The 144,179-nt window shown below is 35.9% G+C and overlaps 2 protein-coding genes across 6 annotated transcripts in view; both read right to left on the bottom strand.

Moving 5' to 3' along the window:
- Positions 1 to 58,530, bottom strand: part of RAD54B (RAD54 homolog B) — a 112,881-nt gene extending 54,351 nt beyond the window's left edge. For 2 of the 4 annotated variants that reach the window (XM_046642711.1, XM_046642712.1), the window contains exons 1-3: positions 20,205 to 20,615; positions 16,318 to 16,421; positions 915 to 1,109 (exon numbers count right to left, since the gene is read on the bottom strand). In XM_046642711.1, the coding sequence (XP_046498667.1) occupies positions 915 to 1,109; positions 16,318 to 16,421; positions 20,205 to 20,578 (673 nt within the window). In that variant the 5' untranslated portion in view covers positions 20,579 to 20,615. Of the gene's footprint in view, positions 1 to 914; positions 1,110 to 16,317; positions 16,422 to 20,204; positions 20,616 to 40,353; positions 40,523 to 51,437; positions 51,589 to 58,451 lie in introns of those variants that run through there. The other 2 variants (XM_046642713.1, XM_046642714.1) reach the window with 2 other exon arrangements.
- A 9,819-nt stretch (positions 58,531 to 68,349) lies between these two features.
- On the bottom strand, positions 68,350 to 134,668 carry VIRMA (vir like m6A methyltransferase associated). Of its 2 annotated transcripts, XM_046642116.1 has the most exons (24): positions 134,470 to 134,667; positions 119,966 to 120,081; positions 116,150 to 116,236; positions 115,009 to 115,057; positions 113,326 to 113,494; positions 111,300 to 111,422; positions 110,010 to 110,282; positions 106,990 to 108,130; positions 102,267 to 102,758; positions 101,096 to 101,250; positions 98,968 to 99,050; positions 96,205 to 96,298; positions 95,520 to 96,064; positions 94,761 to 94,996; positions 94,028 to 94,280; positions 92,155 to 92,372; positions 86,623 to 86,755; positions 74,647 to 74,799; positions 74,027 to 74,187; positions 73,276 to 73,372; positions 71,974 to 72,140; positions 71,192 to 71,523; positions 70,166 to 70,309; positions 68,350 to 68,691 (listed from the first exon to the last, which is right to left on the bottom strand). In XM_046642116.1, the coding sequence occupies exons 1-24, from the start codon at positions 134,530 to 134,532 to the stop codon at positions 68,537 to 68,539; spliced, it is 5,439 nt and encodes a 1,812-aa protein (XP_046498072.1). In that variant the 5' UTR covers positions 134,533 to 134,667; the 3' UTR covers positions 68,350 to 68,536. The 2 variants fall into 2 exon arrangements, with proteins under 2 accessions (XP_046498072.1, XP_046498073.1); XM_046642117.1 differs by lacking the exon at positions 74,647 to 74,799 and having other exon boundaries at positions 134,470 to 134,668.
- Between the last annotated feature and the right edge of the window lie 9,511 nt (positions 134,669 to 144,179).

Below are 144,179 nucleotides of genomic sequence, written 5' to 3'. Positions count from 1 at the left end.
ACAAAACTATTCATCCTTCAAATATTCCCTTAAACAATAACTCCTAAGAAGCTTTCCCCTAGCCTTCTAGGCAGACTTAAATGGTCCTTCTATGTATGCTCTTATTGCCCTTAGTAAAAATTCTCATTGAACCAATTATCTTACTGTTTCCTATTTTTCAATTACATTTTCCTGTCCCCAGTAAACTATAAACTATACCCATCTTTGAATGTTTACTCCTAACATAGTACTTGGCAAATAACAGTTACTGAAAACTATAAACTATGATATTTTCAAACGAATGAACATATAGAACAGATTTTATAATCATGGGCCACACTCAAAATTGAACAAAAGACAATGCAAAAAGACCATGGTTGATGTTATGCATTCTGAATTTGTGGGCTAACTTGGACAAATCATGCTGGCAACATTTTATAATGGAAATAATGGTAACCTCCAATTTAGATGTATTAATCTAGGTCATGCCTAGCCATTCATTATTTCCTTGCTTTTGTGAAATTTTTATTGGGTATCACCGAAATTAAACATAATTCCACTCCTGATATCAACATCTTTTTAACTTTTAATCACTGGCATTCTGCAAAAAGAAAAAAGATGAAAAACCACACCGAGACACACTGGTTAATCTCAGAAAAATGCCAAAATTACTGTATATACCTGGTGACCATTCCGTTTTTGGAGAAAATGAAACCATGGAATGAGTTTCACCTCACTGAGCTAGTATACATAAGACTGTCAGAGTGACTATTATGAGATAATTTTATTTTTATGAGGTAATTTAGAGATGAAAGTCAAGTACAAAGCACATCTTAATCTATACCTTTACAGAACCCAATTATATTTCAATTATGTAAGTGGAGATATACACTAATTTGGGGCCTAATCATAAACATCAGTAAATATCACAATACCTCTTCCAATGTCTTTGCCTTCCAAATTCTTTAATGTAAATGACTTTCCTTTAACAATAAGAACAGCATCACCTTCCCACTTCTTGTGTTTTTTCTTTGAAGCCTTACACCAAACAACACTGAAATATTTAACTAGGCTAGCAGGTTCCTCTTCTTGTCCCTTAGACACTGTTATTTCTTTAGTGGCTGAATGAACTAAAATAAAATAAAAACGACATTATTAAAGATGACTTTAATATTTAATTAGTAAGGTCATTCAAACAAAAGCACAAGAAAATTAGATTGTATTAGGAAGTATGAAAGACTATTTGATCATACTCATATTTGTATTGTATAAACTGAGAAATTCAAATGTCAGGTGCTAGCATTACCATGAGTACAATGAAGGTAAATTTCTTACCATCCCAGTCATATGAACTCAGTTGAAGTATAACACAAAAACCACTGCCAACATTTTAAAACTCTAGGAATTAAAGATAAAATTTCAATATCCATGGAAAAATATCTAAAATTACATTTCAAACAAACAACTGATTTAATTAACAGTGACAGGACAAGTCAAGGAAAAGAAAAATAAGATCAGAGTTCTGTAAAGGAAAAACTTGTATTTTTTTTTTTCAAATAAGAATAAATGTAAAACGGCAAAGTAGGAACCAGACTAAATTTCATTAAAATACTTGTCTCCCAGTTAGGGAGTAATCAGGTTGGGCCACTGTTCTGAGAATTTAGTAGCGTAGGATCAGAAAATAAAGTTTCTTCTTACAAAAGTTTGTACTTTTCTCAAAAATATTTCCAGTATCACCTTTTAAAAACACATCCAAAAAGCCTAACACAAAAAATTCCCCAGCAACAGGAAAACTAATATATGGTGACAGAAACCAGAAAGTGGCTGCTGCCTCTGGAGTTGGAGGATCAGCTGGAAAGGGGCAGGAGAGAAGAACTTGTTCTGAGTGGTAGTTATATGGGCACACACAATTAACAAAAATCATCACTGACCTTCTAAAAGCTATACATTTTATTGCATGTAAATTATACTTCAACTCAAAAAATACAAAATAAGACAAAATAAAGAATAACAGCAGAATAGGTTGAAAGGCATGTACATGATATTCTAAATAATAGTATCTTTTAGTGTTTTGAAGGAAAAACACCCAAACTTATCTATTAATTCAAAGTATACTTGACACTACAGACAAAATCTCCCCCGCCCTGTCTTACTTCCTCTTTTCCCCTTGGCAGTTATAGTTAAAACACCAGCAATCCCATGAAAAATACAGACCACCCTCATACTGAGTCCTAGCTCCTGCTTCTCACCTGACTTGTATGCTGTATTTTCAATGGCTAGATGAAAACTACTCTAGCTAAAAACAGCAGAATCTCATTCTCTCATTACTGAAAAGCCCTTCACTACGTATTTTACCAAATACACACTTGACCCCAGGTTGCTATCAAAGCAATAAAATTTACAAAACAAAAACCAAATAACTACTTTACCTTTTAAAATATACCATCTACTTAAATAGGAAAAGGAAAAGGATAGACCCCGAGATCAGGAATGAGATAAAGATACCCACTTTCCACCACTTCTATTCAAAATTATACTGAAAGTCCTAGCCATTGCCATAAGGCAATAAAAACAAAAAGCATAAAGATCAGAAAAGAAGAAGTAAAACTGTACCTATGCGTAGATAATAAGATTGTTCACACAGAAATTCTCAGGAAACCTAAAAACTAATGACTAGAATTAATAAAACAAATTTAGCAGAGTCACAGGATGCAGGATTCATATTCTTTTTCATATGTAAAAATCAATTGTATTTGTACAGACTAGTGAGAAATAATTGGAAAATAAAATTTTTTAAATTGCATTCACAGTAGCTCCAAAAGAAATACATGAGATACTCAGGAAAGTATCTAACAAAAGGCATCTAAGATCTCTACACTGAAAACTAAAGCTGTGCTGGAAGAAATTAACAAAGATCTAAATAAGCAAAGTTCCTATTTCATGGATTGGAAATTTCAATTTTAAGATAGGAATTCTCCCCCAAATGATTTCTATGTTCAATACAATAACAATCAAATCCCAGGGTGCTTTTGGTAGAAATTGACAAGTTGAGTTTAAAATTTATATGAAAATGCAAAGAACCTAGAATAACCAAAGCAATTTTTAAAAAAGAAGAAAGTTAGAGGACTTATGCCATCTGATTTCAAGGTAAGTCTATTTTATATGATAGAAATATCATGTAACAATAATGAAGATAGTTTAGTATTGGGGAAAAAAAAAAGAAAAAGACATACACATCAATACAACAGAATAGTGGCCAGAAATAAACTCAGAAATACATGGCAAATTGATTTTCAACAAAACTGGTAAAACAAATCCAATGCGAAAAAGAAAGTCTTTTCAACAAATGTTGCTGAATCAACTAGATATCCACATGGGAAAAGATGAACATCAACCATTAACTCCCCCGTACACAAAATGTAATTCAAAATGGATCATAGACCTAAACGTAAAACCTAAAACTACAAATTTGTACAAGAAAATGTGGGAGAAAATATTTGTCACCTTGAAGTAGGCAAAGGTTTCTTAGACACAATACAAATGCTGAAAACATAGATTATAAATTGAATTTTATCAGAATTTGAGAATTTTGCCTTTTGAAAGATGCCATTAGGAAAACAAAAAAGTAAGGCACAATAGGATAACAATATTCAAAACACATATATAAAACAAAGGACTTGCATCCAGAATATATAAAGAATCCTTATGGCTCAAAAATAAGACAACAAACAAATCAACAGAAAATGGGCAAAAGATGAACAGATGATTCAGAAAAGAATATGTACAAATAGCCAATAACCACATAAACAGAAATTTAACATCATTAGACACGTGGGAAATGCAAATTAACAACACAATACAATACACTTCACATCCACTATAATGATTAGAATAGAAAGTCAGATAATAACAAATGTGGTGCAGATGTGGAGAAACTGGAACCCTCATACACTGCTGGCAGGAATGTAAAATGGCATAGCCACTTTGGAAAACAGTCTTGCAATTCTTCAAAGATTAAACAGAGTTACTAAATGACCCAGCAATTCCCCTAGGTAAATATACGTGGGTATACGCCAAAGGGAGATGAAAATACAGGTCCACACAAAAACTTGTAGATGAATGTTTAGATAGGATTATTTATGATAGCCCAAAGGTAGAAACAATCCAAATGTTCATTCAAATGACAGATGGATAAACAAAATGTGGTAAATCCCTATAATGGAATATTATTCAGCCATTACAAGGAATAAAGTACTGATACATGCTACAACCTTGAAAACACTGTGCTAAGTGAAAGAAGCCAGTACAAAAGACAATGATATGAAATGTCCAGAACAGGAATATCTACAGACAGAAAGCAGAGTCGTGGTTGCTTAGAGCTTGCAGCAGGGGGTTGGGGGCGCAGGTGGTGAAAGCTAAAGAGTACAGGGTTTCTTTTTGAAGTGTTGAAAACGTTCTAAGATTGACTGTGGTGATAGTTGCACATAACTGTGAATATACCAAAAATCATGAATTATATACCTTATATGGGTGAATTATATGGAATGTGAATTATGGCTTCAATAAAGCTGTTTAAAAACATACCACACACCCACTAAATTGTCTAAAATCAAAAATCTGACCATACCAAATGTTAGCAAAGATGTAGAGTCAATTATATCTGGGGGAAAAAAAAAGCTGTAGAACAGCTGGAAATATTGCACCCTCTAGAAGGAATGTAAAACAGTACAATCACTTGGGAAAACAGTTTAACAGACTCTTAAAATCTAAACATAGGGGCTGGCCCCGTGGCTCAGTGGTTAAGTTCGCACGCTCCGCTGCAGGCGGCCCAGTGTTTTGTTGGTTCGAATCCTGGGCGTGGACATGGCACTGCTCACCAAACCACGCTGAGGTGGTGTCCCACATGCCACAACTAGAAGGACCCACAACCAAGAATATACAACTATGTACCGAGGGGCGGGAGAAAAAAGAAAAAAATAAAATCTTTAAAAAAAAAAAATCTAAACATATGCCTACTATAACCAGCCATTCTACTGGAAGGTATTTACCAAAGAGAAAATGTTATGTCCACAAAAAAAGAAAACATGTACATCTTCAAGCCAGGTAAACCAATCTCCCAAAAACCTGAAAAGCCATTGTCACTACTAGAATTCAGATAATTCATATGTTCATCACTGGCATTCATAAATTTAGAAAGTGAGTCCCGACTATCTTCAAACAATAAATTATCCTCAGAACCATCAAGGTTTTCTTCTGGGAAAACAAATGATTCATATGTATCTTGAGTCAGCTGTGTCCAAATGCATGGCCCAATGAACTCTCATCAGTCCCTGAAGGACTCAGGCTGCTGTAATCCTGAGTGGAAGCCAAGCAGACAGAGGACTTACACGCAGTGGCCTCAGTTTCCCCACTTTCCTTACAAAATGAGGGTGTATGGACAAAGGGTAATTTTTGTATATTTCTCAGGGAGAAAACATGCTTCTAAAATACTAAGAAATATGGTATATAGTTTTTTCTTCTCCTCTATTCATATATTAGTTTGAATGTTTCCCATGTCATTAAATAAAAAAGTAAAATGCTTAATATCTGCTTAATGATATTAAAAATGATATTCCAACCCATCAAGAGTGTCCACTTCACTACACATACCTCAGCACAATATATTATCTTTACCAATTTTTCTCTAATTATATTTATTTTTGTTAAAATTACCATACAGTAAAATTGACTTTTTCTCTTGGTGTACATTTTCATTTAACCACCACTTCAATCAGGATACAGAAATAGTCCCACGACCCAAAAAGACTTCCTTCATGCTATGCCTTTTATAGCCACACCCTCACTCTCTGCAAAACCAATTACAATTACAAAAGCAATTACTGAACTGTTTTCCATTAATATAGCTTTGTCTTTTTGGAAATCATACAGTACACATACAACCTTTCAAGTTTCTCCCACTCACCATAATGTCTTTGATTCATCCAAGTTGTTGCCTGTATCAACAGTTTGCTCCTTATTATTGTATGGATACTGAAAGACAGTAGAGGTGTTTCTAGCTCTTAACTACCAAAGATAAACTTGCTATGAACATTCATGTACAGATTTTTGTGTGAACGTTCATCTTTACCAATTTAATAGATAGAAATGGCACAAAGTTGTAATTAGAATTTCATTATTAGTGGTAAGACTTTTTTATGTAGTTACACTTCCTCTTTGCTTGACTCAACTAATGTCACATTACACATAAAGGATGTACCTAAAATAAAAGAGTCCCATTTCTTTAACCTGAATTTTTTATCTGATCTGAAAACCCTCAACATTCATTCATCCAACAACTTACAGATTACCCAATACGTAGAGTCTAATCCCTAACTCTCACCCACTACTTATTGCAAAATTTGAATGAAGTCTTTAAGTAGAAAATAGGCATTAAAGAGAACTTGAGTTAGTAAGAAATTACATCAAAATTAAAGAAAAATATAAAACACTACTAAATTTTAATATGTAAATGGCTAACAAAAATACTTAAAAGTGTTGACCATGCTACAAGAATCAAGAATCCATTTACATCTTCCTTAATGTAGGGTATTCACTATACCTTCCATTGTTAAATTTTAAATAGGCCCTGCTCATTTAAAAAACTCCTGTCTATCCCTCTCCTCTTAAAAAAGGAAAACAATACATTTTGGCAACATGTAGCATTTAATAGACTAAAATGTGCCAGGTTGAAATAAGCCCACTCACTTAGAATTTATTAAACACTATGCTATAACTCAATAAATCATTGTTTTAGTAAAAGGGTCAAACAAGTTGATTTTTTTTTTTTTTTTTTAATGAGAAACTATGGAAGTGGAGGGAGAATTAGTGCATTATTTTAGGAGCAATAAAGAGCTCTTAACAAGGTCACTCTTGACTTACTACTTGTTAAACACCTTTCCCCACAGTAAATCACAGTAAGGGCCATAGCATGGAAAAATAAAGTCAAAATTATTCTGTGATGTGTTATGTTCAGGGATAATCTAGAACACATGCATAAAAACAGAACTTTTAATACCAGAAAGAGATGTCTCTCCCCATTGTTTCTACTTCAAATGCCCAAAAACCCCACTCGCTCCCTCCATTTCTTCAAATACCCAGTCACTCCTCAACTACCCGAGTCTGGTTCCAGTCCAGTCCTCCCTCAAAGCCATCCTTGTTAAAGGCCACTAAGGAGCTCTTTGTCAATAAATCTACAGGCTATATTTTAAGTCCTAATCAAAGTTCTCAAAAGCATTGGACAATGTTGACTACTTCCTCCTTGAAATATTGAACTTCACTTTTATAGCTCTTCTAACACACTTCAAATTTTCCTCTTTCTCCTTTGGTTGCTGCTGCTTAAACATCTTTGCCAGTTCTTACTTCTTAGTCTAACTTTTATTTACTGGAGTTCTTCAGCCCTGAGTTCTACGCCTTCTCCTCTTCTGGCTGTGTACCACTTAAATTAGCTCATTTACTACCATGGCTTCAATACCATCCCTGTACTAACTTGTTTTTTTTTCTCTAGCCCAGATCATGACTCTAGATCTGTACATCAGTATACCCAATTGCCTCTCAGACCTGTCCACAAGAAGGTCTCAAAAACATCTCAAACTCATTATGCCCATTTATCTTCTCTTCAAAAATTGCTTCTCCTTCAGTTTTCCCACTTCTCAGTTGAAAGTACCACCACCCTTATTCGAGCAAAAGAAATTGGGAATCATCCGTGACATTCTCCCCTCTCAGCTCCACAGCCAAACAACCACAAAATCCAGATGATTCTACCCCCTAAATGGATCTCGAAGCCGTGAAAGTGTTTGCCTTCTCCATTGCCTCTACTCTTTTCAAATCATCATCTCTGACCTGAACTATTCTATTATTGTAGGATCTTCCCAACAACTCTACTGAGATCTTCTCTTGCCACCTTTATTCCCTAAAACCTTTTTCCATATTTACTATATTTGTCTATTTTTAAATGTACATCTGACCATGTCTCTCTCTTGCTTAAAATCCATTAGTCTTAAAGGTCTTAAAGAAAACATGCTACTTGCAGCCAAAGGGCCTTCTACCTCTCTTCCTCCAACATGCTTATCTAAATTAACTTCTACTTACCCTTCTGTACAGTTTAAATGTCCCTCACTCTCAAACTAGATCAAGTTGCCCTCTTATCTCAGCAATTAACTATGTGACAAATTATTTAATGTCAGCCTTCCTCCATAAAGTCCTGAGAGGAGGGTCTGTTTTCATCTTGTTCATCATCATATTACCAGAACAATCTGTACTTTTCAAAACTGCCATTTTGATTCCAGGTACATCTTGATTTCATCTTTATAAAAATATTTAATTAAAACAGAATTATCTTAAAATTAATTTTCACTGAGAAAGTAGCCTCCGAAATTAACTTTGACCTCATCTCTATTATTGTTCATTTTTATTTTCATGTTAATGAATTTTTACCTTCAGGATTGATTATTTTCCAAGCAAATTTTATAACAGAGATTTGACTCATCAGTCACTTTTTTATGTATTAAATTTTACTGATTATAGCTTTTGCCAACATGGGTTTTCTTTTACACCCATAATTTCTACCAAATGCAGTTTTGCTAAGTCAAATTTTGCATACCTACATGTTATCAAGATTGCATTATTCCACCAGTTTTTAGATAAATTGGTAGTTGTCACATGTTATTTTTGTTGTTTTATCAACCTTGATTTTTCCCAAAGTTTTGAGGGCTTTTAGCATTAACAATAAAGATAAGATATTTTGATCACTCTTTGAACTCTAAAAAAAGTTTGTGGTGTGCAATTTTAGCTGATTTTAATCAGTTTTTTGTTGTTTTTTGAGGAAGATTAGCCCTGAGCTAACATCTGCTGCCAATCCTCCTCTTTTTGCTGAGGAAGACTGGCCCTGAGCTAACCTCTGTGCTCATCTTCCTCTACTTTATATGTGGGACGCCTACCACAGCATGGCATGCCAAGTGGTGTCATGTCCGCACCCAGGATCCAAACCGGCAAACCCCTGGCCGCCGAAGCTGACCATGCACACTTAACCGCTGTGCCACCGGGCCAGCCCCTAATTAGTTTTCTTTTTGCATTACTTCTACCAGTAGAAGTCACTGTGCACTGAATGAAAGACTGACAATATCTTTCTGTATTTTTAAAATTTGTTCCTATTTTTTATCAGGTTATACAAGAGAAAAATGTAATTTCTCAAGATTGCTGTAAAGCAGGGGTAAAATGAATGTCTTCATCAAAATGCCTGGAAAAATATCTTAGAATCAAATATCTTGTATTGCCAGCACCTGAGCGACTATTATTTCCAAGACACTACCCCCACAAAAAGCTGAATAGAACAAAAGACAATAATTAAATTCTGAGAATTCAGAAATTACTTATAGTTAACTTTGAAATACCATAAGATTCTCAGACTTAGATATATCCTTTCTTTTGCAGAACAGCAGAAAGAGGACAAAAGCATGAACTATGGAGCCAGATTGGCTGGATTTGAATCTTGAGTCTGTCACTTATTAGCTTTGTGACTCTACTATTTACCCCTCTGTGCCACTTTATGAATCTGTAAATGAACATAATACCTACGACACAGACTTGTTGTGAGCACTAGATTAACTAATATATGTAAAACTCTTACAACGCTACTTGCCATGTAGTAGGTACTCCTTAAATGTTAACTACCATCATCATCACCTTGCCCTCGTCCCTTTCCCATTTAGTCCCATTTTAAATGTAGGCCACAGGGCAGGGAAGGGAGAGTGTGAGTAATTCCAAAAAGTAGAAGATAATTGGGAATTAAACATATACGGAACAGAATCTCCTCTATCTAGACTACCTGGAAAACATAAAATGTTGACTAACTTGCTACATCCCAGACTAATCGCCTTAAACAATTTCACTGTAACTGTAATTTTATTTCTAAACTTGGTTCTGACCTTCTTCTCCCTTGACCCTGTAATGTACTTCCTAAATCAATACCAAAAGTAGTCTGCATAAACAAAAGACTTTAGTGACCATCAGCAAGATTCACAAGGTAAAAATGCTTAAAACCATGCTTTGATAAAGGAGAAAGAGATAATGTCATATTAATATTTATAGTGGACATTATCATCTTAATGAATGAATTCTAAGCATAGTCACTCTAGGGTTGGATGGCATAATTATACATTTCATAAACCCACGCCTTTAATATTCTTTTTTTTTCTTTTAACAATTCTAAATACACACATTGTTTTCAATGGAGCAAATGAAACTTTAAACGTCTCATCCATTAACACATAACTGCAATATAAATTTAAGATTTCAAACAGCTTTTATTACGCTAAAAAATATACAAACATTAATATACAAATTCCTTTGAACTGTTAATCATCTATAGTTTTCTTTACCTAATAAAAGAAATTAAAAGTCAACTAAGTACAAATAACATTATGTATAAAATAAAGTAAAAGACATTTCTTTGCTTTGAAGATCACTTTCAGAATGATACTTTATAAGTATGGCAGAACTACACATTTCATCATATTTCTCAATATCTCATGTCAAAGCATATATGCAATAAGTGCTAAAATAGAAAAAAAAAAATCATTAAAACTACAATGCTCCCAGATATCTAAACTATCTGCCCAGCATTTTCAATTCATTTAAAAATCAGAAGTCATTCATCAATTTCAATTCTGACATTCCAATCATTGAACATGCACAGCTTTATTTAAAAAAAAAAAATGTTGATGGAAGCATAAAATAGTACAATCACTTTGGAGAAAGGTCTAGTAGTTTCTTAAAAAGTTAATGTATATCTTCCCTAATCCAGCCTTATGTCCACAACAAATTTATACAAGAATATTCAGAGAATCTTTATACATAATAGCCAGTATCTGGAAACAGCCCCGAAGTCCATCAAAAGATAATGGATAAACAAACTGCATCATATTTACATAACGGAATGCTACTCAGCAACAAAAACGAATATTAGGAGAATGGATGAATACGAAAAACGATAAGATGCGTGAAAGAAAACAGAAACAAAAGGTACATACTGGATGATTCCAATTATATTAAGTTCCAGATCTGGTCAAACTTATCTATGATTTTTTAAACTTAGAACAGTGGTTGCCTGAGATGCTAGGGGATTGATCAGGAAGGAACTGGAAAGAACTTTCTGGAGTGATGATAGCGTTCTAAATCTTGATAGGGGTTTAAGCTACACAGGTGAAGTCATCTGTTAAAACTCCTCAAATGGTACATTTAAGAATTGTGCACTTCACTGTTTCCATATCTTACCTAAAAAACCACGCACGCAAATAAATATTGAACTCCAGTTCATAATATTCATGCTGAAGCACTCAGGGGGAAAATATTCTAATTAATTCTGAAACTTGTTTGAAAATAATAGTTTTCTTTAAAAAACTGAATTGATGGATGGAAAGATGGATAAATATATGATAAAGCAAATATAGCAAAACATTAACTGCAGAATTTTGGTGGTAGGCATATGAATGGTTACTGTAAAATTCTTTGACCATTTTCTAAATGTTTGAAGGGTTTCTTAATCTTTGTAATAAAAGTGAATTCACACAAAATTTGAAAACACAAAAGATCTATTAACAAAGAGTAAGTCTAACAATATACCCATTTTAGTTTTAATTGTTTGGACTAACGTGGGTGGTATTTTTATTTTTATTTATTTATTTTGCTTCCACTATTTACAAAGCAATTAAAAACTAAAGATAAAAATGTAAATTCAAATTATAGCTACTAGTTTCAATCAAACAATTTAAAAGATATATAAAAATATATTGAACCAATTTCTCAAAATCATATACAAAGATTTAGCATGACAATGTTTAAATCGATTGTATATTTTAAGAATTTACTCTTTTGTATTTAAGTATGGCAACCATATTTCATCTAATTATTTTTAAGTATTGACTATCAAATATTTAATTGATTTTGAGAATTTGTGGATCTTAACACTTGAAAAAATAAATATATTATGATATTCAGACATGGTACACTGGGCATCTATTATAACACAATCATCTAAAGAAATTTACTTGAATTATGCCTCCTCAAAAAATTTTACCTCTATGGCACTAAATTCTTTGTCTTATGGCGCACAAAAAAGAGTAGAGAAATCAGTACAATGTATTACCTTGTATCTAAAAGAACACGTACTAACAAAGCATTTAACCACCATCATCTACAGTACACATTAATTATAATTTATCACACTCTAAATTATTTAAACATGTCTATTTAAAATTTGACATTACTCTAAAACAAGGCACATGGAAAATAATGCATACTTTAAACATTTTCACATAAGTAAAGATGCAACAAGCTAGAGTGACTCAAAAATGAAATAACTCTAAGCTGATGTCTCATTATACAAAAAAGAAAAGTACTTAACTTGAATATTTTAAGAAATCTGGCATTTGTTAGAAATGAAAGAGCTTTATTAACTTTTTCAGTATGCCATTATCAATCATAACTAGCTTAGAAAATCATAAGTTGTAAAAATAACATGTATTCATTTAAGTTCATATAGATAAGAAAAGACAGGAAAGTGGCAAAAATAACCTATCCACTATCTAAAGTACTAATATATTGGATGAAATAACCTGTTGACTTAGTATATTTTTCAAACTTAACATATTTCTACAGAATCAAGCCTACATTTTAAAAATAAAATCACTCTTTCCTATCCTTCCCCAGCATGACATTTCATAGGTAAAGCTCATGGCCCCAAACAGTTCTCTATTATATGTAGGATATCTGGTAGCTTCAGTTGTATTCCATCGGTACTAAGAGAATTTGTCCCACTACATTCTCCTTAGTGAAACTTGTCCTCAGTAAAAAACTGCTAATGTAAGTTGATAAGTCGTTAAAATTCAAAAAGGTCTCAATATCAAAAGAAAAAAGCTTTAGCTCAGAATTTCCCTAAGATACTCTGAAAGATAATAATAAACAGCCTCCAAAAACAGTTCAGTGGTCAAACAAGTAAAGCTTTCTTTACACAGGAATTCTCATATATTATACTACGCTAATTATAGTTGCATGGGTGGGGAGGCGGAGCAATGGAAAAGGAACAGAATCACAAGCACTTAAATTTCTGCAAATTGAAATCGAACAAGATTTACCCAGAAAAATTGTTGCAGTAAACTCATTGCAATGAGTGTAATTTTGGTGTTAAAAAAAAAAAAAAGGAAAAGTAAGGTTTTTTATTCTACTCAATCCCTTAAATGCTAACAAATTTGTCACCTGACATCAACAAACAACAACCTTAAACAACGCTGGAGAAAAATATGACTGTATCAGACCATGTTTACACTATTTTATCGGCAGCAAAAGAATTTTGAAGGGCAATTTTGTATATACATTATTATCTTCCACACTGATGTTAGAACTAAACACCAGAAAGATGTATGTTGCACTTTTTTCAACACAGAATTCTTTCCAAGAAACATCTCACAGAATTAACCTTCCACAGAACGCACTTTGGAAAACTTTGATTTGGCTGTACAAAGTCAACATTCAAATTGAATGTTCACTATCAATTCTGAGTAGCACCATGCTAAGACTGTTATATGAATTTCATTTTATATGGTAATTCACTTTCAATAATTTCAGAAAGTTAAAACTTTCTACTGTAAAGCTGTATTTACTAGAAATATATTGAAAAACATTACCTCAAATAAGAATTATAAGATTCATTAGACCCAAAGAAAAGTCGGCACAAATTAAGGAAATTGTCAAAAGGATATATCATATATTTGAGATTTTTATAATAAAATATTTAACTTTAATAGCAGACATAAAATGCCAATAAAATTAAGCAACCAACAAGCCAAAATAGTACCATAAGAGTCCATTTAATTTTATTCTATTTCGATAGCCATAACCTAAATTTCAGATTTAGTTTCCTCTCACTACAATGCCCACCCTGAAATACTGCTATTATAACACTAAATCAGAGATCTAATCATATCCACCTAACAAATGCCTTCTATGGCTTCCCATTCTACATTCAAGTTTGATTTCTTAAAAATAGTATTTAATGTAATCCATAATCTGGCACCAATCAACTTCCAAATTGATATCCCTCTATTCACCTTTGCCCACTCTTCTTTTCAACAAAATTTTCTGAGACTCTAGTATGATTTAGGCACCATGCTAGGTTCCAAAATACTCTATTCCAATGGTTCTCAAACTTTACCTTGCATCAGAATCTCCAGAGAGCTTATTAAAACAGATTGCTGGACCCTACTCCCAGAGTTTCTGATTCAAAAGGAATGGATTTACATGTCTCACAAGTTTCAAGTGATGCTGATGCTGTTGGTCAGCATCTGCTGTTGGTGAACCATTGCTCTACTCCAAAGGCCATGAGTGGGAAGCCCACAGGCTGAATGAGGCCCATTCATATGTTTTGTCTGTGTAGTATTTTTAAAACATTTGGAATTATTTGCAAGCACTTTAAAATTGGAAAGTTTCACATAAAAATGCAGATTTCTGGGTTATTACTGCATGTGAAAATTCTGATGGAGCTAAACAGTAGCTACCCCTTTTAGTCAAAGTAGATGTCCTAGTCCAGGTTAACACAGCCCTAATTGGCCCTCTCTACACTCACTTAAAATCACCTGGCTTAGCACTGTATTTGTGCTTGTACACTCCGCTACACTTTTCCCCATTTTTATGTATTTGTCCATGCTGCTCACTCAGACGTGAACATCCTTTCTCCCAGATACTGCTGGAATTCTACCTACCCCATTCTAAAGCTTGGCTTAAAAATTCTTCCTCAACAAGGCTCCAGCAAAAATAGAAATCCTTAAGTAATACACATATTCAATATTTAACACAAATTTAATATGTGTGCTTTAAGAATTGAGGTTTTATTTCCACAAATACTAAAATAGCAATATTTACAAAAAACATAAAACATTCTAGACTATATCATAAATTATAAACATATGATTTTTTGCTATTTTTATTCTAAAATTCTAATTTTGTTCAGTGAAGTTTTTACTGTGAAAGAAATTTTTTTCAGAATGAAGTAAGACATATTAAATCCCACAGCCAAAATATATAATAGCTCCAACAGAATATCTTATTTTGCTGGACAAAAAAGGCAAAGAAGATAGTAGTAATTGATACAATTCCCCTGATTTCATAACCCACCAAGCTTTAAAACCAATTTGAATGAAATGATTTTTTAACATGGAGGATATTTTAATGAATTTTTACCTCTAAGGAATAGCAGGGGGAAAAATTACAGAGAAAAAAAAACTGAGTTCTGGTGTTGGCTATGTCAAAACAGCTGTGTTACATCAAGTAAGTCACTGAGTTTTTCCTGGACCTCAGACTCATTACCTCTAATTGAGGAGGTAGAAAAAGGGTTCTCCAAATACCTTCTGTCTCTAAAATCCTAGGACTTACTCCTTCAAAAAATGAAAGCATAAAAATCAATGTTATATAAGCAAGCTTGTTGGGCTAGTATTGCTTCTAAATGAGACTGACTTAAAAACCTTGAACTACAGCTTTCAAAGCTCTAATTAAAAATGTTGAAGACTCAGAACTTCGAAAGAACATGTGTTTGTATATGTATTTATGTATGTTATATTTTAATGATCGAAATAAAACATCTTTTGTAAGACTAATAATTAAACTTGAAAAAAATTGGGGGAATACAAAAAATATATAGCCATGCCAATCAATCAATAAGTTTTAAGATATCTCAAAAGAAAATTAGTTAGAAAATTATGTCAAAAAAGGTTTTATCATAATAGAGATTAACATTTTTTAAGAATATGTATTCTCCTTCAGGATATTCCCAAATGAAAGTAATCTGGCCAAAATTAAAATTATCAAATTGCAAGATTGAAAATAAATTTTAGAGACTATTATATTCCGGCAGATCATGCCTCAAGCGAATTGCTTTCAGCTTCTCCACTTCAATCTTTGCTCTTAGCAGCTCTTCTTCTAGCTGCTGCCTTCTTTTCAATCCGTCCCTCTTCTCCTGAACATATAATCCCAAATTTTTTTGATTTTCTAAAATTATCTGATGTTCCTCTTTCAGCATTTGCAGAATCTGAGGATCATACCCTAATTGTGACCTAAAGCGTTCTCCACTCTCATGCTGAAAAAAATCATCTCTCCGTGGGATAGAAGATGGAGACGATGCTATTCTCATATCAACAGAGGAAAGTGACGGCGACAAAGATCTTTCCGTAACGTGCACTAATTCATGTTCTTCTCTTTGCTCTAAAGTATCACTTTGTTGAGAATTTAAAACCAGTGGAGGAGGGGGCTTACTGTCTTCTTCTTGCTTCACCTCCACTGTAATAGCAACTGGACGGTGATCCAAGATTACCTGTAGGGGACTGGCACCAGCCTGTGCTTCCTCGTCCAAATTTGCACTACAGCACACAAAAAAGCATTACAAAATATAAATCACACAAAGACAAGAGTACATTTATAGCATAATTTCATATTTAATATACATTAAATTATCAAACATTAAAGCTATAAAGAAAATTACGAAACAAAAACTATTTTAACCCTCAGAATAATAAAGTGACTACGATTGGGATTTTAATAACATATACATATAGCTCTCTCCTATCTTTAACTTTAAAACTGGGCTGTTACAAGGAGAGGAAATTATAAATACTACAGAAGGCCAATGAGGTAAATAAAAAAGAAAAGGTATTTTTAACGCTGTCAATGAGACACCAGTTGTCCCTACTAGCCTGAGGTTTTTAAACGGTGTAAAGGGCCATTTAATGCATTCTAAACCTTGCTACCACATCTTAGCCCTAGGCCTTCTGCTTCAGCTCTCCTGCACTGATCTAAAAGTCACCAAGGCCCATGACTTCTAGGAGGACGGTGGAAGGCCATCTATGGGAGGTACTGATGTCTGTATTTGTCACAAAAAAAAAAATCAAGATTTTGTCTGGCTTTGGGTATGCCCAACTATCAAGGGGTTATCCTAACTAACCAATTGCAAATTCAATGGTGTTTCCCCTTTACCTATCCTAAACCACATAACTCAGCTGCTCTTTAAGTCTTTCAACCACTGGTCAGGTAAAGTTCACAAAGGCAAGTTTATATCCATCACTGTATCCCCAGCACACGGCATAATTCTGTACTTGGAACCTAGTGGGTACTGACATGCGGCATGATTGAACGAATGAAATGGTCTTTTAATGCAATGTTTTTAAATGGCCTCGATACAATGTATTTAAAGTTTATTAAATTTACACATAATTTCTGTAAAATGAGCATTCCTATTAGAGGTAACTTCAGTGTTGGCATAATTTAAAACTTCGACATAACATTTATTACGACATAAACACAATATATCTTAAAATTCTACTTTTTTTAAAAATAATTTCATTTATTACATGAAGCTGTTAGGAATATATAATCTTATTTCTTGAGGTTTTCTTTTCTAATTTATGCTTCTGCCTAACTTAAAAATAAAAGTTATAGAGGGGAAAGATTATTGGAACATTAATGGAAATATGTTATACTTAATAGTATTTAGAGAACATTTTACAAGTGATAAATAAGTAACATAGTTAGGAATATATTCTACTATACTGGATGATTAAAACGCTGGAACAAGTTCAAGTAGCACATTAGGAAAAAAACAAACTCTCCATATGTCACTTACTAATAATGTCAATAAATTGCCAGAAATAGATATGTGTCTAACTGATATAAATGAAATAATAAGATATAATGAAAAGTCTATTTGTAGATTATCTAAATTCCTTCATTTTCATTGTCTTTTTTTGTCATTTCATGATTTTCAAAAGCAAAACAATGGGATACAAACGTAATTCAAATTAGTAAGATTTGCTTTTATTAACATTTCTAAAACCTGGTACAGGAAAAGGTTAAAACTATAGATGAAAATTAAGTTTTTAAAAATCCACTTAATTACTATTCCAAATTTAGTATGTATAATAGAGCATAAGACTCACTGTTAACATAGTCATTATACTCCCATGTAAATTAAAAATATGCCTTATTTCTGTAATATTCGATTCCATTTTAGTTAAAACATTACAAGTAAGGAATAACAAAGTAAAACAATTTTTTAGAGAAGGTCATGAAAAATGATAAACAGAAAAAGACTTCTAAAATTTATGAATATGAACTTTGAGGATCAAATAGGTCATAAAAACTCAAAATATAATCTGATATTAAAGAGAAATAAAAACAAAGACATAAATCAATGTGAGTTGTAGAAACAGCCTTACAAAACAGGTGTATATTGTTAAATACATTAAATAATATAAGCAGTAATATTTTCCTTATTAAGAATAGAGAGTTTGGTGAAATTACAGGCATATTTATACAGAGGCACAATAAAGATTATAGAATAATTATAAACTTCTGAGATAATTAAGACTCAAGATGATGTCAATCAAATAAGTACATTAAATATATAAACATATTAAATGAAAACACTGAGATAAAGTGGCAGTATAGACACAAACATAAGTAAGCATTTAAGTGACATATTTCTGATAATCTTCCCTTTAAAATTTGAAAAACTGTTATTGTTTAAGCAATAAATGTAGAAATGTGTAAACCAATTAACTCATTTTATCAGAGAACTGTTAATGTCCCAAAACATGACTGGATGTATGTACGTATGTGTGTGTGTATATATATGTTTAAAAGTTTAAATATTAAGTTATGTATAAAAGTTTAAAATATGAAGCTTCCTAAAACTACAGTTTCCATGTGTAGTTTTCAAATTATAAAAGCTTATAACACCCAAAAGAGAGTTTTATACCTGTTATGCAAAGCCACTGTTCTTTATGGTTTGAGGGGAGAAAACTTTTTAATAAATAGCACAGTATAAAACAGTTTTACTGTGGAGGTTTTTTGGACATACCGCATATTATGATTTAATCATTTGTCATCACAGTGCACATTTTAAACAGTGACCCCCATGAATGAATACACTGCATATCCATGTCCCACTGGTGATATTTTTTATTACACTATCAACTAGAAATAGGCAGTATGTGGTAGAAGCTGGGCTCAAATATATTCGCCTAGTAAATTATCAAAATAACAAATGAGTTTGGCTAAAAAGGTTTTTTCCCTGTTTCTCTGCTAACTTCAAAGGAATTTCACAGGTAATCAATAATTTTGTTTGTATAATGACTCTTCTACCAATAGGAAAGCACATTGTAAAGCTTTGTTTGAAAGGTCCCTCAGTTAACAAAAGAGTTTTCAATTTGTTTAAATTACCCTAAATGATTCAGAAGAAGAATATAGCTGCCATTTTTATCTTTTGCCAGGGGTTAAATTTTGAATTTGTAGTCAGATAATAGTTTTGAAGAGTTCCAGGCAAGTAGTTATGTAAAGCACAAATTTAGCCAAAAAAACAGTTTCCTATCCTATAAGAACCCAGTTGCTCTTATTGGTATATTAAAATTCACAGTTTGATTTCCTTGCAAAACACTATGGGAGAGCATACCCTTTCCTGTATAACCCAAGATCAAAGTGAAACTAGACCATTAATGAATAAAAACAACAAAAAGTTTTAATTTTTTTAAGTAATCTGAATCCCTAATTAGGTATGAACTCCTTTCCTTACATTTATCTTTTTTATTTTGAATATGTTAGAAACATAATTTAAAATGTCTTTATACAATCATGCCATTAATAAGTTTACTTAATTATTGACTTTAGGTTTTTAGCTCAATTAATATTCAATAAGTGTAAACAGTAACAATTTATAAAAAAGCAAGAGTTCCATTTCTCCTGAAACTGCTAACTTTATATAAAATTGAAAATCCCAATGAAATGTAATCAAATGAAAGAAGAAAAATGTATCTCTCAGAAGCTAATTATGCAATTTAATTTTAAAGCTTTAAAAGTTTATGAGGTGATGTCACAAATTTCATCCCATTTATTCTTCCCTAATCTTTACTTTTTAGAAACTACAGAGGGAGGGAAGGAGGAGGGGAAGACAATAAAAAGTGGCTTAAATCAAATACAGCAGAAGAATTCCTTATAGCTTCACTTTTCTTTTTTAAGAATGCAAAACAAAGACACCATTCACTGCTCCCGTAGTGGGGATGCTTACTATGCATATCTCTATCACAGCTAAGCAAGAGCCCAACAGACAGGAGGCGCCATCATTTTCCACAACAAAATAAAATAAAGCTTACCTTTGTATGTGGTTCCTGTCTCTTACCAGGCAAAAACTGGAAATCTGGGGAATCATCTCCATAACTTTCTTGGTTGGCTCAGAAATATTGCTTTTAAAATCTGATTGGGTCTCTTTTTGCTGCAATAGCTCCTGTTTGGCATACTCTTTGAGCCTTTTGTAAAGGGTGCGTAGGCCCTGCGCTGTTCGAGGAGGGCGGTCTCCTCCCATTGCATTATAGCTAACTGCTATGATATCCCAACATCTGTTCTTTTCCACTATTACTGAATGTTTATTAGTGTGTTCTTCGAGAATTTTAACATATGGTTTCACAAGCTTTAGCAAATCAAGCTTTTCAGATAAGGTAAAATTGGAAGATCTAGCCTTTCCTACCATTGTTCTTTTCAAATTAAGTAGGCAGTTTCTGAAACCACCATGCAGCCTTCAGCTCTGCTCAGCTCCTTTCACAAACAGAAAAAGATCAGGCTTAACTAGGCTAGCCTCATTTAGGCCCACGCCTACAGGGGAGGGTTTATTAAAATTCCTCCAGCTTAAGCTGACGCAGGTTCAGGAAATCTGCTTAAGCCAAGCCTGACCTACATAAAGCTTCTCACTGAAGAAGACAGGAAGGCACAGGCAAACACACTTGTGTATAAAGAGAACAGCTCGAGAGAGGATTTAATACACAAAAGTCTAGAGATAAGCACGGAACACAGCTAAAAATTAGCTAATTTAGTGAGAATGCCTAATTTCCACAAATGTATGCCTAGCTGACAGACTGAAACTGCACTGCAGTATCACTTTAATAAAAACAAAAGAGGAACTGTTTTGTGCTATTTGTTTACAAATCCAGAAGACAGAAAAATGAAAAACTAAAAATATGAATGGTGAATGCAGATTTCTAACAGAGTCCCTAATCACTGTTTCTGAGCTGCTGTTCTCTCTTACAAAATCTGCATAATGCTGGTCCTGCTGTCAATCAGGAATTGCATATCCTCTAGCTAGTTAGGTTACACCCAGACTCAGACTCCACAGTAAAGCTAAGCTTCTCCTTCATTTTGCAGTCTACAGGAGCCACTGCATATTTTTTCACTTAAGAAGAAATTTTTGTTGAACACTAAATCAAGGAAGCAGATAAAAATTATGTTTTTAAAGCAATGGATTATTGTAGCTGTAACATATGTGAATATGCTAGTCTGCTTTATCCTGTGTAAAAAAACACCATTCACAGTGAGAACAGCATAATCACGCCTTAACACTGCACACAACAAAACCGCATTTGCTATCACAGAGAAAAATTTTTATTTACCTATATTCACACAACTTGGACTATGAAAGGAAACAGTAGTCTAGCCATTTGCAAGGCCACCAATTTGCATGCTCAGAATATATTTTCTAATCCCTATCTAAAAACATGATAAATAACAATGTAAGCAAAATAAGCGTATTTTCTCCTAACATACAAGTTTCTCCAGATAGGAGGATGAATTAGAACATACTTGAACACAGTTCCATTCAATCAGGCAATTACTGTACACCCTTTAAAAATGCTCCCAAGCACCATGCTAGGCCCAAGGAAAACAAAAGTGAATCTAGATACAGCCTCTATCCAGGGAACTGTAGTTCCACAGAAATGCCATGAATTTTCAATTACTTTATTTTTCATTCTTTCAAGAGAAGAGAAGCAAATTAAATTTATAGTTCTCACTATGAGCCAGATAATGTGGTAGAAGATTTAAATGTGTTACCTGTCAGGAAAAAATGTGAAAGATGGTGGGTGTTCTAGGGCATGCTCGATGTTGTCTGGCATACCCTCCTGGGTAATCTGATTCTTTAGTAGTCCTAGCCTTTCATTGTCTTTGAGCAGTTTTATTGTTCAGTTAACTGTAGAAAATAGTAATGCAAACAATTCTTGTCCACAGAGATGCAAACTGAATAGTGACCCACTCCAACAACCTGACCACAGGTACTCAAAGGAAAGCAAGAACATAGTGTATATACTGTTTTTAGATAATATTTTGTTATTTGGGGAAGAAATAGAGGCATTGTGTTAAGAAATGAAATACTAATAAAAATATGAAAAACCATTCAATCTCACTATCAAGGAAATGTACACTAAAAATAATTTTCATCCATTAAGATTGGCAGAGTTCTTACAGATTGAAAATGTCAGGAGTAGATGAGGGTGCAGGTCAAAGAGTCCTCTTCTGTTCTGTTGATGGGAGAGTAAAATGGCATTCTGGATGGTGAGCTGAGAGTATCTATTAATATTTTAAATGTGTAAAACCTAAAATTTCAGTAATTTTACTTCTCAGAATGTACCTTAGAAAAATACTCAAATACACACAAGGAGCAACAGAACATCCTTTGTAGTTGCATAGTATTGGAAGCAATCTAAGAGCACATCAATCAGCAACAAGTTAAAATCACTAGAGTACATCCACATTATGGTCCACTCTGGGCAATATTAAAATGAGAGGCAGATTTCTATGTACTGACATGGAACAAGCTCCAAAATATATGGTAAGTAAAAAGAGCAAATAAAACAAAAATACATACAATATAATTCCATTATGCTTACCAAAAACACCCAAAGCTAAATATTTCTGTAGGAAAAAATATGTGTAGATACAGAATGTAGGTACACACATACGTAGCAAAAGCCACTCCAAAAACGTCTAGAATTCCACTGTACAATACAGTAGCCATGAGCCACATGTGGTTATTGAGCATTTTAAATATGGTTAATGGGACTGAGGAACTGAATTTTAAATTTCATTGAATTTTAATTTAAATTTAAGATTTTTAAACTGAAGCAGCATATTTTTCCATTAAACACAACTTTAGTGTTTTGGTAGGATTACATTTTACTTAATCCTTTCATCACATATGATACTATTGTTTCTAACATTACTGACAAGAACTCTCTCCTTGACCAAACTTTAGTGAAGTTCCTCCAAGCCCTCTTCTCAACCAGGTCTTGGCCTTGGAGGCCTACCAGGCCCAAATATGGCAAGAATCCTGCTTGACTAGTCTATGGAGAATCCCCTACCCTTGATACCTAACCGAGTTCCTTTCAGTAATTTTTCACCCACTGACTCCCTTACCCTGCCCCTTGGCCATAAAGCTCTGTTGTACTGGGAGCTGAATTCAACCTCTCTCCCCTAGTCCTGAGTAAAGTCTTCCTGCCTGTTCAAATTGTCCAGTGCAATTTTTCTTTGACCTTACACAGAATCACATCCCAGTGCAGTCGATCCTAACAAACTGATTCCATTTGAATGATTTTTTTCTATGTACCTATGTAACATTTAATGACTTGTTTGAATATTCTATGCAGACACACAAACCACAGTGTTACCCTGTGTAAACTGCAATTGATTATTAATCTGAAATACTTATTACTGTTTTCATTGTTATAATTAAATTATTTTTCTAGCTAAAACAATAAGAATGGACAAATTTTTTAATATAAAAAAGTATACTTATGCAGAATCAAGTGGAGATGCAGAAGTTAGTACTACTCTTATTGGAACAGTAAAGAAAAAAAAAGAGACTTGAATAAGGCATATTGAAAATTTCACGATGAACACCAAATGCAATTTGCTACAGCAGAACAATAGCAATAAGCTGTTTACTGCATAAAAAAATTTTTAAGATAATAAACTAGATAATATTAAGAGACATTGTCCACAAACACATAGTAAATATAACAAGAAGTTTCCTCTCAACAAACAAGAATTGATGAAGTTTAGTCACCTCAAATCAGAATTAAATATCCAGAAATATTTTTAAATAATATGTAACAGGTCTGAACTGGTAACTTCGGCCAGCTATAAAATGGCTTGGTTTCTTGCACAAAAAAAGAAAATCATATTTAGATAAAGAGATAGTAAAAAAAAGTATATTATTTCAGTTACGGAAATTTTGTTAGAAAATAATAGAAAACAGATTCTACAAGATATATTTTAAAAATGAAAGATCTTCAACTAAGCAACCAATAATTGCCTATAGAATACAGGGCCTAACATATCAAACATCAACTGATTCAATATTTTAAAAACCACAAGTACTTTTCTTTAGATGTAAATAAGTTGTACAGTTTAAGAGAAACTGCCCTATTAATACTTAGATCACATTTTATCTCAAAGAATTTCCAAATTTATTAAAAAAATGCTGTCAATTCATGACCAAATATATATACGAACTCATGGCATAGATATTTTTGAATCTTCTGCATTTGCCAAAGAAGAATTTCAGCTAGACATAGGAAAAAAGTAGTTCTACTACAATAGATGGTGCTCTGCTAGGTTAGGTAAAAAATCTGGATTTACTGAAATTTTAAAAACAAGAAATGAATGTTTCATTTATTACTTTGTTCCACATACATTATGAAAATATTGTGCTCAACTTTGTGAAGCAGACTCTATGAAGTGTCATGAATATAGTTATTAAAACAACTTGGAATATGTATGCAAAAGCCATGAATCATTGCCAGTTTAGGGAACTGATAAAAGAAATAGAACACAATTCATTTAATGATTTTTTGTTTTTGTTCTTTGCCAGTGCTCATTGGTTGAGTCATGGAGAGTTTTTGAAGTATTATACTGTTAACTCCAATTCAAGATTTTTTTCCCCCTCTTTTTTTCCCCCTCCCCAAAGCCCCAGTACATAGTTGCATATTCTAGTTGTAGGTCCTTCCAGTTCTTCTATGTGAGCCACCACCACAGCATGACCTCTACAGATGAATGGTGTGGCTCCAAGCCCAGGAACCAAACTAGGAGCCCCAAAAGAGAGCACGCCAAACTTTAACCCCTAGGCCATCAGGGCTAGCTCAAGATTTTTTTTTTAATCAAAAGGAATGCTTAACAAGCATTCAATAATCAAAGATTAAAAAAAGGGCAATGTGATTTATGTTTTCTCATCAATATCACACTATATATGAAACAGATAAATTTGAAGCTCCAAGGAAAAGCTAAGCATATTTGTGACCTGGTTAGATAGGTAAGGCAATATATGTTTAAATTATATGTAATTATATGTAAAAATTTTCATAATAATACAAATCAATGTGACATTATACATTTGTCTAACATGAATCAATAGACAGAGAATTTTAATTATAATTAAGAATGTTGGGGCTGGCCCTGTGGTCGAGTGGTCAGTGGCCCAGGGTTTCACCGGTTCGGTTCCTGGGTGCGGACACGGCACCACTTGACAGGCCACGTTGAGGCAGTGTCCCACATGCCACAACTAGAAGGACCTACAACTGGAATATACAACTGTGTATCAGAGGGACTGGGGAGAAAACGCAGGAAAAAAAAAAGGAAGATTGGCAACAGTTGTTAGTTCAGGTGCCAATCTTTAAGAAAAAACAAAAAGAATGTTATATAAATTGCATACAAAAAATACAAGAAAAATTTGAAAAACACTGTTGATACTGATAAATTTAAAGCTGCTTTTTAATTTATACAATACTCTTTTCAATTCAATGTTAATGCCAAAGTGACACAGAGTTAGTAAATTTACTTAACTTGGACAGACATATTTCTGAAACTCATATGCTTTTTCTTCCAAGTCAAATCAGTTCTTCTAAAAAAAATGAATTCGTTTTGTTGATGTAGATACCAATACAAACAGAAATTTTTTAAAACTCAATTCAGCTAGTGAAGAACTTTTAAGTATGGTTAGGATTTGGGTACGCAAATCTATTTTTTCAACTATGAAATCTAAATACTGACCAAGAAATTACAATAAACATTCAGCATCTAAATTGAGATGTGCTGTAAATGTAAAACATACCAGCTTTCAAAGACTTAGTATGAACAATAATAATTAATAACTTTTATATTAATTACATATTGAGATGATACACATATTAAGTAAACTGTAGTATAAAAAATAATTTCACCTGCTTCTTTTTACTTTTTAAATGTGGCTACTAGAAAATGTTTAAATCTATATATGTTATTATATATATATGTTATATTTCTATTGGACAGCTCTGGTTTAGGAGGCTAGGCACCAAATTAATGACAGTAGCTATTACTGGAAGGAAACTAAGATTACGGGGAAGAGTTAGGAACTTTTAATTTAACTATATTATTAGAAAGTTTATAAAAATATATTTATGTATTACTTATACAATCAAAATTAAATTATAAATAATTCTTACAAACTAAGAAAACGCAATACAAAAATGGATGTAGAACACAAACAGAATTTAAAGAATAAAATATAAACATCCAGTATAAATAGAGCTCAACCTCACAGAAAATGAGGGAGATGGAAATTAAAAGATCATAGGAGTTTTTACCCATTCAATTGGCAAAAGTCAAGAAATTTAATAGCATGTGTTAATGAAAGTGGAGAAATAAGTCCTCTCATACACTAACGATGGCAGAGTCATTTAGGAAGGCAATCTGGCAGACTATATTAAAATGTAATGTAAACACAATATGATCTGACAACTGAGAAATATTTGCATATGTTCATAAGACCACACACACAAGGATGTGCACTGCAGGATTGTTTTCAACAAAAACCCTAAATAAACCATGACATATTCACACCATGGTATACTCTGCAGCAATTAAAAGAATGAGAATATCTACATATTCTAAAATGAAAACAAAAATCTCCAAAACATACTAGTGAGAACTGCAAAGAACTCTCAACACAGAACAACTCCATCCAATTCCCTGCACTGAGAGACCTGACCAACCCTAGCATGGCTTCCAGCACCCTAAAGGCCCCATCCCTGGGACAATGTGGCCTCCTTTTGAGTTCTATTCTCAAAAAGCTTAGGGCTGTCAAAATAATTTACTGTTTTTTTCTAGCCAACACCTGACCATAGGCCCCTGACCTCCCTTTGTTAGAGCACTTACTAAAAAGGCTTTCAATTGTGAGTCCTTTCTCTGTCTCTTTGAGATGTTTGTGTATCTCCTACACTCAGGAGTGTCTTTCTCAAGGACCTGAAAGTCATTCCTTTAAAATGTAACCAAGAAGGAGAGGACCTCTGTCTCACAGTCTCAGGGGAAAGGTAGGATCCTAACTTTGGTAACTACTAGCTAGCAGACACTGCTGCCCTAATGCAGACCAACGTACTGTAATTTTTCATTTCCCTAACTACTTGAACCTCTACTCCCTGTCCCTCCCAACTCCATCATTATCCCTTTAAAAGGTCCAGTCACCTCTGCACAAATCAGAAGAGAGCTCAGCTCTTTCCCTACCATTAATAGTTACTGAATAAAATCTGTTTTCACTGTTTTAACTAATGTGTGGCTTTATGAAAAAATCAAGTTGTAGGTGGATATATACTATATATATAATATATATCATTTATTTGAAGCACAACACTCATATCAATAATACCTATTTCCTACAGGTACAATTTATAAGAGTTTAGCTTTATCTGTAGTATTTTTAATATTTTTATGGGGAGAATATAATTAGGTACATTAATCTTAATGCATGCATCAAGTATTTTGAAAAAAATGTACTGATGTCTACAACTTTAAAACTCATTTTGAAAAAGAAAGATAGACTGCTAGATGAATAGATATATAATAAAGCACATATAGTAAAATTGTAATGGCAGAATCTAGGTGGTGGGTATATATTTGGGTGTTCAATGTAAAATTCTTTCAACTTTTATGTTTAAAAATTATAACTATACCAAAAATTATCCTTAAAAATAAATATAGCAGTTAACATAATTTAACTCTTTAGCCATTAAAAATATGAGAAGTTTGAACAAAGCTAAATTTCTAAAATAGAATTTAGATAATTAGACCTATTAAATTGAATAGTAAGGAACAAGTGTGGAGTAGGGGTGATTTTTTTTCCATAAACTATTTTTCAGGCAAAAAGAGCACTGTGACAACTGAAATTATTTCTATATTTTAAGAGATAGTCTAAAAAAAGAACAAGATAAAGATTATACACCTTATGAATCTTTGTCTTCGCCCAGGTTCTCTGGCCAACAGAGCCTGAAGCAACCAACGATCAGAATGTTGGTACTTTACTTGGGAGTTGGATACACAGGGCATCAAGGGCAAAAAAAAAAAGTAAACTGACGCAAGGAACTATGTACAGCAAAGTGCTGATTACACTTTCCAATAAGCTATGAAAAGATACAGTAGGTCACTGAGCAAATGCATCCACTTGGTACTCTCCTTATATCTCCTGGTAGACGACAAAAAGAAACCATACCTCAGAGTAGTCCACGGAAGAAAAAGAGGAACTTATCTGGTGGGTTCCCTCCAGTCCCCCGTTTCCCACTTGTCAAAGTTCACACCACTAGCAGTAAACTCCACTGCTCTTCCAGACTGTGTCATCCAGCCTCCACAGATGCACAGGGTGCTCCCCACAAGCCCTGTAGTGCAGTGTTTCATCCAAGACTGGAAGTGGCAGGAGGAGCCAGACCCTCCCAGAGTATGGTCTGTCAGCCTGGCTGGATAGTGGCCACCAAGGAATAGGGCCCTACTGCTCAGGTTAAGCAACAGGTTGGCCTCCGACAGCAGCAGGGCAGTCTAGGAGGCAGACAGTATCAAGAGAATCTGAGCAGGCACATAAGATTATGTTCAATATAAAATAAGGCAACATGTAAGGAAGACTTAAAAAAAAAATCTGCCACATAAAAAGGTAAGGGTGAAAACTAGGGTGAATCCAAATCCTAAGAATCATTCTCAGTCATAGCATTTATAGCTCATACTTCATCACTGTGCTTTGGTGATGATATTCTGTGATATTAAGCACTCAAGACAATCAAAATCTACGTTTCAGGAATCTTGAAAACCCTTACAGAACTGAAGGAGTCTGAATACGAAAAATTCAGTACTCCACCTATGTTTCTCCCCTACTTTCACGCTACTGTCACATTCACAACACTTGTGATACCAGATGTTTGGGTTCTCCCCACACCAAGCAATTCTCCTACACCAGCTGGGTGTCCTACGATTTAACTCAATTCTAACACTATCTACCTGAAGATAGCATCAGATCCCACAGGTTAAGGACTCAGTCCCACAAGACTGCCCCTCCAACTTCAAATGCCAAAGGCAAGTCCAAGCTGTCACCTGTGCTTCTGATCAGTCGACTATAAATCAGAGGTTCCCTCAACCCTCCTGGAGTTCAATTAATTTGCTACAGCGACTTACCGAACTCAGGAAGACAGTTTACTTCCTGTTTACCAGTTTATTATAGAAGGATATGATAAAGAGACAGATGAACATTCAGATGGAAGAGATGCATGGGACAAGGTACATGTGAAGGGGTGCATGGCTTCCATGCCCTCTCTGGGTGCCATCACTCTCCCAGCATCTCCACATGTTCACCAACCTGGAAGTTCTCCCAACCCCGGACTTGGGGGATTTTTATGGAGGCTTCATCACATGGGCATATTCAATCATTAGCTCCATTTCCAGCCCCTCTTCTCTCTCTGGAGAATGGGGATGAGGCTGACAATTCCAAGCTTCTAATCATGGCTTGATCTTTCTGGTCACCAGCCCCCTTCCAGGAACCCACCAAGAGTCACCTCATTAGAACAAAAAACACCCTATCATCCAGGAACTTCCAAAGGATTTAGGAACTCTGGGTCAGGGTCTGGAGTCAAAAACCAAATATTAAAACAAAACATGCTCCTAGTAGCCTTATCACTGAGGAAATTACAAGGGTTTTAGAAGCTCTGTGCCAGGAACTTGGGGCAAAGAACAATATAGATATTTTTTATTATCTCACAGAGTCATATTATGAAATTTACTGCAGCCATGCTACATAAATCACAGACCTAATCTATAAAATCTAAATTTACGTACATCTTCATAGAATAGCTCCCAGCCATCTATTAAGAACTCAGTTTGGCCAAGTCTTATCCTTGGGGTAAAAATATTTTGAGCTAAAGGAGCCTCTGCTCCAGAAGCTGGTTGGCAGGAACCTAGCCTTCAGTTAAATTCTGTACACTAACAATGTTGCTAAGCTACTCATATTTATTTTAGCCATTTTTTCACTTAATCATTTTTCAGTAGAGTTAAATTATGGATAGTGAGGATGTCTCACAAACATCCATTTCACCCCTCTCCCATTGTGTAGTAGCCAGGAAATTTGGGTGAGATAGCTCCCACTTTCAAGAAAGAAGATGTACCTTATTTGTATGCTCATGATTCTCAGAAACCAATAAGAAACAAATAAGGCTTCTTCTTCACTGTGGTCCTCTAGGTCTAAGGTTAGGAATCCCCCTGATCACAGGAAAGTGACCCAATTTCAGCATGAAGTTAAGAAATCTTATTTAATGATTATGAGTAGGGACCATCTGCGTGTCATAAGATAGATGAGAAAAAAGAAGAATGTGGCCCCAGTAGTTGCTGGGATCTATCATTTAACATGAGGGGAGCCAGTCTAAGAATGAAATCAATCCTGTGGATGACAGATGGGAAACAGAGAAAGAAACTGGGCTCACAATGACATCCTTTAAATCATGAGACCAGTCAATCCCGAAGCCAGGAATTTCCAGTTACACACGCCAGTAAAATTCAATTGTATAAGCCAGTATTTTTACCAATACTTAAGCCAAAAGCATACTAACTGAAATTTTAAAGAGTTATTGTTTTTCTTTCTTACCAATGTGCTTATCCTATTTGCCTATTTTATCTTAAATCACCACTTCTCCACATTTATTTTTAAGTGAGGATTCAAATAAGAGGCAAGATATGAGCACAGTTCATTCCCCAAAAAGTAGAAGCTGAACACCATTATTGTTTCAATTAGTCTACACTGGCCATCCCAAAAGCATAAAGCAGATTCCCAGAGGAAAGCTCTGCTCAATCAGGAATATTCCATCTGCACCCACTCCAGGTAACTGAGGAAGTCTTGGACCAAGTTACATGCTAGAGAATGAAGAAATTTCCCAAAGGACAGCTTAGGGAATACATCTCACAAAGTTTATACAGCAGTAGTTTTTTAGCCTTGGGGGAGGGATGGCAGGAGTTACAGGACTTTTTGAGAAACTCAATAAAGCTCCTCCTATTTTAATTGTCTCCTATTCACTCAGTTGTGAGGACAAGATTCCTGCTTTAGGGTTATGGGGATGGCCAAACACACGGCACCTGACACTACATAGGTACGATCAACAGCAGTCACATATACTCACAGCCCAGGCAACAAGGACACCACATTATGCAAGGCCACAAGCAGGTTGCCCTCTGGAATGAACTGAACCACCAGGGGCTGTGGGGGGCAGGCTCCATAGCATCAAGAGAGTAGAATGCACCCTGGCTCCTGCGGGAGGAGGTGACTGGCTTGTTTAAATAATTCTGAGGCTGGCATGGAACTGAAACCTGCTACTCAGGAATAAGCAGAAACTGCACCTGATCCATTTAATAAGGATTGTTTAGCTAGGGGATCTTATCCTCAGGAGCAGAGTGGGGAGGGGAATTTGCAATTAGGCCATTCAAGGCCCTCTTGATTTTACCGGATGTCGAGGCAGCACATAATACTGACCCTTAACTTTAGGTCTTACACCACACCCTCACCTAGACACACACACACACAAACACATACACACACACACACAGAACACTTTAGAATCCATACTAATTAAGAACCACTGCTCAAAATGTATCATCCGATTGTTGCCTTTTCCCATGAGTGCCCCATCTTAGAAAAAAAGCTAGCAATGCTCTATTGTCAGGAGAAGACTTTGGCGACTCCATCTCCTAGAGACGGTTCTGGGTAACACCTAAGTCGTTTCAAACATGCTTTAAGATGATCTGGAGGGATACACATGGGAGGGTCAATTTTCAAACGACCAGGATTTTTTACAGCCTGATTCCAGGATAAAGTTGAGCAAATTTATTCACTTTTGTCCAAGGCAAGAATTCAAAAGAATAGTCCCAGTGTGTAGGTTGCCTCAAAAATCCTTCTTTATCCTGAAAACTAAAGGCAAATTATTTAGGAGAGAATTATCTTCACTTGTGTTTTTTAAAAAGGTAGGGATACACCTACCATGTTTTCCCTCTTTAGCAGACTTGGCTCTGACATTGCCCAATAATCTGGACTGAGAAACAACTCTACACAGAGCCAAAATTAAGACACGTACTTATCTCTCACCCAAATCTTCATAAAGAGCCTTAAAGGACAAAGGATGGCCTCCTGAATTCTTAATATACTTTTCTCTGGGAAAAAAGGATATAATGGATCTGAGTATTCAGTGTCTGATTCCTCACAGTTATATATGAAATTAAGAGTCAGTATAAGAGAAAAAATGTTCACCAACCAACTGATCACAAATTTTTTAAAAAAGTTCCCATTCAAATATCCTTTAAGGCTTAACTATAATATCAAAATCTCTTTGAAGACCACATGACAATATAATGAAAATCAACTGCAAAATGAAATTGCAAATTCTGCAGAAAGCTAACATGATAGATGCTTAGAAAGACATTGGTTCAAATATCAAAGGATTTTAGGTCCTAGGGAAAAGTTGAAAAAAATCAAAAATATTTTGCAAAAATAATCCTTTTTATGATGGTGCTAAGAAAGTCAATAAAGTCATACACAAACAAAAGAAGTTCTATCCAGCATCATACCTTTTGTGAGAAAAATCTATATTTTGTTCAAGTAACTATTTTTAATGAGGATATAAAATCTCAAACGCCTTTTTTCACAACAACATCTACTATTAATTTGGTTCCTTTTTGGTAGACCAGTTACAAATGAAATTAATAAATAAGTAAATATATTTAGGATAATGGTAACCAATATTTTCACAATCAAAGAAGGGGCTGCAACCATGGAAAGAGTAAAGGCTGGAGTGAATCCTGTGGCAATGAGTCAGAACTGGAATATTAGTAAGAAATCATGGTTTTTAATATATAGAGATTAGATGTAAGTGTATATATAAATACTTCCTAGCATTTATCACTGAAAGGGCTAAAAGCAATAACACTGCAATATCAACTAGCATACCTAGTGCCTAGGTCTTGGTTTTTAAATAGCATTCTCCATTAAAAAGGAATCGGGGGGCTGGCCCAGTGGGTAGTGGTTAAGTTCATGTGCTCCAATTCAGTGGCCCAGGGTTCACAGATTCAGATCCTGGGTGCGGACCTCCACAGAGTTCATCAAGCCATGCTGAGACAGCATCCCACACACAAAAATAGAGAAAGATTGGCATAGATGTGCTAAAGTAAGTAGCAACTGTCTGATACACCCCACAAAAGGCAGATCCAGTAGGAAGTCAGAGGGAGGGCATCTATTTGGCCCAAAATAAATATACTAATAAAGGTGTACAACCTCACTGTGTGACCCTAGGACCATGTGTGTGTCCACCCACGAGTTTTGCTCTCTTTGCTCAGTCCTTTTGCAACTTGGAATCAGTCCCCACAGTCAGTGCAAGCGTCTTTGGGCAGAGGGACGATGAGAGCTCTCCTGTCTCCCAGGCACTGCCTTTTCCTTTCATCAAGACGTAGTGTGTGGGCTTGGGTCCAAAGGTGACCCGACACTTTCTAGCTGCGTGATCTTGGGCAAGCTCCTGTCACCTCTGAGCCTCGGCCTCCTCCCACATAGGAAAGAAGGAGTTACTGTACCCACCTCAGAGGGACATTGTCCAGATAAAATGAGTTAGTAATGAAAAGCATTAAAGCCACACCTAGGCTATAACAAGCTACAATAAACATCAACTATTTAATACAATTCTGTTAAAAATGTTATTTTTGACAATGAACAAAGTTTTAAAGGAGCATTATCCTCTCAGAGGAGACTTCTCTGCCCCTACTTGAATCCCCCTGTTACCACACACAGCTTCATAGCTTCCTCTATTCCATGGCGCAGACTATCTAATTAACAAGTGGCAAGATAGCATAGAGGCTAAAAGCACAGATCTTTGGCGGCTGGCCTGGTGGCACAATGGTTAAGTTCATGCACTCTGCTTCTGCAGCCTGGGGTTTGTAGGTTTGGGTCCCGGGTGCAGATCTATACACTGCTCCTCAAGCCATGCTGTGGTGGTGTCCCACACACAAAACAGAGGAAAATTGGCACAGATGTTAGCTTAGCGACAATCTTCCTCACCAAAACAAAAAACAAAAAAAAAAGGGATCAGGGCCCTTGGCTAATTTCAAGAGCTGGGGTAAGGAAGATCTTTTTGTGCCAGAAAGTACAAAAGTGCTCAAAAATTGATGGGGCTTGTCAAAAGGACACAGGAGCCTTCCATGGTCTAATCTGAGGCAATCTGAGCATAACAATAAATGACAATAACAGATTATTACCCATTAAATAAAATAGAAACTTATGGATCTGTAAAAATTAATTAACAAATAAATATGGAGAAGGAAAAGCTCTGGCTTACGGCAGAGTGCCAACAAATAAATACAGATGGAATTAGAAAACCACCATTTGGCAACTATCACAGAAATCACATTTAGGCAAGAATCAATGAAAGCTAAAACTACTGAGTGAAAGTTTGATTAAATACAAGATATTCACATAGTTTCAAAGTATCTCCCCATAGATACTTATTAAGTACAAAGGCAAAAATAAAAATTTTATAGTGAAGAAAGCCAGCAGACACAAATTTATTCAAATAATCAAACTTACTATCACCAGTAACAGGATACATTAACATCATATGCCTCCTGATGATACACTAGGAATTATTTCTGTGATATTCCTGCCAAAAATGTATAGCCTGAATCTACTCATGAGGAAACATGAGACAAACTCAAATTGAGGAACATTTTATAAATGATTGGCCAGAACTCTTTAGTTTAAAAACTCTTAATATTAAAATTCTGCACAAAAGAGAAACAAAGACTAAGAAATTATTGCAGATTAAAGGGGACTTAAGGCACATGAAAACTAAATACAAGAGGTAATCCTAGACTAGCAGGAAAAAAATGTTAATTTATTCATTTTTGAAATTTATTTTTGCCATAAAGGACATCATTGGGACAAGTGGAGAAAGTTGAATGGGATCTGTGGATCAGAAGGTAGTACTGTATCAATGAACTTCCTGATTTTGATGATTGTACTTTTGTACTTTATTACACAGAAGTCTGCCCCTATTTAAGAAATACATACTGAAGAACTCAGAGTGATGGGAAATCGTGTCAGCACCTTATTCTCAACTGGTTCAGAAAAATCACACACATACACAAATGTGGTAAAATTTATGAAAGTTCTTTGTATTACTCTAAAACTCTTCTGTAAATTTGAAATAATCTCAAAATATAACATTAAAAAGTTTAACTTAGGGGCTGGCCCAGTGGCGCAGCAGTTAAGTGACTGTGTTTCACTTTGGTGGCCCAGGATTTCCTGGTTCAGATCCCGGGTGCAGAAATGGCACTACTTGACAAGCCATGTTGTGGTAGGCATCCCACATATAAAGCAGAGGAAGATGAGCGCGGATGTTAGTTCAGGGCCAGTCTTCCTCAGCAAAAAGAGGAGGACTGGCAGCAGATGTTGGCTCAGGGCTAATCTTCCTCAAAAAAAAAAAAATTTAACTTAAAAAGCAGAACAAAATACCATTTTTAATATCAAAAAGTATAAGTATACACTTATATACAGATTGAGCATCACAATAAATGATACATACATTGTTCATATATTGCTGGTGGGAGTATAAACTTTTACTAACCTCTGCAGAGGGCAATTCATCATTATCCATTAAACTGATAAATGCACATACCTTAAGACCAGCACCCTACTCCAACGTATTTATCCTATGGATATATTCTCACATGTGTTTATAACATATAGATATTCACTGTAGCTTTGTTTGTAATAACAAAAAATGTCAAGTCACCTAAATATCCATTAATAAGGCACTAGATAAGTACATCCGGCATAGTAAAACAATGGAATATTACGTAACTTTAAAAAAGAATGAGACAGTTTTAAATGTACTGACAAAAAGATTTCAAAGATATATTGTTACAGTAAAAATACAATGCCTGTATAGAACAGTGCAGGTAGTGAACAATCATTTGCAGGGGAAAAATATATACACACTAATATGGTTCCAAATGTATAGCTATCTCAAAAATATCCAAAAAACTGGAAGGAAATTAGGGATCAAGGAAGGGACATCTTTTACTATATTTTTCATGCCTTCTGAATTTTTTACCATGTGCGTGATATATATTTTTCTTTTTTTAAGTCACAAGGGACTAAGTATTGTCAGATTCTATTCATATGAAATATCCAAAATAGGCAAATCTATAGAAACAGAAAGCAGATTAGTGGTTACCAGAGGCTGGGAAGAGAGTGGGGAATGGGGAGTTGACTGCTTAATTGGTCCAGGGTTTCCTTTCAGTGTGATGAAAACGTTCTAGAACTAGATTGTGGTGATGGTTGCACAACATTGCAAATGTGTTAAATGACACTGAATTGCATACTTTAAAATGGTGAATTTTATGTTATGTATATTTTATCACAACAAACAAATCAAGCATATTTAAAAATCAAATATAAATTAAAACCAATAAAATTTAAAAATCACATTAATTTAATATGATAGCGATATTTTACTGAAACTAAACTGCTAATCACAATACAAATATGGTACCAACAGATGTGGTACCATATTCAGCAAGTCTTTTCTCCAATAGAGCATAGGACGGCTCAATTCTTTCACTATCTTATCTGAATAGACGAAACTTTCATTTGGTAGGAGCAAACCACTTACACATTCTGTCCACCTGTTCTCATCTGCAGACATGAAATCTTGCAATAACACTCAACTATAAGGCCATCCAAAAGATCCAGCATATGCTTACATACTTTTATTCCTATCATTTAAAAGAAAACACAAAATTCTAAGCTTCTCTGGAAATTTATAAACCCCTGACAATATGTCGAATCATCCCAGGGACCTCAGACCCATTAGAAAACACTTATCTCTCCACCAGAGAGAGATTTTATCACTCCCTTTTTTATATCCTTAATCTTCCTCTTTTTACTACCTCTTTCCGCTCAGCCTACAACATACTACCTTAAAAACAACAGTAACAATAAAAACCTCTCTGGTCCCCTGCTGTCCCTCAAGATATTACTCCTTCCTGTATATACACAACCAAACTTCCTTATTTAAATAATTTATTTACTTACATTCACTGCCTCCATTTGCCTGTTTCCACTCATCACACACCCATTACAATTTGACTTTTGTTCCAAACACTTTCAGAAACTGTTCTCTCAAATATTACCAATATCTACAAACTGTAACGTTCCAGTAGCTTCTTGACTATGTGACTTTTCTAAAGCATTTCAAAGCCAAAGGACTTAGCCAAGGGAACAACTACAAGTTTCTCAAGATCCCTGCATTCAGTCATAACATGTTTTTTAATTCACACTATTTGATCTAAAACCTGAACAAAGGGAATTTCCTGCCTTTTACGTCACAGTTTTGTGAAGGAAAGTCAAGTGAATAGACAAAATATAACACAAGATAATGTGGTTGAACAGCTTGAGGTAGAATTAATGGTTTCATCTTATACTTCATCAGAATGAGAAGGAATCACAAACAATGAATGAATTTCTTTCTCTTTTCCTAAGCAATGTAAGTATAGCTCCGAATATCAGAAGGTCTGGGGCTGCCTATATTAATTTCCAAAGACTGCTGTAACAAAGTACCACAAACTAGGTAGATTAAGATAACAATTGATTCTCTTACCACCTGGAGACCAGAAGTTCAAACTCAAGGAGTCGGCAGGGCCATTCTCTCTCTAAAGGCTCTAAGGAGAATCCTTCCCTGCCTCTTTCTAGCTTCTGGTGGTTACTAGCAATCTTTGGTGCTCCTTGGCTTGCAAGTGTATTACTCCAATCTCTGCCTCCATTATCACAAGGCCTTTTTCTCCTCATAATGACGCCAGCCATTGGATTTAGGATCCACCCTAATCCAGTATGAGCTCAACAGACTTGAAGAGACTTGAAGTGCCAGTGAAGTTCAGCAGAGTGAAAACATCAGGGCTCTTTCAGTTGAGAAAGAAATCAAACTTAAACTAGCTTAAGCAAAAATGGTATTACTGATGAATTGGATATTAAATATTATGAACTACTGTTAATCTTGTTTGGTGTAATAATAATGTTGTGGTTATACAGGAGAAAACATTTATTTTATGAAATACATGTTGAAGCATTTAAAGGTGAAGTGGCATGATATCAGCCACTTATTTTCAAATGGTCCAGAAAAAAAAGTGCACACGCAAGCATATACACACACACACACACACACACACACTGTGAGCGAACAAATGAGGAAAAATGTTAACAACTATTGAATTTAGGATGATAATCAGATTATTCTTTCAATTTCCCTAAATGTAGGAAATTTTTCAAAATAAAAGGGTGATGGGGGACAATGAGGACATGCAGGCTTGGACCTCACTTCAAGGTAGATTAGCTCTAGGATTGAAAGGATGTCAAAAGGTGAGTGTATACTACATAGGTCTTTCATCTTCATACTTTTCTATATACAACATCACTCTCCAGCAATCACCACAGAAAACAAAATGATTTTCATCATGCTCTTTTCCCCAGTTAACCTCTTTCTCTGAATGAGAGAAAGGAGGGTATCAGGAGGTTGGCACAGGTTCCCCAGTCCAGTGAACGTACTAAATCAGAGACAGGACTAAGGGATTAACGGTTGAGTAAATTAACTCTCTCTTCAATTTATCTTAACTCTTAACTCCTTCTCATATTTAGCATGGAAAAGAATGAGAAACTACAGTAGAACACAAATAAAGCCGTGAGTCAGCAACATGGAGGGTATTATATTCTAGAGTCCAAATATTCTCTGAAGTGATTAGCTACCATGATAGAAAAGAAATAGGCATACATGGATCATTATCTGCTTGACAGGCTTGACAGTAGAGAAGAAAGCCTGGGAAAATAGGACATTCACCTAACAATGATGGAAGGAAGAAAAGGGTAAGGGAGGGAAGTAAGGAGGAAGAAAATAAGGAGAGAACAAATCATTGAAACAGGACAGCAGCTAACCTCCACGCCCAGAGCTGTCTCTAGGGACTGCCTAAACTGACACCAGCTCCAAAAGTCCTCCTCAACTTGGTCCTGACACTAGTTATGGCTTTGGAAAAGTTATGAATAGCATATAGGTGGCACTGAGGATCCTGGCCAGTTGGGAAAACACAGAATTCCTTTCTGCTCCAACAAGAAATAAACCCACTCATAGGTAAAATTTACTAACCATCATAAAGCTCAAGAATGTCCTTCCAAAATCTCAAGCACTCCAGGCCCTCTGTTGACTTGCACTGGTATCTCAAGGATGGTAGTTACTGTTCAACAGACCAGCAGATGGGGCCCTCTCCCTGAGTCTGTTTACCCAACCAAAAATGAATGAAATGTAATATGGAAAAACGTACTCTTAATGTCGCCTTTCACAAGGCCAAAGAAACATCTGTGAACAATCCTAATTATTTTTTAATTACCTGAAAAATACTGATCTCTTACAGATATAAAAAGAACCACAATCACTATTTTAACTCAATTCAGTAACGGGGCAGGGAGTATTTGTTAAATGCTTGGTTTTCCTGCAATTATATACCTTCATAATAATTCAAATCTGACTGATTTAAAGTTATTCCATGGACTATAATGAATTAGAAATTTTACTCATTTCAAGTTCACTTCTCCAATTTTAGTACTGTCAACGTCGTTTTTTTTCAGTGAGGAAGATTTACCCTGAGCTAACATCTGTGCCAATCTTCCTCTGTTTTGCCTGTGGGACGCCTCCACAGCACAGCTGACGAGTGGGGTAGGTCTGCGCCTGGGATCCAAACCTGCGAACCCAGGCCACCAAAGAGGAGCATGTGGAATTTTAACCATTCAGCTATGGGGCTGGTACCAGAAATTTTTTTTTTTTAAATCAAATCTTTAAACACTATTTTGGTACTTGAGGAAAAGATCATATTTGACCAGTAGGTTACAATGAACAGTCTTAGACATAAACCTATAACAAAGCACAAGATTTGAATTACATGGTTATTAATCCAATCATTAAAGATAAATTATAACAACAAAAAATCTGAATTGCCAACAGTCTAGTGGTATTATATCAACAATTTTCAAATATAACAAATTCATTCTTGTAAATAATCAATTTAAATGATACTATAATAAGACTGCTCAAGTGTAAACCTGATAAATAAAAAATACAGTTTTACCTGTATGATGTGGGTCTAATGTTGCCATTGCACATGCCTCAAAACAATATTTTCCCCTGTAATTATCCCCGTGGTTAATTTCTCTAGCACTTTCTTCAGTAGGCAGAAGATTTAAACTGCATTTTCTGGGATCATTTTGTGACTGCAGAAAAGTCTTACTTGTAGCAACCTAAAAGAACAAAAGATCAATTTTATGCAGAAATCTAATGTCCCATATTTTTATATGATAGATTCCTAATTTAAAATTTGAGCTACCAGTTTCTTTAAATCTAAATAGGCAATAGATATTTTAAAATAAATTAAAATCCAATTTTTATTGTTTTTTAAACTAGTTTTAATTATGTTATAAAAGCTGAAAGACATAACAGAATGAAAATTATGCTTATAATTATAGTGTATTTTAAACAACATAGAAGAGTTTTTAAACAAATCACAACATACCATTCTCATAGTTGTTATTTTTCTTGCTAAATTTCTCAGTATTAAAACCAATATTTAAATATTGTTAATTTTTTAGGTGTGATACTGGTACTATCACTGAGTTGTTTTTTTAAAGAGCCCCTATATTTCAGAGACAAACACTAAAATATGTACAAATGAAAAGATATTTCTGGGATTTGTACCAAAATCATGAGTAGGGAGGACCTGGGGAGAGAGTTGGAGAATATAAGGAAGTCCCATATACCTTTTACCCAGATTCACCATTTGCTCACATTTTCCTCCATTTACTTCCTCTCTCTTCCTCCCTCCCTCTCTCTCAGTGTGTGAGGGTGTCTGTGTACACATTTGAGAGTAAACTGGAGACACTGTGCTCCTTTTCCTCTGAATACTTCAAAGTATGTTTCCAAAGAGCAAAGACATTCTCTTCCACAATCACAGAAAGATTACCACCGTCAAGAATTTAACATTGGTATAATACTATCAACTAATCCACAGTCCATATTCAAATGTGGTTACTTATCCCAATAATGTTATTTGTATTGTTTTTTCCCTGAGCCAGGATTTAATCCCAGAGCAAACATTACATTTAGTCAGCATGTTTCTTTAGTCTCCCTTAATCTAGAACAGTCCCTGAACCTTTATTCATCCTCTGTGACTTTGATACTTTTGAAGAATACAGACCAATTCTTTTGTAGAATGTCCCTCAATTTGGATTGTCTGATGCTTCCACATAATTAGTTTTAGGCTATGCATTTTGGACAGGAATATCATTATAGTTCACGAGGTCAGGAAGCACATAACATGGATCTGTCCCAGTATTGAAGGTATTCACTTGAGGTAATGTCTGCTAGGTCTCCTTGCAAAGTTAGTATTTATCCCTTTGTAAATTTTTAAATTACGTTGTGAGGAGATACTTGTCTATTCAGATATCCTATTTCCTGATCAAACATTCACCTACTAGTCTTAGCATCCATCTAACACCATCATTACTTCTGTTTTTATGATTTAGTATTCCACTTTAAGGAAAAGCTTACTCTTCTTCCCAGGTATCTATTTACTTATATCAGTATGGATTCAGATTTGTGTATTAGTCAATGGGTTATTATCCAATACTATATTTGTTTTGATGTTTAATTTGTTTCAGATTTTATATTTATCAGACCAATCAAATACAAAACCCTTGAAGTCATCAAAAATTATTTTCTTTTCCTTTTTTTTTTTTGAGGAAGATTAGCCCTAAGCTAACATCCGTGTCCATCTTCCTCTATTTTATATGTGGGATACCTGCCGCAGCATGGCTTGACAAGTGGTGCATAGGTCCATGCCCAGAATCCAAACCAGTGAACCCCAGGCCACTGAAGCAGAACGCAAGAACTTAACCACTGCACCACAAGGCCAGCCCCACCAAAGAATTTTTTTTTTTCCTTCCTCTTCTCCCCAAAGACCCCCAGCATGTACTTGTATATTTTAGTTGTAGGTTCTTCTAGTTCTGCTATGTGGGACATCACCTCAACATGGCTTGATTAGCAGTACTAAGTCTGTGCCCAGGATCCAAACCAGTGAAACCCTGGGCCGCCAAAGCAGAGCATTTGAACTTGGTTAAGTAACCAAGGTTAAACAGCTGGGATTTGACCTCAGGCAGTCTGGTTCCAGAAGCCTTGCTCTTAATCACTTCACTGTACTACCTCTGTTCAGGTAATGCTTTCAGGAGGAAGCAGGGTTCCTCACTCCCACCCCACATTCCTCAGCCATGGGGGTGGTCCACCAAACAACATTTTCTTAGTATGGATTAATTCAATCTAAATGAGAAATAATTTAAGAATAAAAGTTTAAGAATAGAATGAACAAAGGAAGGGGAAGGTAGAGTTGACTGCTAGGTTTAACACTTTTAGGCTTTCTCATGCTGCCTTGTTTGAAAATAGCTATATAATTTGAAAAATGCCTACCTCACTAGTTTTAAAAAATAAAGTAACTATTTAGTTTCCTGATATAATTGTAAAAAGAAAAGAATAAATCAGTGTTTGGGGTTTGGAAGTAGTCCTCAGAAACTACATCAGAAAATAAACCTTAAGACAAGGGTGTCAAGACAATTCACCTGGGGAAAGAACAGTCTTTTCAACAAATGGTCTTGGAACAACTAGATATCCACATGCAAAAGGATGAAATTGGACTCCTACTTCACACCATAAATGAATAGTAACTGTAAATGGGTCATAGGCTGAAATGTAAGAACTAAAACTATAAAACTCTTAGAATAAAATACAGGAGTAATCTTCACGACCTCCTTAGATATAAAACCAAAATCACATAGTAGCAACACCAAAAAAAATTAGATAAATTGGACATCATCAAAATTAAAAACTTTTGTGCTACAAATGATACTATCAAGAAAGTGAAGGCCAGATACTTTTGGAGTGACATCAAGATCATGGAAGAGTGAGCTTCCCCAGTAATCTCTCCCCTCCAAAATACAACAAAAAGGTAATTCATACTCCAACAGAGGACACTAAACACAACACCAAAAACATCTGACACACAGCCATATGACAGACGGTGGAGAGGCTGGAGCCCGCCTTGGAGGAGGTGGAACGGGGTAAGAGCAAACTTCGCTCCCTTTCCTAAAGACTGTGGTCTGGGACTGCAGAACACCTCTGAGAGGGAAGGAATGGGGGAGGGGAAGTTAATTTGTAAGAACATCACGGATCACCACTTGGCCCTTGCAGCCTAGAGGGAAGCTCTCTACTGGGGCGAAGGGTCTCACGGAGGGTGACCTTATCAAGCCAACACCCCAGGAGAGCAGACAGCGAGAGCAGAGAGAGAAAACCCTGAGAGCATGCAGGAGAAAGCATTTTTTCTCCAATTTTTTCTCCAAGAAACCAATTTTATTGATTGGTTTAGTCAAAGGAAATAAGAGGCCAACAGAAAAGGGACTATCTTATCCAAACGATTTTGAATACAAACCTCATGGCAACCACTAAACAAAACAGCAGAACAGAGACACAAATAATAAGGAGAAAACAGAGAGTGATATCAGCATCATGGTGGAGTGAACTTACCCAGGACTCTCTCCCCTCCAACATACAATAAAAAGGGACATCCATACTCAAACAGAAGACATCCTAACAACACAAAAACCTCAGAGAGACATGCAGCCACATGACAGAGGGCGGAGAGGCTGGAGATGCCCTCGGAGGAGCTGGAACGGGGTAAGAGAGAACTTCGCTCCCTCTCCTAAAGACTACAATCACTGCAGTGGGAGGATCTGTGAGGGAAGGGCAGGGGAGGGGTTGCTCATTCACAGGATCACCCCGGACTCCCACAGGCCCTTGCAAGCTAGACAAAAGCCCTCTAATGGGGTAAAAGCTTTCCTGGGGGTGACCTCATGGAGACCAGACAGCAAGAGCTGATCAAGAAATCCCGGAGTGCACACAGGAGAAAGCACCCCTCCCCACCACCTGCTCAGATCAACTCCAGCCCCTAGGATCTCAGCTGAAGGTGGAGGGCTCAGGATATGCAGTTCTCGAGCCCCACCCAATCGTGATAGGCTGTAACTGCAACCAAATAATATCAGAATGAGAAAGAGACGACCTTCCAACATCCCACACTACATCAAATCTCCAGACCAAAGGGAAAATGACAAGCACCCAGAACTCAGTCCTGAGGACACAGAAATATCTAAGTTAAACGACAATGAATTCAAAATAGCCATCATCAAAAAACTCAACAAGGTAAAAGAGAATGTAGAGAAACAATTCAACGAGTTCAGGAGCTACTTCACGAAAGAGATTGAAACTATAAAGAAGAATCAATCAGAAATATCAGAGATGAAAGATACACTGGAAGAGATAAAACAAAATACGGATCTCCTCAATGCTCGAGTGGACATCATAGAGGAGCAAATCAGCATAATCGAAGATACACATGATGAAATGCTCCAGACAGAGGAGGAGAGAGAATTAAGACTAAAAAGAAATGAACAAAGTCTCCAAGAACTATCTGACTCAATGAAGAAATGCAACACAAGAATTATAGGTATTCAAGAAGGTGAAGAGAAGGAGAATGGAGCAGAAAGCAGGTTCAAAGAAATAATAGCTGAGAACGTCCCAAATCTAGAGAAAGAGAAGGAAATATGTGTGGAAGAAGCTTGCAGATCTCCTAGATTTGTCAATGTAAAAAGACCTACTGCAAGACATATAGCAGTAAAACTGGCAAAAATGAATGACAAAAAAAGAATACTCAGGACAGAAAGGCAGAAGAAAATAACCTACAAAGGAACCCCACTCAGGCTTTCAGAGGATTTCTCTGCAGAAACCTTACAAGCTAGGAGAATGGAACAACATAGCCAAAACTTTAAAAGACAAGAATCTTCAGCCAAGAATACTCTATCGAGCAAAAATATCCTTCAGATATGAGGGAGAAATTAAATCTATTCCAGACACACAAAAGCTAAGGGACTTCATAACCACGAAACCCCCACAACTACAAGAAATACTCAAGAAGGCCCTCATACCTGAAAAAAAAAAGGAGAAAGGGGTGACAAAACACACAGTTAGGAGATAAATAGGTAGACAGAATCAGACTAGGATAGCAAATACTCAACTATAGCATTAGGCTAAAGGGAAGTAAAACAACAAAATCAAAGACAATCTTGTCACTTTATCCACAAAGTCACAACACAAGTTGGAATAAGATATGAGAAAAATAATTTAGGAGGGGAGGAGGAAAGGGACTGAATCTGTTTAGACGAAGGAAATAAGAGGCCATGAAAAAAACGGACTATCTTATACACAAGATTCTAAATACAAACTTCAGGATAACCACTAAACAAAAAACCAGAACAGAGACACAAAAAACGAATAAAGAAAAAACAAAGAAACACATCATAAAGAACTATATAATTCAATGGGTAGACCAAAATACACAGGACGAGAAACAAAGGAGATGCAGGAAAACCAGAAAGCGAGTGACAGAATGACAGCATTAAGCCCTCATACATCAGTAATCACCCTAAACGTAAATGGACTGAATTGTCCAATAAAAAGACACAAAGTGGCGAGATGGATTAAAGAACAAGACCCAACAATTTGCTACCTCCAGGAAACACATCTCAGCTCCAAAGACAAACAAATGCTCAGAATGAAGGAGTGAAAGACGATAATCCAAGCTAATGGCAAACAAAAGAAAGCAGGCATCACAATACTTCTATCAGACAAAGCAGACTTCAAGATAAGACAGGTAAAGAGAGACAAAGAGGGGCAGTATATAATGATCAAAGGGACACTCCATCAAGAAGAAATAATGCTTATAAATATCTATGCACCCAACACAGGAGCACCAAAGTTCATAAAGCAACTATTAACAAACCCAAAAGAAGATATTAAAAATAAAACAATAATACTGGTGGACCTCAACATCCCACTCACATCAATGGATAGATTATCCAGACAGAAAATCAATACGGAAACAGTGGAATTAAATGAAAAGCTAAACCAGTTGGACTTAATAGACATATATAGAACACTCCATCCAAAAACAGCAGAATACACGTTCTTCTCAAATGCACATAGAACATTCTCAGGATAGATCATATGTCAGGAAACAAGGCAAGCCTCAATAAATTTAAAAAATTGAAATAATACCAAGCATCTTTTCCAATCATAATGCTATTAAGCTAGAAACTACAAGAAAAAAGCTGAGAAAGGGACAAAGATGTGGAGATTAAACAACATGCTATTGAACAAGCAATAGATCATTGAAGAAATTAAAGGAGAAATCAAAAAATATCTGGAGACAAATGACATTCTTCACGGAAATAGAACAAAGAATCCTAAATACCATGCCTTCTCAGACAAGGGAAACAAAAGAAAAAGTAAACAAGTGGGAATTCATCAGACTAGAGCACTTCTGCAAGGCAAAGGAAACAAGGATCAAAACAAAAAGACAACCCACCAATTGGGAGAAAATATTTGCAAATCATATATCCGATAAGGGGTTAATCTCCATAACGTATAAAGAGCTCACACAGCTGAACAACAAAAAAACAAACAGCCCAATCAAAAAGTGGGCAGAGGAGATGAACAGACATTTTTCCAAAGAAGATATACAGATGGCCAATAAACACATGAAAAGATGTTCAACATCACTAATCATCAGGGAAATGCAAATCAAAGCTACAGTAAGATACCACCTTAAGACTGTTAAAATGGCCTAAGACTAAAAATGCCTTAAGACTAAAATGGCATAACACTAAGAATAAACATAACAAATGCTGAAGAGGGTGTGGAGGGAAGGGAACCCTCACACACTGCTGGTGGGAGTGCAAACTGGTGCAGCCACTTTGGAAAACAGTATGGAATTTCCACAAAAATTTAAAAATAGAAACACCATATGATTCAGCTATCCCACTACTGGGTATCTAACCAAACAACTTGAAATCAACAATCCAAAGTAATATATTATACCCCTATGTTCATTGCAGAACTACTTACAATAGCCAAGACATGGAAACAATCCAAGTGCCCATTAACTGATGATTAGATAAAGAAGATGTGATAATATACATATAATGGAATACTACTCAGCCAGAAAAAAAGACAAAATCACCCCATTTGCAATAACATGGATGGACCTGGAGGGAATTATGCTAAGGAAAATAAGCCAGACTGAGAAAGACAAACACCAGATGATTTTACTCATATGTGGAATATAAACAAGCACATGGACAAAGAAAACAGTTCACTGGTTACCAGGGGATGCAGGTAGGGGGGTGGGCAGAGGGGGTGAAGGGGAGCACCTATGTGGTGACAGACAAGACATAATATACAAATGAAATTTCACAATGACGTAAAGTATTATGACCTCAAATTAAAAAAACAAAAAAAAGGAAGTGAAGACAAGCCAACAGAATGGGAGAAAATATATCCAAATCACACATCTGATATGAGACCTATATCTAGAATATATAAAGAACTCTTACAATTCTACAATAAAAAGCAAATAACCCAATTTAAAAAAGGACTAAGGATCTGAATAGACACTCCTCCAAAGAAGATATACAAATGGGCAATAAGCATATATAAAGATGCTCAACAACATTAGCCACCGTGGAAATGCAAATCAAAATCCCAAATGAAATACTACTTCACCCACCAGTATGGTTATACTCAAAAAGATAGTAATAAGTGTTGGCAAGGATGTGGAGGATTGAAACCGTTATACATTGATGGTGGGAATGAAAATGGTGCAGCCACTTTGGAAAAGCACTGGCTTTTTAAAAACCATTAAAAAATTAAAAATGAAGTTATCATATGATCCAGCAATTCCACTCCTAGGAATGCACCCAAGAGAAATGAAAATATATGTCCACACAAAATTTTGTACACAAATGTTCCTGAGCATTATTCATAATACCTGATAAATTAAAAAGTGGAAACAACCCAAACACCAATCAACTGATGAACAGATAAATAAAATATGGTCTATTGATAGAACGGAACATTATTTGGTGTGGTAGGCAGAACAATGCCTCCCAAAGATGTCCACGCTCTAATCCCCAGAACTTGTGAATATGTTATCTTATATGGCAAAAGGGACTCTGCAGATGTGATTAAGGTTAAGGACCTTGAGATGGAGAGAGTGTCCTGGATTATCCAGGCAGGCCCAAGTAATCAAGTGAGTTCCAGTTTCAGAGAACCAGAGAGATGGCAACATGAGGACTCAAGCTGCCATTGCTGGTTCTGAAAATGGAAGGGGGCCACAAACAAAGGAATCAGGTGGTGTGCAGAACCTAGAAAAGGAAAGGAAACAGATTATTTCCTAAAACTCCAGAAATGAATGCAACCCTGCCAATACCTTGACCTTAGCCCAGTGAGACCTGTGTTAGACTTGTGACCTACAGAATTATAAGATAATACATTTTGTCTTGTTTTAAGCCACTAAATTTGTGGTAATCTGTCACAGCAGCAACAGAAAACTAATAAATTTGGCAATAAAAAGGAAAGAATTACTGATACATGCTACAACATAGATGAGCCTTGAAAACACTATGATAACTGAAAAAAGGCCAGTCACAAAAGGACACATGTTATATGATTCTATTTATATGAAATGTGCATTACAGGCAAATCTATGGAAACAGAAAGTAGATCAGTAGTTGCCAAGCACTGGGAGATATGAAGAAAAATGGGGAATGAGTACTGATGTGTATAAGGTTTCTTTTTAGAGTGATGAAAATGTTCTAAAAGTGATTTTCGTGATCATTGCACCATTTATACAGTCATGCATCACTTAAGGACAGGGATACAGTCTAAGAAATGCCGCATTAGGCAATTTTGTTGTTGGGAGAACATCACAGAGTGTAGTTACACAAACCTAGATGGTACAGCCTAGTACACACCTAGGCTACATGGTACTAACCTTCCTGGAGCATCTTGTCTATGCAGTGCATTGTTCACTGAAACATCGCCACGCAACACATGACTGTACTAAAGACCACTGAATTGTAGCAGGTAGATTGCATGGTGCGTCAACTGTGTTTAAATAAGCCACTTTTAAAAAAAAGAAACTTTACTTAAAATGAGAAACTGTTTTCTCCTTACACTTCAGCCAGAATTCCAAAGAAATGTAGGGTAAAACAAACACACACAGAGCAAAAAAAGGAGAGTCAAAAATTAATAGATACTTTTGGGGCTGTCCCCATGGCCAAGTGGTTAAGTTCATGCACTCCGCTTCAGTGCCCGGGGTTCGCTGGCTCAGATCCTGGGTGTGGACCTACACGCCGCTCATCAAGCCACGCCATAGCAGCCTCCCACACAGAAGAACTAGAATGACTTATAACTAGGACATACAGCTATGTACTGGGCTTTGGGGAGAAAAATCAAAACATGAGGAAGACTGGCAACAGATGTTAGCTCAGGGCCAATAGTCCTCAGGAAAAAAAATTAGTAGACATTTTCAACAACAAAAAGACAAACAACCAATTAAAAACTTGAAAGGACTTGAATAGATATTTCTCCAAAGATATACAAATGGCCAATAAGCACACGAAAAGATGCTCAGCATCACTAGTAATTAGGGAAATGCAAATTAAAACCACATTGAAATACCACTTCACACCAACTAGGAAGGCTACAATCAAAATCAACAAGAAGAACAAAAACAGCACAAAACAAGTGTTGCTGAGGATGTGGAGAAATTAGAACCCTCAGATGTTGCTGGTGCGAATGCAAAATGGTGCAGCAGCTGTAGAAAGCAGTTTGGTAGTTCCTCAGAAAACTAAACAGAGAATTACCACATGACCTAGCAATTCCCTCCTAGGTATACACCCAAGAAGACTGAAAACAGGGACTCAAAAAGAAACCTGTATGCCCAATGTTCAGAGCAGCATTATTCACAATAGCCAAAAAGTGAAAACAACCCAAGTATCCATCAATAAATGAATGGATAAACAAAATAAGGAATATACATACAATTGAATGTTACTCAACCATACAAAGCAATGAAGTTCTTATACATGCTGCAACATGGATGACCCTTAGAAACATGACACCAAATGAACTAAGTCAGATACAAAAGGGCAAATATTGGATCCGGCCCAGTGGCACAGCAGTTAAGTTCGCACGTTCCGCTTCAGCGCTCCAGCGTTTGCCAGCTCAAATCCCAGGCGTCAACCTACGCAGTGCTTATCAAGCCATGCTGTGGCAGGCATCCCACATATAAAGTAGAGGAAGATGGGCACAGATGTTAAGCTCAGGGCCAGTCTTCCTCAGCAAAAAGAGGAGGATTGGCAGCAGATGTTAGATCAGGGCTAATCCTCCTCAAAAAAACAAAGGGCAAACATTTTATAATTCCACTTATATGAGGTACCTAGAGTAGTCAAATTCATGGAGGTAGAAAGTAGAATAAAGCTTAACAGGAGGTGGGTGGAGGGGTGATAGGAAGTTATTACTTTATGGTTACAGAGTTTCTGTTTGGGGTAGTGACACAGGTTTGAAAACAGATAGTGGGGACTGTTGCAAAACAGTATAAACATAATTAATACTACTTACTTGCACAGTTAAAAATGGCAAAATGGCAAATTTTATACTATATATATTTTACCACAATAAAAGAAGAGAAAAAAGATTAGTAGACTTTAATCTCTGTAACATAAATGGATCAGAGAATTGTAGAGTAGCAGAAATGTCGATTGTCCATTTCATATACTTTCTATATACCTTTCTATACCTTCTTTACATCTACGACAAAATAATCTTTTCTCTTAATGGTAAAAGGACATATATTAAGACTGCCTCAAGCATTTACTTTTTGTAAGTAAAAATGAAAGGAAACGTCCAGAAGAGTGATATAAATAATTATTTATATGTTTTCTCTTTAAATTGCCTTACCTAAAGTTTTCACTTATTTATGTGGCCATCTTTAACAAAAACACTGATCAGAATTTTTTTTCTACTGTTACCAAAAGTTTATTTTATAGACGCAACTGTATGTCATTCCTTAAAAAAACAATTAGTCATTATTTCCAAGGTTTTTGGAAAACTTTGTCAGAGACACTGAAAATTCCCATAGGCAGTAAGTATTGTTAACTCTTTAAATGGTAACTCTTTAAATGGTTTCTCTATATTATATTTCCTTTACTTTTTTACCTCAAATAATTTTATATCTGGATTCAGCTTTGTAATCTCTTCATTCAGACTTGGATTACTTCTTGCCGGTGGTATAAATTTTGGTTTTTTGAAGGGATTCCCTTGCAACTGGCTTGGTGCTGCAGATCGTCTCATATTCAGCAGTACTAACCTGAAAAAAAACCCAGAACAAAAAGCATCCATAAGTCTGGTTAGAATTAACTCCAAATATGAAAATAGCTCATCACAACCACCATGATAGCTTTGAAAACAAGAGAATAAGCCTATAAAAAGCCTTAGAAAACAAATTCAATAGCCAGTAAAATTTTATTTTCCATCACAGAGGGCTTTTGAAAAGAATTTAAGATTTAAATTGGATAGTGCAAACTTGACATATATTACATCAATTTTGATAACACTATAGATTACATAATGATGATATAGTCTGTAACACAATTTAGATAGTAGTTTCAAAATCAAAGGAAACATAATTATTCATACACATATATCAAGTATGTTGCTTTTTTCCTATTCCACTAATCCATAAACTGCATGAGGGTAGCAATCACACTTGTTTTCTTCACCACTCTATAAGCAGCATCAACCACAATGCCAGATACATTACAATCACTAACAAGTATTTTTGAATGAAATCCTGGCAATTCAAGGACACATTTACAATTCAATTTGTTTTTACTATCCTATTTCCTTTTAAAACAGTGGAATTTTTAAATATGTAAATCAAGAGACTAGAATGAGGTTTCCTAACTTTTGCTCAATATTATTTCCACCAGGGCTGTACTGGGGAGACAGATGGAAGACAAGAACATTACATACATACATCATGCTTCTGTAATGGACAGCAGCAAGCAATTCAATTCAAAGCATTTTCGGGCCAGCCCAGTAGCACAGCAGTTAAGTGCGCTCATTCAGCTTCAGTGGCCCGGGGTTCGCCAGTTTGGATCCCGGGTGCGGACATGGCACTGCTTGGCAAGCCATGCTGTGGTAGGTGTCCCACATATAAAGCAGAGGAAGACAGGCACGGATGTTAGCTCAGGGCCAGTCTTCCTCAGAAAAAAGAGGAGGATTGGCAGCAGTTAGCTCAAGGCTAATCTTCCTCAAAAAAAAAAAACGCATTTTCACAAAACAGTATACAACGTAAGCTATCACCAAGGATGTACATAGCTACCAAAATGATTTATTTAACCCAGAAATTCTACTTCTGGGAATTTACACTAAGGAATTATCAAAAATATACTCAAAGAATTATGTACAAGGATAATCATGCCAGTATTAATTATAGCAGGGAAAAAAAGGAAATCTAAATTTCCATAACAAGGTACTAGATAAATAAATTGTTATACCCACACAATAGAATACACTTTCTTCACATAACACTAAAACTGAGTTACTGCTGCAGTTTCCCAAGCAAGCTGTGTTCTCTTTTCCTCTAGGCCTTTGAACAAACTTTCCCCTATACAGTGTTGGAAATGTCTTTTCCCATTTTTCTCTGCCTGATTAATTCTAATTTATCCTTGAGGACTCTTAACTATGAGCCCTTTTCATCTTCTCCCCACAGACTGGATTAGAGGCCCTTCCTATGTGTGCACTTTTCACACTGTAATGAAATTGCCTGTTATTTCCCCCAAGTATAAACTCCTGGATCAGGCATGAAGTCTTATATTCCACTCAAAACCATACTGCCAATAACAAACACAAAGAAGGCATTCAGTATTTGTTATATGTATGATTCTACAGCCATTAATGAAAAAAAAAATCACATTTTAAAAGAATGTTTAACCACATGATTAATGTTTTTGATATATCAAATGAAAAATGGCTATAAAAAGCAATTAAGGTTGCAGGATACAATGTTAATATACAAAAGTCAATCACTTTCCTATATACCCAACAATGAACAAGCGGAATTTGAAGTTAAAAACACAATACCATTTACATTAGCACCCAAAAATACTGAAACACTTAGGCATAAATCTAATAAAATACGTACAAGTTCTATATGAAGAAAACTACAAAACTCTGCTGAACGAAATAGAAGAACTAAATAAATGGACAGCTATTCCATGTTCATGGATACAAAGACTCAACATTCTCAAGATGTTAGTTCTTCTCACTTCACCTATAGATTCAATGCAATCCCAACCAAAATCCCCACAAGTTATTTTGTGATTACTGACAAATTAATGCTGAAGTTTAAAGAGAGACAAATGACCCAGAATAGCCAACAAAATACGGAAAGGAAAGAACAAGTTTAGAAGACTGACACTACCTGACTTCAACACTTACTATAAAGCTACAATAATCAAGACAGTGGGGTATTGGTGAAATAATAGACAAATAGATCAACAGAACAGAATAGAGAGCCCAGAAATAGACCCACATCGATATAGTCAACTGATCTTTCACCAAGGAGCAAAGGCAATACAATGGAGCAAAGACAGTTTTTTCAACAAATAGTGATGGGACAACTCAACATCCACACGCAAAAAAATGAATCTAGGCACAGACCTCACACTCTTCACAAATATTAACTCAAAATGGGTCACAGAACTAAAGATGAAACACAAAACTATAAAACTGCTAAAAGACAACATAAGAGAAAACCTAGATGACCTTGGGTGTGGTGATGACTTTTTAGCTACAACACCAAAGGCATAATCTATGAAAGAAATAACTGATAAGCCGAACTTCATTAAAATTAAAAACTGCTGCTGTGTAAAAAGGCAACGTCAAGCGAATGAGAAGAGAAGCCACAGACTGGGAGAAAATATTTGCAAAAGACACATTTGATAAAGGACTGTTATGCAAAATATACAAAGAACTCTTAAAACTCAACACGAAAATAACCCAATTAAAAAGTTGGCCAAAGATCTTAATAAACATCTCACCAAAGAAGATATTCAAATAGCAAATAAGCATATGAAAAGATACTCCAAAAGATAATATGTTATCAAGAAAATGCAAATTAAAACAACAGTGAGATACCACTACACACCTAATAAGAATGGCCAAAATGTGGAAGACTGACACCACCAAATGCTGGTCAAGATGTGGAGCAACAGGAACTCTCAATCACTGCTGGTGGGAATGCAAAATGGTACAGGCACTTTGGAAGACAGTTTGATGTTTTCCTACAAAACTAAACACACTCTTAAAATACAATAACTCCTTTCAACACGAAGTTGAAAACTAACGTCCACACAAAAAACTGCATACGGATGTTTATAGCAACTTCATTCGTAACTGCGAAAACTTAGAAGCAACCAAGATGTCCTTCAGTAGGTGAATGGATAAATAAACTGTGGTGCATCCAGACAATGGAATATTATTCAGCACTAAAAAGAAACAAGTTGTCAAGGCATGAAAAGACATGGAAGAACCTTAAATGTGTATTACTAAGTGAAGGAAGCCAATCCAAAAAGGGTACATTCTTTATAATTAAAACTATATGACATCCTGGAGAAGGCAAAACTATGGAGACAGTAAAAAGATCAGTGGTTGCCAGGGATTTTGGAGGTGGGGGGATGAAAACGAGAGCACAGAGGATTTTTCAGGCAGTGAAAATATTCTATGATACCATAAGGAGGGATACATGTCATTATACTTTTATCCAAACTTATAGAGTGTACAACTCCAAGAATGAACCCTAATGTAAACCAGGGACTTTGGGTGATTATGTGTGTCAATGCAGGTTCATTAACTGTAACAAATGTACCCCTCTGGTGAAGAATGTTATAATGAAGGAGCATATGCATGTGTGAGGGCAGGGAATATATGGGAAATCTCTACCTTCCCTTCAATTTTGCTGTGAACCTAAACTGCTCTAAAAAAAATAAAGTTTTAATTTAAAAAATGGCTACAAACCATGTTTAGCATCATTTCAATTTTATAAAAGAAAAAAATACAGAAAATAGTATGTGTGTATGATAAAAGACTAGAAAACAAAGGGGCATGACAAACTTTTGGGAGTGAGAGAAAAATCTGTATCAGATTATAACGTGGTTACAAATTTGTCAAAATTCATCAAAGTATACACACTGAACTATACACCATAAATTATAAGTCTATAAAGATTTTGAAAAGACTACAAAACACAGGCTACAACTTTAACACTGATTATGTCTAGATATTAGAATTACCAGTAATTTTTATTTTCTTCTGAGTTCTTTTCTATATACTTCCAATTTTCTACAAGGAAAATGTTACCTCTGTAACAGGGAAAGTGCCACTAACTAGATTTTTTAATTACTATAGTTCATCAAATCTAGGATGCCATCAATTGTAAGATGTGCTATTATTTTATGCACCAAGAAAGAAAAGAGTGCATCAACCAAATTGTGACACGCCATCATTGATGGCTAGACATTTTCCAATTTCAGCAGTTAAAATGATGAAATACATGAGTAACTGATAAACAGCAAACCTGTATAAAGTTTGAGGGATTAGCATTGGAGGACATTCTCTACTGTTTCTTATTCAAGGGCAAAACAGATCTCTATTAGCACAATCTTAAAGCAAATTATTAAACAGATGTTTTGTGACTATCTGTTTACTTTAGAGGCATATTTATCACTACCAGTAGTCAATACGGATTCTGTTCAAACAAGTCACGCCAAAGTAACCTCATTAACCTCATTTCCATTTTACAATAGGTTAGTAGAATATTACATGTCTCTAGATATGTAATTGTCACAAATTTGAAATTGACACAAGCTAACTGCAACAAGATGATTTGAAAGCAAGTGTTAGGCCCTGCCTTTAGACTCAGTTACTTATTCATCAAATAAAACAGAACAATGGGAAGTTCAGATGAAAATCTCAAGGCTTTTAGATGACCATAGCTCAAGTGAAATAACAATGAGCCTACTTAAAGTAATAAATTCTAGATATGACCTTCACATCATGAAATGTAATAGGATCTATTCTCTGCATTTAGTCAGATCCCACTATAATACTGTGAAAAGTCTGACTGACACATTTTTAAAAGGAACACTAGAAAAACATAGTTGCTAGAAATTTGGAGCAAGTTATTTAAACTCTCTAGATACTAATTTCCTCATTTGTAATATAAAAAGATAGACTAGATGATAAAATTTCTTTCAACACTAAATTCTAAGACTCACCAGCTTAAACCCTTCTACACTTAATATATGATTTCTAATTTTCCAACCCTCCTATTTATCTTGTAAACGAATAAAGAAAATAATAACGAATTTGAGAATGTAGACATGTGAGAAGCAGTAGAGTGGTAGTTAAAAAAACAAACACTGGAGGGGCTGGCCCCGTGGCCGAGTGGTTAAGTTCGCGCGCTCTGCTGCAAGCGGCCCAGTGTTTCGTTGGTTCGAATCCTGGGCGCGGACATGGGACTGCTCATCAAGGCACGCTGAGGCAGCGTCCCACATGCCACAACTAGAAGGACCCACAACGAAGAATGTACAACTGTGTACTGGGGGGCTTTGGGGAGAAAAAGGAAAAAATAAAATCTTTAAAAAAAAATAAAAAAAAAAAACAACAAACACTGGAGGGGCCCAGGGTAGCAAAGTGGTTAAGTTTGGCACAATCCACTTAGGAGAGCCGGTTCACAGTGCAGATCCCAGGATGGGACCTATGTCACTCATCAGCCATGCTGTGGCAGCGACCCACATACAAAATACAGGAAGACTGGCAACACATGCTACCTCAGGGTGAAGGGTGAATCTGCCTCAGGAAAAAAAAAAAAAATTCACCATAAAAAAAGAGACTGGAGCCAGTCCAAGTCAACTAGTTCCACCACTGACATAGGAAGGCATCCATCAAGCCAATAATTTGTTCATGCATTTCAAAGTAAACTGCAGACATCAGTACATTTCCCCCTAAATACTTCAGCATCCTTTTTACTTCTTAAATTAGTGCTATTTGACCCCTTTTCCTAGGCCCCAGAAATAATGTCCATTTGGCAGCCCTGCCATGTTGCCACAACTTCTGCAATGAGACTAACACCTTCCTGCTTCTGTCCTCCCAAGTAAAATGGCAAGTCCAGGCTGACAGCTGCAACACATCAGAAGGCCTAAATTATCTGGCAATACAGTGTAAAAATTAAGAACACACCTTTGGAGGCAAATGCCTGAATATAAATCTGGACTGACGCTTCCTAGCATGTGATCTTGCACAGTTTAATTAACCTCTTTGTGTGTCCGTTTCCTCATCTATACAAGGGGGTACAATAATCATAATTACTCATAGGATTCTTGGGAGAATTAAACGAAATACTTAAAGCACTTGGAACAAAGCTTGACACATAGTAAGCACTCATTATTATCTATACTACTACTATCTACAATTATTATTGGATGTTTAATACATGAGGTCCTACGAGAGTAGAGAAGGTCCGTGAGGGATGAGTGAAGGATGTAGCTCGACAAAGGGAATGAGGGCCCAAATCTATGGATTCATTTGGGCTTTTAAGGAGGGATGGGGTGCAACCATCAAACCTCTAGGAGGCAAGAATGTAAATAAAACAATCTAAAACCTGTAAGATCTTCCTGCTGTTTCTGCTGTTAGCCTTCTAACTACGTTAGGCAGTAGTTATTTCACTTCGTGGTTTAAGCTGCTCCTTTAACTTTGTGGCCCCGCTAAACTAGCCTACAAAAATCCTCCATTAATTAATTAGTACCGTGCAGGAGAACGTAGATTGATCCTGGAGGAAACAAACCCAAGGGCCACAAGAGCAGAGCGGGAAGACCCCAGAGATAGCGCAGAGGCACCACTGCCCGGAGTCGCCTCTGCCGGGGCCTCCCCAGCACACAAACGCACCCCCACACCCCGCCCTCGACCACCAGCCACCACAGGGCCAGCAGCGAGGGCGTCTCTCACACTTCAGATCGCACTCCGGGACCCGCAGGAGGTGACCACGGCGGCTCCGCCGCCTTCCTTCCCTCCTCCCTCGGAGGCCTGCTCCGGCGCCCCTCCCCGCTTTGTCTTGCACGAGCCTGCAGGCTGTCGCAGCTTCACAAGCCTTCCCCTCTAGTGACGCACCAGCGAGGACCCGACAGAAGCCGTGGGTCCAGCCAAGAAGAACCGGGTTAGACAGCCCTCCGCTCACCGCCGGAGGAACTCGAGGCTCCCGCCGCCTTGGCGCAGCCAATCGCGGACAAGACCCCCGCGCGTGCGCATTACTTCTCCGACGCAGTGCCCGGTCCAGCCCGACTCTGATTGGACAACCTTACCGCATCATTGCGCATGACCCTTTGCGTTTCTCTTTTAGAGCTTCTAAATTTGGCTCCGGTTTATGGTTCAATTCCAAAGATATGCATTTGATACCTATAGTCAGATATGGCGTAGACGCTGAGGCTACAGACCTCATTTCAGGACAGATGACCCATACTTCTTAAAACTGAGAACATCTACATGAATATGGTCATGCAATTTGATGGTTTGCGTAGCAGTATTTGCTTTGAAAAATAGTATGCAAATATAATGGATTTTACCACAAAGCTCTTAAATTATGCTTCATTTTAGGAATGAAGTGACTTCAGCAACTTTGTTAAAATAATATATCCCTTTAAAGTTCCTGGCCCAAATAGGCAAACTGACGTTTTAAAAGTGGTCCAACACTTTAATATGGTGACAAGATAGAAATACATAGGTCCTGGGCCTTTTAATATAAAAGTATCTCCAAATCAGGCCACCATCTGTAGTAACTAGAAAAATATTCCACTTTGAACAAAGCGCTTAAAAATGTGTGAAAATAATTATTTTCATCATCTAGCCTCCTTTTCAAAAGCAGGTAACTCTAAAAGTATGTGAAGAATTAGGAAGTATTAAATTTTACCAAATTGTGACTATAATTTTTTTATATAGCAAATTGTTATATTTTTTTGGACTTTATTTTGGCAAAATTAGTGTTTTAAATGAACATGTTATTAGTTACATACCATATAAGTTTATGTGTTCATGTTTTTAAAGTTAGGGCTAATTTTCTACAATAAGGATAAAGACAAACAGCAAAATTATGACTGATAAGTATAATCAAAAAGAAATACAGTCCTAGATAGAACACAGCAAATAAAATACTTTTCTTTGAAACAGTAAATTTAAAAAGAGTTTTATTTTACAGGAATTGTCTGTGAGGGGGGGAGAAATCAACCTTACTTTTTATTCTAATAAAAATTATCATCATGAAATATTTATTTTACTGCACTTGATTACTTTATGATATTAAATAAAGATGGCCTAGAAAGATACATCATTTTAGCCAGAAAGAATACAACTATTTCTCAATAGTAACATAGCTTATTACATAAATAAATGATTTGTAATTTTCTGCTTTTCAATTACAAAGTCTACCAGTGAGGTGAAATATCTTCATTCGATCTGCAACTACTGAGAGCTGATTATGTGCCAGTCACAGTAGTTGCTGGGGATATAGTAGTGGATAAAACAGACAAAAATCCCTTCTTTATGGAACTTACATTCTAATGGGGAAACAACCAATAAAGAAGTAAATAACTAAACTATATAGTGTTAGCGAGTAAAAAGTGCTACAGAGAAGAGTAAAGCAGAGACCGAGGGTATTGAAATTTTAGATAGGGTAGCCAGGGAAGGCCTCCCTAAACAAAAGTCCTGAGGCAATAATGTACTTAGGGCCAGTTGCAAAAGTGAGGAGGTGGTGGCTCAAGCAGAGTGAGTTCAGAAAGTAGTAGATGAGGTCAAAGAGATAACAAGGACAGGGGAAATCATGTAGAAGTTTGTGAACCATTGTAAGAACTACAGCTTTTGTTCTGAAATGAGAGGCCATTGAAGCTTTTGGAGCTGAGTTAGGAGGCCATTACCACAATTCAGGCAAGAGACAATGGTGGCTTGGCCCAGGGTGGCTACAGCAGGGGTGATAACACTTGGAGTCTAGATGTGCTTTGAAGATAGAAGCCAGATCATAGGTAAAGTGTGAGCAAAAGAGAGTAGGTAAGAATGACTCTAAGGTTTTTGGCCTGAGAACCTGGAAGCACAGGAGTTGCCATTTATTGAGAAAAGAAGATAGCAGAGGAGTAATTATCACGGGGGGAATATCAAGAGCTCAATTTGGGTATGTCAAATTTGAGGTGCTTACTAGACATCTGGTGGAGAGGTTAAGATGTAAATCCGGGGCAACACAGGAGAGGTCTAGTTTGGAAATTTAGAGGAATCAGTGTGTAGAGATGCTGCTTAAAACCATGACACTGAATGAGAACAAGAGAGTGAATGGAGTTTTAAAAAAATCTTCATCCAATTTTGTGGATGCATATATCTTTGGAAACAAATATTTTGGTAAACTTTTGATCATTTCCTTTCCTTTTTTAATCATTAAGTAAATACTAAAGTGTTATTACCACTAAATACTTTTTGTAAGGATATTATACTGTGTCCTCAGGTTCAGTTAACATTAGAACTATTGGAGGCAAAAGTTTCCACAACTCTTAATTATGAATTAACAACATTAACTGGTTATTGGTTATTGGTAATGTTAATTTATTAACCAACACCAACATCAGAGCTGAACATTTCTCCTGGGGGGAGTGGAGAGGAGAAAAAGAATTTGGATACCTCCTTTTAGTGTGATTACCCTAATTCTTTTCTCAGTTGTGTTTATTCCACTTGTCTCTTAGCTGCTACACTTCATCAATTCTGGACTAATTTTTGGTCAGAAAGATTGGCTCTGAGTTAACATCTGTGCCAATCTTCCTCTACTTTATGTGGGATGCCACCACAGCATGGCTTGATGAGCGGTGCTAGGTCTGCGCCCAAGATCCAAACCTGCAAAACCCCAGGCTGGCCAAGCAGAGAGCATGAACTTAACCAGTCTGTCACTGGGCCAGCCCCCTGGACTTTTTACCTGAACTCTACAATAAATGTCTGGAATGATATGTCTTTTCTGATCCATACCCTCCTCCAAACTACACACATTCTGAATTCTATTAATATTTCAGAATATATGAGAAAACAGAGACCCACTGATGATTTAATTTGTTCATATCATACAGCAAGTAGAATGGGAAAGCCAGGATTAGTACTTAGCTTTTTTCATTTATAATTTTTCTGGCTTTACATTGAAATGAATTTTGGAGATGAAATTATTGAACAACTTTTTAAAGCTTCACATGCTTATGGAGCAGCTTTGGATGATATTTGTTTCACATGTCTTTGGCTTACAGATGAATTCTGATTCCTTGTTTAACTTAAAGGAAACAATGATTCCAGAGGACCCTAAGTTGTTCCAGCAGGACCAGGTGAAATGTTGGGTCAGAGTAGGTAGCAATTTTACTGTTCCAGAATTACCAGAATATCAAAAAGCATGATTCCTAGAGTAAACAGCTTAAAGCAGCTGCAGCCCTAAGGGGGTCCATTAGGCCTGCTTTAGTTCAAAGCTTTACCAAAATACTCCCAAAGCCTCTCTTTAGCAAATGAAGAGACCTTCACTGGTGTATAATATACAGTTTGTCAACTCAAATCACTTGTTATGATTTATTAATTTGAAAAAATTTTCAGTAAGAATTTTCATTTGGCTGTTTTAGTTTTGCCCTTTGTTTTAAAATCAAAGCCATGCAACTCAGCATTATTTTTTTTCCAAATTAATACCACAAAACTTTATTCTATTTAAAACCCAAGAATATATAATATGCTAAATATACTAACCAGAATAGGGTCATTAAAAAATTACACTTCAAGGGGCTGGCCCCATGGCCGAGTGGTTAAGTTCGCACGCTCCGCTGCAGGCGGCCCAGTGTTTTGTTGGTTCGAATCCTGGGCGCGGACATGGCACTGCTCATCAAACCACGCTGAGGCAGCGTCCCACATGCCACAACTAGAAGGACCCACAACGAGGAGTATACAACTATGTACCAGGGGGCTTTGGGGAGAAAAAAGAAAAATTAAAACCTTTAAAAAAAAAATTACTCTTCAAGGATACTTAGGCTGCATGAAACAAGGCAGCATACTTAAGAAGTTCTTAGATTTGAAAGAGGGAGACGGAAGAACTTAGAACACAAAAATCAGAAACAGAATTTCCAAAGCAGTCTGTAATTGAAAGTATGGAAGCACAAAAAAACCTAACTAGATCTGCAGATACAGTCTAGGGCCACAAACGCAAAGGCAATCTTTACATGTAAACTGTTGGGAAGGGGATGGCTTTGGTCCACATAGCTTTTAGCAATCTCTCCTCTGTTCTCCACCAAACTGAAAAAATACTCATCACATATACTTTCTCACTTCTCAATCATGCAATAAATAGCATTATTGATTCTACTTACCTTCCCCCAAATTTGCACTCCAATAAAATTGCCATCACAAAAGTTATAAAGTTTTCCTAATTACCAAAGGTAGTCATCTTTTCATCTTCACCTTTTGCAATCCATTTGGAGCATATGGCTCTACTTACCACCCCAAAGTCTCTTGAGCTGCTTCAATTCCCTGAGAAATATCTTTTCTATTTGATCCCGCTGTTTCCATTACCACTGTGTTAGCTAAAGATATTACTTTTCATTTGGGCCACCAGATCAAACCCTGGCTGATTATCAGAATCTCCTGAGAAGATTTGTAGAAATAGATTTGTAGGCCCCGGGACCTGCATTTTTAATGACCTCTCCAGATGATTCCTAAATTTGAAAACCATTGATATACATCAGTGGTTCTCAAACTTTCGGGTGCATCAAACGTTAGCAGAATAATTTCCAGGGCTTCTTAAGACACACATTGCTGGGCCCCCACCTCCTGATTCTTAGGTCTGGGGTGGTGCTTGAGAATATGCATTTCTAACAAATTCCCAGGTGATGCTGAGCTGCTGGTCTGAAGACCACTCTTTGAGAACCACTGATTTAGATATTTGCTTCACTGCTCTTCCTGCCTCAGGTTCTTCCCTCTCTAATCCATCCTCCCGGCCGCACAAGAGGAGTTCTCTTTCTAAAGTATAGGTGTGATTGTGAGTTAACTTATGGAAAACATCTTTCACAGTGACTGGCCAAAAGTAGATGCTCTTAAAAGTGTACTGAATTTGAAAATACCATTCATATTAACAACAAAAAAACTTAGTTTCTCCCTATGGCTTAGCTCAGCAAATAAGACCTTCATAATTTTCATAATTTAGCCCCAATGTCCAAGTACAGTTTCCCTTCATTTCTTCTCCCCTCGCTCCTGCATCCTACACTGGCCAAAGTAGACTATTCACCATTCTCTGCATATTCACACCATCTACCATTTTATATTTTAAAATATAAATATTGTATTTTAAAATTATTACCACATGCCCCAAGTATCCTGGGAATTCTTAGGAACTGGACTGTCTTCACTTACAATCTAATGTTCACAAGACATTATATAATACTGTCCTCAAACTAAAAATCTCCTTAAAAACATATCAAAATTGTCTGGTAGAGCTACATTGGTATAATTCTATTTTCATAACTTCCACATTATTTCTTAAGCAGGCACTAATTTCTACATCAGAAATAATTTAGCAAGTATGTCATATTTAGTATACTTTATTCCAGGCAGTAGAGGCTCTTATTTAAAACAATATTGCTCTACACATAAAAAAAATTCAAATACATACTATATTTAATCTCCAAAACCTAGTGAGGTAGGCAGAACAGATAGATTTAAGATCAGAGATTAAAGTTGATTAAAGTTGCACAGCTAATGAGTGATAGAGATCGTTCTCAAACCCAGGCCTTTCAGCTCCACAGAACTTCTCTATAGCCTTCAGGTCCTATGACAAATTTACTTGGTAAATTTTACTGTCTCAGATGGACACAAGTTTTTATAGAAACCCAGTTCCAATATCTAAAATAGATATCTTCAGACTGGAACTCTCTGGCTGCATTTCGCCCTGCATATGTGTTTTGTTTGGCTTATATGTTTTTAATTAATCATCACATTTAAAATTGGTTTAATTTCCAGATTTTTGGCTTCTCTTTAAAGGAATCAAAAGCACATCCATTTGGATGGCTAACCTTTAAAAAACAAACAGGAAATAACAAGTGTTGGTGAGGATGTGGAGAATTGTGAACCCTCGTTGGCAAAAATGTAAAATGGTACAGGCATCATGGAAAATAGTATGGTAATTCCCAGAAAAATTAAAAAGAGAATTATGATATGATCCAGCAATCCTACTTCTGTGTACATGCCTGAAAGAACTGAAAATAGGGTCTTGAGCAGACATCTGTTCACCCATGTTCACAGCAGCATTCTTCATAACAGCCAAAAAGTGGAAGCAACTCAAGTGTGCATCAACAGATGAATGAACAAAATGTGGTAGAGACATACAATGGAATATTATTCAGCCTTATAAGCAAGGAAATTTTGAGACATGCTACAAGATGGATGAACCTTGAGGACACGATGTTAAATGAAATAAGCCAGTGACAAAAAGACAACACTTAAATGAGTTATGTAGTCAAATTCAGAGACAGAAAGCAGAGCCTCTGGTGGTGGCCGGGGGCTGGAGGAAGAGAGACTCGGGGAGTAGTTTAATGGGTACAGAGTTTCAGATTTGCAAGATGAAAAACTTCTGGAGATGGAAGTACAATCTAAATATTATTAACACTACTGAACTGTATACTAAAAACTGGTTAAGATGACAAATTTTGTTTTTTACCACAAATAAAAATTATAAAATTAAAAACATTAAAGAAAATTCTTTGTAAGAAGTCAGTAGATGAATCAGCATTGGACCCATCAGTCATCCAAGGTATCAATCAGCTGAAGTTGAAGAGTAGTTTCCTTTAACACTGCAGGCACTCTCCAGGGCCACCAATTCCAAACTCTCCCATGTTTCTCCCAGGTACTAAGGTCAAAGCGTCAACTGCAGACTCTTCTCCAGTTTTCGGTGTCTATTCTTCATCTGCCTCTCTTCTCTCATTTCTGTTACTTTCCAGGCCACTGCTAGTACTTGAGTTTGCATCCTTTTCTCTAGCTCATGGATTTACAGGACCCTTGTATTATCTTGCTCATTACTTCCTAATCTGTTCTACGAATTTAAAAATAAAATCACATAAATAATTTTTTCAGCCAGCTCTGGTGGTCTAGTGGTTAAGATTTGGCACCCTCACCACAGCAGCCCAGATTCGTTTCCAGTACAACCACAATACTGTCTGTCAGTTGTTATACTGTGGCAGCTGTGTGCTGCTGTGACGCTGAAAGCTATGCCACCGGTTATTTCAAATACTGGCAGGGTCACCCATGGTGGACGGGTCTCAGTGGAGCTTCCAGACTAAGACAGACTCAGAAGAAGGACCTGGTCATCCACTTCTGAAAAAATTAGCCATGAAAACCCTATGAATAGCAGCAGAGCATTGTTTGATACAGCGCCAGAAGGTGAGAGGATGGCACAAAAAGAGCAGGCAGGGTTCTGCTCTGCTGTACACAGGGTCACTAGGAGTCAGAATCAACTCATGGCACTAACAACAAAAATAATTTTTTCACCTTGTCTATATATAAAAACAATTCCAAAGATGTTATTTATGGACATACAATTGTAATGCCAATGTCAAGTGTTTTTTTATTTAGCTATTTTAAAAACATAGTTACTTAAAAAACTCCACAGTAAGATCACTTTGAAATGTACTGGTTGGATTATTCAAGAACGCTGAGGTGTTCTATTTATTCACTTACCCATTAACTTTACCTTTTAAAAAACTTGTTTACATGATTGTTTCCTCTATTAGACTGTGAGTTTCTTAAGGAAAGAAAATATATCTTACTCATCCTTATATTCCCCAGGCTGTACTACGGTATATGGAACACAGCAGATGCTCACGTGACATACTCTCATTCCTACATTCTCAATCTGCAGGTTTTTGCAATTACTTTTACACAAAGCAATACAACTAACCTGCTAGTGCTTGATACACACTGATTACTACCAGAAGCGTTGTTTTTAAATGAAGCATAACAGTACTTCAGAGCATTTTTTTCTTATTCTTACCAAAAAAACACAAATCATTCTTCAACTCCTTGTGTTATAAAGTTTTGTCTCAAAAGTATTCCGCATTTTTCATTAATTTCTAAATACCACTGAAAACCTTCCCTGGAATGTCTTATGTAAGGCAAAGTAGTTTTGTAAATAATACATATACCTATTCTACCAAAGTACACACAAAATTCACACTTATTTTTGAAGGTATGTGGTCTTACATACAGATCTAAATATATATAATAGCAACCATCCCCCCGTATCTATCTGGCTCACTTCTGAAATGACTAAAACAGTGTTAGGTCTTTGGAACTCCACTTCCATATAATAAATTCACTCAAATGACAAATTAATTCTGATCTTTAATACCATTCAACCTTAAAAGTAGCTTCTTACCTCTCCAAGATGGGAAGAAGAGGTAAAGAATTAGAAGCTAGCCAACCTGGTTTTAAATCTTGTTTCCATCACTTTTGAGTCAAGCCCCTCAGCTTTCTCCATCTGTAAAATCAAGATACCACCTTTGCTGGATAGTTAGAAAGACTGAGTGATATATGGATAAAAGGGATAACCAACATGTTGGATTCCTTCTCTGCTCATTTATCCAAGCCTCTTAGTTACTCAGGACATTTTTAATTGGGCTGATATTAATCTGTATCTACATTAATAATTTATTACCTTGGCTGGCCTGAATTACTGGGTATTAACCTAAACCTAAAAGACAAACAGCAGAAACAGCTCTCTGATATTTCTCAGGGATCACATTTAACTTAGAGCTAAAAAACAAATTAAGAAATTACGTATCTATACACAGCCATACGTTCTTAGTATTTAAAAAATGTAGTTACTTAAGCAACAACTATTTTTACAAGTATGATATGAGAATTGTGTTAGACATTTGAATTCTATCTAATGTAAAAAATGCATCTTTAGAGAGGGTGAGCTCATTAGGTTTCAGGATTGACAGGTTTAGGTTATCTTGGGTTTTTTGAGGCCATTACTTATTAAAAGATTTCCATTACCTTTCACTTAAACATCAGAATCTTTAGAGCTGAGCTTTTCCCTAAGGTGTTTTCCTAACAAACTTCTTATTCTCACAAACAGTTCAGCAAAACAGAGTGATAAAGGGATGGAATGAGACTCATACACTCTTTTGTTGTTTAATTGAACTCTATATTTTATGGCTCAGTGTGTTAAGACACCTCTTGGGAAAAATATGGCTATTTTCTCAAAGTTATACGCTTTATTTCTGTATAGAGTCTAGATTTTATTAGACGTTTCTGATTCTTAAAATAACAGTATTAGGATATGCCTCATTTTAGACTTTAAATAATTGCATAATATAATAGCATAAGTTGATATAAAGCTAAAACGCAAAGTATATACATATTTCTAACGTGAAGCAGAAGAGTGTCGTGTTTCTTTTGGTGCAAGCAAAGGCTCCCCAAACTGTGCATCAGGGTACCCAAGGAAATGAACATGGGCACCACAGGATATTTTAAATTTTTGAGGGAAACACATCTGTTGGACACAACACAAACTACTAGCTCGAGGTAGTTTACGTTTTCAATATTAGATAGTACTATGCTTCTTTCCATGACAGTGTATCTTGCAAAACTGGATTTCCAGAGGTTGTAATAAAAAGTACTATGCAAAAAGCATAGTGGAACAGGAAATGATACTGGCAGTGTTCAAGCTGATTCCAAGGTTTTGAAACCATGCAGTGTCCACAGTTACTAGTGCTTATGACATAAATTCTTATTTGTTTGGACCTAACTGCTTAACAAATGGAAGTATTAGGCATTTCTTTTGGTCTAGGTGTGCTGTGAAAAATTACTGAAACACTATAGGACACCATGAGCTGAGAAAGTATTGGGAACATCTGTGGTACAGGCAAGAAATACACTAAAACCTAAAACATTTTATTGTTCATTTTCTACCTAAGAAATTTTGTAAATAGTCATATAAGAAGGGGAAAAAATATATACAAACATACAAAGTTTGGATTTTTATTGAAATCTTGAGTCAGGTATCAAACAAAATCTGCTTTCTTCAGATAAAAATATTCTCTCAGATGTCTCCAGATAACTGCTAAGTCTAAATTGGTCCTTCAATGTCTTATTTTATTTTTATTGTCCTCAAGAAATATTCATATACACTTAGGATGTTCCCAAAAGAACGTTTATCGTGTAAAGGACCGTACATGACGACCTCTACCACTGCCTCCACTAACAAACTTTCCTCTTGAGCCTCCACTGCCACTATTTGCACTTGCCCAGGAAGGCCCAAGTCCCCCACGACCTCTGGAAGCACGGTCACGAGGACTTGGTCGGTAGCCTATAAAAGAAAGAATATAGTTTTTAGTTGCAACATCCTTTCCTTTCTCATTATATAAATACTAATCTATAACAGAGCTCACATCAAGACAGGAATTACAGTAGTCCCCCCTTATCTTCAAGGGATACATTCCAAGACCTCCAGTGGATGCTTGAAACTGTAGACAGTACCAAACCCTATATATATAATGCTTTTTTCCTATACATACGTATCTATGATAAAGTTTAATTTATAAATTAGACACAATAGGAGATTAACAATAATAACTTCTCTCTGGCATCTCTGAATTGCCAACATCACTACTCTTACACTTTGGGGTCATTATTAAGTAAAATAATGGTTACTTGAACACAAGCACTGCAATACTGTGACAGTCGATCTGATAATTAACCAAGACATCTAGTAAGTGACTAATGGGCAGTAGCATATAGAGCGTGGATACACTGGACAAAGGGATGATTCACATCCCAAGTGAGATGGAATGGGACGACAAGATTGCATCATGCTACTGAGAACAGCACAGCAATTTAAAACCTATGCATTGTTTATTTCTGAATTTTCCATTTAATATTTCTGGACTGTGGTTGACTGCAGGTAACTGAAATCACAGACAGCAAAACCACGAGTAAGGGGGAGCTATTGTATTCTTTGCTCCTTTAAAATCCATGCAAAAATTCTGTGAATGTGCTGACAACCACTAAATTATCCACTTTAAACAGGCAAATTGTATGATATGTGAAAATTATATTTCAAATAAAGTGGTTACAAGAAAATGTGCATTTGAAACCAAAAGCTACTTTCGACCAGAATTCTGGCCTGGACATAGTAATGTTTTAGGAAAAAAAAGATTATATGCTTACATATACAAGACAATACTGTAAACAAAAATAGAATATACTCTGTGAGGATATGTTATTAAAATACTTTGGTCAAAAAGGTACCTTAAGGATTGGCTTTCATTATTGAAATATGAAAAAACATATCACCATGAAACTGCTCAGATTATACACATAGTTTAGGATCTAAAATTTTGACCATTTCTGGGGCCAGCCTGTGGCCAAGTGGTTAAGTTCGCACACTCCACTTCCACAGCCCAGGGTTTCGCCAGTTCGAATCCTGGGCGTAGACATGGCATCACTCATCAGGCCATGCTGAGGCGGCATCCCACACGCCACAACTAGAAGGACCCACAACTAATAATACACAACTATGTACCGGGGCCTTTGGGGAGAAAAAGGAAAAATAAAATCTTAAAAAAAAAAAATTAAAATAAATAAATAAATAAAATTTTGACCATTTCTATAGAAGATGTACATTGGGCACTCATTCACAGATATAACATTAAATTGCCTCTAGAATTATAAGTCTACATTCTAAAATATTCTCTCCCAGAATGAGACTATACCATATTCAATAATTTGAAAAGGAGGATTTGCCTCCCTCTCTCAGCAGTGTCAAGTAGAAGGATGTATACCTGTAGAACTAAGCGGTCGTAATGGTGGAAGAGGGCCCCTATTAAAATTGCTCTGGCCTCCGCGACTTTCATTGTAAGTTCCTCGAGGAGTATTCTGAGCACTCCAACTGGAGCCTCTTGTTCCCTCCCGACGACTGTAGTTTCCTAAACACAGGCAATACAATCAAAAATCTAGTTTCATCACAACTTCAACTAGATTAAGGAAGATTTGGCAGGTTTTCCTTAATCTTCAAAAGTAACGGAAGAGAAAGTATGAAATCCTATAAATGAAATATACTATAGAGTGGCAGAAGCATACGTGGTTAGGACTAGATTTTCTGGAACCAGACTGCCAGGGTTCAAATACTGGTTCTGCCACTTACATTATGTGCTCTGGTCAGCTGATGGAGTTTTCTCTTCTGTAAAGTGGGGGTACTAACAGAACCTACCTGATGGGGTTGATGTGAGAGTACTATATGTGAAGTGCTTATAATAGTTCCTAATACAGTTACATAAGTGTTTGTTACTAATGTAAACTCTTATTCTCTTTCATTCCCACCCTTCTAACTCAGTAGCAGGAAAACATGTCATCAATCCCCTAGTGAAGTATAATTTCTATATGTACACTCAGAGTTTCTAAAACTTTGAGACAATTTAAAACAGATTAAATATAACATTAGGAAGCAAGTAGATAAAAGAATCAATGGTGAACTACACAGAACAATCCTAAGGAAAGTGTTGATAAGCCCAGTTGTGAAAATAATGTATGGATATTATTCAGAAAAGATAAACACAATTTGCAACGTAAAAAGGAAAAAAATAAGGCAAGACTTCTAAACTCATCACGAAATGTGCAATTAATCAAAGATTAACGTGAAACAAGATTTTTTTCTATCCAATAAAGTACTCCACAAATAGTACTTTTGGTCTAGAGGCAGCTTAACTGCAGTAACAGAAAAATACTTATCTGAATCATTTCCATCTAAATCACTTCCATTCAATATTCTAATATTCTAACCCATTAGAAAACATACATTAAGTAGTCACCTTTTGAAGCAGGTGGTGTGAAAAACCTGTTCTGACTGTGAAAGGCACCCCGTCCTCCTCTATTGCCTGAAAATCCACCACGAGAAGAAATCTTCTGGGATACTTTGAGTGGCCGTTTTGGTGGGGGTATTCCATCTTGAGGGACCACTTCTTTACTTTCAGCTGCAACAAAGTCATCCACATGCATAGACGGTGGTCTGCTTGTGTTCTGTTTTCTCTGACGAAAAATATCATGGGGTCGTATACCTTGTCCAAATCCTCCCCTGCCCCTTCCTCTTGGTGGTGGCACAACATGAGCTCGTTTGGCAGGTTCAATGTATTCAGATTTTCCACTATTAAAACAAAGATATTCCATGAAAACTTTTTATTTTTTTCATATTTCCAATGAAAACCTAAGTCAATCCTTGCAATAATGAAAACTACATTTAAATTATTTCTTATTCCAATTGTGTTAACTTTGCAAATACCTCTATTACTTTCCAGGGAACTACAACAAAAGTAGCTAAGAATGGTTCTCACATTTACTGGTATGACTAACAATTATTTAAAATAATCTAGTTCACCTCTTGTTTAAGTCTTCCAAACTCTCATAAAGTAGAACAAAATAACAAATGTACTGGGTATGTCTTGGCCAAATTATTATCTTTTAAACAAATTCCAAACAATATTCATGATTGAATTATGTCAATTTCCTTTTAATAGTCATGTCTCTATCTTAAATTACATTAAAATAAATAAGCTTACATGACCACAATCAAGATCTTCAGTAGAATAAATTTTACCTTGAAGTTATAAAGGTCTCATGCTTGTGTTTCCCAAGTTTGAATCCTTTAGTAGTCTTGGTTCTCCCTGGAGATGATGGTTCTGACAAAAAGGAGCGCTCTAATTCTGAATGCAAGTCAAAGTCACTACAGCATTTTTCAGACAGCTCAATTAAGTCAACCTTTACCTGCAGTCATGAAAATGAAACAAAATGAAAAATACACCTTAAATATAACTATTAATGTAACATTTAATTACAGAAATTCTTATTTCGTATAAATTATATCTGTCATATAAAATATAGATCTGCCTCTTTCTCTCATCTTTTAAAAAAACAACATCATTAGTAGTCAAAAAATAGTCTTAGGAATTCAGCTGCTTGTGGAATGAAGGATGGTATTCCTCCTCAAAGAAGAGGTGTTAATCTGGGAGACCTCTGCTGCCTGACAAGGGATTTCTGAATATAAATTAACAATGTAGTATCTCCAGAACTTTTCCAAAAGAATCTGAAAATAACATACTCTGCAAGCCCTTGTATAGTCAACATGACTATTATAAAAGGATTTTGTGCCACAGAATGTTATGTGATACTTTAAAGAAAAACAAGGAGCCCTCAATACGCTAAATACACCTTAAAGGTGAAGTAAATCATTCTTTTCCTTTTATTGCACATGGTGAAAACTAGCATTTTTTGGTCCAGCGAATATCCAAATATATATTTATTTCTTTGATCAAGGAAAAAAACCAATATATGGTACAATAAGATGTGGCTAAAATCATCCTCCCTAATACATCTCTGAGCAGCATAAAACAGACTGCACTGAATTTTAAATCTTTAACTGCACTCTTACCTACTCAGCATTATGTTTAAGAATGTCAATTCCCATTCACACTACATTATTTTAACAAATATATTCCTTACAGTTCCCCAAATTAAGAGCAGATACCATAACACCATTCCTCTCCTTAAACCCAAATACAAGAATGAATTGTAATTTTATGCAATACTTTATTCTATACCCTATAAACATAAGAAAACAGAGTGCTTCAGAGTACTTATACAAAAAATGTAATTTTCCCCTGAAGTCTCATTCTCAAATATACAGCTCACTAACTAGAAAGAAGCAAAACAGGTACCATAAAGAACTGAGAGACCTGGACACCATTAAGTGGGTGACTGAAATAAAAATAATGAAGTACTGATCCCCAAGAGAATTTTAACAGTCATATAACATGTAACCTATTTTAGTGCTGACAACACACAAAGAAACAAAAAAATCAACAATGTTTCTCTAAATATTTAGTAATAAAATTACTTATACCAAATCCAGATCTGTATCAATCTCTTCAGCCTGAAATGGAGTGAACCACATAGATTTCAACTGATCATCCATGACATCAGCTAGCACATATGCAGTCCTAGAACAGGAAAAGTATTTGGTAAAAAGCAGAATTCCAAAATCAAATGTTTTAGCCTATCTTCTAATTAAAATCTGTGGAAGGTACAATTAAAAATGTTACCCTCTAAAGTATTAGTAAAATCAGCACTTAAAAAGACTCCTTCAAAAAAGCTATTTAAGAATTAAGTATCCTTAAAAACCAATAACAGAAACTTTTAATAAAATAAAACAGAGCCCCGGTTTTATTTCCAAAAAGCCAAGTTTACTACATTGTGCCAATGTGTACAGAAACTGTCCATATTTAATTTTTCTAAATTTAGAGAATAATTCCATCACATTGAAGAGTCAGTATGCTCCAAAAGTATACTGCTCCAAAGATCAAGAGGCATATATCCTTTAGACCAGGGATCAGTAAACTATGGCCCCCACTCTACTGGCCTGTTTTCATTCAGCCTATTAGATAGGAATGGTTTGTATATTTTAAAAGTTTTTTTAAAAACCAAAAGAAACAACAAAAAGTTACAGAAGAATATGCAACAGAGGTTGAATGTGGCCTGCAAAGCCTAGAATTTTTACTATCTGGCCTTTTACAGAAAAATAGTTTGTTGGCTCTCTAGACCCCAGCCATTAAATATACAATATCTACTCAACCACAAAAGATTGCTTATTTTACCTATTATTAAACAGATTCTGGAGAGATTCTGGAGCTGACAGTACTGGTTCTACATCCTGGTCACCAAGAGGTAAAGGATCACCTGATGACTCCAGCATTTGCTTAAGTCCAACTACATTGTCCAACAAAGAATCTAGATTGTCATCATCTTTTGAATGTTCCTAGACACAAACAAAAGCAGAACAAGAAGCTGCAGGTAAAATCTGAACATTTATGCCCATAATCTACTGACCATTTAGTAGAAAAGGCTGTATTATTTCATTTATTAAGAAATTTGGAGCACCATCAAGAAATTACCAACTTAACGTTAAACATATTAAAATAAAACACCACCAAAAATACTTGTCATTTTATTTCTAAAGAATGGTAGCAGGGGGCCCCCTGCATCCAAACAATAGACACTTGAAAAATTACTGCCTTCATTTACTCCTTAAGATTCATAACAGTATGGAGGACTTCATCCAAATTATTAATTCAAAGAGTTATTTCAAACAGTATAAATACCCAAATGAGTGTTCACTATTTAAAAAGGTCACCACAAAAAATGTGTACTAGCCAAAATTGAGAAGAAAATATGTCTTGGAAATGAGCTGTTTCTGTTTTTGTTTTTCTTTTTTTACCAAAACAAGCTTCTCTAGTTCAAGGAACAAATTTTCTGGACTTTCTTCTTTGCTTTGTAGAAGCTGTTTTAACTCTGCAGCATTAATACTCATCGTCCGTGATGGATGAGCTCCCTCTACTTCCATGAGACCACTATCATCTCCACAACAGCCCTGTAAATGTCACACACAAGTTAAATTTAAGAGCAGAGAAATTTGCAAAGATGCTTCCAAACTTATTCAGATATTTAAGCCATTTGCTGCAATCTTCCTCTCAATGTTTTGGTTTTATATCAGTACAAATGGCTAGTTTTAAGTCAGCTCAAAGATGAAATAAGTTTTCTTTGTGTAATACTCACAAATTAAATAGATAAATACAAGTATTCAATTCACTGGCACCAAGATTTCTCAACAAAAATATGTAATGGCAAATACACTGGCACTTGCAGAACACGCAACATACTGATTGATACTTAAGAGTTAATAAAATGCCTGCTATAACAAAGAACTGCTAGAATCTGAATTTACCTTTCTGGAGAAAAGGCAAACAACTAAAGAAAACAGTAACTATCATATTTAAGACTATATTCTGTCATGTAGAAAAATTAATATTTTCTGCTTTAAAAAGTATGCCACATAATAAAATGAATTTTGGAGCGATAATTATTCAATATTAGAAAATTCATCCAGTAAAACAAATGTTGGCTCATGACAATAAATCCATCCATGTTGTCACATATGAAAGAACACTGAAGTAGTTTCAGATCTATAGAACACAGCCCTGTTTTAGATGGCTCAAAATGAAAAAGGTTCCTCAGGAGACTATACTCACCAATCCAGATGTAGGACTTAGTATTTTTAAGTAGACATTAACAATTAAAATTTTGTTTGGAGTTCCTATTATTTGCCCCATAACTAGACACATTTCAATGAAAATTATTCTTAATAGATTCCTGCTCAGACTGATACTGTGCCTGAAGCATGCTTGTTCCTTTCAAAAACCACTAGACTGAGGAAGTCACTTATATTACGTTAAGGAAGAGGGCATACAGTTTTAATGAGAAATTCAATAAACCATTATGTCTACAAGGGGTTTATTTGCTCTGAGATGAGGGTGAAGGGTAGGTTGATGATGAAACATCTAGCGTATGTTTCATCAAAAAAAAAAATTAAGGTAAATGAGTTAAAAATAATCAGAATGCACTGACAGAAACAGCCTGTGAAGAATTCTCTTTAAAGGAACTCTCCTCTAAATGATGATAAAATAAACAAATCAATGGACTAAACATATTTTATAGAAATAAGTATATTAACCAGATTACAAATTATCAAGGCATCTATCTGGCTTCTTTCCTCACTCCTACTTCCTCATACCACTTTCACTGAGAGAAGGGAAGTTTAGTATAGCTGAATCAGAAAGTATTACAATGACTATTATTTTTAAAGGTCAGAGAAAACACACCAAAGTAATCAGTTAAAAAACGAGAGATGAGGATAACTTATGTCCACGCAAAAACCTGCACATGACGTTTATAGCAGCTTTGTTCATAACTGCCAAAACTTAGAAGGAACCAGGATGCTCTTCACTAAATGAATGGATAAATAAAATGTAGTACTGTCCAGACACTGGAATATTATTCAGCACTAAAAAGAAATGAGCTATCAAGCCATGAAAAGATATGGAAGACTTACTCTATACTATATGATTCCAATTACATAACAGTCTAGAAAAGGCAAAACTATGGAGACAGTGAAAAGATCAGTTGTTGCAGAGGTTGGGGGAAAGGACAATAGGTGAAACACAGCAGTTTTTAGGGTAGTAAAACTATTCTGTGGAACACTATAATGGTGGATACATTCGTCAAAATGCACAGAATGTTCAATACCAAGAGTGAATAGTATTGTAAACCATGGACTTTGATATGAATTATGATAATAATGTGTCAATGTAAATTCATCAATTGTAACAAACATACCAATCTGGTGCAGGTTGGTAGGTCAATAGTGGGAGAGATTGTGTGATAGTAGGGGAGGCTGCGCATGTTGTGGGAGGCAAGGGATATCTGGGAACTTTCTGTACCTTCCACACAATTCTGCAGTCAACTTAAAACTGCTCTAAAAAAATAAAATCTATTTAAAAAAGAAGATTGTTGGGGAGAATGATAAAAAACTATATAAACTAATTAAAATATATGGAATGATACAAAATTTTCATCTCTCCATATTATCTTTCTTTTCATTATTATAAACAGAAATAGTTTTGAACAAAATTAAATGCCTTTTAAATCCTAATCCAGTTACTTGTTACTAAAAGCAGTCTTAGAAAATCTAGGGTCAAATTTAGCAAATTTGAAGGTTTTCTACATATATACGACTGTGAACAGTAAGAACAAATTTTTAGGGGCCAGCCCCATGGCCAAGTGGATAAGTTCACGTGCTCCGCTCCGGCAGCCCAGGGTTCCGCCAGTTCGGATCCTGGGCGCAGACATGGCACCTCTCACAAGGCCATGTTGAGGTGGCATCCCACATGCCACAACTAGAAGGACACACAACTAAAATATACAACTATGTACTGGGGGGATTTGGGGAGAAAAAGCAGAAAAAAAGAAAAGAAAAAGAATTCTTAAGAAGATTCTTTAAACTATAATCTACAAAGTTATTTCAAGAAAATAAAAATTCTACCAAATTTATGATAACATTTTAAATCTCCTTCTTCATTTGTAAAACACTTCAGCTATTAAATTATACAAGACACTGTACAAATACTCTAAGAAAATCTAGTAAGACATGGTCTCTGACCTGAGTGACCTAATATTCAGAAAGTGGGGTGGGAATAGCCATATATAATAAATGATCTAAAAAAGAAATCCAACAACATGCTGCAGTGTGTACAGAAAGAAAAGTAATCTCAAAAGGCTTCACAATTTAGGATGCATTAAAACAGACACTATGAACAAATTATAGTTTGATCAAAAAAAAGTGAGAGACACAGACACCAACAAACTAAGAGAAGCATGGCCAAGGAGAGATGGATAAGTAGATGAGATTTATGAATGACGGCATAGTATAAAATGCTTTCTAAGAGAGAAGTGGTTGCAAAGATAGCTTTTTGGCCATACAGTGAATGATCTTGAACACCATGCTAAAAAGTTTGAAATTTATTTTACAGATACCAAAAGTTATTTTAGAGTGCAGGCACACGATCTGATGTCCACTTCCAGAAGGTATGAACTCACATAGAACTATTCAGAAGGTATCACAGAAGTAAATGTTTGGAAGGACACTGGAAAGAAAGCTGATCTAAATCTAATGCTATGTAAGAAAATATCAATAAAAACATAAGAATTATAAAAAAAGAAACTAAATATAAATTCTAGAGTGGAAAAGTACAACTGAAATGAAAACTTCACTAGAGGGACTCAACAACAGATTTGAGCTGGCAAAAGAAAGAATCAGTGACCTTGAAGACAGGTCAACTGACAATATTCATTTTAAGGAACAGAAAGAAAAAAGAATGAAGAACCATGTACACAGCCTCAGATACCTGTGAGGTACTATGAGGAGCACCAACATATGCATAATAAGAGACCCAGAAAGAGAGAAAGAGTAAGAAAGGATATCTGAAGAAATAATGGCTGAAAACTTTCCAAATCTAATGAAAAACATTAATCTATACTTCTAAGAGAATCAACAAACTCCAAGTAGAATAAACTCAGAGACAGCCACACTTAGACACACCATGATCAAACTGTTAAGTGTCAAAGACAAAGAAAGAATCTTGAAAGCAGCAAGAGAGAAGTGACTCAACTAATAAAAACGGTCCTCAATAAGATTAAGAACTGATTTGTCATTAGAAACCATAAAAGCCAGAATGTAGTAGAAAGATATATTCAAAGGGCTGAAAGACAAACACTATCAACCAAGAATTCTACAACTGACAAAAGTAATCTTCAAAAATGAGGAAGAAATAAAGACAAGACCAGATTTTTTTTAAAAAAGGAGAAAGAGAAAATTTGTCACTAGCAGATCTTCTCTACAAAAAATACTGAAGGAAGTCTTTCAGGCCGACCTGAAAGGACAATAGACAATAACTTGAACCTTCATGAAAAAATAGTGTCAGTAAAGGTTATCTACCTAGGCAAAAGGCAGTATAAACATATTTTGCTTATAATTCTTTTCTTCTCTTATCTGAATTAAAAGACAATGGAGTAAAGCAATAATGATAAAACTGTGTGGATGGGCTCATAATGTATAAAAATGTAAGTCATGGGGCCGACCCTGCGGTGTAGTGGTTAAATTCGCACACTCCCCTTCAGTGACCCAAGTTTGCGGGTTCAGATCCCAGGTGCAGACCTACAGACTGCTCATGAAGCGACACTGAGGTGACATCCCACATACAAAATGGAAGAAGATTGGCATAGATGTTAGCCCAGGGACAATCTTCCTCAAGCAAAAAAAGGAAGATTGGCAACAGACGTTAGCTCAGGGCCAATCTTCCTCACACACACACACACACAAAAAGTAAATGATATGACAACAGCACAAATGAAGGGGAAGGGAACAAAGCCATACTGTAGCAGTTTTTTGTATACTATTGAAATTCTGTTGGTATTAACCTGAACTAGATTTTTTTGAGATAACATTGATTTATAACATGATATGAATTCAAGTGTACATCATTATATTTTGACTTCTGTATAGATTACATTGTGTTCACCACCAAAAGTCTAGTCGCCATCTGTCCACCATACAAATGTGCCCCTTTACCCCTTTCGCCCTCCCCCCATCTACTTTCCCCTCTGGCAACCACCAATCTGTTCTCTTGAACTAGACTGTATTAAATTAAGGTGTTAATTGCAGTACTCGGGGCAACTACTAAGAAAATAACTTTAAAAAAAGGTAAAAGAAACAAGGAAATCAAAATGGCACAATAGAAATGACCTGCTTAACACAAAAGACATAATGGAGATAAAGAGAAACAAAAAAGATATATAGAAAGTAAAGAGCAAAACAGCAGACACAAATCCTACCTATCAATAATAATTAAACACAGGTGGACTGAATATACCAATTAAAAGGGAGAAATTGGCAGAATGTAAAAAATAAAACAAAACGGGATCCAATCATACGCTATCTGCAAGAGACACAGTTTAGACTAAAAGACACAAATAGGTTGAAAGTTAAAAGGTAGAAAAAATACACCATACAAACAGTAACCAAAACAGAGCTGGAGTGGCTATACAAGCATACTTCATTTTATTGTGCTTTGCTTTATTGTGCTATATAGATAATGCGTTTTTCGCAAACTGAAGGTTTGTGACAACCTTGCCTCGAGCAAGTCTACCGGCACTGTCTTTCCAACAGCATTGGCTCACTTTGAGTCTCTGTGTCACATTTTGGTAATTCTCACAATACTAAATTTTTAACTATTATTAATATTTATTAAGGTGATCTGTGATCACTGATTTTTGATGTTACTACTGTAATTATTTGAGGTGCCACAAACCGTGCCCATATAAGACAGTGAACTTGATAAATGCTGTATGGCCTCTGACTGCTCCACCGACTGGCCATCCCTCCAGCTCTCTCCCTCTCCTTGGGCCCCCCTATTCCCTGAGACACAACAATATTGAAATTAGGCCAGTTAATAACCCTACAATGGCCTCTAAGTGTTCAATTAAAAGGAAGAGTCGTACTTCTCTCACTTTAAATCAAAAGGTGGAAATGATTAAGCTTAGCGAGGAAGGCACGTCAAAAGTTGAGACAGACCAAAAGCTAGGCCTCTTGTGCCAAGCAATTAGTCAAACGGTAAATGCAATGGAAAAGTATTTAAAGGATATTAAAAGTACTACTCCAGCGAACACACAAATGATAAGGAAGCAAAACAACTTTATTGCCAATGTAGAGAAAGTTTTAGTGGTCTGGATAGAGAATCAAACCAGCCAGAACATTCCCTTGGGCCAGAGGCTAATTCAGAGCAAGCAAGGCCCTACTCTCTTCAACTCCATGAAGGCTGAAAGAGGTGAGAAAGTTGCAGAAAAAAAGTTTGAAGCTAGCAGAGGTTGCTTCATGAGGTTTAAGGAAAGAAGGAATCTCCACAACACAAAAAAGTGCAAGGTGAAGCAGCAAGTGCTGATGTAGAAGCTGCAGCAAGTTATCCAGAAGAGGGTATTTATCCAAAGAACATGAAAACACTAATTCAAAAAGATATATGCACCCCTTTGTTCACTGCAGCATTATTCACAATAGCCAAGACTTGGAAGCAACCTAAGGCCCACCAACAGACAAATGGATAAAGAAATACTACTCAGCCATTAAAAAAGGAGCAATCTCGTCATTTGAGAGAACACGGATGGATCTTGACGGTATTATGCTACGCAAAAAAAGTCAGAGAAAGAAAATTACTGTATGACTTCACTCATATGTGGAAGATAAACAAACACATAGATACGGAGAACAGATTGGTGTTACCAGAGGGGAAAGGCAGGGAGGTTTGGGGTAAAGGGTTACATGTGTATGTATAGTGATGGATGGCAACTAGACTCTTGGTAGTGAACACCATGCAGTCTATACAGAAGTCAAAACACAATGATGCACACCTGAAATTTACATAATGTTATAAAACAATGTGACCTTAATTAAGAAATAAGTTATCTAGAACATCTAGTTAAGGTAATTAATGAAGGTGGCTACACTAAACAACAAATTTTCAATGTAGACAAAACAGCCTTATATTGGAAGAAGATGCCCTCTAGGACTTTCATAGCTAGAGAGGAGAAGTCAATGCCCGGCTTCAAAGGACAGGCTGACTCTCTTATTAGGGGCTGGAGACATTAAGTTGAAACCAATGCTCATTACAAAAATCCTTAAGGTCCTTAAGGATTAGTCTAAATCTATTCTGCCTGTGCTCTATAAATTGAATAATAAAGCCTGGATGACAGCACATCTGTTTACAACATAGTTTACAGAATATTTTAAGCCCATTGTTGAGACCTACTGCTCAGGAAAAATGATTCCTTTCAAAATAGTACTGCTCATTGACAATGCACAGTCATTTCATGATTCATGGGAAGAGGTCAAACTATCAACATTAACAGGAGTTTGGAGGAAGTTTATTTCAACCCTCATGGATGACTTTGAGGGTTTCAAGACTTCATTGAAGGAAGTAACGGCAGATGTAGTGGAAACAGCAAGAGAACTAGAATTAGAAGGGAAGCTTGAAGATGTGACTGAATTGCTGCAATCTCATGATAAAATTTGAATGGATAAGGAGTTGCTTCTTATGAAAGAGCAAAGAAAGTGGTTTCTTGAGATAGAATTTAATCCTGGTGAAGATGCTGTGAAGACTGTTGAAATGACAATAAAGGATTTATAATATTACATAAACTTAGTTGTTAAAGCAGCAGCAGAATTTGAGAAGACTGACTCTGATTTTGAAAGAAGTTCTACTGTAGGTAAAATGCTATCAAACAGCATCACATGCTACAGAGAAATCGTTCACAAAAGGAAGAGTCAATTGATGTGGCAAACTTCATCGTTGTCTTATTTTAAGAAATTGCCACAGCCACTCCAACCTTCAGCAACCACCACCCTGATCAGTCAGTAGCCATCAACATCAAGGCAAGACCCTCCACCAGCAAAAAGATTATGACTCACTGAATGCTTAGATGATGGTTAGTATTTTTTAGCAATAAAGATTTTTGTTTTTGTTTTGGTTTTTACAGAGGAAGATTTGCCCTATGCTAACATCTGTTGTCAATCTTCCTTTTTTTGCTTGAGGAAGACTTGCCCTGAGCTAACATCTGTGCCAATCTTCCTCTATTTTGTATGTAGGTCACCACCATAATATGACTGCTGACAAGTGGTGTAGGTCTGAGCCCAGAAACGGAACCAAAGTGGAGCGTGCCGAACTTAACCACTAGGTCACAGGGCCAGCCGGTCCCTGAGGTATTTTTTAATTAGGGTACATACATTGTTTTTTTAGACATAATGCTATTGCAGACTTAATAGACTATAGTATAGTGTAAACATAACTGTTATATGGACTGGGAAACCAAAAAATTCATGTGACTCGCTTTATTGTGATAAATTTTATTGCAGTGAGCTGGAAACAAACCCGCAATATCTCTGAGTTGTGCCTGTACCCATAAGATAAAATAAACATTTAGATAAAAGTTACTACTAGAGACAAAGAAGGACATTTTATAATAATAAAAGCATCAATCCATCAGGAAGACTAACAATTATGAACATATACACACTTGACAATAGAGCCCCAAGATGCATGAATCAAAAACTGACAGACATAAAGGGAGAAACAGACAACTCAACAATAATAGCTGAATAATAAGCTTCAATAAATTTAAAAGGATTGAAATCACACAAAGTATGCTCTCTGACCACAATGGAATGGAATAGAAATCAATTATAGAGGAAACTTGAGAAGTTCACAAGTAAGTGGAAATTAAACACTCCTAAATAACCAATGGACCAAAAAAGAAATCACAAGGAAAATTAGAAAATACTTTGAGATGACAAAAACCAAAACCACGATATACAAACAGCAGAACACAGGGAAATTGATAGTTGAAAATGCCTACATTTAAAAAAAAGAAAAATCTCAAATCAATAACCTAACCTTCCACCTTAAGAAACTAAATCAAAAAGAGTAACCCCAAAGCAAGTAGAAGGAAGGAAATAATAGAGAAGAAATAAGTGAAATAGAGAATAGAAAAGTAATAGAAAAAAAAAATCAAACAGATCAAACTTTGGTTTTTTGAAAAGATCAACAAAACTGACAAACCTTTAGCTAGACTAACCCAAGGGGTGATAAAGAGGAAAGAGAAGACTCAAATTATTAAAATCAAGAATGAAAAAGAGGACATCATTAATAATCTTACAGACACAAAAAAGTTTATAAGAAAATATTATGAACAATTATGTGCCATCAAATTACTAATGTAAAAAGGAACAAATTCCTAAAAAGACACAAACTACTGAAAATGACTCAAGAAGATACAGAAAATCTGAATAGATTTATATCAAGTAAATCAACTGAATTAGCATCAAAAACACTTTCCACAAATAAAAGCCCAGGTCCAGAGGGTTCGCTAGTGAATCCAAATGCTCAAAAAATTAACAACAATCCTTCACAAACTCTCCCAAAAAGTAAAAGGGGAAAGAACAGTTCCCAGCTCACTCTATGAGGCCAGAGAAAGATGTCACAAGAAAAGAAGGTATAGACCAATATTCCTATGAATACAGACTCCAAAATTCCCAATAAAATAAAGCAAACTGAATCAGCAACATAAAAAACAGACTGTGTACCATGACCAAACAGGATTTATCGAAGGAATACAAGGTCAGTTCAACATGTGAAATCAGTCAATTTAATACACTGTATCAATAAAATACAGAGAAAAATACATGTTCAACTCAATAGAAACAGAAAAAGCATTTAACAAAATTCAACAGCCTTTCATGATAAAAAAAGAACCAACCAACCAGGAACAAAAGGCAATTTCTTCAAACTGCTAGACAGCATCTAAGAAAAACCACGGCTAATATTGTATTTAATATTGAAAGACTGAAAGCCTTCTCCCTAAGATCAGGAACAAGACAAAGATGTCCACTCTTGCCACTTCTATTCAATATGTACTGGAAGTTCTTGTGAGAGAAATTAGGCAAGAAAAAGAAATAAAGAGTGTCCAGGTTGAAAAGGAAGAAGTTAGACTATCTCTATTTGTAGATGACATGATCTTGTATATAGAAAATCCTAAGGAAACCACTAAAAAACTATTAGAACTAATAAACAAGATTTCAGCAAGGCTGCAGGACACACTATCAATACACAAAAGTCAACTGCATTTCTAAACACTAGCAAAGAACAATTTGGAAATGAAATTAAGAAACAATTCCATTTACGACAGCATTTTAAAAAATTCCCAATTTAGAGGCATAAGCTTAATGACAACGGCATAAGACTTGTATACTGAAAACTACAAAATATTGGAGAAATAAATTAGAGATAACTTAAATAAATGGAAAACCATTCTATGTCCATGGATATGAAGACTTAATAGTATTAAGATGATAATACTCCTGAAACTGATCTACAGATTCAATACACTCCCTATCAAAATTCCAGCAGTCTTTTTAGCAGAAATTGACATGCAAACAGAAAAGTAAATTAATGGTTTCCAGGGGCTAGTGGAAAGTGGGGAATGGGGATTTTCTGTTAATGGGTACAGGGCTTCTTTTTGGAGTTATGAAAACATTCTGAAATTAGGTAGCAGTGATGGTTGCAAAATTCTATGAATATACTAAAAACCACTGAATTGACAGTTTAAAATTTAAGGGTGAATTTCATGGGTTGTGGATTCTATCTCAATAAAAATGTAATTAAAAAAAGAAGGTGCAAGAAGGGAAAACCTAAGGTAATAGTGATGAAAATACAAAAGAAGGAATGAAGTACGAAAAGTTTTGTGAATGATACTAACAAGAATGAGCTGCTGCTGAAGATGATGAACAAAAGAGGGAAAGTCGGCTACTATTTCATGTTTTCCATCTTGAAGGTCAGGGAAGATCAATGGTATAAAAGCAGGGCACATAAAAGACGAATCAAGTTTATGGGGGAAGATAATGAATTTGATTTTGGATTTTCAGAGATACTATCCACTAGCTAAGGGCAAGAAGAAACGTAAATACAGGAGAAGAAAAAGGAATCAGGAAGGACAGTAGAAGGGATAAGATCCAGGTCACAGAAATGAAATGACTCAGGGCTACAATTTCCTCTGATTATGGAAGGAAACAAGAGATCAGAAAGAATAGGGAAGGAATCTAATGGAGAGTGAAAGGATTTAGAAATGAAACACAATGGCCTTGATCTTCTCAATAAAGGAGGTAAGAAAAGGCAATGCAGTGATGATGAATAAAAGCATTAATTAGCAATCCCAAGGGCCCAGCACTTCCTGGATAACATGAATGAACACTGGTTAGTGGTTTTTGATTAGGAACTATTTAACTGATGACATGTATAAGAAAATCTGTCAAACTGATTTATTAACAACATGTCACTTAGGATCTGGTAAAACTAAATTAGTAGTCTTTGATCAAGTAAAATTTTACAATCTCTTTAGGGCAGCTACAGTCCTACTTGTTAAATATGCCAATCTTTCAGAATCAAAGCATCTGGTAAACTTATTTACTTTAATAAATTAGACATGACACAAAACAAAATATCTTGCCAATAAATCTGGCACAATAACTACAAACACAACATGCAGCCAAGAAGGGCTTACAGGAGTAAATATTCTCAACATAAATTACATGCATAAGAGAAACAGACTAAACAGTAAATTTAATTTTTTCTTATGAATTCATTCCATATTTTATTTTGGTAACACTGTACTAAACAGGTCCTCTACAACTCTTTCCAAACAGAAATCTTAAATATGAGCTGCATTTATTAAACCAGCGTTGACAGAATACTGACCCATAAAATGTTAAGAGCTATATGCACACACACATATGTATTTTGCAGGCAATACATTTGGAGAAAGCTGGATCAGATTGCAGTAAATCAAGTTTCTATTTATCTTTTAGAGCTTTTAATATATTAATGAGCACAGTTAAGCTCCATCAGGGGAGACATTTCCAAACTTATTTGACCACAAATACTTTTTAAAGGCAGGCCTATTAATGGCTTCTGGAATTGTGTCCACAATATTTCCAGGAACCAAACCCGGGCAGCTGAAGCAGAGCACACCAAACTTAACCAGTGGGCCATGGGGCCAGCCCATAAACATCTATTTTTTTAATAAACAAAGAAATTGTATTTATAATGGGGTGAGGGCATAGAAAAAGCACTAAGTTCCAAGTTCCAAAAAGCACTGTGTATTCCAAGATACTTTTGAATCCAAGTGATTTTTTAACTCATGACAAAAGTTTGTAAATTTAAGAAACATCAAATACATATATATATAAAAATACACTTACCATTGCGTCAGAGTTAAGAATTTGTCTCATAAATTCCAAAAATGAAGATGCAAGTTCACCTGTGTCCTTACTGAATGTGCTGATCACTCGTTTCAGTAAACTATGCAGAGCATTACTGTTTTTCCTTAAAGAACTGTAAATAAAGAAAATAGGAGATGTCTTAAAATTTGTGCATATAAATCAAACATGAGAAATGAACAATCTCAGTACAGAGAGAAGAAAGTTTAATCTACCATTTAAAAAGACGTAAAAAGTACTTTGGTGTGTCTGTGTACACAAACTATATAAAAGCAATATCTATAGGTGACATCTCTTTATAAAGCTTCAAGCTCTTAAAGAAAAAACTTCCCTCAAATAATGAAGGCATAAAACTTAGCAAACGAAACTTGCAGGTTCCCTATTTTTATACTCTTTATGACCTGAGGATTTCTCTAACATAAGGAGGTTATAGCTGTCTCAGAAGCCTGACCAGATAGCCTAACTTATATAATAACTACAATAAACGACTATCTTTTTGACACTGTAACCTGCCAGAAGAAAATCAAGGGTATAGAGGCAGGGGTTGGCAAACTTCTTATGTAAAGACCTTCACAGTAAATATTTTGGGCTTTACGGGCAATACAAAACTCAGTCTGTTTCTCTCTATACACAAAAACAATCTCAGTCACAACTACTCAACTGTTGGTGTAGTGGGAAAACAGCCACAGTCAGCACATAAACACTGGCTATGTTCCAATAAAACTTTATTTACAAAAACTGGTGGCAGGCTGGATGTGGTCTGCAGCCCATAGTTTGCCAACCCCTGATGGAGAGAGATTTCAGCATAACAATTATAATATATATCTAAAATCATGACAATAGTTCTGCTAAAATTATCGTATGCATTTACACAGTTCTTAGTTGATCAAAAGAGAATTTCAAGGGCAAACTATTCTAATATTCAACTACGTCCTTTACAGTGTAACATAATTAGCCAAAATGAAAAGAAGCATGACATTAACACTAAACATGTGCTGTTTGTATTTGAAAAATGTGTTTAGATTCTGAAACACCATCATACAAGATTTTGGTAAAGCAATACAAAAAAGAGAAAGATAAAACTCCTACTCTTGAGAACTTTATAAAATAAGGAAATAGACAAGGCACAACAAACAGGAATGAGATTAAATACAAAGACAATACAATTAATGGAAAAGCATGGATTCAAAATTAGACTATACCGACTACTAGCCATTATATATAACCTTAAGCAACTGAGCCCCACTTCCACGGTCTATCAAACACTGGGGCCCACCACACACATACTGGAACGTCTACAATAAAACAGAAACTAGCAACACCAAATCCTGGTATGTTGTTGCTCAACTTGTAGAGAGGTCGTCTATAAAATGTTAGCACACTGGAATTGGGGTGATGGAACTGCTCTTTACGGAACTGTGGTGATAAACACATTGTCAAAATCCATAGAACTGCACATCATAAAACACAAATTTTACCAAATGTAAATTTAAAAAAATCAACCAAAATTTGGGGGTAAATAGAATGCAGACTATGAGAAACGAATCTAACTGTACTACAAACAAATCATATAACCAAACCGAAGGAGATGGAGAATAAAGGAGTTGATCTAAGTAACTCCGGAAAACAAGTGTTTTGACTGGATACAGTAAGACTAAAAACAAAAAAAACTATACACAAATTCTGTATTCTAGTTGCTAAATTTATTTGTCAAGGAGTACGTGTTAGTAAATAGTTACAAACTACTACTTAATTTTGTACAATAGGGCTAATAAGAAAATATAGATAATGAGAGCTAGGTTTCATATTGTTGGAGAATGAGGTTACAAAGAAGCGGAAGGTTAGAATCAACCTTCTGATACTGGACTGGAATCAAAGTATCAGTATGGACTCAATTTTAGAAATACATATATACAGATAAACAGATGCAAAAATAAATGCAGATGTGTTTATATGTGTAAGGACACAGAAAAATATTTCCTAGCTGTATCCAATGAGCGGAAAACCAAAATCAGTGACACAAGTTGAGCAACAAAATAAGTAACAAGAGTATTGGATTATTATACAAGAAAACAAAATAATGTCCATAAAGCCATACTGATATAAATACCTGAATAAATAAATAAATGAGGAAAAAGTGATAACTCTTCCTTACAGAAGGCTAACTAATAAATGAAAAAGGAATGAGAGAAATAGGAAATCACCATTAGAACACCAGAATAATAACTGCCACATGCCAAAATTCACTGAGGGATCCCAAAATTAGTGGACAAAAGTTTTAGGCAGAAATAGGATATCTGCATAATCTCAAAGGATGTTCTCCGAAATATTTTGTAATTAAAAATGGAAAATTACTACATTTGCAGTACAGAATTCTGGTAGACAGTACCTCAGTTAAGTGATCAAAGTTTATATCATTAGTATACCTATCAACATCACGTATTTCCTGATTTGATGCACTAAGAAAGGTACATTGCCTCTGTGGTATCCTTCTCAATAAAATATAATCTCAATCTAATTATGAGAAAACATCAGACAAACCTAAATTGAGGGATATTCTACAAAATAGCTGACAAGTACTCTCCAAAAATGTCAAAGTCATGAAAAATAAGGAAGGAGGAGACAAAGAATGAATACATTACAACTAAATGCAATCAATGTAGGATCCTATCTTAGCTCTTGGAACAGAAAAAGAAGATTAATGGAAAAACTGGTAAAACACAAATAAGTCCTGTATTTTAGTTAATGGTATGATGCCAAGGTTAATTTCTTAGTTTTGACATAACTACTCAATGGTTAAATAGGATGCTAACATAAGGGTAAGCTGGGTTAAGAGTATATCTGAACTCCGTATTATTATTTTTGCAATTCTTCTGAAAGTCTAAAATTATCTCCAAAAAAATTTTTTTTAAGTGATACCTACCTCAGGCTTGTTGAGAGGACTACAGGAAAAAGTATATAATGATCTGTTTATTTAAAAAAGCCAGATCATGCAATATATCTCAGCTCAAAACTTTACAATGGCCCTTAATAAAGCACTAAGGCCCTTGATCATCTCGTCCCCACCTTATGCCACCTTTACTTCTCTGACACTATGCCCCACCATTTTTCTCCTTGCTCACTCACTTCAAGGGTAGTCACTATGGCCTCATGGATGTTTCTCAGACATGTTAGGCTTGCTATTTGCAAGTGTTCTCCCCTAGGATGTAGCATGTTTCACTCCTCACCTCATTTGGTTCTTGGTCTTTGTTCATGGGTCACCTTCTTAGTAAGGGCTTTATCACTTTCCCATACTTCAAATGACAACTCCCACCCTCACTCTAGCATTCAGTCAAACTGCCCTATGTTATGTTTTTCTTTAACATACTACGCATTTTATTTATTTATTACCTATTGTCTATCTACCCCCAGTCATATGAAAGCACCAAGAAAGCAGGGATTTTTTTTTTTTACTGACTCCCCCAGGACCTAGAATAGTGTCCAGCCCAGAAAAGGCATTCAGTAAATATTTGTGGACTAAATGAATCCAGTATTCATTTTTATTCCTTCACAGTATCTACTATGTATTGCAGTATCTAGGTGCTGGGGGGAATATAGTCAAGAGACAGTCCCTATCCTCATGTAGCTTATATTCTAGTGAGGGAGACAACCAAATGAGCAATAAATCTATATAACGTAATGTCAAACAGCATAAATACAGTGAAAAATATAGTGGAGGATAAGGAATGGGGGACACAAAGGGTAGGTTATTTTAGACAGATATTTAGACAGGAAATATATTTATGCAAATACCTAAGCAAAGTGAGGGAAAAAAATCCTAGAAAGATCTAGGGGGGTAAAAAAGCCTGGAGGTAAGAATAAGCTTGACAGGATAGCAAAAAGTGAAGATAAAAGAGCTATGAGATAAGTCAAAGAGATAAGCAAGGGCCAGATTGTACATATAGAGCCTTACAGATCACTATAAAGAGTTTAGATTTTAGTTGCAGTGCAAGAGGAAGCCATTACAAGAATCTAAGCAAAACAATGACACATATCTGTTTTAAGCTTAAAAAGATCACTCTGGCTGCTAACAACAGATTTTAGGGGAACAACAGTGTTAGCAAGGAGAATAGACTGGAGGCTACTGCAAAGAAATGACAGTGGACTGGACATGGGCTGTAGCTATGGAGGTGGAAAAAAAGGATAAGATTCAGGATACATTTTGGAGGTATAATCCACAGGACTTACTGATGAACTGGATGTAGAGGGTGAGGAAAAAAGAAGAATCAAAAATCTTGGAGTTTTGGTAGTGTACCTGGGTGGATGGTAATACCATTTACTAGGATGAACAAGACAGAAACACTTTTGCAGCCAGAATATCAAGAGCTCTGCTTTAGATCTGTTCAGTTTGGGATGTCCATTAAATAACCAAGTAAAGATGTTTACATAAATTACTTGGAGCTTAGCAGAAAGATCTGAGCTAAAGGGAGAAAGGGAATAGGTTAAGACTACTTAGGAAAAGATTACAGGTTAAAAAAAAGAATGAGAAACATAAGTTTAGCAAAGCCAACAACATCACATATAATGCTATGGCAGAGATATGCAAAGGGTATTTGTGAGAGCACCTAACCCAGCTAGAAATGGAGAGATCAATGACAGCTTCTGGCTTTCTTGGAAGTATACTGAAAAAGGAGAGTTCTAAAGAATACAGAGCAAATACCCAGACAATAGGAAAAAGGACCTTCATGAAGTAAAATTTAACGACTTTGGTGAGAGACTGGGGAGGGGAGAGAAGAAAGGTGGAAGGAGGAAAACTTGGATGTTCAGCAGGTGCCACCAACGGAGAGAGAAAATACAGGAAACGAGACAGGTTTATCAGGACAAGGAGATGGAGAGGGTAGGAGCCAGGACCAAACATAGAACCTGGGAACATAAGTTTTCAACCAATGTTGCAAGAATTAATGAGAGAGAAGCACAAATATGTTTCCCTCCTTCTTTGTCTCTCATAATCCTATGTACTTCTACAAATTCCCAAATAAATCTATACAATAGCCAGCTACTTTCCCAGTGAAGAAAAAAATGAGGGCATGAACAGAGAGAGCCCAAGTTTATATCATTTCAAATTAATTTCATCTCAGCCATTCCTCTAGAGAATAAAAAGCACAGAATCAACACTTAGCTTTAAGGTCTATAACAATCACAGTATCGTCATCTTTGAAGGACTACAGGTGAATATATCAACAAAACAAATATCTTACAGAATGAATTAACATCCCTGCAACGATAAGATTTCCTTCTTAAATATTGTAAGACGTCCATATTATTTGTCTATTTATTCGACTTATATTTTCAATGCTAAAGATTTAATTGCTAGCACACTTCACTGCTAACAAATCTTTTCCATAAACACAAGATTTCTCCACATGAAGGAAATCATACCTTTAACCTTCTACAATAGCTATGAATTAATTATTGTGGGAAGTGACAGAGTGAAAAATTAAATCCAAGAGTATATTAAATTAGATAAAGCATTACCTTTTTAAATGAAATAATCCATAATCATGCTCTGCAAGAAACATCATTGTTCTGACACATGTTAATAAACAGTTGTAACTGCTCTCAGAGTTAGCTAGCATAGCCAGTAGACAGTCACAGATTGAGGCCATCAATTCTTTGTTTGGTAGAGAATTAGAGAGCTGCTCCAGTTCAGAAATTGAACCTTCAGAAGAGTTTGGCAAAATAAGTGCAATGTCCTGTGAGGGAGGAGGGGAGTAGGAATAATTTTTTTTAATGATTATCATCACTTAGCATTTTTACTTCAGAAATACATAGCTATTAATAATTAGAAATTATCTCATTAAACTATTACTGTTACCATCCCAACCCAAACACAGGTTCAAACACATTAAGAACAAAGGAATCATTTTGCCCTTTTATAAAAGTTAATGAAAGGAAACACACACAAAGAAATAAAGTCACATATTTTACTTTACAATATTTTTACTTTAAAAGAACATCTCTTTAAAAATTTTTCCTTCTGTGTTGCACCAAGTGTAGTTTCTATCTTCAAAAGGTTATGGTGAAGTGCTTTTGGTACTAAAATATTTTAAATCACTGTATTATTCATTCATTTGAATATTTTTTCATTTATTAAAAAAACCATTCAGAGAAATAAATTTTAATAAACATATCCATATTGGAATTTAAAATATCACAAAAAGGGATGGATGGATGGAGCAAATAAAAATTTAAGCACAGTCATCCAACTATGTATTTTCCTCTAGTTTTTACATACTTTTAAAATTGAAGTTTTTCAATGCTAAGCAAGTGTAGCTAACAATAACTAAAAGCTCTACTCTTTTTATAGAAGTGGATTTTATAGGAACATTTTTAGGTATGTCTCATCACTTTTAATCACTTCAACATACTGCAAACCAGTATTCAACTTGGCTTAAAACTATAAAACAAAGCTTGAATCAGAGGGTAATATAACAAAGTGAGACCAAGAATGAGGTTTACGTGATAAGGGCAGCTGGGATGCTATAGTGCTATTCAGTGTAGTCATACAACTCAATGTGGATAATATCACAAACACCAGTCAAATATCCTTTCTACTAGGTTCAAAATTATTTTCTACCAGGTCCCTTTTTGTGAAAACAAGTCACACCAAAATGTTCCCTCTTGACTTAAGTGTTAAATATAACCAAACTGGATTTTTGTTAAGCTGGAAAAAGATAATATTCCAATTTGGGATCCTATCAAAAATATTCTGCCTGAAAAAAATCACATCTCATCATTAGATAGCAGGAGCATTTTGACAAGCTAAAATGCTATTAGGCTTGGAAATCACCAAAGATCCCAATCACAGTGGGCTTTAAAACTTAAAACAATTCTCATTAACTCATGGAACTATAAACTGGAAGTCAAAAATATAGACAGCAGGAAAAATACTACTACGTTTAGTCAACATCTACAAGCACAGTAGTATGAAACACATGAAAACTCTAGTAGCCTGTGATGCCTTCAAAGGTTTTCTTAACAAGAGAACATATTAATTCAACCTATCACAAACTATAAAATTCAAGAATGATTTGGTATATAACATAATTGGAACGAAAATGAACATACTAGACATAACCAACCCCAAAGAATACAGTGGTACATAAAGCAACTGTCCAAGGACACAATCTGAAGAAAAAAGCTCTTCAGAGAAACCTGTGAAGTACAAACCCAAAGAAAGCATGAAGCACCAAACCATTTTATTCTTGGTTCACTAGTCAACTTTATCTCCCTAAACAACAGCAGGAGTAATAAAATAGGTGAGATCTCTTTGTTCACAGCAAAGATTTATATCAAGAGAAGCTTTTTAATAATATACACAAAGAATTTATAAAATAACTATAAATACCTGATCACAGAGAGACTGCAAAATGGATGTGATATATTCAACACACTGTTGGCGAATAACACTGTCTCCAGGAGACCGTACCAAAGCTAACAGATCCTGGAAAATCTCTGCATATCTTTCATCACCTTTAATAGTTCCATTAATTAGATGCAAAATAGCTAATTTACAAGCTTTGTGTGAAGCCAGAGCATCAAGAAGAGCAAGCAACCTGGTGGTTTGGCTAGTATACTGTTTTTCTTTATCTTCTGAAGTGCTGAAATAAAATCAATACATTTAGTAAACAAAGTTCTTGATTTTAAGGCATTATTTAACTAATATTTATTATTCAACACATATCAACTTATACAAATCTTGTATAAAACATTTCATTCCTTAGATATGACAATTTCTCTGAAATTTTACAATTAACTATAAAATTTTATAAATTCAGGTTTTCAACAATATATTTTCTCAAATCACAGTACTTTATAGTTCACCTTTCAAACATCCAAATATCAAGACCTTCAAGGCATTTTGCATGTGAAATAATAAAATAAACTTTTCCAATTAAAAATAATCTACATATATTCATATTCATATATATGTATGTGTATATATATGTATGTGTGTATCTTTACGTGTATACATATATTATCTGAGTATTCTAAACCCTGGTTTCCAAATTCTAAGTGAAAAAACGTATCTGTGTCAAAAATAACTTGAGGGAAAAAACTTTAATGCAAAATGAAAATACCTTTGCAAGTCTTCTACAATCAAATCCAACACAGTTCTCATAATCAGAAGTGCAGTTGGTGAGGCAAGGTCACACAATTGAACACAAATACGCCGTAACATATGTTGAATGGGCTGGCAGGTTGTGCCAGAGAAAGACCGAACTATTTCTTGGAGCAATTTTGCTTGAACATGAAGGTGCATGCTCCACAATTTTCGGGTGTTGAGTGCCACTGATATATCATGTGGCTCAATAACCTGTTAAAAAAGTATAATGTGTGTGTACGTAGATTTTTTTAAATATTTATTTATAGTCACAAAAACTGTTCAGGAAGAACTGTTATGAAAAGAACATCTTTACTACATGCTTAAAACATTAATGTCCTATTACACAATTAAACATTTACTTGAATTCAATGCATCTAAAAAAATCTTATTATTCTCAGGTTAGCAGTCAGTAGATCAGAGTCCATTGGCGAAGCAACCAGGTTAATGGCAAATTCTAACACATGATAAGGGGGAAAAATGATTTAAAAATAACAAACATACAAGTATACATAACAGTATATTAAACTCATGTTAACAAAAATTTATTTTAAAAATGCTATCCCCATATTTCCTCAATGACCAACTTGCTTCAGTTTTATCTCACCCCCATCCAGTTATTTTATGTCTTTTTGGGGGGAAGGGGATGAGGTTTTCTTTTTTTAACAAAATCACTGGCTTTTTTAAAGTGTTACTGCAGTCATTTTATAAGATGCATGTTATACGGAAGTGATACCTGAGTTGTTTGCATGGGCAATGGTAGAGGCAGCAGCTCTGAAAGGAGTATGAGTCCAGAAAAAAATCCTTCAGGAACCTTCAAAATTGAAGAAAGAACTTCTTTTAACATTAAAGACCAAGTATTATTGGCCAGAGTCTCTTCCGAGATTGTGAGTTTTTCATTAACTCCTTGTGTAAAAGTCAATAAGATATCAATGATATCATTCTGAATTTTCTGTTCATCACTATCCAAACGGCCTGAGAGGGGGATAGAGCACAGGAGCATGTGTAAAGTAACAAGTGCTGAAGGAACACGCATGTCCTTAAACTCAAAGGATCCACCTCTCAGGAGTTCTGTTAACATAGTTTTAAGAAGAGTGAGTGTGCAGCGAGCCATTGAAATAGTAGTAACTCTGTGAAGGGTAGTCCCCATGTTGACATGGAGCCTCCAAGGCTGAGTCAGAATACTGTTCAATTTTTGCAGAACCCGAATAAAGGTGTCCATTCCTTCAGCAGAAAAAAGCTGAATAACAGCAAGATTCCATTTCAGGTCTTTCTGTTGACCTTTACACAGGATAAGAGGAAAGAAAAAAATAATTACTTATATATTAATAATCTTAATATTTTTAAATATTTTATTTAATAAATAATATTTACACTAGGCTTAAAGAATAGTAGGTTTCAAAGTACAGTAGCCACATTACCTTCAACGGGGGGTGGTGGGCATGCCACATTACAGAGAACTCGTAAGGCAGTGGTAAGGCCAACTCCTTCCGGGGTCATCAAATTGTCAATATTCTTCAAAAATAAAAATGAACAGAAAGTTTAATTTCTTGGTACCCATCAGATCAAGAGAAAATTCCAGAGAAAGCATTAGTTAAAAATAAGAACTTCAAGTTAAGTAGTTATATCATTTTAAGTTTCTTAAGTAAATTCACAACACGGATAAGGCTAATGAAGTTTTATAAAGGTTATTTGATCTTTGGCATATACTGTACCATAAATGGTATTATATAAATAAAATGGATAACTGTAAAGTACAAGTATATTCAAAAGTACCAACTAAAACAAAAGTAATATACAGAAATGTATGAGAATCTGTATTAAGAATTTAAAATAACTTTTTTTCATATACTCTTTCTATACATTCTCCCTCCCAAAAATGAAGCAATGACTAATTTTAGGAAGCCCTGTGGGTACTAAACCTCTTTCAAAACTGAGGAAGCAACAGGGAATGTTTTAGGACTGGACAACATACATTTTAAAAAATGCAGATGCTACAAAAGCCTAGTTATGATGGCCAGTTGAGGCATGGTTAGAGGAAAAAGAAATACAGTTGCCTATGTCTTTAGCACCTGCCCAAGCTGTTTTCTGGCAAGAAATAGTTATGTTTAAGTTGCTTTGTTTTTCTAGATTCCACAGAACAGAATATAGATGGTTAAAAAAAACTCAGAAGAAACATTAAAAAATGTTACTAAAGCAGTCCCCCCTTATCTGCAGGGGATGTGTTCCAAGACCCCCAGTAGATGCCTGAAACTACAGATACTACCGAACTCTATATATACTGTTTTTTCCTACACATACATACATGTATACATTTAATTTATAAATTAGGCACAGTAAGAAATTAACAACAGTAACTTCTCTTTGGCATATCCAAATTGCAAGCATCACTATTTTTGCACTTTGGGGATATTATTAAATAAAATAAGGGTTACCTGAACACAAGACTGCAATACCAATACTGCGATAGTCAATGCGATAACCGACACAGCTACTAAGTAACTAACAGGTGGGTAGTGTATACAGTGTGGATACGCTAGAGAAAGGGAGGATTCATGTCCCAGGCAGCATAGACCAGGATGGCACAAGATTTCATCACGCTACTTAGAACAGTGCACAATTTAAAATTTATGAATTATTTCTGGAATTTTCTATTTAATACTTTCAGTGTACTTGACCATGGGTAACTGAAACCACAGAAAGCCAAACTTTGGATAAGGGGTGACTATTGTATTTCAGCTTCTAAAACTCAGAGGAGAAATTCTAAAATAAGAAAATTCCTTTCCCTCATGTTTCCCACCTTAGATTATCCTTTCCTCTAATTTCTTCCTTGCTGCGTTTCAATAATTCCACAAATTACACAGACAGCAGGGAGCCACAGAGTGAAGTTCCAGTCTTAGATCAACTGTTTTTAGTATATCTTGGAATGAGGGTCACTTATAATAATCATAACTAATGGGATAAGGATTTGATAAAAGTCAACACTTTTCATTACAGCATGTAATTCAAATTTCTAGAACTAATTTCTTATTGATTTCTTTTACTCAAGCCATCTGAACTGAACATCTTATATAGTCACCTGACCATGCCTAAGCACCCAGAATACATGATTATCTAAATTTACAGGACACTATTGTACTTCTGTTAAAATAAAACACTGACCATAATGAAAAGCTTTAAGTGTCATTTGAGGTATAGAACAAGGAAGAGAAGAATATGATGGCACCATAGGAGGTAGAGTACTCTTAGAAGAGATGGAGTAAAAAGAAAAGGGCAAACAAATCAGTGAAGAAAAATCTAAAGTAGATAAGCCCAAACAGTACTTTGTTGCTGGGTCTAGCAACAGATTGGACAATATGCATAAATTACTTTAATAATATATATTTCAATTCCAAGACCAGGTGGTTTACACACACTCACACACACACACATAAATACACACATACATAGCTCATCTATTAAATGTAAGAGGAGGTAATTCAAGGTCCATTCTGCCCTCTAACCTAAAACTTTTTCTATATCTTTGAGTGCCTTTAGCCCTTCTTCCTATGCTACATATTGCATCAACTAAGAAGCAAAGAAAAATTAAAAACTTTCAAAATTAACTAACAATGCAGTGATTTTAATGAACTTTTCATCTTGAATTACTTAAATTATATTATGAATTTTTCAACTGCATATTAAGAATTTTATGATATCAAACTTTTATTAATTATTTCAAATGCAGATTTGACCATGCCAAATTAACAAAAACAGAACTAGTCCCCATTACCTGGAATTGACTCCATCAATTTTCACCTAAAAATTTTGAGGGAAATTCTTTTTCACTGACTGAAGTTTAACTGAAACAAGTTCTATTACAATAGCATTTAACTTTAAAACATTTTTGTAAATGTTATCAAAATGGTAGGTGATATTATTCCAATTTGAGAGAAAAAATAGGACAGAATCTGGTAGCGGAAAGCAGTACAATACACAGGGTTGTGGGCATGTATATACACAATCATGTATATACACAATCACACACCCATCTACATCCATTTACCAATCTGTACCCACAAAGTCTAGTAAATCTATCAAGTACATTTAACAATTACTGCATTATATACAAGTGATTTAATAAAATATTACTATACATCACCACACGGTTTCATAAAATCAAGGTACTTTTAAGTTTTACTTACCTGTTTAACATATTCAATTAGATTTGGGATGCCATTAATTTCAAATCTAAGGTTTTTCAGAGGTTCAAGCCACTTGCCAAGTTCTTAAAAACAAAAAGAGTAATTTATAATATAATATTTTAAAATAAAAGCCTTTTTATCAAGGAAGTAAAGGTATTCTTTTCCAAAGAAAAACACTATCAGATCCATACTGATTTCAATAATCTAAATTTAATAGAGGGATGAACTTGTGTCTAATTCTTTAAACAAGCCTTAAAATCAAATGTAAATGAAGCTTTACTTCACTGATTTAGAATAAATAAGAAGTAACCACTCTTAGTTAATTGGTTTCTGAAAACTCAAACATTTAAATGCTTAAACAGGACCATCTAGTTAAGTCGAATTTTTATTTTTTTTTGAGGAAGATTAGCCCTGAGCTAACTACTGCCAGTCCTCCTCTTTTTTTTTCAGCTGAGGAAGCCTGGCCCTGAGCTAACATCCGTGCCCATCTTCCTCTATATGTGGGACACCTACCACAGCATGGCGTGCCAAGCAGTGCCATGTCCGCACCCAGGATCCGAACCAGTGAACCCCGGGCCACCAAGAAGCAGAACGCGCGAACTTAACTGCTGTGCCACCGGGCCGACCCTAAGTTAAATTTTTATGCAACAATCAAACTTGAAACATTAAAAAAAAATTTTTTTAAGTGACTGCTCATAGGGGCCCGACCCAGTGGCATAGTGGCTTAGTTGGTGTGCTGTGCTTTGGCAGCCCGGGGTTCACAGGCTCAGATCCCGGGCGCAGACGTAGCACCACTCCTCAAGCCACACTGTGGCAGCATCCAACACAAAACAGAGGAAGACTGGCACAGGTGTTAGCTCAGCGACAATCTTTCTCAAGCAAAAAGAGGAGGATTGGCAAGAGATGTTAGCTCAGGGCCACTCTTGCTCACACACAAAAAAAGTGACTGCTTATAAACTAATATAATAACATAGCATTTATTCACCTAACACTGCCACTGCCTCCCAAGCCCCCCCAAAAAATGCACAAAATGTATTAATTTCTAACAAGATCAAGCTTGTGGTGGGACATTTGCTGAGTGCCTTTTCCCTTAACATAAACTTTAAATTTTGTCAATTTCCTAATTTGCCTTTAGAAAATTACAAGTAAGCACTATCACTTCAAAATAATAACAGCAAACATGAATGAAATATACCACTCTCCACTCCTCCATAAGGATTACAACTGTGTACATGTGTAATTTTTCCTACACATTTTTAAATTAACTCTTTCAAATATAGAGAATACATAGCTCAAATGAAAGATATAAGGAATAATAATAAAACAAATATGAGTGTACCCATCACCCAGAATAAGTAGCAAAGTATTAATAATACATTTGAAGATGCCGTGTGTCCTCCTTTTATAAAGGCATACTTGAGGGATAAAAGTCTATTTCCAATAAGGAAAGTTGGGTTTACTACCCAACTTTTACTGGTGGTATCCCACACATAAAATTTAGGATTAAAAAGAAAACAAGCCACATGCTACTTACAATATTTACTCAATGTTATCACACTTTCTACTTGGTAAGTTCAGAAAGCCAGGAACCAAAATAAAATAATAAATTGTGATTAGATACCTTAAACTGTTCAAGACTGCCCACATAAGATGTGCCATAAACTTCATTCAGTAGGCATTTATAAACTTTAGAAAATAATGTTCATATTCATTATTCTTCATTTTTGAGGACAGCAAAAATGTGTTAATGAACCACAAATGGATTTCTAAGTTATATTTAGGACAGTGTTGTACTTAAAAATACATATATAGAAAACACACATACATGCAAACAATACACAAAAATGAACTTCTGAGTTCATCTTTAAATTACTTCTTCCATTTTGATTAGGACTTCAACCAACCAGCAACTTCCGTAACTTTTCCAGAAAAAAGTACTTTCAACAATTTCCTGAAAATCTTCTTAAGAACACCATATAAAACACCTTTATAAAAGGTACTTTCAAGAAGCTAAAAACAGAGTATTACTGGGTATATTATCCAAATATGATAAAGTACCAATTATAGATATTCAAAGGCTTTTTCCTTCACACATCACAAATGCTTAAAACAACTTCAGGTACCATACCTTGCAATTTAGCATTATTTTCATCTGCTTTACAAAGCTTCAAGAGAGACGCTGCATGCTGTTCGAGCATCTGCACGTCACTGGAAGACTGAACCACCACCAAAATAAGTATGCATGCATAATTATAAGCTACTGACTTCTTAGACTTGGAATCACTGAAACAAAATAAGGTTTTTAAGTTTTTGGTACAAAAACAATTTTTCAGGAACACTTTTTAAACACTTTTTCTACTTGGTTTTAAAGAGACCAAGAAATTTTACAATGAAACGACTAACTTCCTGAAGACAAGAAATCAGATTATAGAGTTCACCTCCAATTCACCTGAAAATACTACTTACAAGTGTACAAAAAGAAAAGTACATGCATCATGATGAAAAGTGAAATTCTATTATGAAATAAATCAGAACAGTGAATTATTAACACATATACTTCATTAGCAATGAAAGATTAGGAAGTATACTTCACTAGTCTCCTTTCAAATATTTGTCCACTCCGGATAAAGAGGAACAAGTATGATGAATCAATCTACTGCCATCATCACTCTTTCACTACAGAACTATTAAAATACAGTCATAGAAGTCACTATTATTTGCCTTTTATAGGCCCCTAAAAGACCTGCCACTCAAGGATTCATATCAAGACCCCGCTGTGAGGCCAGTGACTTGCATGCCACTGCTTGGTGTGCCATGAACCAGGAAGAGCATGTTTCTCTTCTCATAAACTAAAACCCTCTGCGCTACCGGGCAGGCTCTTCAAAATTACTATCATTCTCAATTCCCCTCATCCAGTCAAAGCAATTCTGAAACCAGAGCACCATGAACAGTTTAGAAGGCGAGGGGAGAAGACAGCAAGGCAGTCTTCATTACTCTTAAGGTATATATTCCTGTGCCCTAGGATTCCCGTCAACACAAATTAGCAAGAGTATTACAGTTGCAATCTTTGTCAACACATGGGGCAAGTGGAAGAAGCGGGTAAAAGATCCATTTCATTTCTTTACAGACACATCTTTGAGATTTCTGTCACTCTTAATTCTTAATTAACAAGTTATGTGTTATGTCAAAAAATAATTATAGCTTTTACTTTCAAAGCAACACCTTCTTTTAAGACAGTAGCCCATTAGTGATGCATTTTCAAATACAATACAAAATTTAAGGAATAAATAGAAAATTACCCTAAGGCTTCTTTGGAATAGTACTCCATTAGAGTAATAAGACTTTGGAGATTTTTCTCAAGACTGAAAACATGGCCAACAGCTGATCTTCCCACAGGATTAAAAGTAATCAAATAAAGATTGTGAAGGGTTCCCAAGAGATCTGAATGGTCAGTTTCTTCACTGGCTGTACAACGTTGAAAATGGCTAAACAGTTCTGTAATACACTGCAATGTCTGTGTTGAGTCCTGTAGCCACAAGGCAAATGCATCATCAATAACACCATCAGTTTGGAGACCTTCCTCTTCATCTTGATCATAAAGGTGACACAGAGCTCGGATCAACAAATTTGTTGCTTCGTATTCTGACATAAAAAAAAGAAGACCCTTTTGTGATTGTGCAAGAAATTTTAAAACATCTTTTGTGGCTTGCAGCACACCAGGGTGGGCACTTGTTACTGGAATTGACAGAAGCAAAGTAACCAACTCCAAGAAGTGATGACTGTGAAGATACCTGTAGAAAATTAAGTGATATATGTCAAGTCAGTGCAAAACATTATTCATTTATTCAATATTCATTAGACAGGAGAGAGGTAAAAATTTTAATAGCCATAATCCTTATCCTCAGCAATATAATGCTTTGACTAAAAACATGTGAGTAGCAAGTCCTCTCTCCAGTGGACCAAATAAAAGTGAAAGTTCTGGGGCCGGTCCCGTGGCCTAGTGGTTAAGTTCGCGCGCTCCGCTGCAGGCGGCCCCTGTTTCATCAGTTCCAATCCTGGGCGCGGACATGGCACTGCTCATCAAACCACGCTGAGGTGGCATCCCACATGTCACAACTAAAAGGACCCACAACTAAGAATATACAACTATGTACTGGGGGGCTTTGGGGAGAAAAAGGAAAATAATAAAATCTTAAAAAAGAAAAAAAAGTGAAAGTTCTGGGAGGCTTTTTCCTAGCTAGCATTCAATGGACGTTGAAAAATAACTGTTGACAAGTTTTCTCTTTCCAGAGTCAACCCTGACTTTAAATTCTGGGCCTTCTTTCCAGGTCACTAATCAAATGCTCCTTTTTCACCATCGTCCTACTCTACTTATGGCATTACCAGTCTAAGAGTATCCAGGAAAAATACAGTACATATACTATAAAAATATATAGCACATTCAGATCTAGTACAGGCAGTATATCTAGAGAAAAACAATTTCAAGTTACAAAATTTTAGTATTTTAATAGCTAATACTAACATACATAGCACTCTTTTACCAAACCCAAGAACTGTTTTTTAGCACACATAGTGTTAGGTGGGAAGTCTGAATTTACCCAAAACCCCAAAATAGACACAATTACTACTAACTTCTTAATGCATCAGTTTCCTTACCTGTATGGATTTCCTTCTTTATATGTAGGCTCTGCCAGGTTTAAACTCTTTTCTAAAGTCAATTTGTTCAAAGTGAAACTTAACCAGATTTTAAAGAAAAAAGAGCCAAAAACCAGTATTTTTTCAAAAATTCAAAAATGAGGGAAAAATATCTCTTAACTATAAGAGATTAGCTTAATATAAATTTATTAATTTTGAGTTACGAAAAATACTATAATTTTTTGAATGCTAAAAAAGAATAAAAATTATTTAAAATACTGACTCATTTCCTTCACATTTTTAGTCACTGCAAATGGTGACACAACAATTTCCATAAATACGTCAAAATATTACTAATAAGTAGATTAAAGACAGGAATTTATTTTTATCAAAAGCTAAAACTGTCCCCATTTTTTTTAAGACCTCAATTTTTTAGAGCAGTTTTAGGTTCACAGTAAAACTGAGAGGACGGTACAGCGATTTCCCATTACCTCCTGCCCCAACACGTGCACAGCCTCCCCCATTATCAACATCTCAAACCAGAGTGGTACATTTGTTACAACTGATAAACCTACATTGACAAATCATAATCACCCAGTCCATAGTTTACAGTAGGCATCACTCATGGTATTATACATTCTATGGGTTTGGACAAATAAATAATGACCTGTAACCATCATTATAGTATCATACAGAATATTTTCACTGTCCTAAAAATCCTGTGTGCTCCACCTATTTATTTATTCCGCCCTTGCCCTGAAACCCTGGGAATCAATGATCTTTTTACTGTCTCCATAGCTTTGCCTTTTCCAGAATGTCATATAGTTGGAATGAAAGTATAAAATCACCTCCTCAATCATATTACTGCTTAAACTGAGGCTTCTACTTCGTGATAAAAACACCCCAGTAACTTTTTACTACAAAGCCAAAGAGAACCATCAAAGAAGATAAAATTCCAGAATTACTATGCTCCAAGAGCATACTAAACTACCTTATGAGGCATTCAGAAAACAGTTAACATAGCAGGCCTCAAACTGCTTCCTCTTAGAAAGGCCTGCTTTCAAGGTTGGCCCCTTGACTGGCATCTGGGAACTTGGATTTTGGAAGAGTTCCTACCCCCAACTGATAAGAATGCTCACCATGCCTAAATTGTTCATGCAAACAATATGGTTTACGCTGAACACCTGCTTTCATTCTGGGAGTGTGGAATTCTGATATGTGCTAGGTACTGGGTGCCTACTTGGTTATCCCCCAATAATAAGCTTGGGTGCTGAGATTCTAACGAGCTTCCTCAGTAGAAAACATTTCACACACGATGTCACGATCCATTGCTGGGGGAAGTAAGCAGGTCCTGTGTGACTCCACTCGGAGAGGACTCTGGAAGCTTGTGACTGGTTTCCCCAAGCTTCACCACCATGTCCTCTTTATCTTTGCTGATGGTGGTTTGTATCCCTTTGCTGTAACAGATCACAGTTGAGTACAATGCTGAGTCCTGTGAGTCCTCCCAGCAAACGGATGATCTTGAGAGGCCCCAACAGGGGACATTAGAATCTTGCCATCACTTCAAACTAATCCTTCCAAAATGCAATTATTTCTCCTTCCAAAATTCACTCTCCCTCTTATTTTACCAATTTCTGTCAATAAAACCGCAGTTCCGATAATTACCCTAGCTAGAAACCTCCAAACATCTTTAGCTCCTTCTCTCTTCTACCTACTAGGTCCAGCTGCCAAGTCCTAGTAACTGCTCTTTCATAAACTCTCTCGATATTAGCACAATATTTGTCTTTCCATTCTCTCTAACTGCCACTTTATTAGACCAAGTACTTAACGTAACACCTAGTACCAAGAATCTTTAGACTGGCTTATCTACCTAGTAACTGTAATTTCTTTTCCAGTGCAATAATCTTGCACATATGATCTTAGAATACTACTTTGATTATATCAGATTTGCTACTCCAAAATATTCAAGATAGCCACATGCATTCTAGAAATAAAATAAAAATTCCTTAGTGCAGCATTCAAAGCCCCTTTTCCTAAAGTCTGATACCTAAACATACTTCCTCCAGTTATGGGGGAAAAACAGCACTTAATAAGCCGTTAATTACCAGTTTCCCCTCTGTGATTGTTTGAAAGTATTACCTCTTTCCTTTCACTCACCACCCTCAGTCATCCTCAGTGTATGACTTCATCTCCTACTTTATTTTTTTTTAAGATTTTTTTTTTCCTTTTTCTCCCAAAGCCCCTCGTTACACAGTTGTGTATTTTTAGTTGTGGGTCCTTCTAGTTGTGGCATGTGGGATGCCTCCTCAGCATGGTTTGATGAGCAGTGCCATGTCCATGCCCAGGATTCAAACTGGCGAAACCCTGGGCCACCAAAGCAGAGCGCGAGAACCCAACCACTCGGCCACGGGGGCCAGCCCCTCCTACTGTTTTAAAAATGAAGTGATCGGTGAGAGGTTCCTTTACTGTCTCTGCACTACAAATGTATCTATATTTGTACACTCATAAGGTTTCCTTACTCCTGCTTAAAGCGAAACCTCTACACTTGTACTCTTGACCTCATCTCCTATCAGACCTTGCTCTAGCAATTATCCTCTGTTACTCCTGTAAGAACTGAAACTAAGGTAAGATCTGATAGTTTCAATTAAAAACAGGAATGGATAGCTGGAGATTTTACAGTGGACAAGTACCCCATTTTCTGTTAATGCACTATGCCCCAAATTAAGGTAAAAATTAATCACAGAAATAAGGAATAAAATAATAAAAATGCCATTTTATTTACTATGTTAGCTAGAAAATTATTTACAGTCAAAACGCCAAAAACCAAGTCTCAAAAATTAAAACAAAATAAAGAAAATCTACTGTGGGTGCTGTCCCAGCAAACAGCAATGGCAAAATTGAATCAACAGAGAACTAGAGAGTTAGATGGCAGAAACAAGTGGTAATTGAACCTTAAAGAGATCTTCAACCAGGACTGTAAAATTAAAGTAAAATATAAGTTTAACTTACAATGTATTAGAATAATAAGGTACAAAAGGGTTCACACAGAAAAACTCTCTCCTTCCTATGCCAACCTCTTGTACCACCTTTCCAGAAGCAACTCAACAGTTTCCCATTTATTCTTGCTCACAGACAAGTTTATATAAGCATTGTTGTTGATTATTACTATCTTTAACTTAAGTTGCTATTACCACTTTAAGTACTAACAAAATAGAGTTCACCCACAGTAACATACTTCTCAGTTTCACTACGAGTATCTATTCTGAAATATCAAGTATCCTTACATAGATATGCCTTACCTACAAAGAGATAAAAAACTAAAACAACCAAATAAAATTTCCTCCAATGATTTGTGCAATATATTTTTCAAAACCAAAAATATCTTACCTAAAGAGAACAGGGTATGGATCATCCCTCTCTGGAGGTCCAGTAATACGTGCCATTGTTGGGAAAGACTTAACAGGAGGTTGAATCATTGTATGAGGTGCAGTTTCCATTAAATGAAATACTTCTTCTAGGAGGTTAATAAGTTTTTCTATTTCCCCTTCACTTATATTTGAGGATTCCAAAAGATCCATATCCATTGAAGCCTCTACCTCATTCTCATATTCTGGGTTCGTTCTCTCAAGTCCAGTATCTGTGTCATGATCCGGTTCGCTGTGGTTAGGAACAGATGAAGTCTTCTCTGCTAAATGATCACCAAGTCTTTTAATCTCCGACAAGATTTCATAGAAATGGCACTTCTGAAGGATGGCTGAGCCAGCAGTGACAACCCTCACAGTCTGATCTAAAAGGATGAGCTCCAGAAGTTTTTGATAACCACTTTTCTCATTTTGCCTACTTCTTAGAAAAGCTTCCATTCCTTCTGTCATACTAATAACACTGTCCAAAGCTTTAAAAGCATTTAACTTAAGGGAAGATGAGACATGATCAGCAAACAGGAGCTCAAATAACCCACTGATCACTCCTGCTTGTAGCAGTCCCATGACTCCTTGAGCCCCACATTCTGCCAGTGAGGACACTAATTTGGTCCCAGCTTTAAGCTGTCGGACATTTAAGGCAATGGGTTGGCGAAGGGCTACTTGTAAATTTAAAGCTTGCATAGTCCAGTCTACCAACTGGCTGAGGGAGTCTTGTTTTGTGTTTTTCAATTGCAAATAACTTAATCCTTTTATTATTAAACTTGGAATTTCTTCTAAAGCTGTTACCCATTTTGCACCTCTATCTTCCCGATACAAATCTAAGAGTTCAGTTAACTTCACTGAGGCTTCTATTGCTCCTGAATTTTCTTTATCTGGACCTTGATCCTTCATTCTACTGAGTTCAATTTCAAAAGTAGTCTTGTATGGACAGCTGAAGTATAAGAGTGGTACAAGCTCCCTATCATATGGATCGTATGTCATAGGAGGAACGGAAGCTAAGTCTTCAGCAGTGTATTCAACATCAAAGTTTGGATACTTAAATGTTTCACGTTCCAAGTCAGCAATTCCATCTTCATCACTGGAAATTTGTTCGTAACCATCATCCCCTGAAAATTAGTATGAATAACACTTAAGTATTACGTGATTGTTGTTTAATGCAAAAAACTCTGGTTAATCAAAAAATATTTTTAAAATTTCGTTTACAGTTCATTTAATAAGTATGGCAAATAATAAGAATTAATGATTTCCTCAACAAAATTAACTTATGCCCCAACATCTTATCAACAATTACCAACATTTTATAATTTCTAATAGAATAATTATGAAGAAACTTCACAAGCAAATTCTTCTGTTATATCTGTTCGGCTTTACAAGTAACTGTTGTAGATATCTTTTCCTCACAGAAACAAAATTAGAATTACCTCAAAGTGACAAAAATACTTCTCTCAGGAGGGAAGAAATTAAGTTTTCCCCCTTGAGAGAGTATTTTTAAGAAGGAAAAAAAAAGTTGATGAGCAAAGTTGACTACAATTAACTAAGAATTAATACTGTAATTAGAAAGCTAAACCAAGTATTTTCAGCAAAAACCAGGTTCTTCTTAGAAAATGAATTTTGTACTCCTGAATTTTTACTTCTCTGTATTTACCTGTCAGTTTCCTAGCTCTGTATTATATAATTTTATAGAAAATCTGTTTATTTAAAATGCTGAGCTTTGCCAAAACAAAGCTTTCTTATTATCATGATACATGTGCAATTTTTCCCCCTTTTCAAACAAAACAGAACTAGACAGAAAACTTGTTGATTTTACTTTTTAACACCCATGTCTGGATGTGGTAAAACAGATGGGTAATAATAGCCTGTGAAAGAAAAGAAAATGTTTCCAGAGTATTTCTCTAGTACCAGCCCTCTTTTAACATTCTTTTGCTCAAAACAATTTAGTCTTAGCAATATACTCATATCTGAAAAGATAAAGGCCTATAGAGGCCTAACTCTGGATCAGCCAGATGTCTTCTATTAAAAATCAAATTAGCCAGCCTCATTCTCTCACTTTCTCTACAAAAACAATCCCTGATTAAGAAAACAGCCTGCCTAAAATCTAACTTCTATTTGCTAGTCAAACACAGTAAATCTATAAAGGATTATTTGGTAATGTGGGAAGGGAGGTAGCTAAAAAAGTAACACTCAATAACGTAATTATTTATATTTTGTAAAAGGGCCCCTGTGATACTGAAATGACCCTCACTCTTATGTAGAACGACCCTCACCCACACTATTTTAGAAGAAACCAAGGCCCAGTATCTGTCAATTTGCACAAATGCTTTAACATTACATGCCATTTCTTAGACAAATTAAGAGTCAAATTAGCTTGAATAGCTCTCACTTTCTGCTTTGAATGAAAAAACGAAGCCTAACTAAAAGATTGCATCATGCTGTCACATGTCCCTGTATAACTGAGGTTTTTTTACCCCTGGATTTCTAAAAATAATGTAGCATTTTGCTAAAATAGCTAGGTGGTAGAAATCTTTAGGAATTCTACGCAGCTTACAACACCACTCCATACTCTGAAAAGAGCCCATCAAATTCCTAATCATCATATATTTGCTGCATGAGCCTGCTTCCCTGGCCAAAGGTGATGATAGCAAGGGGCAACTGATAGGGTAGCAAGCCAAACAGAATCTCTCTCACAGGAAATGTGGAAATGGAATCAATATATAGCCAGATAGTTTAGGTTGGTTGGTTAAAGAGAGGAGATTAAAGCTGTGGGATGAACAGAGAAACAAGTTAGTTGACAAAGAGAAATCAAGTAGAAACATAAGGCAAAGATGGAAATCCCAGGTATAGTCAGTCTTGAGACCCAGCTACCTTCTGACCCTTGGGTTTCTTGAAAGCCATTTATCTTTTCTATACACTCTTTTGCATTGCTCAAAGCTGTATCAAGTTAGTATCTAGTACTTAAAACCACAAAGTCCAAGCTAACGTACTCACCTTCACCTTCTTCATCTTCCTCACCTTCTTCCTCTTCATCTTCCTCTTCCTCTTCAGGGATACTGTCTACTGTATGGCGATCATCCTCATCTTCATCCTCTTCGTCCTCTACATCCACATCATCTTCGTCATCTTCTCCTTCTTCTTGCTGTTCCTCTTCTACTTCTCCTTCATCAGAATACTGACCTTCCTGGGGAACAGAATTCCGATCAGGAGAAATGGGCTCAAAGTAATCTTCTCTATGAGGAGCATCCTCTTCCTTGTCACCAGACACTGAAAAATTAAGATTTAAGGCATGGATTATTTTAATGGTTTAAGTGACATGAGACAGAAGGATTGGACACTGCAACTACTTAATGACATTTTGGATGATTTAACTCATAAATACCCTAAAAAAAAAAAGGGCAGAATAACTTGCTTTTAAAAAATATTAAGATTATATAGTGCACAGCCTTATACAGTGAGAATTAATAAAGTATATGAGGCCAGCCTGGTGGTGCAGTGGTTAAGTTCGCACGTTCCACTTCAGCGGCCCAGGGTTTGGATCCCAGGTGCAAACCTACATCCACTTGTCAAGCCAGGCTGTGGCAAGCGTCCCACATATAAAGTAGAGGAAGATGGGCACAGATGTTAGTTCAGGGCCAATCTTCCACAAAAAAAAAAGTAAAATTATATGGGGCCAGCCCATTGGCACAGCAGTTAAGTGCGAATGTTCTGCTTTGGCCCCGGGGTTCACCGGTTCAGATCCCAGATGCGGACATGGCACTGCTTGACAAGCCATGCTGTGGTAGGCATCCTACATATAAAGTAGAGGAAGAAGGGCACGATATTAGCTCAGGGACAGCCTTCCTCAGCAAAAAGAGGAGGATTGGCAGCAGATGTTAGCTCAGGCCTAATCTTCCTCAAAAAAAAAAAAAAACAAGTATACAATTTTACGTTCTAATACCATAAACTAATCCTTTTCTTTTTAGCTATTAAGTAACTATACAGATTTTTATCTCTTCCAATCATACTGCTTATTTTTAACTGTACTCTTCTGTACATACCATTATTGCATAATAACACTTTATTTTCAAAGCAATGTCGGTACAGCTTTAAGTGAATTAACTGATTTTTTTTAACAAATTCACCTGCCAACAGAAAAACACAAGGTAAGACTGCACAGGATGAAAAGGGAAGGGGTATTCATCAAGATTTGATTACCAGCATCTAATTTTTTTCCTTTAATTAAAAAGCACTGTTAACATTAATCAAGGAGAGAGCAAAAACTAACACTGATTTTATCTACACCTGGCAAAGGCATGGGATCATCTTCATCATCATCAGGTGGAGGGGGACCTGGTGGAGTTCTTGGTCCCCTTGGCTGTGGTCTTGGAGGGCTTCCATTAAACTGATCTTCTTTCTCCCCATCAGCTAGAGTTTAGAGACAGAAAAAGAACTTTCAAATTATTAAAGTATAATGAAATGAATGCAAGACAAAAATGCTATTCAGCATTTGAGTTTCTCATCTTCAGAATTTATGGATAAATTAACTGCCAATTAATTTATATTGGGAAAGTTAGAATTTCTGACTTTCCACATACCAAAACATAAGGTATATACTCTTAGGCATTATTCAGAGAAATGAAGACTTATTTTCCTACAAGAAGATATATATGAATGCTCATAACAACTTGACTGCAATAGCCAAAAACTGGAAACTACCTAAATGCCTTTCAATGGTTGAATGGTTAGATAGACTATGATACGTTTAGACTATGTAATACTAGTCAGCAATAAAAAAGAACGAATTATTGGTACATGCAACAAAGTGGATGAACCTCAAAGAAATCATGCTGAATGAAAAAAGCCAATCTCAGACACTTATTGCATGATTCCAATTATGTAGCATTCATGAAATAATATAATTATAGAGATGGAGAACAGATTAGTGGTTGGCAAAGGTTAGGGATGGGTGGGATGGGTGTGGCTATAAAGATGTAACACCCAGGAATCTTATGATGGTACAATCAAGTATCTTGATTGTGGTTGTGCTTATGCAAAGCTAGACGTGACATAAAATTGCACAGAACTATACATACATACACACACACACACACACACACACACGGGTACATGTATAACTGGTGAAATCTAAACAAGCTCTACAGACTGTACGAATGCCAATTTTCTTGTTTTCACACTGTACTATAATTGTAAAAGATGTTAATACTGAGGAAGGCTGGAGAATAGTGCACAGGACTTCCCTGTTCATTTCTTTGCAACCTCTTATAAATCTATAATTATTTCAAAATAAAAAGTTAAAAACATACATACACACACAAACACACGCAATGTATAAGGTTAAAAGTCAATTTTAAAACAAGTCAGTAAATTTAACAAAATTTTAGAGTAGCCAGGCACAGTGATAAAACTAAAGACACAAATACAAGTAAAGCATACTCTCTGCTCACAAGCAGCTCACAGTATGGTAAAAAAGACAAATAAGCACAGAGGAATGAAGGATTAAAAGAAAAAGAAAAGTGAAACATTAACTGTGCTTAGCAGGTTAAGATATAAGAAAAGGGATGAAAATACAGGGTGTGACCACCATCAGAGACAAGGACCTCACACTATATTACATCAGGATTAAGAGAAACAAAGGTCATTTTACATGTGCTCATAAAATGCTAACAGTAAAGTAAATTACTTTTCTTAATGACTTCAACTGTAATTTCAAAATGTATTCCTGAAAATCCTTATTTCAACAGCTTACAGCAAGCAATACTGGAGTGAGGAGAAGAGACCCTGGGAAACATGAGTCCAGTTGCCTGCCTTATGGAAGGAAAGCCACTGCAGTTTATTGGAGTTCTTATTTTCTTGTCTCCAGTTAATGAGCAAAAAGTTCTCAAAAATGGGAAAAGTCTGCATAACTTATGATGTAGATATCTAAACAAATTTGAAATGCACTCCTGAAAAAACAGGCCATTAACATGAGTATTCCAATAATATATACCAAACTTATTACCTGTTCTTCAATTCTTTTAGAGAAAATTTTGATAGTAAACCATGAATACCACTAGACTACATTATTTACCTATTTCAAATGAAAAAAGTCCCTCAGCTCAATTAAAAAGCATTCCAGGAAAGTAGAGGAGGAAAATAACATGTAACCACCTTAACATAAGAAGAAATTCTTATAGGAAAGAATGGGAGACTGACACATATCTTGTCAAGTCTTAAGCAAGGTTCCAAAGATAGAAGAGCTCTTTGAATTACCTTTTGCTACTGTAATGAACCTAAGTGTCGTTGACAAACGCAAATTTTAAATTCTCACCATGTTTTGGATTCCTTTTCAAACTTGGCTGTGGCTGGGGAGGTGGTGGAGGTGGAGGTGGTGGTGGTGGAGAGTCTCTGTCATGACTTATGACTCTATCTACTGATCCATATATTGCCAGTGTCAGACAGTTGTACCAGCCTCTTAGCACCAAACCATCAGTATTCACCTGATTTTCGGGGAAAAAAATAGCTTTCAAATTAACACTTTAATATGCCAGAAGTAAATGATATCAAATTACTTGTGGTTCAACTAAAGTCTTTAAAAGTATTCTGAAAATGCAAAGGTCAAGACTGGTGGGAATTCACTCTGAGGTACAGCTTTCATACGGCCCTTCAGAGTTACCATACCTAAACCTGGCTCAAACTTTATCTCCTCAATCCTATACTTTATGTCAATCCTGTTCAAAAAGCATAACTAGATTCCCAACCAAGAGAAGAGAAATGAGAACAAAATTAAATGGGAGTTACTGCCAATTAATAAATTAAACCCCAATAATTACAAGAGTCATGGAGGTACATAAAAGCATAAACTGTGTCCAGGCTCAAGGATTATAAAGTTCATAAAATTGCACAGCATTCTTTTTACATGCCAAACTCATACACACAGGTATATTTTATGTATCCACATGGTACTTAAAAAGTAAGGGTAACAAGAAGCCGTAAACAAATTGTTTTTGCAAAGAAACTCTCCTAAAAAGCTCAAAGACTTTATCAATGCCATTAACTTTCAATATTTCCCTATAAAATAAAAATAACTATGTTTTACAGAACTTATCTACATTAATTGTCATATCTCCACAATAACTATGAGAGGTAGTCAGAGCAAATATTATCAACAAATAAGAAAATCAGAGTGTCAGCAGATGAACCTGGACTAGAAACCAAAGCCCCTGACTTCTGAGTTCTCTTTCCACTCTACCAAGTTGGTAAAGATGAAGTAATAAGTAAGTGGCAATGGGGCCCCTTCTAGAGGCACAATAAGGAAGAAAGAAATTACCATTCTCCTTGATAACTCTAGCAAACTCTAGTAAAGGGAAACTGGGGACCAGAAGAAAGACTCAAAGACTATACCCAGGGATTGACAGACTCTAAACAGAAATCACACGGAAGATAAAGAGAGAAGGAAGATAATTTTTAGTCTAAACAGGATGCAGAGGATTAAATACTCATCTCTTCCCCCCAAAAAACAGCAGGCTGAGTAGTCCCATATCAGATTACAATTATTTTTGCATTTCAGATGTGCTAGATGCTTCTAGAATGGCGTTTGGTGTATCAAGAAAAAAGGCATACTTTTGATATGAAAAGAAGAAATATGAAACACGTATTTTTAAAGAAACTTTAAGGCTCAGTGGTGTCTAATAACAATTTACCTTCCTGTCACCTTCTGAACTTGCCCACATAAATGAAAGAAGGAAAAGCACAGATGCTGGCCTCTCCCTGACTCACGTATAAAAATTAGGGGAAGAAAGAACTTTATAAGTAGAGAATGACATTACAATGTCTTTATTCCATTTTAAAACAGTTTCTGGATATAAGAGGAATCAGATAAGCAAAGATGATAATCTGCTGCACTAGAACCAAATAAGCTGACATTCTGCATCACTGGTTTATTTGGATCAAAAACCGGATGGAGGTGAAAACAAACAGTAGTAACAAGTTGAAAACTGACATCCGCAATTACCTTTGAGTTGGGTCTAAAGATGATGGAAGTATTCTCATCATATTCCAGGCTGCCAAAAGAGTAGGAATAATTAATAGGCTCAAACACCGAACATAACAGTTCATGAAGAAGTCTTTCTAAATTCATATATTTTAATAAAAGCAAATACTAAATTTTTGTTTTGACTTAATAAACCACAAAGTTCGGGTTTAATTTACTCCCCCAAAAAACGTTATCAAGAAAAAATATATAACAAACCCCCCAGAGATTCTGACTTAATTGGTTTGGGGTGAGTGTAGGTATCAGTATTTTTTTAAAACCACCCCAGGTAATTCTAATATACAGCCAAAGTAGAGAACCATTGCATCAGTCTTCCAAAAATGTATACTAGGACTAAAATTAAAGAAAAGCACCTATTTTTATCAAGTAAGTACTGATATAAGAAAAACATTCTACGTTAATATTAAAAACTAGCTGCTTCAGATTACCTTGGTTCCCTTCATTTAAAAAAAAAGGAATTATCAATACAATTTAATAACAAATGAATGAAGGATGAATAAAACAACAAGTCTAAAACACCGTTACTTCCTGACAGGGACAGAAATTTTTCCATTATTGCGCAGCCTTTAAACTTTTTTAATATATAAATGAGATCTATGTAAATCCTTACTGATCGATTATTTTGCAGATGTCAAAACAGCTAGATTTAATAATACCTAGCAGGTACTAAACAATCCCAAAAAGGGGGTATCTATTAACACAATACTCATTTTACAAAAGGTGATTAAGAAATTTTAAATTATGCAGTAGTGTGATATAAAAGATACAAAATATTAGCTCGCAATGTGTTTATAGTTTTTTTAAAGAATCAAAAAGCAATCTTTTCTAAATTAGAAGGTTATTATAAAATCATGTATAAGAAATGCATATACCAATAAAAAGTAAATAAAAGATGATTAATGTTTCATACACTGAAAATTTTATTTTGTAAATAAACAACTTCTTAGGAGCTTGACATTTCTTTAATATTGCCAACCGATAAAATTAAACCCTAAGTTCTTGGGTCTACCACTTTATATATCCTTTTCTTCTATCTAAAGAATAAAAAGGTTTTGCTCACTAACTCATGAGTTTCTGGTGGCATTACCCAGTAGGTACATACCTTCCCAACCTATCGAAAACTGGGGCACTTGGTTTGCTTACATTGTTAAAGAATAAGTCTAATTGAAATGTGTGCGGAGATGTCTCCCTGTGAATGAAACAAAGTTGAAACGTCAGTCTTTGCAATAATCAGTTCCTAAATTAAAACAAAAAACAAAGTAAGTACAAATTTAAGAGCAATTCTAGAACTGAGATATAATATTCCTAAGATTTAAATAACAAAAATATACAGTTAATTGTAATATTTTCTGTAATTTTATTCACATCCAATTCTCAAGTAGCATACTATTCACTTTGAGTATTACTGAAAATAAAATTTTAATCATCAAGCATCTTTCATTTGCTACTTGGACCATTCTAAAACAAGTAAATATTTAAATTTTTTAATATATTTTAAAAGCAAATGCTAATTAATTCTAATACTTAATTTTATAATTCTTTATATCATTATTCCCTTTCAAAAAGAATCAGGAGTTAACTAACTTCAAGCTGTATATTATAATTACAATTTGATTTCAATTTAATCCACATTAATACAAAACCGTAATAAAAATTTTGGCATCAAAGCCCTAAATTGTGACAAAGCCTAAACTGAAATTTGCATAACAGCAGCAATTTACATAAAATATTTACTTTTTTTGTAGATTTACATAGTTAAGATTAAAGCATATTTAATTTGCATAAGAATGAAATCTTGCTACACTTGATACATATCAAGTGTACACATGGCTGAAACTCCTTAGGCTCAACCAAAACCTTGATATTAAACACTGCATGCTTTGTAGTTTATTTACAAAAAATCCAAATGGTAAAAAGTGTAATGCCCAGAGTACTACCAAAGAGGTTCCCTCATGCACTTGTGGTAGAAGTACAAATAAGTGCAATCACTCTGAAAGGCAATATGACAATAAAATTCAGGAGACTGAGAAAATGTTCACACTATTTGGTCCAGAAATAGATTTGTCTAGGAAGTGTTTCTATGGAAACACTGATAGGCAAACAAAGATTTTCCTTCAAGAGCATGTTCATTATACTCTGACTTGTAATTTGAAAACTGAAAACCATCTATCTAATGGTCCCCACATAAAGAACTAGCCAAATAAATTACTATACAGTCATTTGTTAGATCATGCAGCCATCAGAAATCACATTTTCAAATAAAACTGAATGATGTGAAAGTACTCCTGAGATAATGTTAAATAAAATGAAGGAATAAACAGAATATACACAGTGGGGTCAGAGCAGCATCATACATTTATCTTACACAAATTCAACTATATGTGCTCAACAACTCTAGTCTCTCCCTCCTATCTTTCCTCTTCAAACTAGACCCTGGCCTCCAATATCTCAAGGAAAGGAAAAAGGGCTGAAATGCAAATTCTTTACTTTTGAGACATCAAAGATGCACGCCCTGGTCATTGAAAAGGGATTTAAAGAATCAATGGTAATTTGACTACACCAGTGTTTCATCTTAAAACTTGTTGACTCTAAAACCTAACCTCACATAACATACCACATTTACATATATACAAGTACACACATATACATTAAAAAACAGTGCATCAAATGTTAAGATTCTCTCAGGATGGAGGGATTACAGGGATTTTAATTTTACCCGTAAAGTTCTGAATTTTATAATGAGAAAAAACATTATTGTAAAGTATGCTGCACAAATATCATTTGATGACTAATATTACTTTCAACCTTGGGATTTCAGGCTTCCTGACATCTTACATTTGTACTACTGAATTAATACTTTATTTTACTGTTCTGTAACATATTGTGTATGAAGTTGTTTATGACAATTTCATATTTGGAACTATTACAACATGAACAGCCATTCACCCCCAGCTAAGAAAAAGGAGAGAGATAAGAAGAGGGAAAATGAAACAAAACTCTTACCCACTGCAGCTAATGACAGAGATCCATTCTGCCTGCTCTGGTAGCCACCCAACAAAATGGCTACTAAGACCCCTGCTTCCTGCTATTCACACCCTTGTGTAGCTCCCACACTGTACCAGTAGAATACGTAACCAAAACATACTAAAAATGATAGTATATCACTTCTGATATTAAGTTATAAAACACACTGATTGTGGCTTCCTTGTTGAGGGCATGCTCTCTCACTCTTGGATCACTCACTCTAGAGGAATCCATGTTGTGACATAAGCAGCCCCATAAAGAGAATCTCCTGGCAAGGAACTAAAGTCTCCTGCCAAGAGCCAAGGGAGCAAGCTACTAAGCAAATTCTCCAGCCCCAGGCAAATCTTGAGACTGGAGTCTGGGATTATATTTTAAATGTTTACTGTTTTAGGCTGCTAAATTTGCTATAATTTATTATGCAGCAAAAGATAATAGACCCTTGTTGACCAAAAGCAGTACAATTAGAGAAGACTGCTGGATACACTATCATTACTCCATCTTTCCCATTCTACACGCTTTTTATAGGAACAGCAGGAAGAAATTATAGGAAAACATGAGTTTTTATTTTCTTAAACACGGAAAAAAAAGATACAAAGTCAATTATAGTGATCTCTCATTACAAACATTAATTAAACACTTACTGCTTTGTTTTGTATTTGTTTTACCTTTGAATGACCTGAAAACATTTGAAGATTTTCTACTTACTTCTACAAGTAACCAATTACTTTTCACAATTATGAAGAAATGAGCCCTTAACTTTGACTCTGTACCATAACACCATTAAGTAGCTGGTTTAACTCTTTCATGTAATAGAAACTGAGTTATCACAGCATGCACATAATGAAATGTGGTATTAATAAGAGAAGATTAATACCTAGGCTGTAAGCTAAAAACTCACATAGATATATTTATTATATATACTCATGTTTCCACAACCAAAATTTAGCTTATATCTCCAATTCATGTAATTAAAATCAAAAGAAGAAGATGATTACTCATTTTACAACATAGATCAAATTCCTCTGTTTTATGTCAGTTGTTAAAGTTATCAACAACTCTACATCAGGGACCATGTCTTACATTTTGTTTATTTCCCACAGAGCCTAAGAAAGAGAAAGCATCAAATAACTACTTGCTACATACAATTAATGGCTAATGTGAAGCTATGAATTTATAAAAAGACACATGGGGCCAGCCCAGTGGCGCAGCGGTTAAGTGCGCAGGTTCCGCTTTGGCGGCCTGGGGTTTGCTGGCTCAGATCCCGGGTGCGGACATGGCACCGCTTGGCAAAAGCCATGCTGTGGAAGGTATCCCACATATAAAATAGAGGAAGATGGTCACAGATGTTAACTCAGGGCCAGGCTTCCTCCGCAAAAAGAGGAGGATTGGCAGTAGCTAGCTCAGGGCTAATCTTCCTCAAAAAAAAAAAAAAAAAAAAAAAGACACATGTATCAGGCTAAGAAGATCATCAAGTCATGAAAACTGATACTATAAAATAATAAAAATGTACTAACATTAAAAGATATATTTCTGAATATTCAGACTAATTCTTATTTTCAAGGAAAAAGGTTAAAAGTACTTCATCTACTACATTGTGCCACCATAGAATATTTTGGAAAATATAAACCTATTTCCACCAACTTTTAAAAAAAAGGAATGAAGAAAGAAAAATTTAATTTAGTACTTAGATCAAGTAATTACTATTTTCAAGTTTATAATGAAATATGGATTATACAGAAAACCTAGAGTCAGTTACAAGTACAACGTAACCATAAGTGAATAAAATTTTAGGTTTTTTTAATTTACAAAATATTATCTTAAAATTTTGCCTTTAAGAATATATTTCGAGGACAATCTTCAGTCAAAAATTCTTTTAAAAAGAAAGTTGACTTACCCATATGCTCTATTGTCAGGCAGGCTGCTATGGGCTCTGACTCCTGGGGGTATGACTCGGACTTCATTGATATAAACCACACATGGAAAACGAACCACATCTATATGAGAACTTTGCTTTTAAAAAAAGGGAGGGAGAATACAACGGATTATAAGAGAATACTACGAAAAACTATATGCCGACAAAATGGATAACCAAGAGAAAATGTGTAAATTCTTAGACTCTTACAACCTCCCAAAGCTGAATCAAGAAGAAATGGAGAATCTGAATAGACCAATAACAAGTGAACAGATTGAAACAGTAATCAAAAGCATCCCAAAGAATAAAAGCCCAGGACCAGATGGCTTCCCTGGGGAATTCTACCAAACTTTCAGAGAGGACTTAATACCTATCCTCCTCAAGCTATTCCAAAAAATTAGGGAAGATGGAATGCTTCCTAACACATTCTATGAGGTCAACATCACTCTGATACCAAAGCCTGACAAGAACACAAAAAAGGAAAACTACAGGCCAATATCGCTGATGAACACAGATGCAAAAATCCTCAAAAAAAATTGGCAACCCAAATACAGCAAAGTATCAAAAAGATCATACATCATGATCAAGTGGGATTTACACCAGGAAGACAGGGATGGTTCAACATCCACCAATCAATGTGATACACCACATTAACAAAATGAGGAATAAAAACCCCATGATCATCTCAAAAGATGCAGAGAAAGCATCTGACAAGATCCAACAGCCATTTAGGATAAAAACTCTTAACAAAATGGGAACAGAAGGAAATTACCTCAACATAATAAAAAAAGGCGATTTACGACAAACCCCCAGCCAACATCATAGTCAATGGGGAAAAACTGAGCGCCATCCTCCTGGGAACAGGACCAAGATAAGGATGCCCACTATCACCACTCTCATTCAACATAGTACTGGAGGTTTTGGCCAGAGCAATTAGGCAAGAGAAAGGAATAAAAGGAATCCAAATAGGGAGTGAAGATGAGAAACTCTCGCTGTTTGCAGACGACACAATCTCATATATAGAAAACCCTAAAAAATCCATCGGAAAACTATTAGAAATAATTAACAATCACAGTAAAGTAGGCGGGGTACAAGATCAACTTACAAAAATCAGTTGCATTTCTGTACTCTAATAACAAACTTACAGAAAGAGAACTCAAGAATACAATTCCATTTACAATCGCAACAAAAAGAATAAAGTAGCTAAGGAGGTGAAGGACTTACACAATGAAAACTGTAAGACATTACTGAAAGAAACAGATAACGACATAAAGAGATGGAAAAAGATTCCATGCACATGGATTGGAAGAATAAACATAGTTAAAATGTCCATACTACCCAAAGCAATCTACAGATTCAATGCAATCCCAATCAGAAGCCCAATAACATTCTTCACGGAAATAGAACAAAGAATCCTAAAATTCATATGGGGCAACCAAAGACCCCAAATTGTTAAAGCAATCCTGAGAAAAAAGAACAAAGCTGGAGGCATCACAATCCCTGACTTCAAAATGCACTACAAAGCCACAGTGATCAAAACAGCATGCTACTGGTACAAAAACAGGCACACAGATCAATGGAACAGAACTGAAAGCCCAGAAATAAAACTGCACATATATGGACAACTAATCTTCAACAAAGGTGCCAAGAATGTACAATGGGGAAAAGATAAGTCTCTTCAATAAATGGTGTTGGGAAAACTGGACAGCCACATGCAAAAGAATGAAAGTAGACCATTATCTTACGCCATACACAAAAATAAACTCAAAATGGATCAAAGACTTAAAGATAAGTCCTGAAACCATAAAACTCCTGGAAGATGATATAGGTAGTACACTCGTTGACATCGAACTTAAAAGGATCTTTTCGAATACCATGTCTTCTCAGACAAGAGAAACAAAAGAAAAAATAAACAAGTGGGAATTCATCAGACTAAAGCGCTTCTGCAAGGCAAAGGAAACAAGGATCAAAAGAAAAAGACAACCAACCAATTGGGAGAAAATATTTGCAAATCATATATCTGATAACGGGTTAATCTCCATAATATATAAGGAATTCACACAACTGGACAACAAAAAGACAAACAACCCGATCAAAAGATGGGCAGAAGAGATGAACAGACATTTTTTCAAAGAAAATATACAGATGGCAAATAAACACATGAAAAGATGTTCAATATCACTAATCATCAGGGAAACGCAAATCAAAACTACATTAAGATAACACCTTACACCTGTTAAAATGGCTATAATCACTAAGACCAAAAATAAACCATGTTGGAGAGGGTGTGGAGAGAAAGGAATCCTCATACATTGCTGGTGGGAATGCAAACTGGTGCAGCCACTTTGGAAAACAGTATGGAGATTCCTCAAAAAACTAAAAATAGAACTACCATATGACCCAGCTATCCCACTACTGGATATCTACCCAAACAACTTGAAATCAACAATCCAAAATAATATATTGTATCCCTATGTTCATTAAAGAACTACTCACAATAGCCAAGACATGGAAATAATCCAAGTGCCCATCGACTGAGGATTAGATAAAGAAGATGTGGTGTATATATGTACATATATATACATATATACACACAATGGAATACTACTCAGCCAGAAAAAAAGACAAAATCACCCCATTGGCAACAACATGGATGGACATGAAGGGAATTATGCTTAGTGAAAGAAGCTAAGCTGAGAAAGACAAACACCAGATGATTTCACTCATACGTGGAATATAAACAAGCACATGGACAAAGAAAACAGTTCACTGGTTACCAGAGGATGGGTTGGGGGTGGACACAGGGGCTGAAGGGGAGTACCTATGTGGTGACAGACAAGAAATAATATATAACTGAAATTTCACAATGATGTAAACTATTATGAACTCAAAAAAACAAAGCTTAAATTAAAAAAATAAAAAAAGGGAGAGGGACATAGTGCAATCAAAACACATTTTCTAGTCAAAATTTAGTCACCTTCAATTTGTTTCATTCAAAATGTCACAAATAATCTTAAACTTCACTTCACTAAAACCGTGCCATTATTTACAACGCTTTGTAAAAATGTTTAAAAAAATGTTACTTTTTTAAACAGCTGATGATAAAATATAGCTAGTTATATCTCTCCATTTGTATAATAACATTTTCTACAGCATATTTGCCTCCCTGCTGATGTTTTGCTTAGGTCAATACAGACCTACAGTCCCTTACTGGAAAACTCTGGAGCCATATGTCTTTCAGAATCCTGACTTTTTAGATTTTTGGAAAGGTAATATGATATAAATACTGTATACTAACTTAACACCCCCAGTGGCTTCTGGAGCAGTACCTTGTAATCAAAACATTAATACTTCTGCAACCACATGTAGAAACATGCACACTAAATAAATATTATAATCAGTATTTTGTCAATTCAGATCAGATTGCATGACCAAACGAATTCAGGGCAGATTTTTCTGCCATTTTTTAATTTCTGAATTATAGATAAGGGATTGCAGATCTGTACGTAAATTAGCTTAATTTACTAAACTTACATGCCAACTAATATAAAGAGATCAAGGGAGACCATTTAGGTACTTTAAAAAAGAAAAAAATGCACAAACTAGGAGTTCACCACAATAAAAGAAATGGATAGTATAAATTTAGCATACACTTGTTTTCAGGTATCATTTGACATAGGATCAGAAAAACATAGCTCTTGTGATCAATAATTTAAAAAGAAAACTTTCACACTGCTTTTGGGCTATTCTACATCAACTTTTCCTAGCAGTTCAGCCAACCAACACTACCTAGTGGCCAAAGTACATAATGACAAGAATGGTTCGCATTACTTGCATCTAGAAAGACTTGAGGCTTGAGTCTCTTAAAGCTGCAAAGAATATCAAGCACATCAACAGACCAAAACACTGTTCAACTTTGTCTTTCCAAAAATGTGACAGAGGATTACAGAAGAACCTGGGTCCCTGACATTGTGGAGCTGTCATATTAGCTGTAGAATGCTTAAAACCAAATTATTGAGAGAGGAAACCCAATTTTATCTAATCCACTGTTATTTCGACTGTTGTGACATCAGCTGAACTTGTATCTTAACTATTACAAACATACTGTAAGTATTCAACAAATTCTACAGTAGATTTACGTGAAAGAAATAAGCACTTTGCCTCAAACTTCAGTGCTGTTTCCTTCCTGTAAGGAACTTCTCTACTTAAAAAGTCTACGATATAGAAATCCCTTTGCTTCCATGGCTATAAATTCTCATTAGTGTTTACAAAGGAAGCTTACAACAAAAGTTTATCAATTCTATTCTCCTCCACCATGCTCTGTACTAATTAACAAATGATAGTAGTAGTAGTTAAGGTATAGTTACTGTGGACATGAACTTAAGATTTTACAAACAGGCTTTCAAAATCTATTTTATTTCTAAGCAGAAGAGTTTCCATATTAGTTGCTACCACTTTTACCCAATATTTATTTATTAAATGTCTATAATGTTCCACAGTATGCTAGGTCCTCAAGATACAAAGACAAGAAGACATAATCTCTGCCGTTAAGGAACAATCTATTGTGGTGTACAAATACATAAATTGCTATGATACAGACTCACACAGGAAACTGAAAATTCAGACGGGTACTCACCTAACTCAGATTATGAGCAAACATTTGCGGGGGGAAAAGGGGAGTGTCAAGGAAGGTTTCCCAAAAGAAGTAGCACCTGAGCTAAGCAAGTCTTCAAGGAAAATAAGAATCAGTGGGAAAGAAGGAGGAAGAGCTTTCTAGGCAAAGGGAGAAGCATGCACAAAATGAATACAAACAAGAACTTGGAAGGTTCAAGAAACTGTAAGAATAGCTCATCATAGCTAGAGAGCAAAACGGGGGAGAGAGGTAGGACTGAGTAGCTAAACTCAATCAACAGAATAACAAGAAATAAGATTTGCATCCACTGCCAGAAGTCAATTCCAAATCTGTATCTCCATGTAGGACCTCTCACCTGAGCCCCAGACCACCTATATCCAACTGCCAACTAGACATCTTCACCTGGATGTTCCTCTGGCACCACAAACTCGACAAGTCCAAAACGGAACTCTCTTCTATCAGTGACAGCACCACCATCCACACAATAGCCAAGACACAAACCACTTTCACAGTTGGCTTCTTTCTCATTCTCTCTCACCTACATCATTCGTTCACAAAAACATCAAGTCCTATTGATTAAACCTCAAATTGCTCTCATGTTTGTGTATTTCCCTCCATTCCTGCTGTCACTCTAGTTCTAGACACTATGCACTGTAATCTAGATTACAGCTATAGAAGCCTAACTGGTTCTGTGCTTCTTTCTCGCCTCCCTCCAACCCATTCTCCTATTGCAGAGTGGTCTTTCTAGAATGTAAATGTATCACTCTCCTGCTCTTTACCGTCCTCAGGCCAAATTCCTTGGTCCTACAAATAAGAATGGCCTCTCTTTATCACTCCAAATTTATAGCCCCAAAATACCACATTCTTTCTCATCTTCATGCCCTTACTCATGCTATTATCTCTGCTTAGAACCCTCCCACACTCCTCTGTCCCAATTCCTTTCAGATGTCAACTTTCTCTTGCAAGTTGAGCCAGACCAAGTCTAGATAGGTGCCTCTCCTTTGTGTATCCAAAACATCTTATCAAACTAAATTATAATTACTTCTTTTATCTCTCCCATTAGAGAGGTGTTTCAAGAAGACAAGAACCAAGTTTCAGTTTACTGTTACATTCATAGTGCCTGGCATATTCATTTAATGAATGTAAGACTTTTAATAGGTACTTAATAAGAGTTGACTGAATTGTGTTTTCAGAGTTTAAAAAAATATCACAATGACGTAGGGGCTTAAAATGTCTAGAGGAATACACAAACCTAGGAAGACAGGCTGACAATGGGAAATCATGGAAGGTTTATGATAACAAGAATGTGAAAAACAGACTGGTCAGATTCCAGAACTCTGAGCCACATTTATCTTCAGAGGGAGTCCTTGTGTGTTTAAACGTCACAGTACAGCTGTCTCCCCGATCCTTACTCTTCTATCCCTGCAACTATCTTCTCTTCTCTTTTTACCCTCTCCTAAGGGTAAACTAAGGCTATCTCATCTACTCCTACCACTTCTATTAACACTTCTATTCAGATGAGTTCCGAATTAGTTTCTTAAAAAAACCTCTAAAATGAAATAGGACTTTCTAGGATTAATCACTCTCTTAAGACTGTATTTTAGCCCAGCAATTCCACTATTGAAAGTAATAAAGAAATAATTAAAGATGTATAAAATAATATAACTTCAAGAATATCACATCACAGTGGGCCGACCCCATGGCCAACTGGTTAAGTTTGCGTGCTCCAGTTCAGGAGACCAGGGTTCTGCCAGTTCATATCCTGCGAATGGACACAGCACCACCCATCAAGCCATGCTGAGGTGGCGTCCCACACTGCACAACGAGAAGCACCTACAACTAGAATATACAACCATGTACTGGGGGCCTTTGGGGAGAAGAAGAAGAAAAAAAAGATCAGCCTTAAAAAAAAAAGGGAATATCACATCACAATATAAAGACAGGAGTCTAAATGTATGAGAACTTAAAATATAATAAGATTACCACTTAAAGAAATATTATGCGGCCAATAAAAACGATATTATACAGAATATCTAGGGAAGGAAACAAGATGGCTTGGCGATAGAGATGAGAGACCTACTTTTTACTGTATACCCTTTTGTACCTTTTGAATTTGTACCTCATAGATGCATTACCTAGCCAAAAAAAGAGACGATGTTTACAAATGAAGCTTACAAGTGTTATACAGGTGTATTCTTTTTTTTTTTTTTTTTGTGGAAGATTAGCCCTCAGCTAACTACTGCCAATCCTCCTCATTTTGCTGAGGAAGACTGGCCATGAGCTAACAGCCATGCCCATCTTCCTCTACTTTATACATAGGACACCTGCCATAGCATGGCTTTTGCCAAGCAGTGCCATGTCCGGACCCAGGATCCAAACCAGTGAACCCCGGGCTGCCGAGAAGCGGAACATGTGAAACTTAACCACTGTGCCACCAGGCCAGCCCCTATACGGGTGTATTCTCGAAGATGCACAACACATTGCTAGACAAGAAAAGAAGTCACAAATCAGAAACAAAAATGATCTCAGCTTTTTAACCACAAACTCACAACACAACTTGGAAAAAGATACAACAAAAATAACTTAGAAGAGGAAGAGGAAACAGATGGAATTAGTACAGTCTAAGTATATAAGAGGCTATCAGAAAATGACCTATCTCAACTATGAGATTTTTTATATGAACCTAAGGATAACCACTAAGCAAATAATTACAAGAGAGACATTTACAATAAACAAGGAGAAAAATAAGAATACCAACAGAGTAAACTATATAATCAAATTGGTAGTCCAAAATACATGGCACAAGAAACAAAGGAAATGCAGGAGAACCAGGAAACATGGAATAAGATGGCAGTATTAAGCCCTCATATATCAATAATCACTCTAAATGTAAATGGATGGAATTCTCCACTCAAAACACAGAGCGGCAGGATGGGTTAAAGAACAAGACCCTAAAATATGCTGCCCCAGGAAAACATCTCTACTCCAGAGACAAACAAAGGCTCAGAGTGAAGGGATGGAAGACAATACTCCAAGCTAATGGCAAACAAAAGAAAGCAGGTGTTGCCATACTTATACCAGACAAAGTAGACTTCAAGATAAAACTTGTAAAGAGAGACACAGAGGGGCAGTATATAGTGATGAAAGGGACTCCGCACCAGGAAGACACAACACTTATAAACATGTATGCACACAACACAGGAGCACCAAAGTACATAAGGCAACTATTAACAAACCCAAAAGAAGATTATCAATGACAACATAGTAATAGTAGGGGACTCAACACCCTGCTTACATCAATGGATAGATCATCCAGGCAAAAAGTCAACAAGGAGATAGTGGACTTAAATGAAAAACTAGACCAGATGAACTTAATAGACATATAGAGAGAACTCCATCCAAAAACAGCAGAATATATATTCTTCTCAAGTGCACACAGAACACTCTCAAGGACAGACCATATACTGGGAAACAAGGCAAACCTCAATAAACTTAAGAAGATTGAAATCATATCTACCATCTTTTCCAAGCATAATGCCATGGAACTAGAAATCAACTACAAGAAAAAAACTGGAAAAGGAACAAAAACGTGCAGACTAAACAACATGCCACTGAACAACCAATGGGTCGTCGAAGAAATAAAGGGAGAAATCAAAAAATATGTGGAGACAAATGAGAATGAAAATGCACCATACCAACTCTTAAGCAATGCAGCGAAAGTAGTCCTAAGAGGGAAATTTATAGCAATACAAGCCCACACTAACAAGAAAAAGCTCAAATAAACAATCTCAAATTACACCTAACTGAATTAGAAAAAGAAGAACAAAGCCCAAACTCAGCAGAAGGAGGGAAATAATAAAAATCAGAGCAGAAATAAATGAAATTGAAACAAAAAGGACTGTAAAAAGGATCAATGAAACAAGAAGCTGGTTCTTTGAGAGGATAAATAAAACTGGCAAACCCTTAGCCAGACTCACTAAGAAAAAAAGAGAGAAGGCTCAAATAAATAAAACTGGAAATGAAAGAGGAGAAATTACAACAAATACAACAGAAATACAAAAGATTATACGAGAATACTATGGAAAACTATATGCCAACAAACTGGACAATCTAGAAGAAATGGATAATTTCTCAAACTCTTACAACCTCCCAAAATTGAATCAAGAAGAAATATAGAATCTGAATAGACCAATCACAAGTAAAGAGATTGAAACACTAACCAAAAACCTCCCCAAAAATAAAAGTCCAGGAACAGATGGCTTCTTGGGAGAATTCTACCAAACGTTCAAAGACAATTTATTACCTGTTCTTCTCAAACTATTCCAAAAAATTGAGGAAGAGGGAAATATTCCTAACACATTCTATGAGGCCAAAATCACCCTGATCCCAAAACCAGACAATGCAATAAGGAAAATTACAGGCCAATATCGCTGATGGACATGGATGCAGAAATCCTCAACAAAATACTGGAAACCAAATATAGCAATACATTAAAAAGATCATACACCATGATGAAGTGGGATTCATACCAAGAACATAGGGATGGTTCAACATCCACAAATCAGTCAATGTGATACACCATATTAACAAAAAGAGGAACAAAAACCACATGATCATCTCCATAGATGCAGAGAAAGCATCTGAAAAGATCCAACATCCATTCATGATAAAAACTCTCAATAAAATGGGTATAGAAGGAAAATACCTCAATATAATAAAGGCCATACATGACAAACCCACTGCCAACATCATACTCAATGGGGAAAAACTGAAAGTCATTCCACTGAGAACAGGGACAACGGTGCCCACTATTACCTCGCTTATTCAACATAGTCCTAGAGGTTTTGGCCAGAGCAATTAGGCAGGAAAAAGAAATAAAAGGAATCCAAATAGGTACTGAAGAAGGGAAACTCTCACTCTGTGCAGACGACATGATTTTCTATATAGAAAACCCTAAAGAATCCATCAGAAAATGATTAGAAATAATCGACAACTACAGCAACATTGAAGGATACAAAGTCAACATACAAAAATCAGTGGCATTTCCATATTTTAATAACAAACTAACAGAACAAGAACTCAACAATACAACCCCATTTACAACTGCAACGAAAAGAATAAAATATCTAGGAATAAATTTAACCAAGGAGGTGAAAGACCTATACAAGGAAAACTACATGACATTACTGAAAGAAATTGATAATGACATAAAGAAATGGAAAGATATTCCATGTACATGGAATGGAAAATTAAACATAGTTAAAATGGGCATACTACCTAAAGCAATCTACAGATTCAATGCAATCCCAATCAGAATCCCAATGACATTATTCACAGAAATAGAACAAAGAATCTTAAAATTCATACGGGGCAACAAAAGACCCAGAATAACCAAAGTAATCCTGAGAAACAAGAACAAAGCTCACCAGCAATCCCTGACTTCCTAACATATTATAAAGCAATAGTAATCAAAACATCAGGGTACTGGTACAAAAACAGGCACACAGATCAATGGACGAGAACTGAAAGCCCAGAAATAAAACCACACATATACTGACAACTAATCTTCAACAAAGGAGCCAAGAACATAAAACAGAGAAAGGAAAGCCTCTTCAATAAATGGTGCTGGGAAAACTGGACAGCCACATGCAAAAGAATGAAAGTAGATTATTGTCTTTCTTCATATACAAAAATAGACTCAAAATTGGTCAAAGACTTGAAGGTAAGACCGGAAACCATAAAACTTCTGGAAGAAAATATAGGCAGTACACTCTTTGGCATCAGGCTTAAAAGGATCTTTACAAATACGATGTACACTCAGACAAGGGAAACAAAAGAAAAAATAAACAAGTGGGACTTCATCAGACTACAGAGCTTCTGGAAGGCAAAGGAAACCAAGATCAAAATGAAAAAACAATCCACCAATTTGGAGAAAATATGTGCAAATCATATATCTGATAAGGGGTTAATCTCCATAAAATATAAAGAGCTCACATAACTGAACTACAAAAAAATAAACAACCAAATCAAAAAGTGGGCAGAGGAGATGAACAGACATTTTCCCAAAGAAGATATACAGATGGCCAATAGGTACATGAAAAGATGCTCAACATCACTAATCATCAGGGAGACATAAATCAAAACTAGACTTACATATCATCTTATGCCCGTTAAAATGTCTATAATCACCAAGACAAAAAGTAATAAATGTTGGAGAAGTTGTGGAGAAAAGGGAACCCTCATCCACTGCTGGTAGGAATGCAACTGGTGGAGCTACTTTGGAAAACAGTATGGAGATTTCTCAAAAAACTTAAAAGAGAATTATCATATGACCCAGCTATCCCACTACTGGGTATTTATCCAAAGACCTTGAAATCAACAATACAAAGAGACTTATGCACCCCTATGTTCATTGCAGCATTATTCATAATAGCCAAGACATGGAAGCAACCTAAGTGCTCAATGACTAATGACTGGATAAAGATGTGGTATATATATATATATATATATATACACAATGGAATACTACTCAGCCATAAACAAGACATAAGTGTTCCATTTGCAACCACATGGATGGTCTTTGAGGGCATCATGTTAAGCAAAATAAGCCAGACAGAGAAAGACAAACACTGTGTGATTTCACTCATATGTGGGAAAAAAACAGACTTACAGACAAAGAGAACAATTTAGTGGTTACCAGGGGGAAGATGGGGGAGGGTGGCACAAGGGGTGCAGGGGCACATTTATATGGTATTTGACAAATATTAATGTACAACTGCAATTTCACAGTGTTATAAACTATTTAGACCACAATAAAAAAATTTCTTTTAAAAAGAAACCACAAAACAGTATTACAGTATTGGTCCAGTAATGTGAGTGGTGGGTGAATACATTTAAGCATACATATATATATATACACACACACACACACACACACATATATATATATGTGCGTGTGTGTGTGTGTGTGTGTGTGTGTGTGTTTACTAGAGGATTTGGGAAAAAATTAAAGAAAGCTGTCGATAGCTGGGACTAAGAAAGGTGAGACTATGAAAGCCTTTGCTTTTCTGTATTTTCTAATTTTTCTATAACGAAATTGAAATTTACTAAAATAACATAGTTACTTTATTTTTTAAAAAGAGGCATACAAACCACAAACACAATTTGTAATTCATTTAGCACCGCTCAAATCTCTTTAAGTAGTCCCCTTGTAAAAACAGAAGAAATGTCTGTCTTCCCCACCAGATTACAAATTCCTCTGAAAGCAAGGGCAATGGGTTTTGTTTTTTCTGTTTTATTTATATTGCCCCTCCTAGAGCTGTCCCACACCATATATGGTATTTTCCATCCACGGTTGGTTGGTTGAATCCACAGATGTGGAACCTGTGGATACTGAGGGTCGACTACAGAGACTTGAGTATCCTGGGATTTTGGTATCCTCAGGAGTCCTGCAACCAATCCCCCACGGATACCGAAGGCTGACTGTACTCCTTCTCCCTCACACCATCAGTTGCTATCCTGTCAATTCTATATCCAAAATTTATCTTGTACCTATCCTCTCCTACTTAGTCCCACAGGGACACAGCATGGCATGAACTTAGAGCCAGAAAATGTGTGAAATGTGTGTTGATGTGTCTTAATCCAGCTATGCCACTTTAGGAAAGTCATCTAACCTCTCATGCTCAGTTTTCTTATCTATAAAATGGGAATAACTATCTTTCAAAATTGATGGAAGGATTAGAGATAATGTATTTACATTACCAAAGCACTGTCTTGCACAAAATAAGCATTCAATAAATGCTAACAATGTTTACTGCCCACGTGCTAACTCAAGCTTTCATTATGTCTCATCTTTTCTCCTTGATTTGCCACCTAATGTTTCTGAACCATTTTAGGTGTTACTGTTCAATTAATCCACCTAATGTATTGTACTAATCATATAATTTGCTTGCTGAAAAACCTACCCATTTCCTATAAAATAAAGTCCATATTCCTTTACTTAGCATTCAAGGAACTCCATGATCTTGCTTCAAACTGCCCTTCAGGTGCCACTTCACACTGCTCCTTTTGGCATAGCCTACAGAGGACTGCTACTCCAGAAGAATGCCCTCCTTTCCTATCTACGACTGTGGGACATATCCTATTCCAGCAAAGACCAAGCTCATATGCCAACTGCCTTGATAAAGTCTTCTCTGATACTCTCAAATGAAGAGTGGTCTCTCCCTCCTCTGAAATCACATAGTCTTGACTTGTACCACCAAAGGGAGCTAAATAAAGATTGACTGAAGTCGTATTAAGTCAGGCACTGATGGGCATTTTGGAAACAAAGGCGACAAACCCCAAGGAATTCCCGCTCTCTTTCTTTATGTACTCATCACACTCTAACTTGAATTATAATTTTGTGGACCTAATCTCCAACATTTAGTTATAAATTTCATGAGAACAAATATCTCAATATTCCATATTTGCCACAAACCTCTACACCTCTTTCGAGACAGTTTAAACAGGATCTCTACTAAGCCTTCCCCAGTCACTGCCAGAAGAAGATTTTTACTACTAGTTCTATCCTCTGGATGTCCTCAATGTTTGTCTAAGAATAAGGGAAGAAATACTAAATTCTTGAAGACATAAGTGAATGAATGCCAATTTTTCTAAACTAGAAATATGCTTTTTTATTTCATTTTTAACTGTCCTTTATTTCTGTACAAATGATAGATTTGCTCTTATCCAACTATGGCCTCCACTGTGAGTTTCCTAAAGCCTAGCTGGAATTACAGTCAGAGAAGTATGGTCATTGAACAAACAGAGCTAACTGACCCACGTGAAATGAGAGACCACAAATTAATTCACCTTTAGTAAGATATGCTAAAGTTTCCAAACTTTCCATTTTTACAGACCTACAAACCATTCGTTAAAATAATTATAAGACCAAGGTTTTCAACTTTTTATTTTGCCAAGTAAAGCATTAAGATACAACCACTACTCACTACCATCACTATCGCAGAACAAAGAATAGTACTCTAGACTGATTAAGCTTACATTTAAAGAGAAATGTGAGTTCTGGGGGTTTTTTAATTTCTCTGTGGACTTCGTTAATGTTCATCTGTGGTCAGCTTTCGAGAACCTTTAGTTAACTAGCTATATTCAGTAGACACATCGCAGAGCCAGTCGTAAGTTCAGGGGCGCTCCCAACACCCCACCCTCGCCCCTCAAAACGACAATACAACTGTGCTTCACAGCTTGACTACAATCCTCTCAATTCTCCCCTCTTCCCAACAAGTATTCTGCACGCAAAGGACGTTCCGTGTAAGCATTTCATGCTGTTAACGTGTGAAATCTTTCCAAGAGAGTAGTATTAAAGTTTCACGACAAACTGAAGAACGCCGCAAGCCTAAACCGAATGAGTGTCACATCTGGGCCACAGAACTCCCATTAGAAAAGGGACCTAGGAGAAGGGACTTAAGAACATGAAGCCTCCGCGACCTGCTCGGCCACCTGCACCACTGTCAAACACAAGCTGTCCAAGACCCCTCCCAAACACCACCTGAGGTCAACCTGAGAACCATGATCCTTTTCAAGGCCCAAAGCTAATAGGAACAAACGAAAAAGAGCAAAGCAAGCAGAGCAGCCAAGTCGACCAAACACCGGGAGCCTAACACCCAGCAGGGCAGTGAGGAGCCACCCCTGCCCTCCCTCAGCCCCGCTGCCCACACCCAAGCTGGGGGAGGGGGGTGTGTAAGGGAGGAATCAAAGTGCCAATAGACAGGAGAAAAGGTCGAGGCACGCCTAACGATTTTTTGTAAAGGTCCCCAAAGTCCAGAGGCAGGGTCAGAACCAAGTCGCGAAGCCTTACCTCAGCGCTCGGGTGTTTAAAAGTATCTAAAAATAGCAGCTCCATCGCTGAGTCCACCGCCATGTTTGCCGCGGGCGGAGGACAGGGGGAGGACTTCCGGAGCAGCCCTCAAACCTCGGCGACAGCGGCTCAGGAGAGGGAGAGACGGCCGTACTTCCGGTTGGCAGAGCGCTAGCACCGCAAGCCTCGGCCTATCCTGACGCGTCGTGCTGCCCAATGTCGCCGGCCCCGCCTTCTCCAGCGCGGCGGAGGGCGCCCTCGGAGCGCCGAGAGTGGCGAAGGAAGCAGAGGAGGGGACTACGGAGTCTCCAGTGGTCCAAACTCTGTCGTTCTACCGCGTTATAGAGCCACGACGGCCTCAGGGTGGCAGAGTGCGGAGCAGGTTTTGGAGAAGGTGGAGTAGGGGTGGGGAGCGCTGCCAACTCGATACCCGGCCCAGTGAACCCGTCGGCAAGCAACGTTTCGAGGGCTGGCGGGAAAGATGCAATGAGCGAGATTGAAAAATAAGATTTTTTATAAAAAAAATAAGAGAAGAAACTGTTGTCTCAAAACGAATAGATTTTTTTTGTTTTCTCATCTGCAAAATATGAATTGTGCATAATAAAACCTAACCCACAGCCTTTGTGAGGATTTATTGAAATAAAATTCAAGAAATTGTATAACGTGAAATGCCATGAACAATAAAAATGTAGAGTGAAAACTCTCTCTCTGTCTCCCTGTTGATAAGCATTGGAGCAATTGGAACTATTTGGTAGTCTTAATTGGCACAAGTGCTTGGGAGAGCAATTAGGAATTATCTAGTAAAATTATATATGCCTACCCCCTTTCTAGGAAAATTCTTGTACACGTGCCCAGAGAAATACCTACAGCTAGAGTAATGTTCATGGCAATGCTTTATAGTTGCAAAAAAGCTGTAAACTTGTCATTAACAAGAAGTAATAAGTTGGGGCCGGCTCCGTGGCCGAATGGTTAAGTTCTTGGGCTCCACTCCGGTAGCCCAGGGTTTCACCCATTCACATCCTGGGCGCGACACGGCACCGCTCATCAAGCCATGCTGAGGCCGTATCCCACATGCCACAATTAGAAGGACCCACGACTAAAAATATGCAACTGTGTCGGGGGAGGGGGAGAAAAAGGAGAAATGAAATCTTAAAAAAAAATAAGTAAACTGTGGTATATTTATGCAATGTAACGGTAGATAGCAGGTAGAAAGAATGAACTAGTGCTGTATCTACTAATGTGGATCACCTATAAAACGGTTAAGCAAACAGGTTGAAGAATATCTATTGTAAAATAGCATTTAGATAGTTCAAGACATGTAAAATATAACTTTTAGGGGCATGTATGTTATAAAATTATAAAGAAATTCATTGGAGTGAAAAACACTAAAGCTTAAATACGGTGGTGAACCAGAGGGAGATGTAATGCAGAAGAGCCAGGGGCTTCCAATGCTTTGGTAACGTCTTATTCTTTAGGTTGGTGGTGGTTTCACAGGTGTGCCTTACGTTATTGCTTGTACCTTTCGGTATGTCTGAAATATTTAATCATAAATTAATTTTTAAATTCTTAAAGTAAATCTCCCATTCACCCCCTTCATTAGCCCTCCAGTTTCCCCTATTAGCTAAATTTTTCTATTTTCTGATTTTTCAGTTTCTGCTTTTGAATTTACTAATTCCTTCTTTCTGCTTTCTTTAGGCTCATATGATGTTGTTTTCCAAATTTCTATAGCGATGCTTAAGTTATTTATATTCATATTTCTTCTTATTATATATATTTATGTCTACCAATTTTTCCCTAAGTTCTGCTTTAACTGTAACTAATATACAATATAGTGTTTTTATTATTGGTGTTTTTTTTTTTTTCTTAAAGATTGTCCCCTGAGCTAACATCTGTTGCCAATCTTCTTTGTTTTTTTTCCTTCTTCTCTCCAAAGCCCCCCAGTACATAGTTGTATATTCTGGCTGTAAGTGCCTCTGGTTGTGTATTATTGGTGTTTTTTATGCAGTCTGATTTTCTTAGTTTTGATTTTCTTTGTGACCTAAGAGTAGTGTGAGGTAGCCTTTTTTTTTTTAATGATAAACTATTTTTTAGAGCAGTTTTAATTTTATGGGAAATTGAGCAAATAGTACAGGGAGTTCCCATAGAACCCCTTTTTCCACTGTTCAGGGGTTCTCCTATTATGAATATTTTGCATTAAAGTGGTACGTTTGTTACAATTGATAAATCAGTAGTGATACACTGTTATTAACTAAAGCCTTAGTTTACATTGTTTCACTCTTTGTGTTGTACATATATACTATATGTATCTTTGAATTGATAGACTATCTCTGAAAGAATTGTGAAGGAACTGGTAATAGTGGTTGCCTCCAGGGAGGGGAGCATGATGGCTAAGGTACAGAAGTAAAGAGAATCTATTTCCATGTACATATATTACTGTACCTATTAAAAAATAAAATTTTCAAAGATGAATAAGAATTGAGTAGAGAAAAAGATTGAGGAGTAGAGAAAACTTGTGTAAACAACTCTTTCAAGAACTTTTGTTGCCTAGAACAAAGAAATGAAGTGGTTGTTAAATGGGGGGATGTGGAGTCAACAAAGAGCGTTTTTAAAATGGGTGATCACAGAGCATGGAGACTGATGGGAATGAAGTAATGGAGAGAGAAACACTGATGATGAAGAGAGAGAGGGGATATCTCCAGCAGCAAAGTATTGAGTAGGTCAGAGGGGTGGTACTTGGTGGCCAGGTAGAAAGTGACCTTGCTAGGAAAAACACCTGCTCCGTGGTAACCAGGCATGAGGAGTCCATGGGTACACATGCAGATGGGTATAATGATTTAGTAATGTGGAAATGAGGGAATTCCTTTTTACAGTTTCTATTCTCAATGAGATCTTCAGCTATGATTGAGAGGGGAGAAAGGAGTCCCAAGAAGAGAGAAAGTATGAACTAGACTCATGGGAGAGCCTCAAATCCTTGGTTGGCTATCTATCACCTCTCTTAGTACATAGGGCTTCAAATTCACTTCTTGCTCACTCTTTCACCTTGTCCCTATCACACCCTATTTCACCACGCCCTATCCCTCCCTTAAGAGATATTTCACATCTCTCTGCCCTTGCTTACATGGTTTCCTCTGCTTTGAGTATGACCCCCTAGATAAGGCTTTCAAAAATCTACACACAGTTACAATAGCATGCAAAAGAATAAAATACCTTAGTAATAAATTTAACCATGGAGGTAAAAGGCTTATACACTGAAAACTACAAAATGTTGCTGAAAAAATTAAAGACAAATAAATGGGAAAACATTCCACGTTCATGTATTGGAGGACTTAATATTGTTAAGATGACAATATTACCCAAAACAATGTACAAATCCAATGCAATCCCTATCAAAATTCTAACAGTCCTTCTTTTTTTTTCCAGAAATGGAAAATCTGATCCTCAAATTCATATGGAATTGCAAGGGGCCCCAAATAGCCAAAACTATCTTGAAAAACAAGAACAAGTTTAGAGGACACATACTTCCTTCTTTCAAAACTTACTACAAAACTACAGTAATCAAAACTGTGGTAATGGTATAAGGGTAAACATATAGACCAATGCAATAGAAATAAGAGTCCAGAAATAAATCTTTACGTATATGGTGAATTGATTTTCAACAAGGGTGTCAAGGTCATTCAATGGGAAGGAAGAATCTCTTCAATAAATGGTGCTGGGATAACTGGATATCTACATGCAGAAGAATGAAGTTGGATCCTTGCCCCATACCATATACAAAAATGAACTCAAAATGGATTGAGGAACTAAATATGAGAGCTAAAACCGTGAAACTCTTAGAAGAAAACATGAGTAGATCTTCATTACCTGGGATGTGGATTCTTAGATATGACACAAAAAACATGAGCAATAAAAGAACAAATAAAATTGGACTTCATCAAAATTAAAAACTTTTGTGCATCAAATGACACTATCAAGACAGTGAGAAGACAATCTACAGAATGAGAGAAAATATTTTCAAATTGTATATTTGATAAGGATCTACTTTCCAGATTATATGAAGAAGTCTTACAACTCAACAGCAAAAAGACAAACTACCCAATTAAAAAAATGAGCAAATGGGGCCAGTCTGGTGGTATAGGAGTTAAGTTCACACTCTGGGCTTCAGCAACCCGGGGTTCGTAGGTTCAGATCCTGGGCACAGAACTACACACGACTCATCAAGCCATGCTGTAGCGGCATCCCACATACAAAATAGAGGAAGATTGGCACAGCTGTTAGTTCAGGGCCAATCTTCCTAACCAAAAGATTTTAAAAAACAAAATAAAAAATGGGCAAAGGACTTGAATAGACATTTCTCCAAAGAAGGTGTATAGATGGCCAATATGCCATGAAAAAATGCTCAACATCTTTGGTCATTAGGAAAAGGCAAATCAAAACCATAGTGAGATTCTTCACATCCATTAGAACAGCTGTAATTTTTTTTTAAATAACAAGAGTTGGTGAGGATGAAGAGAATTTGGAATCCTTGTACATTGTTAGTAGGAATGCAAACTGGCGCAGCCACTGTGGAAAGCAGTTTGGCAGTTCCTCAAAAAGTTAAACATAGGGGCCGGCCCCGTGGCCAAGTGGTTAAGTTTGCGCTATCCACTTCGGTGGCCCAGGGTTTCACCGGTTCAGATCCTGGGCGCGGACATGGCACCACTCATCAGGCCATGTTGAGGCGGTGTCCCACATGCCACAACTAGAAGGACTCACAACTAAATAAAATATACAACTATATACTTGGGGATTTGGGGAGAAAAAGCAGGAAAAAAAATTAGCAACATTCTTAGCTCAGGCGCCAATCTTAAAAAAAAAAAGTTAAATGTAGAATTACCATATGATCCAGCAATTCCATTGCTAAGTATATACAAAAAGAATTGACTACAGGTACTCAAATACTTGTATATACATGTTCATAGCAGCACTATTCACAGTGGCCAAAAAGTGGAAACAACCCACACATCCATCAATGAATAAATGGATAAACAAAATGTGGCATATGCGTACTTCCTGCTCACCATCAGCTCCCCCTACCCCTCAGATTTGGTATTCTCTCATTTGTACTTCAGAATATATTCTACAGATTAATTTCCCATGCCCAACCAGTTTATTGCCCTTCTTTCTTTATAGGTCAGTGTCCCCCTTCTAGCGTGTAAGCTTCCTCCAACATAGTGATTATATCCTGTTCACCAACATGTCCCCAGTACCTGGCACACACTAAGCACTCAAAAATGTTTATTAAATTAATTGATTTATTTTTTTTTGCTATTTCAAATTGCATATAGAATTATATATTATGCATATTTTGTATATCAAGTGCTTAGATTGCACTATTCTTATTCCTTCATTTTCGTTTGTCATGCTCATCAGGTTATCAACTCACCCAGAACAGTGCTCTGTAAACAGCCCATAGCAGCTATTGCTCTTTTACCAGCAACAGTGTCTTTCCTTCTTTGATTTCTACCACCCTGCAGTGAAAAGAGCTATTTAAAAAAAAAAAAAGCAAAACTTTCCTCTAATGTGAAAAGCAATTTATGCAAATCTGAATGCTTACCAGGAGCAGCTTGACAAAAAGGTGGAGATGGTGGAAGAGAGCTAAGCAGCACACAACTCAATGTTGCATTTATTTGGTGACAGATGAGTTCCTTTCCAAGGTGACTGACATGCACACAAGTAACAGAGCAGGAGGAGGGTCTGAGTGAACTGCCAAGCATTTCAACCTCTCTGGAGACCGAGTACATCAAGAACAACTGATTTGGGGGTCTGGCAAACTGCCAACTTCAAGACATCCATCCACCGGCAAAAACACAAAGGGCTGTCATTTTCCTCCCTCTCTGAGCACACTGATTAAAAGTAACAGCTGCCACCCTTTCTCCATGAGACTTGATTATGATAATTCCCTACAGCCGAGGGCTTGCTGTGAAACTTCCATATCATTCTTCAAAATGTAGTCTGGAGGTTATCTAAAAGCTATCTAAAGATTTGAGAAACATGGAGTGTAAACTATTACCTACACAAAGTATCTCAACAAAAGCATACCCATTAGTGCCAGTTGTTCTGAAAGGTTTAATGGCTCCAGCTGTTTTCCAACTTTTTTCTAGCCTCATAAAGGCATAACACTCTGGGATTCTATTTTTAAGATAGGCAAACAGCCAAAACTTTGTGGCTCAGCTCCACTCTGGGGTACAGAGCCAGCACTATGTAGACCATAAGCCTTACGTATGGTACTTTTGTTTGTGTGTGTAATTGCTCTACTGTATTCAGCAGATCCAAAATCTCTCAAAGCATGTTCCTTCAAGAAGCTCCATGGAAAATGTTTCTGTGATCAAAAATAATTTGGGAAATCCTGTATTCCCTGACCCCCTCTTAGAGCTTTACCGTGCATATTATAAGCTCTGAGAAGTATGTAGAAAGAAACTTCTCTAACTTTTTAGAGCTTAACTACTAGCAATTCTAGCTTAATCTAAACGTTCTCTTAACAACTTTAGGTTTTTTTCAGAGGAAGTTGTTCCACATGTGGCTGTAGATTTGGTGTGTTCGTGGGAGGGGGTGAGATCAGGATCTTGTCACATCGCCATCTTGAACTGGAACCTTAACAACTTTTTTTCTATACCCTTAAGAACTTAGTGACAACCTTATGGATTATTTTTTCTTTTAGCACTTTTAAATGAAAGCATAAGTACAAAGGCTATGTGGTTCTGAAGATGGCTGGTGGAATGAATTGAATTCACTAAAAACCTGCTTTTATATAACAACTTTCTTTATGTTAATTGATGAGCAAATATTAATTACTTTCCTCTCTCTTTCTCTCCCTCTCTCTCTCTCTCTCCATCCACTCTCATATTAGAGATTCTGCTGCTCTCTAAATCTCCCTCAGATTGAGCAATGACCATAATCTGGTCTCCCAGTTCCAGCTAATTTGACCAAGGATAGTCACCTGGCACAAACAAGGTGGGTTGTGGGGCATTATCAATTGGCAGCAACCTCTGACATATGTGCAATCCAGAGAAGCCATTACCACCCCAGGGCTGAGGGAGCACAAGGAGAGAGACCACAGGAAATCATCAGAGCTGTCGACATAAACGTAAAGCCAGTGGACTACAAATTACTTGTTTACCATCCATGAAAAGATAAGTACAGAAATTGAGAGTGAATGTTTAGAAACTTCTATAGTAAATTAACAGACGGTTGTTGAATCAAATAATATAAAACCTTGGGATTATACTTTGTCTTTAGGTTTTTTTAATTTCACTTTTCTAGTATTTCATTTTTGTTATTTTTTTAAGTGTTGATGATGGATGGATGATGGATAAAGTGATGGAGTGGTAATAAAAAGATCATTCACCACTGATAGTTTGAGAAACTGGTCTGGAGGAACTCAACCTGGATAAAACTTCAGCTCCGCATGGAGAGAGCTAGGAAAAATGTATACCTCAGTCTCTCCTCCCACACTCTGATCTCTCCATTTCTCCCTCGGGCCAAACCAATTAGGAGCCAGAGGGCAGAGAAGTCCGGGTGATGCAGTGTACAGCCAACCAGGGCATGGAGCTGGGCAGAGAAGGGCAGAAAAAGGATCTGGAGGGGAAAACAGAGAATAAACTGTACTCTGGGCTATGACACTCATTAGCTGTGTGATCTCAGGGGAGTTATTTAATTTCAGTGATCCTCATTTGCCCTCACCACGTAAAGTGGGGATCTCTAGACCACTAGCCAGTCATTCCACCACTCTCCATTCACTTGCTTAATCCAGACACCTGGCAGTCATTTTTTATTCTCTTCATTCCTGTCCCATCCAATTAGCCCTGAACGTCTCACCTCCATAATGACATTCATTGTGGCCCCTCTTCTCCATCCCCACGGCCCTCTCTGAGCTGAGTTCCTCCGCCTTTATCCACTCTACTGCAATGGCCTTCTGACTGGTCTTGCTCTACTCCAACCCGTCCTCCAGGGTGACAAATATGGATTCGACCAACACATTCCCTAACTTAAGTACAGAATTTGAGAGTGAGCATTTAGAAACTACTTAACTGTTTAGAATCCTTGCGTGTTTTGTTTCATTTTGATTTTGGTCTTCATATTGAAAATACTTTCTTATGCTTCCATGCTTCTAATCATGCTCTTTTCCTCTGTTTGAAATGCTGTTGTCCTTTCTTTGCCAGTTAACTCTCTATTCACCTTTCAGAACTTGGGGGAATTTCCCTGACCACCACACCCAATACAAGCAAGGAGCTCTTATATGTTCTTACTGTATACTTTACTACATCACTTATTCCTTGTAATTAAAATTCCTTTTAACAACTGTAAACCCCTTGAAAGAAGGAACTACACCATTTTCATGGTTGTATTTCTTTGCCTCAGAGTACCTGGACAGAATAAGTGATCTCTTTATATATTTGTTGAATGAGTGAATAAATGAGAATTGGGATGGTTGGTTGAGTCTTCATGGAAATGAAATTTGAACTAAATCATTTCCAAAGGATAGATAAAAATGAGATGGTCAGAGAGGAGGGGAGAGGATTCCTGGTTGATATAACAATTTGAGCCAAGGCAGAAAAACCAGTATGATCAGTGAGTAAATGAGTTTGAATGTAGAAGCTAAAGATAAGATGGGAAAGGTCAATTGAGGTCCTACAGAGGAGAGCCTTGAATTCCACATTGGAATTTGTCTTGTAAGCTAGGAGTGAACTGGGGAACTGAGGTTGAGTGTTGACCTTTTTGAAAGGAGAATAAAATTATAGTGAAGATGTGTCAGGAAGATTACTCTTCCTATGGTGTTTACAATTAATTGAAATAAAGGGAGACTAGAAGCAAAGAGGTCATTAAGAAGGCTATTAAAATAATTCATTTGAGGGGGTTAATAGTCTGGATTTGGATTGTTTTCAGTGGGTATGGAAAGGAAAAGAATGAGAAGAGACGTTAAAAAGAAAGAAGTTATAAAAATTTGTTAAAATAATGGTCTCTAATGACTAGTGTAAGTGCATGGAACTCAATGTTTACTGATTTTTTGACACTAAAATTCTGGTTGGTACCAATGACAGAAATAAAAAGGGGATAAGATTATAAGGTAATAAATGTATCTGTTTTGATAAATTTTATTCTTGTTATTATTTAAACTTAAAAAGCCTGGTTGAAAGTTGAAATCCCAGGCAAAGGTTTTTCATTTGGAACTCCAAGGCCAAGTTATGATATCTACTGCCACCTGCTGGCAGAGGGAGAGTGACTATAGTCTCAATTATGAGACCTACAAACTTGTTATGATTAAGGTTACACAGTCACTTAAATATCAAGCATGGGTGTTATCTGAATAGTAATAGAGATTTCTATTCTTTATTATTTACTCTGCCTTATGACTACCAGACCAAGGGGCCCTATGGCCTTGCCACCAGCTGATCAAGCTTGATGACTTATCCCATCTTAATTCCACTGTTAGTGAGTGGTTGACGGATTCCCTGAGGTTAACAATTTCCTCACTACAGCAACACTTTGCTAACTGCTTTTACAAGGATGTCATAAAGAAGAATGGAGGAAAAAACATGTTGAAAAGTAAGGATACTTTTCTTTTGTTTGTACCAGGCAGCTGGTTTCTTCTAGAAATTGATTTCTTTTTAATTTTGATTCAATACTATAAATTTTTTATTTTTGCCATGTTGTAGTAACATTTCACAATGTAG

The sequence above is a fragment of the Equus quagga genome, chromosome 16 (genome assembly GCF_021613505.1).
Source record: "Equus quagga isolate Etosha38 chromosome 16, UCLA_HA_Equagga_1.0, whole genome shotgun sequence".
NCBI lineage: Eukaryota > Metazoa > Chordata > Mammalia > Perissodactyla > Equidae > Equus > Equus quagga.
This window is presented reverse-complemented; position numbering and strand designations above follow the sequence as displayed.

Bases quoted from the DNA above. Each gene is read 5' to 3' on its own strand.
- VIRMA (XM_046642116.1), bottom strand. From the start codon at position 134,532: ATGGCGGTGGACTCAGCGATGGAGCTGCTATTTTTAGATACTTTTAAA. The intron at 116,237-119,965 runs GTAAGTCAACTT...TTTCATTCACAG, and splicing joins CCTGACAATAGAGCATATGG to GGAGACATCTCCGCACACAT. The intron at 92,373-94,027 runs GTATTTATAGTT...CCTCCCTCACAG, and splicing joins TGCAGTCTCTCTGTGATCAG to GACATTGCACTTATTTTGCC.